The sequence below is a fragment of the Camelus ferus genome, chromosome 20 (genome assembly GCF_009834535.1).
Source record: "Camelus ferus isolate YT-003-E chromosome 20, BCGSAC_Cfer_1.0, whole genome shotgun sequence".
In the NCBI taxonomy this organism is placed as follows: domain Eukaryota; kingdom Metazoa; phylum Chordata; class Mammalia; order Artiodactyla; family Camelidae; genus Camelus; species Camelus ferus.
In genome coordinates, this window is record NC_045715.1 from 27,631,490 (window position 1) to 27,747,132 (window position 115,643).

The window sequence follows — 115,643 nt, forward strand, 5'->3', positions numbered from 1 at the left end:
TAATCAAAGTTCTTAGTTATAAGCAAGAGAAACCAATTCTGGCAAACATAAGCCAAAGGGACACTGGGCAACAGAACCCCAGCTCCGGTTCAGAAAAAGAGTCAGGTAGGCACACCTCCACGGCTCTGAAGAGCCACTGACCATCTGTCTTAGTCAGTTCAGGCTGCAATAACAGAATGCTACAGACCAAGTGCTTTAAACAACAGACATTTAATTCTCACAGTTCTGGAGGCTGAAAGTCTAAGATCAAGGTGCTGGGACCTGGAGTCTGGTGAGAGCTCTCTTCTGATTTCAGATGACTATATTGTTGTATCCTCACATGGCAGATAGGAGAGCAGACAGAGAGGAAGCAAGATCTCTCTGTTTCTTTTCATAAGGGCACTAATCCCACTCATAAGAGTTCTGCCATCAATGACCAACCACCCCAAAGGCCCCACCCACTAATACCATCACCTTGGGGGTTCAGATTTCAACATATGAGTCTTTGGGAAACTCAAACATTCAATCCATAGCACATCCTTCATCTAAGTTTTCAGCATTCAGAGTCTGGAGTGACAAAGAAATGGACTATGTCCCAGCCCCCTGGCTACACCAATGGCAGGAGAGAAAGGACCCATCCCTTTGGTATTGTCTTCCTCTGAGGTTGCTCCCAGTGGGGAAAGATGACTCCTGAAAGGACACTGGGGTTCTGTTGAGAAGGGGATGGGATACTCTGCAGCCAAAATTAATAAATGTCTAGCCCAGGGGTCACTACATGGTGCTACAAAGAGGAAGGCCTCAAATACTGACCCAGACCACAGGCAGGCAGAGGGCTGAGCGCTTTACGTTCGTAGTCCCATTAATCTCCCGTCTTCCAAGGAGGGTGGTGTTATGCCCACCATCAGACAAGGAGATGAAAGCTCAGACATGTTAAATAATTTGCTTGGGTCTTCATGGAAAGTGATAGAGATGGTTTTTAAGTTCAAGACCATAGAGTTCCTTGGTCCTGACTTGTCCCATCTTACCAGGCTTCCAAGACTGGGCCTCAGGGGAATGGGACCACATTCTGCTTTGATAAGATCTGCTTTGATAAATTTAAAAGTTCATTGAGGGAGAGAAACCAAGGCTGAAATAAGTGGGTCACCAGATCTGCTCCCAGGGAGGGAATGTACCTGAGTTATAGCTGTCTAGCTTGGCCCAGAAAGAAGAGGGTAGTCACAGGCAGAAAGAACAGCACAGATACACAGAGAAGGAGAGTTTCTAGAAACTGAAGCTTCCCAAGGGCTCAGACTGTGCACACTGAAAGGGGTCCACTTCAGCCAGAGCACAAGGAGCCCATCTTTGGGGAAGCCCTGAGGATGGGCACTAGCAAGATGTGAAGGCTTTCCTGGTACCTCTCCAAGACCACCAATGCCACCAGGTCCCCTTCTCTGTCACACACTCTCTGAGATTCCCAGGGACGGGATGGCCAGCTTCTCCCTGGATCAAGTGTTAGACACTTCCCTAGTCCCACTTCTACGCTCTCCCCAAGTAAGGAATTTTTTTACAATAGCATCTCCACCTACCTCAGTATTTCCTAAATATTATTCTTAATTTTCTGATTACAGCTTTTCTAGGTTATTTGGAAACAAATCTATTCCCACCTGAGGGTTGATAGCTCGTACAAAGCATATTCCTGTCCTCAGGCTAACGTCTTTATGACATTATGACACCAACCAGTTCATACCGATGGTAGCTTTTTGCTGGCCAGGAGCCATAACATCTCTACCAACAAGAAACTAGCATAGATTAAAACAAAGCCAGTCTGAGAGAGATTATCTAAAGAAAATAAATGAGGAATTCTAAGCACGTAATAAGAAGTCAAATATGTGCTGAGCAGATGAATAAACATACCTGTGTAAGGCTTCAAGAAGGATGAATAAGGATGACAGTTCTCATGAAAGAGTATTCCCAGGCTTTTGAATTTCAAAGACCAATAAATTTGTGTTGTGTTTTAAATTGGGAAGGGGAGAATCAACATAGGATTACTACCTTTATACTTTGCCAAGTAAGGACATTTTAATAAAACTATCATCTCCATTACTATCCTTTCATAAGATAATAGGCCCTTGACACCAGCAAGGAAAGAAAGGGTAGATCACAGAACGAAGGACAAAAGACAAAGTCTTTCCAGAGAAAGAATCATGGGCGCATTGCGTAGGGATCTTAGTTGCACATTGGAGAGTTTCCGTCCAGCTAGTTTAAGCACAAAGCAACGTATTAGAGAGTCTACGTAGTTCACAGAATCACTGGAAGGGCTGAAGGAAGAGACTTTAAGCAGGGCTTCCAGTATCGAGTCTCCAAACCACACCACAGAACCAGGTCACCAAGAAAGCTGCCAAGTCAGGCAGGTGCAGCCACAGCTGCTGGTTGCTCCTCAGAATAAGCACTAGCCTCATGCTGTTCAACTCCTCGCTTTACTCAAGGCCAAATCGAAGACCTCTGTGAGTTCAGCTGATTGGCAGAAACGAAACTTCTAAATCCCAGTCTGCCAGGGAGCCTGGGAAATGCAGGCTTCTTTTCAGCCTCTGCAGTATAGGAAAGCACGTGGGGCTGGAGAAGGCACTGAGTAAATCAGCTCACGACTGCTGGCAAGCTTTTGCTGCATGCTCATGAAACATGTCAAAGTCTGACCCTGGATTGTGCAGGGATCAGAGTATGTCTTGAGGGATGTGTGCAGTCATGCTTTATTGAGAAGATTCTGAAGGTCAGTGGAATGACACCGACACTTGCTGAAGGCATGACTCTTCTCGGGAAGAGGGTCTGCTCCCTGGGGCCACAGCATCAACCACACCCAGGCTGTAGTGGACATCTGTCATATTTGCAGCTGTCCATCCACTTCTGAGGAGCTTTTTCCATATTTGGGGATATTTGCACGTAATGAGTCCCACCTTCCCAATATTGAAGTCAGAATTCAAATTCCCAGACTCTTTTCTAACTAGATTCACCATGGGAACCGGGCTCTGACCATCTAATGCCCCAACTTGAGATTTGATGCAGAAATGGGTGGCATGAAGAAGCAGGCAGCACATGCAGCTTCCATTTTCTGCTGACATGGATGGCAGCAGAGGCCCCAGCTTTCAGAGGTGAGGTCTGGTTCCCAATTCACAGGTGGCAGTGGCGGTGGCAGGAGTGGCGGCAATAAAGTTGAGTTCCTGCCATCTAGTGCTCAATAGCAGCAGCCACAGTAGTACCAGTTTCCCTTCTTGGGCTGGTTCTACCCCCACAGCTGAGGGCATCATTCCTGGAAACTTTACCTCAATTCTATTTCTCAGCCCTCCAAATGACTGTTTATTCTTCAGGATAAAAGCCCCCTGACTTAATCTCCAGCAACAGTGGATTCTGTTGTGAGCAACTGAGAACCCACCTGATGTGCTGGGTGAGCCGGGAACATCTGACTCTGACTCCACGGCCTCAGGACCACGCTCAGTACCATCCCTGCAGCAGAGAGTGTCCGCCTGGACCTTATGCCCCTTTTCCTTCATCAAGTCAGGCGCCAAGAGGGAGGGAAGGAAAGTGCTGCTCTCTCTGACTCCCAACAAGAATGCTCTTCTTCACTGGTTTTTTTTTGTAACCAACACTGTGCAGGGCAGGTGTTCAGCAAATGTTTGACAAATGAATCAGTGAATGAATGAACGGGCAAGTACACTCCAAAGTCATGCTCAGCTGGACCCATCATCCAGACCATGCTGTCCATCACAGTGCCCACTAGCAGGACATGGCTACTCAGCCCTTGAAATGTGGCTAGTGCAACTGAGGGCCTGTAATTTTTATTTCATTTCAATTGATTTAAAAATTTTAATTCATACCTAATTTCATTTTTGGAAAACTTTCAGCTTGTTTAACTTGTGAGTGTCAATGTCCTTTTTCCATTTTACAAAAATTTTATGAACGCTAAATATGGATCGAATATTTGCAACAAAAATTTAACACATTTTTGATACTCTGAAATCAAGATATGCTGTAATTATAAAAAAAACACACCAGATTTCAAACACTTTATGGGAAATAAAGAATGTAAGACATGCTATTAATAATTTTTGTATTGATTATATGTGATATTAGGTTAAGCAAAAAATGTTATTACAATCTAACTTCACCTGTTGCTTTTTACATTTTTTGATGTGACCACTAGAAAATGTAGAATTCAGTATGTGGCTTCCATTGTGTTCCAATGGACAGATCTGACATTGGCATGGACGTTGCTCAGCAGGCAGATGGGGTGCCGAGGACACGTGTTACCTCTGGGCACTGGAACCACTAACCCTGCAGACCAGGGCTCAAACTTTCTCATTCATTCTCCTTCCGGCTCTAAACCCAACAGGTGGAAGTTTAGGTATGGGCTTCTACAACGTGCATAAGAACAGAAGTCACAAATTTGGTGTGTTTAGGGACCAGGGAGGGAACCTACCAGGAAAAGGGCTGGAGGTAAGTCCACAAGCAGTGACCAGTCACTTTAAATAAAGGCAACACACAAAGAAAAATTCCCCAAGTGGACATCCCCTGGGTGAACTGGTGCCAGGCCCATAGAAGAAAGCCCTCGGGGAGCCTCAAACAAGGTTGCTTCATTCCAAGGCGAAGAGACTGAAGCCAGAGAGGTAAAAGCCGTGCTAATTAGCACTAGAGCCAGGGCTGAGCACTTAATGTCCCAGCGCCCCTGGAGCACACCATCTCTTGGCTTTAGGAGCTGATAAACACAGCCAATTGGGTTTGATTTGAGGAAGGAAGGATCTACCCTACAGAGATCAGGCAGCTTGCCACCTATCTCAAGATTTCCAAGCCTCCTGCTCCCCACTGCAAGCCCATTCTGACAGATTAGGGCTGGGGCCAGAAAGCATTCCCTCTCATCATAGAAACCCCCCCACCTATGGCTTCTAGTCACAATTCCAGAAGGTTTGAAACTCTTAAAGTGATTTGTTCCAGGGTAGGAAGTAACACAAAATAAAGATGACTTTGGCTGGCATGGAGAGCAAGGAAGAGACAATAGGAGAAAAGGGGAAAACTGTGCTGGACTCCAGGGGACAAAGATGCTCTTAGCAGCCCAGTTCCAAGCCAAGAGCAGAAGGAGAAGGCTAAGGTACCAGCCTGGCATAGCTGGCAGCCCCCAGTGTGGGGGGGGGGAGTAACAGAGGGTGGACAGGGTTACAGGAAGAGGGAGGGGGTGCGAGGGTCCCATCCTGGAGGCTTGCTTCTAGTAGAAAGGAAAGAGAACCTCCCTGATTTACCATGCTGGACCCAGACAATGGCCACACTGGAAGTACAATCTGCAAAATGCTGCCCTCCAACCTGCCCCCATCTGTACGATTTTACCACATAAAACCATTCATACCCACATCCAAATTTATCAACCTGAGCAAAATATAGTTAGTAGCAAAGAAAAGCAATTTTCGTGTTTTATTATACAATATTGCTCACCACAGAAAAAGCTTTAGTATTTTTTTAATTAAATACAGAAGCAAACTGTTAGTGTTGCCAGGGAGATCATTTGTCTGCCCTTGAAAAAATTAACAACACCTGTTTGCAAACAAAAGCCTTGCTTGAGTTGAGTCAAACCCTTTGTTCTCTTTTCAGGATCCAGCCTATTGATCTATTTTCTATACAGTGCCTAACACATAGTAGGTGCTGAATAAATCACTGTTGACTGAAAGGGCTGTTCTTTAATCCCTAACCTTTTATTTTCTGACCCTAAATTTGATCTTGATTCATGGGGTAGAATCCCCACCCATCCATTCCTAGGGTAGACCGGTGCCTTTCAGTAGCTTTTGATACATAAGATTGGTTTAGAGACACTTGCCTTGGGGGGGAATGCCTGAGGGTTGCAGAGAGAGAGAAACACATAAGGGCAGGTTCAGTAACTAGGTAGAGATGAAAAGATGGTAACAGAGAGCCTGAGAGATTCAGGGATAGAGCTACTGCAGGAGACAGTGACAGCAAAATGAAGTCAGAGAGACTTAAAAATTCAGTTTTAATCTCAAGATAAAGAGATAAAAAGTTTGGGCAACAGTCATAATCTTGAAGTTTCTTTTCAGCTTTGATGTTTTTTGACAGAGATAATGGCAGAGAGAAAGGAAGACAAGGCAAGGATGGGAGGATAAAGAGATCAAGGAAGGCAAAGGAGACAGGTGGACAGCCAGGTATGACTGCCCATCTTCAGATCTGGCCTTGAACCTTTGTCCTCCCTCACCTCACACCCACAGCGCTGGGCTCCTTCAAGCCTCAGCACCCCATGAAGACTCAGCTCCTACCGTGATCCACTCAGCATCCCCTGCTCCCCCAACTTTAAGATCTCTGAACCACTCTTTGCATGTCCAGCATTCTCCACGAGGCTTTCTCACTGCTCCAGCCCATATCCACTCCTTCCCTTCTCAACGTTTAAAGCATGGGCAGTTCATACCACATCCAACTCTTCTGACCACAGGGCATGTGGTTTAGAGTTCCACCTCAGCTCCTGTGGGCTCATCCTGATTCCCACAAGAGAACTGTGGTCTTGCCAAGGCTCCAAACCCAAGCCCATATATTCCAGGATTCCCCATGATACTCAGTCCAATGCCAGGTATCACTAAGTGCTTAGTGAATACTTGTGGGCTCACCAGTCCCCAAGGAGTGCCAACAGGGCAGCAATAGTCCATCGGTCTATTAAATAGTTTCCCACAGGCTGGCCGCGCTGGGGCCATCTCCTGGGCTCCTGCGCCCCCTGCTGGCCAGGAAGGGATCTGCACACAGGACGAAGTGGTCCAAAACGGTGGTCCTGACCCGGGGAGGCTAACAATGGCATCAGGCCTCACGGTGGCCCCAGGCACCGTCTAAGGATCCCAGTGAGGTCGGTGGGCACAGACAGGAACAGATGCTGTGTTCTTCCTACGTGTCGGGGCACACCCACGGCCTCCCCGTGGACAGCGCCCCACCCTGCCTCGCAGCAGGGCGCTCAGAACTTCTCGTCCAGCTCCAGGCCCTGGTTCTCCTGGGCGCCCCCGCGGACCGGGACTGGGCTGCCGCTTTGCGTCCCGCTCAGGTAGCTCTGGATGACGGAGGCGCAGTCCAGCCGCTCCATGATGGTCATGAGGTAGTGCAGCTCCTGCAGGCTGCCGTTCTGCTCCTCGAACAGCTCCAGGATGGCTGCCGCGGGGCTGCGCTGGCAGGACAGGAACCTGGCCGGGAGGTGGGCGGTCCGGGGGAGGTGACAGGAGGAGGGGCACTGCCGCGAGATCCACCCCTCCCCCAGCTCCTCATCCTCCTCCTGTCTGCCTTCCGGGGCAGTCGGGATGGTGGCAAGGCCCAGGACTTTGAAATCTGAGATTGCCCCAGCTCAAATCTGATATTGCCCTGGCCCAAAGGGTAATCCTCTCCAGGCCTCAGTTTCCTCTTCTTACAGCAGGGCTTGGATGAGAAGACCTCTAAGTTGGCTTCCAGTTCTGATGTTCTGCAATTGCCTTCTCTATGTCCCCTACTCCAAACACACCCTCCCCTCCCTCTCTCCCAGGCCACCACATCCGGCCCACCACTAAGGAAGCAGCTGTTCCTAACCACGACTTTTACCATGACCCTCCTCTACTCAAAAACCTTTCAGAGTCCCTTTCGACTACTAACCAAGCTCACTCTCCTGATTTTCTGGCTCATCCACCACCTGGCCTTGCCCTGTTTTTTCTGACCTTTTCTCCCTGAGCCGTCCCTCCTCAGGCCTATCCCTTTCCCACCTTAAACCATCAGACCCACGATCACCTCTGCTACCCCCAAACAGAAAGGCTGATCGCCCTCTTCCTCACCACCTGTTCCTGAAGCCTTTCTAATTCCCACCTCCTAGGTGGAGACCATTCTGCACTCCTCAGTTTGGACTTCTGGGCATAGCTCCCGCAAGTCTTTATTATTCATTTTTTAAAATTGAGATACATAGTTGACCCTTGAACAACACCACTTTGAACTACATGGGTCCACTCACATGCAGATTTTTTTCAGGAGTAAATAGTACATTCCTACCCTGTCCCTGGTGGTTGAATCTGCAGATGGGGAATCGGGGATACGGAGGGCCGACTGTAAGTTATACTAGGATTTTTGACAGGATGGAGGGTCACACCTCTAATCCCCACGTTGTTCAAGGATCAACTGTAATTGACGTAAGTCTTCATTATTCTTGCTTCGGCCATCCCATGTCCCCGTTTTCAGCTTGCTATGCAATATTGGACATATACAATAACGTCAAGGGAGCATGTGCCTTGATTTTTTTTAAGCTCTCTGTATCCCTTACTAGAGTGTAAGCTGCTAGGTAGGCACTGGGACTATGTCTCGTTCATCTTGTATTCCAATGCTTAGCATAGTTTTTCCAGGACATTGTAGGTATTTGATAGATGTTTAATGAGCGGTTTTAAAATCTACCCTGTTTTCTAGTCTCATCTCCTGGGTGAAGTCCTCTGTGACCCCTGCTGTCACAATCTGAGTTCTGGGGCTTAGCTCAGAACTGGTCTACTGATCTCTCTTGACAGAGCCCACAGCTGCATTGCCTGCATCATTGCTGTTTATTGAATTAACACATGCAAGGCACACAGCTACATGGTCTACACACTTCATTCTATGGTCTGCCGTCCTGCCCCTCAGGGCACAGCATGTCAAGCACTCAGTATGTACCAGTGACTTACATGTGATCCAATATCTTTTTGAATATTTACTGAACACCAACCATGAGCCAGGCATCATTCTAGGTACCGAGAATACCGTGATAAGCAGAAAGATTTCTAAAGCCTTCCTGTGGAGTCCCTCTCACTTCTCCTGCTCTGCTCCCCTGGCCTTTTCCTCTCTCACCTGCCACGTCCTCTCCTCTTTGTAGCCATGAGAACGAGGACTGCTCGGCCCTAACCAATGGGATCATTGTCCTAAGGAGATCAGCCCTGTTCTGGGGAGTGGTGGGGGTGGGGGGGAGATTGGCCATTCCCTGACTTTTAAGTCCCTCCCTTATCTGTCGTCCAGTCTCCATGGGTCCCTCCAAGGGGTCCTGAGAACCCCACCCCAGTCCACCTTCCGCTCCCATGTTCAGACCTCACCCCTCTTACCGGATTTTCATACCGCAGAGCCCCAGGTGGGAGGCCAGTCGGCGCCAATCGTTGCCTGTGATGCTGTTGGGCTCCAGCAACATCTGCAGCCGCTCAAAGAGCTCTGGGGGCAGCCTGCGGGGGAGAAAGGGTGCTCTTGGAGGGGAGGATCAAGAGACCCAGTCTGGTTCCAGACACACCTCAATGCTGTGCTCGCCCTGCAGGCATCCCCCAGGCAGCAGCCCAAGCAACCCCCACCTCACCTATTGCATGGGGGTGGCTGGGTGACAGGGGGTGGCGCTGTCCAGGATTCCTCCTCTGATGCTTGAAATCTGAGGATTTCCATGTATTTGGTCTCCAAACCCTGAGCCAACAGAGGGGCAGGGAAACATTTAGGGATCGTATGACATCCCTCTGAAGGAGCTGGGGCACCCACCTCCAGTCCCCATGTCTCTCCTTCAGCCTGTCACCCAGAGCCACTTAACCAGGAGACACAGCCCCACCCCACCAGCACCCTCTACCCTCTGCTTCCCTGACTCCAGAACCTTCTCACTTAAGTTTGCTCACTGAGCTCTTGGGGACCTGGGACGTGAAGACCAAACAAAGTACATCCCAAGACACTAAGAGAAGTCCTGGGTGGGGTCATGGGCAGGGGGAGGTCATCCAATAACAGAGACTGAACTTGGGCATACATGCCCACTTCTTCCATTCTTCCTCTCCTTGGCTCCTCCTCCCTAAGTGATACCTCAAGGAGTATCTGCCTCCTCCCCAATAAGATGCCACCATGGCTCCCCAAAGATTCTCCAGTCCTGACTTCTTCATACCTTCCCTCAGGAGAGCTGAGTATCTAAATCCCATTCTACCCACTCAAGACCCCTTCCTGTTTACTCTCCACCTTAAGATATATAGCACCATCTCTCAGATGTAGACCGTCAGTCCAAAAAGAAACCACATCCAGGTGGGGAGAAAGGGTTACTCTAGGGTTTGGTTCTTTTACCCTCCTGCTAGATTCATCCATGGATAGACAGGAGTCAGGAATGCTGAGTAACTTGGAGGCCAGGAGGTCTCTGCCCTGGAAAAATGCCCTCTTCCCTTGCTTGATTATGTGCCTAGAGCCATACTTCCTGGGCACCAGACCCTTGCCCACTTTGCCCAGAACACCCCCAGGCTCTGCCCTTCCTCTGCCCCTCAGCTCCAACTCACATCCTGGAAGGTGTGCATGGTGACGATGATCTCATTGGTCAGTGCCGAGCAGTCTTCGTTCTCACTGGCTGCAAAGAGAAGATGTAGCAGGTGAGAGAGGAAAAGTCCCCGGGGAGGAGAGCAGGAGAGCAAAAGGGACCCCACAGTAAGACTGGAAATCTGAAGCAGCTGTGCAGGCCACCCCGGCTTCCTCACTGCGAAGATCTGCCGTGGCCCCTTGCCTTTAAGAGAGGGTCTGCGGGCACGGCTGAGTGAGGAGCTGCGGGGTTCCAGGGTGACCGGGAGCAGAGAGGAGAGGGCAGCAGGTGGATGCGAGGCTCCTGGACTACCTGCTTTTCTGCGGAAGCAGAAGGAGCGGAAGGGGCACTTTCCATGCCAGATGTGCAGATGGGGGACCAGCTGGCAACTGCTGTCGTCCACATTCTCCCAGCCTGGGGAGGGGCAGAGAGCAGAGGGCCTCAGAGAGCGGGGCCTTCCACGAGGGTTTAAGGAGGCCACTGTGTGGCAGGCGCTGTGCAGGGCGCTGTGGGGAGGGCCGGGGAGGGAGCAAAGGCCGGAGGGCGACTCAAGTGGATGGGAGCCCCCAGAGCCTGGGGGGGACCCCTGAGCGGTCTTCCTTCTACCAACACACACTGCCCCCAACACACAGCACACAGACCCCCACCCCTCCACCCTCCACTCCAACCCCCACCCTCCCATCTACTACCCCCAGAAGCAGCCACACATGTGTTCCCATGTCCTCAGCCACACAAACACCCCGACCCCATCGTCAATTCCTGTAGCCAACCCACAACACAAGGAGGGCAGAAAAGACTGGGCCTCCTCCTCTGACACCAGCTCCATCAGGATGGGACAACAGAAGCCTCCCCTCCCCTCCCTGACCCTGTGGGAGCCACACCTCTCCTCCCACCTCCCATCCACGTCACCTACCCTCTTACGGAGGGACTGGTGCTGAGTGGGCAACAGAGGGAGGAAGTGGGCAAAGCCTGGGGCTCTGGGAGGCACAGCAGGAGCCAGAGGCCCCCTTGAAGCTGCTGTCAACCCAGGATTCTCGAAAAGCAACTTGGAGTTCCCAGATTCCCACCTCAGGAGAGGTCCAGACCCCTTCCTCCAGTGGGATCCTGTTGCCCTGCCCCCCGGGCCTGCCTCCCTCACCCTCGGAGATGTATTTGAGTTTCAGGCACTGGTCCCCTTGGGCCCCGGTGAAATCGAAGAGCTGGCAGGGCCCACGCAGGCGCCCGCCGTGCGGCTGCTCGTTGGTCACAGCCCACTGCAGGGCACAGGGCGTGTTGTTGAGGAAGTAGACGCGCAGCTGCAGGTGGGACTGCCCCGGAGCCAGAGGCGAGCAGAACACGGCCAGCTGCAGCCACTTGCGGGCTTCCCGGCCCACCGGCGCCTCCAGCACGCAGGTGTAGAGGCTGCGGAGAGAGGTGGTGGCAGGGACCATGCACAGTGCCTGAGGGAGAGGCTGGGACACCAGCCCACCTGCCACCAAGCTCCCACTGCACCAGGGGCCTCTGTGGAGGCCTCCAAGGGGATGAAGAGAACATTCCAGGGTGTGTGTAGGGAAGGCCTGGGGCGGAGGGGTCAGCTAAGGGGACAGAAAGTGAGTCATGTCACAGTGACCGTCACTGAGTAGGGAAAAGAGCCAGTGTGGGAAAGAGGGAAGCTAGTCTCAGGGCTGCCATGCTTGGGAGGGGTCCCACACATGGCCCTGCTCTGGTCAGTGGGTGGCAAGGGGACTGGGAGGCAGAAGGGTCTAAGTTTCTAGAAAGACAGAACTAAGGACAGACGTGAGATGGGACGGAGTCAGAGAACTGGAGGGGGCAGACTGCCCTAGTCAGTTTGGGGATAGTCTTGGACTAGGGCACAGGGAAGAGACAATCTTAGGAACAGAGGTAGAGATGGGACAGGCCCCCTCTAGACAGAGGACTCTGGGTAGGCAGAGGGGACCACAGTAAGGTGCGCAGTCCTGGACAGGGTTGGACAAGGTAAGCTGTTGTAGACACTAGGACAGAGGGACTGGGGAAGGACACGGGGATAAGGTATTTACAGGCCATCATGGACAGATAAAGGGGCCACCCCTACAGAGAGGTGAGGGTGAGGCCAGCAGAGAAAGGAGGCAGGAAGCATAGGCCGATGGGCAGGTGCCTACCTGAAGTGGGAGAGGAGGATGCGACATTCATCCCGGGAGGTGTGGTCTCCTGGCCGCCCCAGGGGCTTCCAGGCCTTGGCGTCCAGCAGGGTCGTGTTGCTGCTGTAGGTGCGGGCGTGGCTGGGTTGCTGGGCACAGTGCTTGAACGTGAGGGTGCAGGGCTTCAGGAAGGAGGCCCCATGGGGGCCACACGCCACCACGGGGCTCACCAGCCCCTGGGCTCGGGACAATGACGGGGCGTCTGACAGATCCCACACCAGGATCAGTGACACGCGCTCCTGGCGTCCCACAGACACAGCACCTGGGGAGGGGGCGAGCTGAGATGGGCCTGGCAAGCAGATACACCCTACCCCAGAAGACGCCGGGCCAGAGTGGGAGAGGAGGTGGGGCAGGAGCCCAGGAGAGACGGTGCCCAGGGGAGAAGACACACGGGGAGGCAGCACGGAAGGAGAGGAAGGTGACTCTGACTGCCTTGTGATGTCACCCTGAGCAAGTTGTCTCCTTCCTCCCAGGGCTGCTGCCAGCTCACACAAGGCCTTGTGTGAATTTGCAAAAGGTGCTCTTCCTCCAGACACCTTACTTCCCTTTATGGGAGAATCGTCATAACACACCGCTCACTAGAACAAGGCCCTTTACTTCCACCTGCCAGGAAGCTGTCATAAACATTTGTAATATATCAACCTTTAGAGTCAAGAAAGTCAAACTAAACATATAAACAATTTTCAAAATTATGACAATGTCTCTGAATGGTGCTCCCTTGGAGTTGGTGCCCTTGTCCAATGTGCAACGTGAACAACTGTACCCTGAGAAGGGAGCTGGGTGCTGTTACCTGGTGGGATAAGCAGGGAAATGCCCGTATCCTGGAGCATCAGGCAGCCACCTCGGTGATCCACCTCTCGAGCCGAAAACACCAGCAGCTTGTGCATCAGCTGGCGGATGACGGTCTGGCCTTGGGTGGGTGTGTGCAGTTCCTGGTAGAAGGCGGCCACCTCCTGCAGCGTAGCTGGTGGGAACTGCCTGGAGGACTCATTTTCTGGCAGGGGAGTGGGATGGGACACTGGTTCCTCCTGGCTCTCCAGCTTCCAGCAGGCACCCAGCAGCCGGCGAGGACAGCGCCATCTAAGGCACTGGGCCAGAAGGACAGCACTGGCCACCGGAACCCCCACCAGCAGTAGGAACTGGGCGGGTTGGAGGGAACTCTCATGGGAGCACATCCGCCTGGTCACTCGATGCTGCCAGATCCCCTGCACCCCTGTGCCAGCAGAGGCCAAGGGCTCAGGGGAAAAAAGGAGTCAGTGCCAGATGAGCCTTTTCAAGGTCACGGAGGTGAGACTTGGCTTCCAAAGTGGCTGCAATGAGGGAGCAAATTGTCTTCATCTGCATGAACCCCACATGCCCCGGTCAGATCAATTCCTTTAACAGAACTTCACCTATCTCTCTCTTCCTCAAGAACCTGCCATGGCTCCCCATGACCTAGTACATCAAATTAATCTCCTATGAGACAGAAAGACCTTGGATTTGCAATTAGAGATTGTGAGTTTAAATACCACCCTGGTCATTGCTGAGTGAGCTTGTCATATTGCTTAATGTGCCTCCGTTTCCTCAAATGTCAAAATAGCTACTTTGATCTGTGTGGGCTGATTTAGGAAAATCTTAAAGTAGAAAAGCAAGCCACAAAGAGCTAGACATCTTCTGATCTCATTAATGTAAATAACAAAACTATATACAAGTATGGATACCTGTTTATGGATGTATATGTAAATGATAGAGAAATGTCTGGAGTAGTGCTGTGTAATAAACATATAACGTGAGCTACAGATGTGCTTGTAAACTTCCTAGGGCCACATTAAAAAAGCAAAAAGAAACAGGAGAAATTAATTGTAATAATATATTTTATATAACTCGCTATATTCAAAATGTTATCATTTCGACAGGTAATCAATATAAAATTGAGCTATTTTACGTTCTTTTTTCGTACTAAGTCTTTGAAATCCATGTGTATTTTACACACCCAGCACATCGCAGCTGGGACTCACTCCACTTCAAATGCTCAGTCGCTACATGTGCTGGTGATTCCTGTCTTGGACAGTGCTGGTCTGGGAGGGTACACCCCAAACTATTCCCACCGGTCATTACTGAAAAGGATGCGAAATCGGGGGCCTGGAGGTATGAATGAGGACTTTCTATTTTCTGAAACTCTTTTTTCTGTGTTCTTTGAATTTTTCACACCAAGCATGCATGTCTTTATACTAACTTTGTGATTCTTTTTAAAAGCTATGAAAAGTAGGGGGAAGAAATAACCTCTCCGAGTGATTGTGAGGATGGCATGAGACCATGTGAAAAGCATCTGTAGATGATAAACCGGGCCCACATATGTTTGCTCATGCCCCTCCTTCTTCCAGAAAGGTCAGAAGGTAGCTCCCAGGGATACATAAAACACAGGAGTCACAAAAGTTAAAGTGGAAGCCAAAAGAGAACGAAGACTAAAGGCGCGGTCCTCCAGTGAGGCTCACCTGGCCCCCAGCCTCAGCCTGGGGCCTGGGCCTTCAAGCAGCTCCCCGCACAGACACCAGCCCCTCCCCAGGCCCTCAGAACCCACAGCCTCCCCCTCCCACTCCCCCTCTTCCTCCCTTAATTTCCAACAGCCCCATTCTCTGTCAGCCCAGGTCCCCACAGCTTGTTGATTTCAGCCTCTGGCCTTTGTTCCTGCTGTTCTCTGCTTCACCCCTCACCAGCTCCCCGCACCTGGACCCCTCCTGCTCGGTAGTGCCCCCCGCCCCCACCCCCCAGCCCTGGGCCATCTCCCCATCCAAAAGCTCTCCCACCGCCATCCTGCCACACTGAGTAACTCTTGGCCCTGTGCTGTCACATGTGGCTTTCCCACTCAAATGAACCATTTGTGAGCGTCAGCTGGGTCCCAGGCTGTGTGGGAAGTTCGTTCCTGCCAATGAAGATGTCTTATTCAGCTCTCAAGGAGCTTCTGAGGGCCTGGGATTCATTCACCCCAAGGCTGAGTTCTGTGAAACACCACATCCTCCTTCAAAGTCTTCAGGGTCCCCATGGTTGATCCCCTAGGATCCACACCGGAAAGCCTCCCGGCACCCCTTCCTCCACTCCCTTTGCTCACACCACCCCCACCCCGGAGCTGAGGCCTTGCCCCAGGCCTCCTGTTCCTTCCCCGTCTGCCTTCTTCCTCCCTTCTACGGGCCCCAGGAAAGTGAAGCCCCGCTCCCAGGTCTTCCCAATCAGGGGCCGAAGCTCCTCTGTATCTTCAGGATTGGGCAATGCGGAGCAGGGTGGGGACCTGTTTGCCTCACGTCCTCATGGAAGACGGAGACAAAAAGGGAAGGTGTGGCATTGCTCCCTTGGCCTTAAACTCCAAGGCTGCAGACAGTGCCCCAGCAGGGCAGGCAGGTGACGTAAGTGAGCCGGCCTCAGCCTGCCCTCAGCCTGCCCTCAGCCTGCGGGGAATGGGCGTCAGAGCCGCAGTCTTCCCTTGACCTTCCATCCAATCCTTCCGGTTTTTTCACATTAAAGATAATCAGAATTATAACTGTAGTAATAATAGCTAACAGTCAGGGAGCTTCACTCCGTGCCAGTGCGTTAACGCGCTCTACATGGCCCAGCTCATTCCATCCTCGGAGCAGATTTATGAGCTGCCTGTTATTTTTATCTCCATTTCACAGGTAAGGAAGCCAGGTTTTCTCCCCCAGTGAGGACAGAGGGGAGATTATTAAACTTCAGAAGGGAAGGATGAGCAGAGATGACGAGGGCTTCCAGAAACACTCCCTCTCTCCCTCTGCCCCATCTTTTTCTCTGGGGTCTTTTCTTTCCACTTCTAGAGGAAATGAAGTTGGAAGAGAAAGAAACAAAAATAAACAAAAGGAAAAATAAACAGAAGGAACTAAAGGCACAACCTTAGTGCCACAGCCAGTGATGCCCTGCACCCCCTGCCCACAGAGGCACCAGTGACAGGGGATGGGTCAGATATTGGGAAAGAAAGGAGGGGCTCCCTCTGTTTCTATAGCAACAACCTTCCTGGGGCCTCCAAAGACCAGAGTCCAAATCCCCTCCACCCCATTGGGTGGCACAGTGAAGTCCCCTTGCCCAGCCTTCCAACCTGGAGGGCCTTTCAATGGCCCATTCATTACCTGGCCTGGAGAAGGTTCACTCCTCCCCCAGCTCAGCCTCCCTTCTCCAAGGCTGAGAGCTCTCCAGGCCACCTTGGACCCCACTCCATCCTCCCTTTTGCCCCAGGACAGGGCAGGGTCCTGAATCTACAGCATAGCAACCAGCTAACTGCAGGCTGGAGCCTCCTAACCACATGCCTGACTCTGTATTACCCATGCCTCCAGTTTGTCTTGTCTTGTCTTGTCCCAGACCCCATGTCATCCTGGGTAGCACCTCCTTAAGATGAAGGTCCTTTAGAATGCCATCACCTGTCCCTCCACACAAGGATCTGGGCTCCCACTACAAAGCTCTGCTTGTATACTTTGAGGAAACTCTCAACCCTTCTCCCGTGTCACTGGTTGTTTTTGTGTCTACTCAACCACCAGAAAACTTCCAGTTTCTGAAGGACAGAAAAAGTACCGGGATGGATAAGTCCAAACCTGTCATGGCTGCATTCATCAGCATAGTTTACATTTCCATAGTGCATTCCCCTGGTCCTCACACCCGCTGGGCAGTGGCCCTCTCCCAAGCCCTTTTCTCCTCTCCTCTCCTGCTCCAGCACAGGTTCTCCACTCTCTGCCTGGCCCTGCTGAGCTGGCCTGGCTCCTCCCCTGAGTCCCAGGTGGCCCCATGGTAATGCCCACCCCACCCCTAGCTGCCTCAGGGGGTGTTCACCTTACCGTGTAGGGGCTCCCAGAGGCTGCCAGCTTGTCCAGGAACAGTAGTTCCGTCGCTGAGAAACAGAAAGGTCAGCCAGACCCCGTCACCAGGCCAGCAGACAAGTGGAGGTGGGCGGGGAATCCAGGCAGGAGTGGTGCTTCCCGCTTCCTGGCAGAGTCCTCCTCCTAGCCGCCCTGAACAGGGGTGGGGGAGTCTGTCTCCGTCCTTTGGCAAAGTCCAGCCGAGGTGAGGGAGCAGCCGAGGATCCCAGAAATCGGTGGACTTACCAGTCTAGGTCTGGAAGGGAGGGGACAGAGGGAGACAACGTGTTACAGGTGAAACCCCTCTACAGTGCCCTCTACTGGTCAGTGATCATCCCCAGCCAGAGGCTGTTGAAATGGCACAAGATCAGAGGAGGAACCCTAACCAGAGCTTCTCAAACTATAATGTGCACACAAACATTGTAAGAATGTGTGTTCTGATCCCATAGATCTGGGGTGGGACCTGAAGTTCTGCATCTTTAAGAAGCCCCCAGGGGATACCATGGCGGTCTGCCCAGGGAGCAAAGACCATACCCAGTTCCACCACTTCCCACACAGATATGCTAGTGGAGGCACTGAGAGGGCTGTCAACCCACAAGTTGCTGACAGCATTGGGGTGTACCCATATCTGCTCCCTCCCAGCACACTTTCCACTGCCCACAGGGACACTGACACTTAGGGGAGAGCTGAAATTGTGGCCGTTTACCAGTCTAAGTCCTTCCTTAGAAACTGCCCAGGAAAGACAATGCCACTGGAATGAAGCTCCCTGTGCAGAGGGATGATTTTTCCAGCTGTTTACTGCTGAATCCTCAGCTCCTGGTACAGCCCATAGTAGCTGTTCACTAAAGACTTGAATGAATGAGTGAATCGGCAAGAGAAAAGAGGAGGCATTTTGGATCCAGACTGCCAGCACTGAACCCAGTGACCCACCCACTGGCTGTGTCAGTTGCTCAACCCTCTGAGTCTCACTTTCCTTGTCCGTCAAATGCACATGATTATATTTACCTTGCAAGGGACAATGATGGTCATTATCAAGCTAATAAATATCAAGTGCGTGCAAAATGGGTGCTCGCTAAGTGGTAACTTGTCACCACGTTCTGACCTCCTGCAGCAGAGGAGCCATGGTGAACTCCCCCAGCCGGGCAGTGATCATCTGTCCTAGAAAATAAGTAACTGCTCCTGCTTTCATCTTAGTTAATGATTCCCTGGCCTCCTGCCCTGGACTAAAACCCCCTCCCCTCTGCTACCTTTCCTGGGGGGATGGGATAAATGCCTCCTAGGGGTGCCCAGGTCCCCAAAGTGGAGAGATGGGGCAAAGGAATAGTGGAGAGCCGCCAACCTGGGGAGGGGACCTCCTGTCTAAAGGACAAGCGAGGAAGAGGCACTCAGAACTTTGATAGGGACGAAGAGGGGAGGTGTTAGTCTTTGCTGGACAGAGCTCTTTCTGAGTCATACAGAAGGCGTTCTCCTCTGAGTCATGAGCTCCCAGGGGTTTGTGAAACATCTGTCAAGCTCGATTCCAAGCCTGGAAGGGCCATGCCAACTACAGATTATAACCAGGGGCTGTGTCCATGTCTCATGAGCTCATTTCTGAAGCTGGTGCTTGCCTCACCTGGGGACAGCCCCTGCTACAGGAAGATTCTGGGGAAATCTGAGGGTCCTCACCACCCCCATGGACACAAAGCTGTTCATGGGATGCAGAGACCACAGACATCAGTAGCCTGGCAGCCTGGGGCTGAACTGTCTCAGGAGGTCCGGGTCTTGCAGTGCCAAAGCCTCAACTGTTCCATTAAGGGGGGGGCCTCCAGAGGCCAGGTCCAACAGATCAGGAGACCCCTGTTGAAAGGAACCCTTCAGGGCCATGCAATCTGAACTCCCCAGCCAATGTCACCACCCTTGTCACTGGAGAAAGGCAGCCCAGCTGGGCGCCCCACTCCACCCCTCCCCCCACCTCCCACCCTCTGCCTTCCACATCATATGTCAGCGGGCACTCAGTCTGGGAGATGTGCTGCCTGAGGTAAGGGGAACACAGGCCTGGGAATAAATAAGGGGACACCAGGAGTGAAGAAGAACAAGAAGAAAGGATTGGAGCAAGGAGGGGGGCCCTCCGACACTGGATAGAAAAAAAGAAAACAGACAGAGAGACAGGAAGGCAGAAAGTGAAGACATGGATGGTGAAGAGCAGAGAAAGATAAATAGAAAGGTGTCCAGGCCGGCAGGCTGGTCAGCCCTGTCCCTAGAACCTCCAGGACATGTTCCTGCATCCTTGACAAGAAAGGATGGAGTGGGCAGTCACTCCAGAACACTGAGAATAATCAATCACATCAATCATGGGCAGGAGGCTGAAATACCACAGGCAAAGGAGAAGCATGATATTGGGTGAGGGCCTTGGTTGGAGGAGGGTCTGTGCATCACCCCACATGCGAATGACTTAACAAACCAAAATGCAAATGAACATGGCAGCATTTTCATCAGAGACCAGGCAGTTATTTCCTTAAGAAGTCAGGCCACAAGAAATCTGGGTGCTCATGTAGGTGGCCCTGACCCTCTGTAAGTGGAAAGATGGAAGGGGAACCTCCCCCAGCCCTGGAGAGATAGATGAGAGCTTCAGAGAAAGGCACCTACAGTGTCACTCTGCTGAGTTTGAATTTGGGCAGGTGCTCAGGTGGGGTGGGCTCCTGTAGTCTGCCAGTCTGGTACAGCAACATAAGCCAGGGCAGATGGGCTGGCCCATTCTGGACCAAAAAAGACTCCCAGGGATCTCTGGCTCCTGCCTTCCAAACGTGGTTCTTCCAGGTTGGTTATGGCAACTTGGTTGAATTCAGTCTAAGACACTGTCCCATCGAGGGCCTGCTATGTACCTGGCCAAGTGCCACCTGCTGTGGGAGGCAGAAAAGACAGGCATAGCTGGACCTGAGATCCAGGAGTCAGACACACGCTGGGGAAGAGGAGTCTTCACTAAGAAGCAGGTATCAATACTGGACAGTATACTCGGTGCCAAATGAGTGGTGTGGAGAAAAGAAGTGCATGGAAAACAGAAAAGGCGGTGTGGGCTCAGAGGAGCAGGATGGGAGCTGGCCCAACACAGCCTCTAGGACTAGACCTCCTACAAAGGCTCAGGTAGAAGGAGACAGATGGGCAGACACAGGGAAAGGACCAGGGGAAGGCTACCATTAGTGTGTTCTCTGCCTCCCCAGATTGTGCCTCCTTGAGGAGAATGTGGCCTCAAGGGGTCATCTTCATGGCCCTGGCACTCCTAGGGCCCACCCTGGTCAGGCTGTTCACCCATCATTGGACGTCTGGTTGGTGTAACAGCCTGAAGTAGCTGCCCTGGTGCCCATCCCACAAGGTTTTGTTGCTTGTGTGGACAACCATCTACCCTGTCATAGGGTGAGGACCCATTTCTCATGCTATGGGGTGGGAACAAGTCTCGCATCCCTGAACTGCTGCTGCATTCTGACCTCCAAAGGGCTGGTACCTCATCTTGCCTCCTCTGATGTGTCCCCTCTGTACCTGCCTTGGATTCCAGCCCGTCTTCTTCCACCCTCTCCCAGTCTCTCCATCCCCTCCCCACATCACCAAGCCCACTTCTTCCCACCACTTTCCCCGCCCCAGCCCTCAAATGAAGCCTAGACCCACTTACCCCTTTTCAGCCCAGGAGGATTACCTCTTGGTAACCAAAATGCCTTACGCCAGAGGGCTTCCTCCATTTACCATGGAAACACTCTCTTCTGAGCGTTTCTGCCACCATCTCTCCACAGCTATGCCTCCTACCTGGTGTGGAAGGACCTGGGAGGGGGCTTCGGGCGGGCCCTGGCCTTGTCTCTAGGCCTCTCTGCTGCGCAGCTCGCCATCAGCTGGGTTGTCCTGATTCTCTTCCTAGCCCACTCCCTGGGTCTGGAAAGTCACAAGGGCTCAGCACCGGAATAGCGTGGGAAATGGGGGGCTGCCAGGACCCAGAAGCAGATGGAATGGCAGGTCAATCGGGTGCAGGCAGTAACGGCTGGGCAGACTTCTCTGAGCTCCTGTGGTGTGCACAGAGTGCCAGGAACTGGACTCGCTGGGTCCAGGATGCTGCAGAAAGGTCAAGGGCCACTTCCCAGGGCAGCCTGCCTGACTGCCCTGCCCTCTGCCCAGGCCCTGCCACACCTGCTGCTGCTCTTCGGGCTGGTGGTGAGCATGGCACTGATCTGGCACCCCACCAACAAACTGGCTGCCCTGCTCCCGCTGCCCTACCTGGCCTGGCTCACTGTGATCACATCCATCACCTATCACCTGTGAAGGGACAGCCTTTGTCCAGACCACCAGCCTCAGCCCATGGGGGAGAAGAGTAACTGAGGCACGGGGGCTGGGGAGCAGGGGAAGCGGCCAGGGATTGACAAGTCCCCGCAGGTGACTCGTCCCATTGTGGCCACTGTCCTGGGCCCTCCACTGCCACTATCCATTAGAATTCAGAGACATGGGGAAAAGGGAGGAGACTTATTTTATACTTAATATAAATTAATAAATTCTGTATTAATAAGCATTAATTTAATTGTATAAATGAATAAAATCCTGTTAATGAACTTTGAGGGTATGATGTCCAGGGTGGCAGGGCCGGAATGAGTGTGTCTGCATGTGTGTGAGTGTGCACACGTGAATGAAGGTGTGAATGCACGTATTCGGAGGGCGGGCGCACCATCTCCACTCACATGCCCTCCCAAACCTGACCCCGAAGTTTAGGACTTAGATTATTGATTACCTGAAAAACAAAATGTATTTGAAAAGTTACATAAAAGGAAAACAGAAAAGCAAAGTCAAAAAGGATACCAATTACAGGTGTCAAGTTATATATTTTATACTATGTATTATATGTAAATACAAATATATATTATGTATTATATATCAAAATATGTTATATTAATTCTGTTTAATTCATCTATTTTATTAATTCAGTACATTAATTATACTAATAACTATACAATAATACATGATATGGTTATATATGTTATACCAGTACCTTATGTCATTATCTGATACATATGAATGTATAAGTAAGATTATAGATCATTTTTTATTTTTGTTTTCATATACTCATACTATTGGGTTTTTGCTTCAATTCATTATTATTATTATACGAAAAAATGTTGAAAAAAAAAAGAGATGTAGTGATTTCAGTAGGAGTGTCTTGTCCACCCTTCTCTCTTTCTAAACCTTCTCATTGGCTTTTTTCTTTTCGTCTCTTCCTGCCTCTTGTTTCCTACTCCTCTTGTTTCAAAGCCCGGATGGTGGCAAGGAGTGACTGCCATAGGGCTCCCTCCCCAAATCCTAAAACAAGGCCAGCTGGAAGGCCAGGCGCCTTGCGGCAAGAGCTTTTAAAAATACCGACCAGACTCTCTAGGGATGGGCCTGGGCCTTGGTGTTTTTAAAACTCCCAGGACCTCCTCATGTGCAGCCCACCTGAGACCACTGCTGAGCGTGTCCCAGAGCCAGCCAGGAGCCTATTAAAAATGTGTATTCCTTGGACCCCACCCCAGATTCTGAATCAGAACTTTTGGGGTGGGCTCCATACATTTTTAGATTTAACAAGCTCCCAGCACTTCTGTCACTTGCGCTCACCAAAATTTGAGAGCTCCAGGCACGGATGGTCCCTCAGGGCCCATTTTGCTTTGACAGCCTTTGGTTCTGTGAGCTGAGTTCTGCGCCTAGAACCAACTGTGTCCTCTCAGGTGGGGGCCAAGGACCACACAGAGGGGAACAGCCAGAGGACACCATCATTTGAGAAGGAGACTGGACTCTTCCTGGAGCTCGCCAAGGGAGGACTAGCGAGAAGGAATCTGCATTGTTCCCGCCTCCACAAAGGGTGTGCTCTGCCCAGCAGGGCAGATCGGTCACCTGCCTTCCTGGAGGGCACACACAGTGCCCCACCCACCTTTGTGTCCCCAGCCCCAGTGCAGCACAGGGCACAGAGGTGTTCACACATCTTTGTTGATCAAATGATTGACTGAATAAATGAACACACTGTTCTATTAAAGGAAAGTGCTGACCAGCAGCCCACTAACACCTGCACCCCACTCTGGACCAACTGAAAAAGCCTCTTTTGGGGGCAGGGAAGGGCCCTAATAGTTTTTGAAACATCTCAGGTGGTTCTAATGTGCAGGCAGACTGAGAAGAGCTGCCGTGAGGCTTCTCCAAGTGTGGCCCAGTGACCACGTGGGGCACTTGCGCATGGCTGGGACTCCAGCCTCATTCTAGACCCACGGAATCAGATCAGCTTGGGGAATGAGTGGTTAGCAGTTCTGGCCTTGGAGACAGACCAGCTTGGGCTTGGATACTGACTCTGTCATTTATTAACTGGTAACTGGGTACGAGTAACTGACTTCACTGTCTGTGCTTCATGCTCCTCAGCTGTAAAATAGGGACCTCAGGGAACTGCTGGGAAGAGTAAATGTGCCCGGCTGCTCCATCGCTGCGTGACCTTAAACAAGTGAACACCCCAGAAGTATCTGTCATTGTCCTTATGTCACCATCTCATGTAGGCATTACAAATATGCTACCAGTTTCATTTATGTTACCAATTCTAGAAGTTAAACTGGCCCTCCAAGAAGATGCACCATGCCTATCATATGACTCAGACCTCCCCAGGCCAAGCTGATGCCACAAGCCCAGGGATCCAGATGCCTCTAGTTTTGGATATTGGCTCTAGAAGGAAGCTTGACTTGGGTCAACCCGGAACTCTCATCCTCTGACCCCAAAGTCGTTCTTAAAATCCCCCTCAGCACCAGCTCCTTGGTTCCTGAATGGGAACCTCTAATCCCCGAGCCTCCCCACCTTTCCTCTTACCTTTCCTCTACCCCTCTTCCCAGTTCTGAGCCCAGCCTGGAGTACACGCTGCCCTTGGCCCCTCCTCTCTTGTTACCTAGAGCTGTGCCTAAATAGAGTCGGAGCTGTCTCCTCTCTTTGCCAGATGCAGCCCAGGAGTCCACCATCCAAATCACATGTGTGTGCGTCTCTGTCCTTGGGCAGTGTTTTTCCACTTGCCTCTGAATGGGCACATCGTGTCTGAAAGTGATTCACTCGGAAGGTAGGGGAGAGACAAGCCCTTCACCAATGTCTGGAGAGGTGGGGAGCAGCACCATGCAAAATAGCAACCTCAGAAGACAGGGTTATGTCTCAGTCTACTGTCTCCTGGTGCCGTCTTTCTCCCCTGAACCCTTCAATTTCCTCCCTTTGCCAATGTCTGCAGAATGCGAATACACAGGGGTGAGGTGAGATGAGCAGACTGGTAGGTGTATATCTAGTGGACAAAGGTCAGCTGGGCTGGGAGAGGGGCAGAGTGCAAGCAGTGTTTTCTCTGCACATCTCCGGCCCCTCCTACCTATGGGCAGGTAGAGGTGATGCCCTATGGGAGGCGTAAGGCCCCTGAGTGCTGTCAGGCCCCGGCCAGGGCTCCAAAGTCATGGCCACCATCCACTCTATCTCCTGGGGTTCCCCTGCACACCAAGCCCAGTTTCAAAGTCTTCCCAGGGATTCCCTTTCCTTGTAGTTCCAGAAAACAAGCATAAGAACCTTTTGTTTTAAAGATTTATTGCTGATCCTCATTAGTGATGCACAGGTGACCCATCTAAACAAAGCCTGACTTTAGTCAGGGTCCCCTCGGATCTGGACCCCCCCTTTCATCCTCAAGCAGAGTCCACCAAGGCCCCTGGCTCTTGCCTAGCTTCAAGGACCCTTCATCACGGAGGCCCCCCTTCTAGCACGCAAGCCAGGAGAACCCCTCTGTGTCACGCCAGACACAACAGTAGCTATTTGGCCTCATTTGTCCTCTAGTGTCTATCTCCAAGTCCCCCAGCCCATTTAGAAATGATTTGCTCAGGAGATCACCTGAAAAGCCCTACCCCCTCCACCTGCACCTACTCCAACACATTTCTATGGGCTGAAAATCTCCTCTCAAAAGTTGATTATTAAATTCATCACTTTCTCCCAGTAGGTTCTTCGACCCGGCAAACATCCCTTCAAAGGGGAACACTATTAGTCAACTTAATGGCCATGATTCTTATCAGACCATTTTCCTCAAAGACTCCAACCATGGGAGCCAGGTGGTGCCAGGAGTGGCCTCTAGAATGGAAGACCATGGTGACCAGGACTAAAGTTCCAGGTGTCACCATTCTCCCACAGGGTAGTGTGTCCTGCATGGCAAGCCAAGCATGGTGACCCGCACAGGAGGCGATTGGAAACTCTGGCCTCCTCCCATCCCAGCCTCAGACTCTAGGAGACCCGTGGCCCTCTCCCCGCATCCCGCCAAGGCTCTGGACACCCCTGTGTTTATGTCAACAGAGCACTTGCCGACCGGGGCAGGCTCCTGCCTGCCAGCGGGGTGCCTGGTACTTCGTGGCCCGTTGTTTGTGTACCTCGTCTCAGTAGTGACCTGAGGGGCAGGCACTCCCAGGCTGGGTCTCTGGGGCAACGTGCTGTTGGGGTCCCAGCTGTCCCTGCACATAAAGCACCCACAACGGGCTCCCTAGGTGTCTTCTTTCATAGGGTGAGAATTTAAACCTTCCCCTGGTGAGGCTGCTATTTTCCACCAGCCTCCAGCTGGCCTCTCTACTCCCTTCCCAGTGAGGGCAGCTTGGCATCAGGCCGAGACCAAAGGAGTACCCGAACCTGACCCTGTCCCCTCCTCCCCAGCCACCTCCCAGAACCTCCGAATGCTTTCTGAAACAAGCGTGGGAAATGGGACAGGGAGAGGCAGGCCACAGCATACCCTGGGCTTAATCCTTCTCATTCCAGCCACCTCCACCGCACAGAAAGGGGCTAGGGCTAGGGCTACAGAGACAGGTTGGGAAAATTCCCTTTTCTGTTTCCATCCCCACTCACCAGCTGCCTGGTGTCTCCATACCTATACCCCCTACACACACACACACACACACACACACACACACACACACACACACACACACACACACACATCCCCTTCATATACCAACTGCTTCCAGAGCCCAATCTCCCTGCAAGAACTCCCTCTCCCCTAATCCCCTTCTTGCCCTCCTCCCTGAGAGCCTAGCCTCAGGGGTCCTGGGAGCAGTAGGGACTGAATGGTGCAGGAGTTAAGACTCTAAAGACACACAGTTCTACTCTCACTAGCTGGGTGACCTTGAGCAAGTCACTTAACCTCTCTGATCTCAATTTCCTCACCAATAAAATGAGTATAATAATAATACCTACCCCAATATTCTGATGAGGAGTGAATGAATTAATTTATGTGACCTGCTCAGAGCAGTGTCAGTCCCTGAGTAGGGGTTGAGCTGGTGTCAGTTCTCACTGTTACTGAATTCCAGGCAGCATAACACAATGGGAAAAGCATGTAACTTGGAGGCTGACAGACTTGCGTTCAAATCCCAGCACCCCCCTGACCCCACTGAAATAAGTAGATACCTTATTTCCCAGTTTCCTCCTCTGCAGAACGGGCGTACTGATATAAACCTACCCAGCAGTGTTAACGCAGGGGGTGGGGAGCGCCTGTACTAAAAAGAGTATGGTGGCAGCTGCAGGAGGAGGAGTCCAGCTCCTGGCACCTGATCCCCCAGATTAGCTGCTGCACTCTGGGGCCAGCGGGGAAAACTGGTCAGACTTGGAAAGGAGAGCCAGGGACCAGGCAGGAATTCGGGCCCCCAGGAGGTGCCATAAATAGCCAGAGCAAGTCAGAGGCCCTCCAGGGAAGCGGGGAGGAGGGGCTGGAAAGGAGTAGTGGAAAAGGAAGCTGTCAGTCGTCAGTCCAGGGAGGGTCAGGACGCTCTCCCAAGTGCCAAAGGTAAAGCTGTACGTGGATCTGGTAGGAGCGAGGGGTCACCTCTTCAGAGAGGACCAGCTTGGGGACCAGCTCTGCACCATCTCCCAACATCACCCAGAGTCGGATCATTTCTTCTACACTCTTCCACCCTGCAAGTCTTTGGGAGACAGTCCTGCTTCCTCAGTTTCATGTCTTTGACCATCCTGGAATAGACAGTAATAACTCAGCTTGCATCACAGGCAGGAACACTGAGGCCCAGAGATGCTAAGTGAGTTGGCCAAGATCACACAGTGAATCAAAGGCTGAGATGGGGATATGAACATGGGTTTTTTTTCCTCTCCCAATCCAGGGTTATACACAGCAGCCAAAATATAGGAATCTACTCTCAAGAAGGAAGTCTTTCCAACAGGGGAAAGGATCTCTCCTTCCTACTTTCCTCCTTGCAAGACATTTTACTCTCTTCCTTCATAGATCCAAGCACATCACAGCAGCTGCAACCACAAGTGGGACATAATGCATTAGAGATGCAGCCATCAGAGCTTGCTGGGTGCAGCCCTAGAAATAAAAATGTAGGCTCAGAAGACCTGGACTTAAATCCTTGTGTGACCTTATACAAATCACTTCACCTTTCTGAGCTGCAGGGTCCCTAACCTGTAAAATGAAGCCAATAATACACACACACACACACACACACACACACACACACACACACACAAACTGAGTGAGATTGGTGTGAGGACCACAGGCGATCATGCGTGCCTGAACACCCCCAGATGCTATAAAGACTGGGAGCTGTTCCTGGTGAGGCAGCACCTTATTTATCTCTGTCTCCTAGGTGTTTACCACAGTACTGCCTGGCACGTAGAAGCCCTCGATAAATGCTGATCAATTAAAAGAATGAAGTAAACTCTCTGCATTTAAATGTTGTGTGTCTGTGTGTTGGCTATTTATAAGCTATCATTGCCTTTACTTTGTGTACACAAGCACTACTACCGCTACCCTGTGCCTTACACCCCTGGAAAAATACCTGAAAAAAATTACCTCTGGATAGGATGCTTTTAGTAATAAGCCTAATAGGTAGGTTGACCGTATATGTAGTTGATTGTTCTACACTGGGTCACCTGGGGAGTGAAAGGAGGCGTTTGTAGCAATTATGCCTGGAAAACAGATATAAACTGGGATGGTCCTGGGCAAACCAGAACACCTGGACATCTCGCTCACAAGGGGCCATGCTGCTGAGAGCTCTCTGGAAGAGAGAGCCTCCAATCCTCCGAACTATCCTGACTCCTATTCTCTAGTCAGACCATGGAAAGGGTCCTCTGCCTTCTCATCCCCACCACCAAACCCGACTGGGAGCTATGTTCAGACCGGTTCCCCCTTTTTCTCAGGTTCCTCATTTTCAAATTCTAGGTGACCCAGACCCCATCCTTCTGTTGCCCTGAGAATGTCCTAGAGTGTCTGCATTGCCCCAAACATGAAAACCCTTGGCCTCAGCTAGGCACGCATCATGTGAAGTGCAAAAATCATCCAGCTCCCTCCCTGTGCTGTTGCAGCTCAGGGATTATTCTAAGGGCCCCAGTCATCTCTCATTAGTGTTGATAGGCTTATAGCTGGTCCCTTGACTTCTGCTCTTTCTCACTTTTCTCTATTCTCAACAAAGCAGCCTGGGTGATCCTATAAAAATATATCAGACCACACATCTCACCTGTTCAAAGACAATGACTTCCCATCTCACTTAGAGAAAAAGCCAAGGCCCTTACAACAGCCTAAGGCCCCAGCTATTTATTCCTCATTTATCTCTCTGGCCTCATCTCCTAGGACTCTCAAGCCACACCGATGTCCTTACTTGTTCCTCAAATACATCCACCTCAGGATCTTTGCACCTGCTCTTCTCCTCCTTGGAACATGTTCCCCTTAGATATCCATATGATTATTTCCCTTACCTTCTTCAGATCTTTTCTCAATTGCCTCCTTTTCAAAGTTCTTCCCTGGCCATCCTATAAAAACATGTCACTGTGTTACCCCTCCCCGACTTTTCTCTTTAGTACCACCAAATAGACCATAGATACTACTTGTCCAAACCCCTCAAGCCCTGTGAGGCAAGACTTTGTTTTGTTCTTTGCCATATCCCAGTACCTGAAACAACACCTGGCATAGAGTAGATGCTCAATAAGTATTCATTGAATGAATAAAGGACCAATTGGGAAGGAACATGCATGGCGGTTGAATGTTTGGCCTCTGGTGTCAAATGGCCTGGGTTTTAACCCTGCCTCTGCTGCGGGCTGATGACCATAAGCATGGCCCTTAACCTTTCCGTGAGTCTCAGTTTCCTCATGTGTAACACGGGGATAATCTGCATTGCCTGCCAGGGCTGTGGAGAGCATTAAGTCCAATTTCACATGTAAAACACTAACATCATTGCCTGGCCTATTTTCAAAACTCTCAATTTAATAAATCTCAGTATTGTTACTCCTGGAGGCTCCCAGTGGATTTGACACTGCCTTATGTGCCCATAACCGGAAGCAGCATCCACTCCCTTTAAGTAACAACTCACAGTTTCTTTCCCAATTGGCAGTACTTCTCTGCCCTGTCTCAGGACCCTCCTTTCCTAAACCCAAATCTCCTCAACCAAATGGGCCCGGGTCTCTTTGCAACCGCCCCATTCTGCACAAGCCTTTTCCTGCTTAAACCTCTGAGAGAGCTTTCCTCCAAAATCTCAGGATACCCACCATGGGGCCCTTCCATGATCTCACCAGGATGCTGGGAAAGTCCGGTGGGAAACAAAGGTGAGGGATAGAAAGTGAGGGCGGAGGATTAGGAAGAGATATGAAGACGTGTGAACTGGTGCGGGGTGTGGGGAGAGGGCCAAGCCATCCCCACCTGCCAGCTTCCTGTCTTGCTCCTGATAAATAGGGGATCCTGATGGCCAGATTTTCCATTCCCCCCATCCTGGCATCCGCCGTCACTCAATTAAAAAAAGATAGAGGGAGAGGGCCTGGGGGAGGGGCCTCTGCTTATAAAGCCTGCGGCCCAGGGGGTAAGCGCACTCCGCCTGCCTGCCCTGTCCTCTTCCTGTCACCCTCCAGGCAGACTTAGCTGCTGACAGCTGCTTGGGACTCTGCTGCCAGACCTTGGCCCAGACCGCCGCCTCCCTTCCTCTCAGCAACTCCTGAGCCACAGCCCCTCCATGGCCCAGAAAGAAGAGGCCGCTGCGGCCGCGGCGCCTGCCTCCCAGAATGGTGAGGATCTGGAGAACCTGGAGGACCCCGAGAAGCTGAAGGAGCTGATTGAGCTGCCGCCCTTTGAGATCGTCACAGGGTGAGAGCCCGGTGTGGGCTGGGCTTCTCCTCCCTAGAAGAGCACCGGCTGGGGACAGGTTGGGGGCACCGAGGACGATAATCGGAGGGGTCAGGGTCTCCATGTCCTGCAGTGTGAGAGTGCGCAGCGGGGGCTGCAGGGGACCCAGCAGCAAACTCTCTTGCTTCTAAGTGACACCTTGGACCCTCTAACAGGGGAAGTAGGAGGAGCTCCGCGGAGGTGAGGGCCCAGAGAAGGAAATCACCCCTGAGGTTTCATGGTTTGGGGGCGTCCATCAGCTGCCTCTCTGAGTAGATGTTGTATAGTTCCAGGGAATTTGGTCAGAACACCGGATGCCACTGGCACGTGTCAGTGTGGCCCCAAAGTACCTCTTCCCTCAGCTTCTCTCTCTGCTTCTGAGTGGGCCTCTCCTCTACCTGTATGTTTCTCTTTCTTTAGAGCTTCTCTCTGGAGTAGAAGATCCTAAGACAGGAAAGATAGATTCATCCTTTCCCAAGCCAGGGTGAGAAGAGGTTTTCTCCCTTGCTGAATCTTTTCTAAGTCTCCCCAGGGACTATGCACACCTGCCCCCAGGGAAGCAGAGACATTACAGGCCGGGTAGCACAGGCTAGGCCCCACAGCTCCCAGGCAGAGGAGTTCCAAAGCCCTCAGCCACAACCCGGAGGAATCAGGACCCAGAGCAAAGAGTCTCGAGGCTCCAAACGGGGGCTGCACAGAGGGTCCCCTTGTCTTGTCCAGATCAGGCCATTTCCAGGAAGGAAAAAAAGCTGTCTTTTTCCTTTTCCCTCTCTGTCCCTTTAGCAGAAGATTCGGGTAAGTTCCTAAACAAAGAACAAGAAGGGAATATGTGGGGCCTGAGGATTCCTTCCTGGGAGTCTCCAGCAATGCCCACAGGCAGAAGAGGGGCTACACTAAGAGAAATTTCAGGAAGAACAGGGGCATGATGCCTTCAAGGGGCAGAAGGAGGCCTGGGAGGCAATTTGGACTTGCTGTTTGAAGCTGGGAAAGTGAATTTCTAGCCCTGGCTGCAGTTTTTCATTCGTAACATGAGGAAGTTACACTAGTTGATCCCGAAGATCCCTTCCAGCTCAGATATGTTCCGGTTTCTAAGAGAACCTGAGGGAAAGGCATCTTAGTTCCTGAGTCAAGAGTTCAGGGAAGAGCCCTTGAACTTGCATTCGCCCATGCCCAACCAAGTAATGTCACCCTCATCCCAGGATTAAGGGACCAATGGGACACAGATTAATTTAGACGCAGGGAGGGCCTAGGGCCACCAGGCCAGGAGAGTCCTTGATTCCAATGTCCTCCTCTCTATAGAAGGAGATCCTTTTCCTAAGAGCTAAGCATGCTGGTCCCTGCTGCCCTTGGTCGCACACACACAGGCACATGCACACCCACTCTGCGCAGTGCTGTGATCTTCCCAGCACAGGGGTGGGGTAAGTCCAGAACAGAATTAAGAGTATGTCTGTTGAGTTGAACATGCTTTGTGGTCTCAGGGTGGTGGGTTTTGAAAGATTAAATCCCCTGATGTCACTTCCACTTGTCTGGGGCTTTATAGTCCCGGCACACTCACATGCCTGAGCTCCTTCAAGCCACTGCACAAGGCGAGGAGGGGTGCCCTATCATCCCCACTCCACAGATGGGGAACTGAGAGTCAGGGAAATGGAGTGACTGGTCCAAGAGCACAGAACCAGTAAGTGGCAGGTCTTCTGACTCTAGCCAAGCGTCCTTACCACTTGTCTCTTACTCATGCTGGGTCCCCGATTTCTGAGACAGAGCTCCGCCTGTCTCCATCTGCAAAGTTGTGAGGCTCAGTGGCTTCCCTGACCCAAGGCTCAGAAAAAGAGGCAGAAGTGGGGCCACTTGCCAGTGCTCTGAGAACAGTTCAAGAGGGAAGTGGGGCCCTGAGTGCTTCCCGGCCACAGGCAACAGCTGTGGAGACTGGTCTCCTGGGCCCCTCCGGGTAAACAGACTGCTTAAAATAGCGCAGAGGTGCGGCTGTGTCTGTGCCGGGGCAGGATGAGGGAACCCCATCCCTCTCCTTCACTCTCCAGGTGCCCTGGTGTCAAAAGAGCCAGCAGAGCCAGGACTCCCACAGGGGTGGGTCTAGCAACACTGCCCCTACGATTCTGGCCCCAAACTAGAACAGCAGGTGGCTTTTCAGGAAACAGTCTTAGGTGAGGAATAAGGAGAGAGATGTCTGCTTGTTGTGATTCTGGTTTGAACAGGGCAGTCGGGATAGAAAGCAGACCTCAGAACACTAAAAATAATGGGGTGGAAATTGCTCGAGAAAGGTCTATAACTGTGGTGTGCCCAGGCCCGCTCAAGTTGGCTGAGTTGTTTGGGTGCATTTCTTACCAACTGTGTTCAGTGACTTTATGCTGCTTTCTTGAAATCTCCACAATGGGGGTGTTTACAGAAATCAGCAAACGTTAGAAATCAGGGTTCTTTCTTTCCTTCCTTCCTTTCTTTCTTTCTTTTTCCTTCCTTCTTCCTTCCTTTCCTTTCTTCCTTCCTTTTTTTCTTTCTCTCTCTCTCTCTCTCTCTCTTCCTTCCTTCCTTCCTTTCAGCAAGCTGGGTGTTAAACCAGCACACCACTGAAAGAGAGAACCCTCTGAACATGAACGGGAGAGCAGAGGAGGGATCAGGTTTAGGAGTGCTTGAGGGGTAAGATTCGGGGTCCAGAGAAGGCATCACCCATCAGTTCTAGGTTTAATTTCTCAAGTGTCAACCATTGTTCAAAATCTGAGAGGTTGGATTACTCAACCTATCTTTCCGATGAGGAAACCAAGCCTCAGAGGGAGTAATAATTTGCCCAGAGCTAGCAGATGGAGTAGGGTGTGAACGCCAAGACTGTCCGATCCAAATCACTAGGCTGCATCGAAAAAAACCATAAAGAGAAGTCTTGTCATATGCAACAAATATTTTCTGAATAGGAGTCATTTATTTGCTGCCTGTTCCCCCCACAAGTATTTAACCTCCATGAGGACAGGGACTCTGCCTTTTAGCTGCTTTCTCCCTGGAGAACAGCACCAAGAATAGTACCCAGCTCTTAACTGATACTAAACAAATATTTGTTGAATAAATAAGTGAACAACTAATTGAGAACCTAGTGTGTGGTAGGCTCTCTGCCAGGCACTTGAAGAAGGAATTAATTGGGGGAGGGCTTCTCGAGGAGAGAAGTTCAGGATATATGAAGATCCGGCAGCGCTAGGCTTAGAGGAGAATTCCACTGGTTCGCACCTGCCTCTGAACTCAGCATGCTTTAGGGAAGCTCTGGAGCACCGGAAGAGGCTATCTCTCCATCTCTCCATCTCTCCATCCCAGTGATGAGTGACTGCAGCTCTGCCTGGCAGCACCCCTTGCTGTGTCTTTCTCTCTAGTTATGTTGTGTGTGATTTTACATAAAGCTGAACCTGCTATCAAAGGGGTTATTCTGGAACAGAGATGAATCGCACAGGCAGTGACTCTCCTTTCAACCACTTCTTTAGCCACCAGTAGTTTACTCCACCCACGTGAGGAACAGTGAGGGTTCAGAGAGGAAGGGCTGCGCAAGGAGTGAGGGGCCTCTGACACCATTCTTAATGCTCACTAGATTCAAGGGTGCTGAGAAGGTTTGTGCCACTGACTCTGGCCACCCTGGCCTCCACTGAGGGTTGGGGGAAGGTCAAATCTCACATGCACAGATGGTAATTCCCAGGGAAACAGGGTGGCCTCGGGGCTTGCCACAGGCAGAATCGCATCCAGAACCGCCAATCAGGAGCCAGTAGCCCATCAAAACCCTCCTTAGCTCTAGCAAGTCAGGCTGTTAGAACTCTCTGCTTCTCTCCACTCCTTCTATGCCCACTCCTCAGCATCCACTTTGAAAAGTAGTCTGACAAACGGAAAAGGAAACCGAAACTGGCAATTCTGCCCCTTTCGAGCAGGTCACAAAAGGTCTCAGTGAGCAAAGCGGAAACAAGTCAACACTCAATTACCTGTGAGTAGATTTTCCACTCTATGGATTATTTTGTAGCAAATGTTTAATCTCCAAGTAGTTTTCACTGCCCTCCACGTTGCTTCCTTTCACTGTCTAGATTTATGCTTAAGAAATGCAAATGCTTTTCAACGTGAAAGTGAGAAAAATATATAGATTACATCAACTCACATCCTTTCTCCATCAAGCTGGCCATCGTCCCCACCATGAGGACTCTCGGTTTCCTGCCTAGAGAACTGCAATGCCCAGAAACCTGGGTCTAAGCAGATGAAGTGTGAATGTTTGCAGAAAGTATGAGGAAGTGGTGCTTAAAGAGGTGCTTGGGAGCGGGTAGGAATCATGCTGGTGGTTTCTGTGCCTGAAGAGGTGACTGAGTCCAGATGAAGACTACCAACAGCATCTCTCTCCTACCCACCACTCCAACACACACCCACACACCACTTTAGCAGTAAAATATCTTCTGGGGTTGAGTGTAAAGGGCTGTAAGTAACCATAGTACTCAGGCATACCATGCCACCAGAAAAATAAAATATGTTTGTGATTATCTACAAGATCACTGTCACTATTTCCTTCCTTCCACTAGTGGGCATAATAGCGTTGACATATTTTGTGATTCTACAATATCACCTAAGATGGCCACGCTGTCTAGCTCTCCGGAGAAATTTCAGACCTCTACCACCCCTGTTCTCCTGGTGCCCCTCCAGGGCCTGGCTGTTTCAGTCTGTGGGAGCCCCAGAGGGCCTCATTCAACCTTTATGCTCCTAGAAGACCAAGGATCCCACCGCAAAGCCAAGCAAGCTCAGCCTCTGAGCACGCCCAAGGAGGGGCGTGGTCTGGCAAAAGGCCTTGAAGAGCAAAAAAGGCTTTCAGCAAGAAGGGTAAATAAGCTCTGTGTGTCTCCATAGTGGGGGAAAAAAAACAGTCCAGGAAGTAAAGATATCATTTAGCAACTGGCCAGAGCTCTCAAGTGGTCTGGTGAGGTGAGTTTAAGTGGAGAGAGCTCAGTGTGAATTCCCTGCAGGGATCAAAATAGGAGAGGGTACTCATCAGGCCAGCCATTCTCCCCAAATGTTAAGTAAACAATAAACACATCCAACCAGGGACAGAGGGACTTAGAGAGCTAAATATAGTCCCTGAAGGAATCCCAGGGCTGGGTCCCCAAACACATCCATCTCCACAGTGGAACCTTAATCTGACAGCAAGGGACACAGGAACCTGGGTAGAGGAAAATCTGGTGATGGGGGAGGGGAGGACTGCAGGGAAACAGCTCAAGTTTACTCAGCGCTTTGGCACCTGCTGCTTATCCCTAAGAAGCCAAGGCCCTGGGATACCAGGGATCCCCCTGCAGCCCAAAGAGTTGGGTGACCTCCCCGGGGGAAGGGAAGGGGTGTAAGGAAGCAAGAGCACAGTTACTGGTTACCATAGGGCACCTTCTGGGGCAACCACAGGGATGATTACATTTTTAAAAGAAAACATTCAGCCTCTCCTTCTGACCTTTTCAATCTCTCCCGTCATAGCCTCTTCATTCTCTTTGGCCTTGAAACTTGGCACAAATCTTCCTTATTTTAGAAAAACAAGCACATACTCATAAGGAGAAAAACAGTGTTCAGCTCTGATGCTCTCTCTAGCCTCTCTCCTTTTTTCTCACCTTCTTATTACTACTAAATTTTTCAAAACACCTGGCCTTTTTCTACTGCTTTCATTTCCTAATCGTCCATCTCCCCTTAAAGCCACTGGATATATTCATTACCAAGTCTGGTGTCCTAGGACACCAAGGGAAAAGCCTAAATTTCAGGCTTTCCCCAGCTTCACTCTGTCTGCCTAAAGCCATCACAGCACTCTGCCGTGGACCTTCATTATACCCTTCTTTACTCAGGAACCTGTAACAATTCTCTACTGCCTCCTGAATCAAGGCTAAACTTTCAAGAGCCTCCATCATGTGTCCTGCACTCTACATCTTTATTTTTAGTAGTCTACAACTGTTCTCAGCTGTCTTATTTACATCTTCTCTGTCCAGCCAGAATGTAGCTGCTAGGTAATAAGTGTCTGGAGAAGAGAGGCCAAGTCTTTTATGATTTTGAAACGACTCAGTACTATACACACGCTAACTCCTTTGAAGGTATCCTTAGGTAGTCTGGCCTCAAAGATAAACATTCTTGGTCACTTATGTGACAACCCTTTCACCTGAGGGAAAAGACAGACCTGAGAAAGTCATCAGGAGAGCCTGGGACTGCAAGGTTTAGGCCATCCCATGCCTAAGAAGCAGTATACATGAGTGACGAGCAGGAGAAATGAAAGCATGAAACCTTCTGCAACATCTTTGTCTTGCTCTGTCTTGAGCATTTTCACATTTGCCGCTTTGCACAATCACTATTTGAACACCGCTTCTCACACCTGGCCACATACTAGAATCATGTGGCGAGTTTTAAAATGCTGATGCCTGGCCCCCTTCAGATGTTCTGATTTCACTGGTTTGGTGTGGGGCCCTGGCACGGACATTTGTAGAGTCCTCAAGGGGATTCTAATGTACAGCCAGAGTAAAGAGTCACTGATTCAGAAATGTGGGAGTGTGCTGTGTGCTGGGAATGATGGCGGAGTGTTCGGGGACCCATCCTAATAGGGTGTCCAGGGTGCACACCTCACCCCAAATTCTCTCTTCTCCTTTAGACAAACACTTTTGGATTCTTTTGTGCCTTTCTGTCACTGCTGTTAGTGTAGGCAAGGCCTGTCTTAATAGTAAGAGTGAATGTGTCTCCAAGGTACTGATTTTGGAGAGCTACCTACACTAGGCTAGTCCTAGAGCAAGAATTCATCGTTCTCTCTCCTTCCCTGTGCCTTTGTCTCCCTGACCCACAGGGAGCGGCTGCCAGTCAATTTCTTTAAGTTTCAGTTCCGGAATGTGGAGTACAGCTCCGGGCGGAACAAGACCTTCCTCTGCTACGTGGTGGAAGCGCAGAGCAAGGGAGGCCAAGTGCAGGCAACACGGGGATACCTAGAGGACGAGCACGCCGCGGCCCACGCGGAGGAAGCCTTCTTCAACACCATCATGCCAACCTTCGACCCCGCACTGCGGTACATCGTCACCTGGTACGTGTCCTCCAGCCCCTGCGCGGCCTGCGCTGACCGCATCATCAAAACCCTCAACAAGACCAAGAACCTGCGCCTGCTCATCCTGGTGGGGCGGCTCTTCATGTGGGAGGAGCCCGAGATCCAGGCGGCTCTGAGGAAGCTGAAGGAGGCAGGCTGCAAGCTGCGCATCATGAAGCCCCAGGACTTCGAGTACGTCTGGCAGAATTTTGTGGAGCAAGAAGAGGGCGAATCCAAGGCCTTTGAGCCCTGGGAGGACATTCAGGAGAACTTCCTGTACTACGAGGAGAAACTGGCGGACATCCTGAAGTAGGCGACTGGGCTCAGCCTCACGTGAGTCATGACACCATCACTCTTTTCACTGTTAACCTGGGTTAAAGCTTGAGGTCAGGCAGTGTGAGTGGTTTGTTTGATTTTCCTTTGAAAGAATTTCATTTCTCTGCTTTTGGTTAGGTGCAAAAACATTTTTAGAATATCCTGCCTTCTTTTCTCTTTCCTCTAAATTCCTCTCCCTAAATCCTTTTCTCTCCTACCCTTTTCTATCAAACTGACTTTTGTATCGAACCATCACTTGGAATGCTCAAGGGTGACAACAACCCAGAAGCTTTGATGAGGTAGAATGACTTCTGTAATGAGATTTAGATGGTGCAAGGACCTGTTATTCAACAGCAGAGAAGATATTTCAACCCCCTAAGCATGTCCCCATGTCCATATACACCTTCTAGATGTCTTCCCTACCCCCATTTGCAACCTTACCATTCCATTTTTCTCTAATGCAATTTTTCATTCCTTCAGGGGTATTTTCTTTTTTTATTTTTCATACTTTCCAAAGTCCCCAAATGGATCTGTAATCAACTTTTGGGGGACCAAAGAAGCTTTCATGTTTTCAAGCAAATAGTTCCACTTTGAGGGAGACCAATAATTCCTGTGTGAATGTACAATGCAAGAACACTTCTCTTAAGTTAAGAAGACCTCAGCAGAACTCGGAGAAAAATGCTGAATGCAGGAATGGAGATAACACAGTAACTAGTTCTTCTACAAAGGAATGTTTAAAGGGATAAAAAGATGTCTGCAAATTAGGCAGCAGCTCAGAAGTAGCCTCTTAGAGACAGAAGATGGGATAGGAGAACTGGAAGTAAAGATGAACTGTTTAAGCAAATTAGGACACAATTAAGGCCAATTTGGCCTCTTGCTGAGGGTAAATCAGACTGTCAGAGAAACGGGCCGACTACTCTCAGGAAAGAGGGTGAAGGATCCTTTACTATCTCCTTTTGAAGTTGGTCTGATCTAGTTTGCTCCCACAGAACTGCTATGACTAAGTCCCTTTACAAGACCTGAGTTACTGATCAAAATTTTCCTGTACAGAGAAAGGGTCTTCACCTCTTATGCAACTTTCATTCTGGAACAACTCGCATATTAATAAAACATGAAAGCAGCATGCTTCCATGAAGATGCAAAAAAAATTTTTTTGGTGTCTTTCACTCTTAATACTCTAAAGAAATGATGTCACTTCATGGACATGTTCTGGAAATATCAATGTTCCAGAGCTTGATGTTGGCAGGTGTTTGCTGATAGATATGCACACAGGGTGCCTGGTAATTATCCAGCTGAGCACTCGCCAACCCATGAAGACACAATTTTCAGCCATTTCCTACAAAAAGCAGGACCCAGGAACTGAAATCAGTGAGACTATGGTTGGATAATGCCACTTAGTACTTTGCTCACATAAAATGAGACACCACTCTGAGTGGTGGTGAGTATTAATAAAAACAGATTTCTAGGGGTGACCTCTGAAAACACAAAATTAACTTTTAAATTCCTTAAAGATTTTATTAGTGTAGGGACTATCACTGTAATGAGACACCCTACATAGATTCTGCAGAATGATAGCTTAATTTTAACGGATATACTTCCTTCTTAAACATTCAGAACTCTGAAAGAAGACTTTCAGAGTCACGGGCCACTTCTTCCAGCTGCCAAACTGGCAAGACTTCAGAGATGTGTGTGTGTTTTCCATTAAGTCAAATAATTAAATAGCTAAATCGGCTATAAAAATTAAGCATTTAAAGGGGGATTAAAAGAGCTTTTAATTTTGGATAATTGAGATTGTATATTACGCTAATCTAAACAGAAGTAAAATAGATAAATCAGTCTGAGGGAAAAGTCCATTCCTAAGTCAAATTATTTTTAAATAAAACATTATTGTACATGTTCCACATTGTAAGCCTCCTTCCATTAGCATACATAACCGTATTATCTGGACCCATTAACATGCTTCCCTGTATTCTACTTGAGTACCTCGTGATCCTGAAGGGAAAGGTTAAAAACGTACAAAGCTTAAAAAAAAAAGGCATGAAATCAAGTTGTAATCTAAAAGCCCCAAAGAACTCTGCTTAATTAAAATACTCCTAAGAAACGGACATTTGTTAAAGATAATTTGTCTCATATTTATTCTATCTTTTTAAAAAACGACAGAAGAGGATTTAACCATATATTTAACTCAAGAGAACCGAGTGAAAGTAGATCTCTTCTGGAGCTTTCTTTGTGTGAAGCACACCAAAAGATGAATAAACCAAACTCAATCCTGAATAAACCAGAAATCACAGGAGACTGTGGAGGAGAAATTCAGGCACTTGTTGGGGAAGGCACACAGAAACCCTTGCTCAAAGAGAAAACTCCTCATTGTTTGGGGCCAGCAGGGCTCTCAGTAACATGCTTTTTGTTTTTTCACTAAGGCTGCCTGCTGCCACCAAGAGAGAGCAGTGACACGTATGGCCATCTGGGACATGCCTGACTTCCTAACACCACTTGGAGCTGGACAACATTCGACAATCAATCCTACTGCACAAGGCCCTCCAAGGACTCAAAATACACTTTTGCTGTTAATCATTTAAGCCGTGCCTCTCCCTCTAAGGCTGTTCTTGGGAAAGAGGAAAGTGAGCTGCAAGGAGAGAAGTGACAACCATATATGGGCACCAGGCATCTGTGGGTTGAAGGTCCTCATTAGTCCCTCAGTTGGGCTGCTTACAGCAAAGGGCCTGAGACCCCAGGTCTGCACAGATCTTTGAAATATGTCCAGAAATGCATTTTGTTGAGTTTTTTTTAAGAAAGAAAAACAGCAACATTAATAAAAGAGGTGGTGTGGTCTTTCTGTGACCAGGTTTTTTAAAGAACTTGGACGTTTAGAAGTTACTATGGACAGTGAGCAAGTCCCAGAAATAGGGATGTCCGAGGCTCTGAACCAAGCCATGACATTCTATAAACTGGGAGGGAGGCTTAAACAAGGACTTGGCTAGGCAACACAGGGAATACGAACTCTCCCACGCGGACTTCACACATTGGTCTTGACTCTCATAAAATATTTTCTTCTGTGATTACTTGTAAATGAGTGTCTTTTCCCTCCTCTGAAGACCAGGAATACAGCAGAGAATGAAACAAAAGGCACAGAAAATCTGTTTATAAGGTAGATAAACATCCTAAATGCCAATTCATAAGCAGTTAGCCTCTGGATTAAAGAAGACAGGGTGAGAAGTAGGAGGGTTTCAATGTTCGGATACAGTTAAGATTAGTCAGCATGTGGTTCTTGATGATGATGGCAGACTGATGCCAAAAGTCTCATTTCCTAAAAGGTTTGTTTGAGTCCTATGTTAAACAGAATTTCACATGAGAATTTCTGGGTGTTTGCCAAACTCTAACTAGTTTCCAGGAATAATGTGTTCATTCTTATTATCAGGCCATGTCTCCTTTCCCCAGGCTTCAAGTGCGATAAGTCATCGGAATTTGACCCCAAGACTAGCTGCAAGTGACAAAGCACTTTATCAGATCCCTGCTGAATTCCACTTACACCCACACCTCCACAAAACCACAAAAAAGAAACATGAGTGAGGCTCACACTCCATGAAAAAAATTAACCTGAAACCCGTTAAATGTGGAGGCAGCCTAGAAAGCCAATGTTTTGACCCAGTGTTAAGAGTTACTTGCATTGTTACGCAAGATACTTTAAATTTCTTATCACCCCACTCTCATTTCCAGTTCTGTGTAGATATTCTCTCTCTTTTTTTCCCCTTCAATTTTACTGTGTGTATGTGGACAGAAACAAAGATGGAAGAAAAGCCTGTCTTAAAAGTTTGACAGTGAACTTGCCCCTTGCACTGCCCCTACCCCAACCGTGTGGAGAACTCATCTGTTACACATAGAGATACAAAAGAAGTGAAATACTTTTTGAAACTGCTGCCTCGTATCAGGCTGAAATGTGATAAGAACACAAGTCTAAAGTACAAAGATTGTAATTAACCAGTGCTTTCCTAGTGTTTCAATAAGCCCCCCCCCCCTTTTTTTCAAATCCAGTTCTTTTACACTTGGGGAAGCAGCAAGTCCTATGACAGACCCAGAATCCACTCTAGGGAGAAAAATCAATAGGTCTGGCTGTTTGAACTCTTACCACCTCAGTAAGGGGAAAAAAAATACTCCACTCATTTCCCCCATACCTCTGATACTGAACCACTGGCTGAATCCATGAACTTTATTCTTCCACCATGAAATCAAGAGTGGACAAAGCACTGCTCTCCTAGCTCAGAAAAGGGGACTAATAGTTACTGTTTCTGATCCCAGCTGGCTACACATCAGAATCCTCTGGAGCTTAAAAACACAAAGAAACCTGGACACTCTCTCCCCCTCCACCCCCACTACCAGTTTAGAATTCTTTTTGGACGAAGTGGACCTTTATTTTTTTAAGAAGATTCAAATGGATTTTGTTGAGTACCACTGATTTACTGAGTCATTACTCTACACTAGGAACTTTGCCAGGTATTTAACATGTATTATATATTTCATTGGTTTCATGACTGAATTCAGAGAGGTTCAATCACAGAAACTACTGTAGTGGACAGAAGAGAGCAAGAGTTCACCACGAGGAGATTCTAAAAACCTACCTTTCCAGTATGCTGACCCACAGTTCTTGCCCATTCTGATTTCTTATTTCTCATCTTGCTTTTCTTCCTACTGGACCCTCTATCTGATTCCTCCAAATTAAGTTACAAGTGAATCCTCCATTACCCAAATTCAGAACAACACAGACATGTGCACAGAACCTCACTGGACACCCCCTTAAAAGGTATTTATTTTTCCATTCTTAACACCACAAATTCCTCACTAACAACATAAAACTTTCTGTAATTTAAACAAAACCAAACCAACAATTCTCTCCTAGGATGAATATGATGACATAAGGATAATACCAAGTAAGTGCACAAATGACATAAGATGCAAAATTAACTGGAATGTTCATCCTTCCTTAAAGTTCTCTTAACAGTAGAGAAGTAGAAGCAATGCTGCCACCTAGTGGCAAGCCAAACAAATCAAGTAGCATCCAGAGCAAGACAGGGGTCATAGGCCCAACATTTGGTTTCCCCACCTAATATCAGGCCATCTTCTACTTACCTTACTGAAAAAAAAAATTACCAGCAACATTTCCCAAGAAACCCCTCCTCCAGAGTCCCAGTCCAATCATGGGAATCAACCCAAGTCTGGCCTGTGACATAGACTACTTCCCATGAAACTTTCCTCTAACCATTTTAAGGACAGTTGGCTCAGTCGTATGGCCCCACACAGATGACACAGAATGTGGACACATCCAACATGCTTATCTGTTCAGAGTGTGTACACAGTAATCTTGATGTCTGTTGCCTCAAACACCTCCTCAATCATCGCAGATACATGTTCCCATTGCAGACGATCAAGTCCACATCCAATCCTGAAAAAGACAAAACATCCCCACTGGTTGTGATGAAGGTATCTAGGTATCTAGGATCCTTCTAGATATCACTTCTTCCCTCTTCCTTTAGGCTGCATCCACCCAAAGCTTAAGGACAAATTATCTCATCTCATACCTACAGACAGCCATGGTGGGAGTTTGGAAGTTAATTCCTATTGTGAGACACCTAAGGCTGCTTCCTAGACAGCTCTGACACCCAATAGCTGTCACTTCTTTTTTGCCTAATTAAGTGCCACTTCCCAATTATTTCAGGCTACATTCAGAAATGCTATAACTCTGCCATGAAGTGACATGGAACAACTCACCATCCTTCTATTTCTACTGATGAAAACTAGCTGTGGGTGGATGATGGGAAAAAAATTTTTTTTAATAAATTTTTTTTTAATGGAGTACTGGAGATTGAACCCAGGATCTCATGCATTCTAAGCATGCACTCTACCACTGAGCTATATCCCTCCCCTCAAAAGTTGGTATTTAAAAAATACACTTATGATAATGAAACGTTAAGGAAGATAAAAAGGAGAATGACAAAGGACAGGGTCTTTGCAAACAGGAAGTCAAGATGGAATGTTGGGAAATGCCAAGCTGATTGTAATTTAGATCTCTGCAACACCCTGGTGAGAAACCTCAGTCAGCCCACAAAACTCCTACTACCTGGCACCTTTCTTCCAAGATGTTACTTTATTGATCCTTAATATTCCTAGGGAAAATAGAGAGGCTTAAAATTGCTAATTTTGTATAATGTGGGAAGCCCCTGAAAAAACTGTGATTAAAAAACCCACAAAAAAACAGTTTCTGGTACACAAGCCATGAATGTATTAAAGACCCAGGTAAGATGAGGAACCCTATAGCCACATTCATAAGTAACTTGGGGCTTGGAATAAACCTGCATACATGGTCAGCACTGACTCAAAACTAGTCTGACAGGAAGAGAAGGGACCTCAAAGCCTACTTCCTGAAAAAGGAAACAAAAGGGAGACTGAACCCCCAACATCAGTCCCTTAAATTCCTAATATCTAGGAAGGATCTAAGATGTTATATCAGGGTGATATTCTCTGGCTACTATCCACGCTGAACACAAACAAGCATGCAGTATAAAACACAGTGGTAACAATTTCCTTCACACAGAATTAACAGGTTTGGAACACCTGAAATGGCCCAGAGGGAAATCACAATTGTTCAGTCTTAGTTCTTTAACTTTCATTGCTTCAAGAATAGACGCTAAGCTTCAGGCAGAGGATGCCCAGAATTCAACAAATGGGACTGAATTATGGTTCCCCACTACTAAGTAAGCTGAGGCAGGACTGTTTTAGTCATCCTGATTGATTCAACCCAAGCTAAAAAATACGAATGCCCTGGCCTAAGATCTGACAACTGGTTTACTTAGAATTTCTTAATGTTTTGAAATCTGTCTACCCTTAAGTCAGTATTTTGGGTTAAGTTAAGCTTTTAAGTCATTTGCTTTTGGGTAAGAAAGTAAATCTCATCAATAAGTCTTCATTTAGGGCCCTGGATTTCCTTGCCTGGGCATAGAGAGGTCGGTGACTCCATTCTTCAGACAGTGGGACTTCATGGCTTCTAAACTCTTCTGTAAGTTTTCATAAGTTGGCTTGTGTGAAGCCCTTTTCTTCGTAATCTGAGTACAGGGAATTAATTCAAACTTCTATTAGTTCAAAATGACAGCCAAAGAAAAGTCATCACATTCTCCCAACATCCTGATAATTAAAATAAGCATATTTTTATAGAATAGTCTAGAGCAGGGAAGGCAAATGTCATACTGTCCCTTCCAGTGATGGGAGGGGAAATCCATTGAATAGGGCCTGAGAAACCCAGACACTGCCATATAATATTTCCTTTTCCCAAGAAACCCAGGAGATTAGCAGGTGCACCCATCATTTGTTTTTAAGCAAGGTAGGTAAAAGTCACTTCCAATGGATAAGCTGCATATCTGTAACAAGGAAGAACCCATAGCTCCTAAAAATTTTCTGTTAAGTCTATTTATTTAGAAACTGCTTGCTTTTGGTTTCTCTACAAAAGAACAGGGAGAAACTGGTAGCATTTCAAACAAGATCAGAATTCACAGCAGCCTTAAAGACAGCATTCAAAGAGGCTAGGACACATCCCCACTCAGTGGGCTTATAGTGAGTTGGGCTATACGTCACCCAGCACCATCACCAAGAAGCCACACTCTTTCTGGGGCTGCAGACCATTTGGACAGTGGAAGGATCCCACATTGAGGCAGCAGGCAGGAAAGGACTGAGTATTACTTGGCAATGCATTTGATAGGGAAGAATGAGAGGGAAAACTCTCATTCTTGAGACTTTATTGTCTCTATCTCACTAAGATTAGGAAGTAATTAAAGTATGGAAGGCGTCCCTAACTTTTGCAAGTCTTACAACCCAAGTCTTTGGTGAATATCACAGTACTCTTTCCTATGGAGCCGGGGTGCAGCCTGTTGCTCCTTTCCAACCCAGTGCACCAAATAGCCACCACCATTGATCTGAGTTGGCACGAGGTCAGCTTTTTAACATCTTTGGTTGTCTGGAGTGGATCGACACAAATGTAATGCAGCCTATCTGTTTACCAACCCTTAGAACATATTAAGCATTGGCCCCATCTTACCAAGTAATATATATATCGCCCATCTCTCTTCAGAACAGCCACTTCTCCAGATTTCTTTTCTAAGAAAAACAGTTATTTAATAGTGAAAAGGAAAAAAAAGAAAATCAAAACACTGAGCTCCATTCTTAGATTTTTAAAAAATCTCTATAGATCTGAGTTTACTTTAGAACCAGAATTTTCATTTTGGAACACTTTTATCTGATCAGTCTTCCCAAAATACTATATTTAACTTCCTGCTTTCTTAATGTCTTCTCAATGTTTTCCCCACACCCGATTTTTTGTCTGCTGCATTTTCAAATATACCCTCTTGTTCACTTAAAAATTTTTAATGTTTATTGCCTTGAAATGTTTTAGAAAGTACAGCATTTTTTACTTGCCAAACGTGTGTTCATTCAATAATAATCTTTTAAATACAAAGACCTAATGTGTTAAGCATTAGGGGGAATATAGACATATAAAAAAGTTCTTAACTGTTAAAGAGTTTTCAATCAAAACGGAGTGTCATTTTCACAAATAAATACAATACAAAGCAGTAAGAAATTGCTTTTTTAAAGACTGAGATCAGAATCACCAGTGGAGACTGATTCAGTAAGCCTGAACTGTAGTCTGAGCAACTGTTTCAGAAGCTCCTCATGTGCTTCTACTACACATCTATAATTTAAAATCATTAGTAAAAGTCATGGGAGGGGTCTGTAAGGAAGAAGAGGTTCTAAACTACTTTGAAGAGTAAGTACAATACGGGTAAAAAGAGGATCTTGAATGCCAAGCTCATACCTATGGACTTTGCTAAGCACTTCAGAGTTATTAAAGGTTTCAGAGAAGTGGAGTCTTATTATCAAGAAAGATTTCTGATAGAGGAAAAAGAAATTAAAAACTTTTACAAGAATTCAAGTTTGGTGTGATAAGATGCAAACTAGAGGCCATTTTTGTAAAGGAAAAACTCAACCTGCATAGTTAAAAGGACTCGGTGGGAGGAATCTTCTCTATACATGCATATCTTATTTAACAATTAAATATAACAGGAGGTCAAAAGATGCTCTAGCCAGAGCAGATGAATTAAAATGCTTTCAAAACTCACGCTGATTTAACAGTTCCTGCACCCCTCCAAATTTCTTCTTGAAGAGGACAGCTATCCCAGCGCCCATTCGACAGTCCTCACTGATACAGTGGGCTAAAGAGTCTGTTTTGGGGCATGCAAAAAGGTCTCCTTTCACGTAAGTAATCTAAAATGTGCAAAGGTAAAGAAAATGTTTTATTAGATACAGAAAAACACTAAGCTATTTCTTTTCCTTTACTGTGCCCCCCACCACTACCCCTCCCCAGCCCCTCCTTGATTTAAAGACATATCCTTGGAATTTAATTTAAGAAGTTATCTAAAGCAAATTAAAGCATATGTAAAGAAAGTGATGGATGGTCTCTGGCTAGGATTGTATTAGCCTTTCTGAAGTAAATCAGCAGGGAGAGGGGAGACAATTCAATTATTGGTTTAATTAAAAAGTGTTTATGCTTTTGACCTCAATTATTCTGAATTTCAGTTCACCAATAAGTTAATAGTTGTTACGCACTCTGCTTCCTTCTGAATCTTCATTAGGACTGCTGGCCATACTGAGTCGCTATTCCCAGAATTTAACTGTTTCTTCAGCTGTGAGAAGGGGAAAGAAGGAAAAATGCACGCAACCTGAATATATTACATTCGGACTGCCCTGACCACCCATTTACTAATTTTTCCCCCACCGTTCATTGCGGAATGTGAGTTCATTCAAACTCTGGGAAGTAATGCAAAACTCTTCTGAGGCAAGAAAAAGAAAGAGAAAAAACCTCTATGTTCCGAGGTGGCAGCGTCCTGCTCGCATTTCGCGCTTTCCTAGAGCGGAAGAAAGGCGGTCCTCAGACACGCCTCCTCCTCTTACCCGCGCCGAGAAAGGCGGATTCAGGACTGTCTCCTTTTCTCTATAAGCGTTTCCCCATTGGGTTTGGCCCACAAGCAAAAAGGTGGGACTTAGCCACAGTCCCCTTAAGTCGCAACCAGGGAGTGTACGGGCCAGGGGGAGTATAATGCCAGGGGAGAGGGAAGGCGGCCTTTCAAGGAAGGCTCACCTCCATCTTTTGAGGGCGAGGAAGGGAAGAAGTCTAGCGAGGCCTCCCATTCTGTCTCCTACCCTAGGGCGGATCAGCCAGGGCGTAGGGCCTGTCCCGGGGTCCCATGGGAGGGAGCAGGGAGGCTCGTTCAAAGTCCCAACATACCGGGGTTACCCTTCACCTGGAAAAGAGTCGGCCGTTAGGAGGTCCCTCCCCGCAAGGAAGGGCTCTGGTAGGTGGGAAGCAGCGGACGAGCCCAGATGCAGAGCCAATCCCGCCACAGGTCTTAATTGCACACACCTAAGATGGCCGCCCACCACCCGGGAGCGGGGCGGAAACGAGCCCCTCTAGCTACCTAGCCAAGCCTGCACTCTTTGGTGATGGCCGCCGAACTTCCGGCGGTAAATTCCGTAGAGTATCCCGCCGCCGCCCGGGCATGCGTAACGAGACAGCCGACAGCGAGTCGGCTAGAACGGCGCTTGCGCGTTAGCCTTAGGGGTGTGTCTCCAGGGGCCGCATAGAGGCGGGGGTGGCAGTTGGCAAAAGAGTTAGTTGGCGCCTGCGTAGTACTATGTTCAGGGCGGTATTTGAGCTAAAGGGCCTGGCGCGTCTAGAAGGCGCCTGCGTATTCCTTCACCAGGGGTGGAATCTAATCAGGAAAGTGGGCGTGGCTTCGGGGGACGCCTGCGCGGTGCTCCTTCAACTGGGGGTGGGGCGAGCCCAGAGCTCGGGCTAGGGGGCGTGGTCTTGGAAGCGCCTGCGCAGAGGCAGTTGGAGGGAGGCCTGATTCCCCTTTGTTCGGGTTCGCCATTTTGCGAGGCAGCGGCTGTGGCGGCGGCAGCGGCGGCTGGAGCCTCTGATTGGGTTTCGGGGTCCGGTACTGGAGCCAATCAGCGCGGGCAGCGAACCGGGGGAGCGAGGCACGGTGAGTGTGAGGAGCCAATATCCAGCGGCCCAGAGCCGGCCCCAGGGCCCCGATTGGCGGGTCTCGCTGACCACTCAGGAGAGGCCCAGGCTCCCGTCGAGCCCGGGGAGTCGAGCTGAGCCTAGCCGAGTGGGGTGGCCAGCGTCCTCGGCCCGGAGCCTGCGAGCGCCCGGGGGCACTCCCGACCGAGGCCTGCAGGGGGCCGCCCCGCGCGGTGATGGCGTTCTCGGGAGCAGGCATTTCGGGGTCCAGACCCTTGCAGAGTGCTGGAGCCAGTTGGGGATGTGTCCCCGTCCCCCTGACCCTTAGGCTCAGGTTCTCAGGCCCCAGGCCTGGGGGTGGTGGGCTTGCCTCGCTTGAAGGCCCCTATGCTCAGGTATACACACAAGCGGTCCCAGGGCCTCGGCGGTTTCCTCCTGGTCGTTCCGGCCTGACGTTTAAGCCCGCCCTTGAACTCAACACGCTCTGGCCCTCGGGACAGGAAGTCTCCCCCTGCAGGGCCCGCGTACCCCACCCCTCCATGAGCGGGTCTGCAAGCCCCTGCGTTGAGAGGGAGGCCTGGGGAAGATGCGCGCCGCGGCCGTAGGGCCCCGCTTCGGCGCGGAGAGGAGCCCGGGCTGCCCCCGCCTCAGTGCTCTGCGGGCCCGCCCTTGCAGGCCCCCGGATCGGGGGAGGGGGTCCGTTAGTGCGCCTACTCGGGCCGCGCTGCGCCCCTCCTCCCAGCACGTTTGGCCCAGGTCTCCGGCCCGGCGCCGTTACCACCCCCTTTTGGCTCGTCATTTCCTCTCCTCCCCACCCCGATCTCGGGGCAGAGGCGCACACCTCCGTCTTGGAGCCCAACCAAGCGGTCTCCCTTTCTTCCCCAAGCTGTAAGGCCTGTCCATTCGGTGTCTGGAACTTTCACTGTTAGAAGATTGAGAGCCCTGTGCGTTCCTTTTCCCCGAGGCTGCACAACTTGTTTCTGTATCATTAGTCTTATCTGTTGCTCATCTTGTGAACTCTTCCTCCCCTGGGAATGTACAGTGCTTTTTCTTTCACCTTTGTGTGTCACTTTGAATGTGTCAGACACCACTAATTAGCTCAGTCCACAACATTTTTTTCGTTTGTTTTTTAGTATGTTGACGTTTTCTCAGTAGATACTTACAAATACTTAACAGTCTTACTAGGTTTTTGTTAGAGTGAGAGGAAATCTTCATTGACAACCAAGTATCGAACAGTTGGTATGCACCAGGCATCCATCTAAGTGCTGGGAAGAGAGTGGATAGAGAGGTCGATAAGAACCTACCTAGCCTGGTGGAAATTGACAGGTGAACAAGTAATTGGTACCTCCCGATTAGGTTAACTAGCTGATGTATAAGCTACCAACAGCCTTGGTGGAAAGCTCAACATTGCCACACTTTTGATTGGCTTTGAAGGATGATGGGATTTCTTGGGACAAGAAAAGAGCGTTGCTCTCATGTGCAGAAGCACCAAACTGCCTTGCGTTTGAAGAGTAAGAGAGCGTAGGGCAGTGGGCAGTGGTGAGAGTTTAGGCTGGAAAGCCCAGTTGGTAGAAACACTTGTCTATCTTGCTAAGGAATTTTTTTGGAAGCAGTAATTTTGTGGAGATTCAGATAGGAGAAATCTAGAAGTACTTTTTTTCCTCCTAAAATTGGAAAAATAAGTTTCTGACTTACGAGGTTCTGCTCCACAATAACAGCTGACTCTGGCAGAAGAAAGGGAGATTTTTCTCCTGGGACTTTAAAAGCTATTTTTACTCATGTGAAACGCCTAGTGCAGCAGTCCCTGCTATGTAGAGTAGGTCTTTAGTATGTGGTGCCTGTTTTTATAATCGCATTTATTAAGGTTATACAACTGTTAGGCTTCAGAAAACTAGTCCAGAGCTCTTTGCATTAGTAAAACTTTGGGGACAGTTTTTGTTTTCACTTTGAGGGGTGAACTTTTTCATTGTTTAAATCATTTTTTAAATTCTTATAATTCTTAAAATACCTACATCAATAGATGGGGCACCGTGGCTTCGATTTTTTAAAAAACATTTACATTTGCCTTTAGGCTAGATAAATACCTTGGTACTTAAAAATGGGTATATCTAGTAACTTTAAAACCAGTAAACATTTTTGCTAGACTTCTTTCTAAAAGACAGTAATAGCCTGGTCACTTTTTTTGCCAAACCCCTCTAGAGCTTCCACCTGTCTGCAGAACCTCTTTGCCTGGAATTTTGAGAGACAATAGTCTGGGCCTTTAGCTTTCTCTTGACATGTGGCCTTTTAGTCAGCTTTCATAAGAGGAAATTTTCATGTCCTTGTTTTTGTGATCTTCCTTCGTTTGGAGTATTCCATTCCTTCCCACATCATCACATATATAAATCCTTCTCAAGCTTAAGACCAAGTCAGATGCCACATTTTTCTAAAGCCTTGTCTATCCCCAGTTGGAAGAAATCTCTATTCTCCAAACTCCCATATTTGTTTCTCTCGTAGGGTTTCAGTGTAGATTTTTACTCCTTTGCTAAACTTAAAGACTGTTTGAAGTTGCGATCTTCATCAGAGTTTTTTTCCTTTTGTTTCTGAAACCTTCAGAACAACGCGTGACAAGTGGTACATCATTAGTGGAGATTAAGGAGCAAATTAGGAACCCTAATCCTTTTGGACCATGGGGCAGCTGGACAGCCCTTTGTTCTCTAGTTTTTTTCCAAACACAGATCAGGACCTGTTTGTTGTGAAATCAGTTTAGTGGGTCAGTGCTGATAATTTTTTACAAATAGAATAGAAAATATCACAGTGCATCTTAAACTTACAAAGATAAGTTATACTTACAAAGATAAGTATTTATGAAACTTCTGTTTGTTACTTTTTTAGTGTGTTGCATGAGCATTTGTGATACGAAATGTGTTTCTCACTGTGAATTGTCAAAAAAGTTTGAAAGCTACTGTTAATGCTACAGTCTTCACCTGGTAGTGATTGTCAAATACAGTACTCCTGAAGGGCTTTTCACGTGCTTATGGTTGAGTTTCTAGAAATTTTAGCTTTAAAAGTTTGGGTCCATGTAGAATGGGTTCCTGAGTAGTTAGCTGCATTTTAGGTTTAGCACCTTGAAGTGGGGAGGAAGAAAAGTTCGTGCTAACCAGAGTAAACACATTTTCTCTCCTTGAGGAAAAAAACATTCAAAACTTTGGATTAGGAGCAAGAGCCAGAGACAGACTAAATCTGGCTGACTTAATTTTGTTAGAATCTTGGGCAGAGAAACACTTGAGGAAAGACGGTGTCAAATTATATTGCCATTCCGCTGAGAACACTCAATTGCAGCCTTCCCCGTTAGCAGTCTCAGTATCATGCTCCAAGCAGGGTCATTCCCTCATTAATATGGCAGAGAATTGCTGTTAGACTTGAAGCTGCTTCTGTTTTTACCCTTCAAAGTATAGTGGATTTAACTGTTTTTAAATTGTAGCATTTGTATTACCAGGGTAAGCTGGTTAAAATCTGCATGACATTTTATTAGTTGTTTCCCTGCACTTCCAGTAAGATTAAATTTCTGGAAATTAGCTGTAAATGAAAAGATTTCATACAGGAAGGGGATTTGGGGGGGGTGGAGTGTCAAAATACAGAGGATATTCCTTCCTGATTCTTATTTTTTAAAATCAACTCTGTTGAGATATAGTTTAGACACAAAGGATAATCATTTGAAGTGTACGTGTTGAATTTTGACAAATTTATACACCCATGCAACCACCACCACAATGAAAATATAAAACATTTTATCACCCTAGAAAGTTCCTGATGGTCTGACCCTGTCAACTTCTCATTTTGCCCTCTCCCCCCCTTTTCCATTTCCAAGGAACCACTGATCTGCTTTCTGTCTCTAGATTACTATTGCCTTCTCAGGGTTTCATATAAATGAAATCATACCACTCTTTTTTGTACTATGACCTTAATTTTTAATTTTTTTAGTTTAGAAACATAAATGTGTGTGTTGCAGCTAGAGAAAAGATAGAGTTTAGGGAAGACCATTCACTTCCCTGGCAGAGCCACTTAGTCTGGCTGAAAATCTGTTTTTCTGAACTGTTCCCACAATCTCTCAGGAGCGAACTCAGTCAGCCAGTTCAGAAGAGACTGGTATAAAAACCAGAAAGCCAGTTTGTCAGTATGCAGTGAGAAATAACTATCAGGTTTACTTGTGTTGATGATCGTATCTGCTCCCTGTTGGCTAATCTTTTTTTTTTTTTAACATTTTTTATTGATTTATAATCATTTTACAATGTTGTGTCAAATTCCAGTGTTCAGCACAATTTTTCAGTTATTCATGGACATATACACACTCATTGTCACATTTTTTTTCTCTGTGAGTTATCATAACATTTTGTGTATATTTCCCCTGTTGGCTCATCTTTGTGTAAATCCAAGTTATAGCAAAATGTTTGCTTGGTGAGCATTTTGTTAGAGCAAGGGTAGTGAGTTGGAGAGCCATATGGCCACAGGCCATCATGCTGTGATGGCATAGTCATCCTGTCACTTGTTTATGGCTCTTATACTTTTACATCGCATACCAATTTGGCTATGAGTAATAGGCTCAATTTTTATTAGATTTTCCTCTCAACATTTTAGTATAAAAATTTGCAAACATACAGTAAAGTTGAAAGGGTTTTACAATAAACACCCATATACCCTTCATCTAGAGTCTCCCATTAATGTTGTACTGTACTTGCCTTTTCAGATATCTCTCCATCCATTCATCTGTCGATAACACTTCTTCCTAAATATTTGGACATGCACTTGAATATATTTTGACTTCTTCACACCACATTGAGACACTTTACAAGTTACTCATCTCATTTGTGGATTTGTGTAGAGCGGTGCACTGCTTTGCTGCTGTGATGTGTGGTTCATGTAGCTCATATAATTTTATTGTTTAATTTTTAGAATTTATGAAGACCTAGAGAAAAATTGGAGGAAAGATTTATCTACATTTTGTTTATACCTGTACTTCCCCCATGTTTCCAAGGAGAATTACATACGATTTTAAGTTTTTGAATTCAAGTCTTTATTCAAAGTTCTCAAATATCACTTCAATTTTATCTGATTGTGCCCAAAAAGGAGTTTTCAGCTGTTAAAGTGTATGAGAAGAGTAAATTTGGGTGTTGACTGTATATTTAATGATATTAAGGACTTGTTAATTTTTTAAGTTTGAAAGAATTATAGAGACACAATATCAGTGTGATAAAGTGATAAAGGCAAAAGAATCTTTTCTCTTTAGAGGTAGATGCTGTAGTATTTGTGGGGCTTGGGGATAATAAATTGCCTGGCATTTGCTTCAGAGAAATCCTGGGGTGGGTAAAAGTGGATGAGATTATGTGAAGTGAGACCATCTGTTGAAAATTGTTGAAGCTGGGTGTTGGCTGTGGGTGTTCATTATATTGTCCTCACTGTTTTGGTATATATTTGAAATTTTCCATAATAAAAGTTAAAATTATACAAGAAAGGGTAGGGTATTATTAGGTATTCAGATTCAAGGCTGGGAAAAACTTAAAAATTCTTTCTAGAGAAAATCATAGCTGTAATATGGCATGTAAACTTTTTTTCCATGTCTAGTCTATAAATAGCATTTTTGCCATTAGTATAATTCCTTTTTATTTTTTGCTCTGGATTAAAACACAAACTCCTAAACCTTCACTGGGGCTTTCTTAATACTACTTAATGGAGATTTTAATAAGCAAAATGTTTGACTTCGGATCTGGGTAATTATTTACTAAGTAATAAACCCTGAAGTTTTATGTATGACAAATGTGTGGTACAAATTACAGAAACTTTATTTTCAAAAGTACATGTGCAGACCTGAAAATCAGTGTTAAATAGGCTCTGTAACAGTGATATTGTAGCTTAATGAGAATTTCTAAGGTGCAGGTGTTTCTCTAGTAGTGTTGAAGCTTAAGGTTGCTCTTAAGAAATGACTAAGAACATTTTTTTAAATGTGTTAAATAGCATTATGGTATTGTTACTGGGATTGTGCCATGTAATCCTAGTTAAAAATGATATTGAATATAAACATTTCCCACTTCTCTTTTCTTGCAAATAAAGCACAGCAGTAAGTTATCAAGGTTAAGCATTGGTAAGGACTTTATTAACAATCTCATTTTACTTTTATTTTCCTACCTTTCAATAGGAGTGCATCTTGAAGTCTTCGAGGATCTCCAGAGTGAAACTCCCTGTGGACAGGACTCTGACTTAAAGGGACCATGGAACAATACACAGCGAACAGCAATAGTTCAACAGAGCAGATTGTTGTGCAGGCTGGACAGATTCAGCAGCAGGTATGGAAGTAAAACAGCTTTAAGCATCACAGCAACAGAGCTAATAGCACTGCTTAGTTGTGGAATTATTTGAGAGGTTCCAGACCTTCTAAGTAATGGGTCTGGTGATTTGTGTTGAAGTGCTTTTTGAAGATTGAATTTGTTGTGATTTCTGTCCTGTTTGGAACTCTGTATCCACTCTATGACCACTTACAGTTTGGAGCCTGGTTTAATAGCAGATTGCCCCCTTTACTAAAATTCAAAACACCTAGTCTGTTTTCACATGGAACTTTGGAATTTTTAGTTTTTCTAGAATCAATTTGGTTGCTTCTCTTACTGATTAAGCTAGCTTATGGTCTTTGGCCACAGTAGACAAACCATGGTAGCTTCTAAGAAATACACTGTTCTTTGATTTGATCTGTCACAGTGCTTGTTCTGAAAAGCTCTAGTTTAACATGAAGATAATATTTAGATAGCTGCACTTACAGATAAGCACATATTAGAAAGGAATTCCCCGCTGCTGTTTTATTCCTAATTAAGATAGGTTGCTTTCTTGAATTTATACACAGATTACATTTTCTGATGCTTTGTACCTGGCTTTATTTTAGTAAAATTTCACTTGTTTTTCTTCCCTCGAAGAAGTTTATTATGCATTGATTTGACTTTAGGCCAAGATTGAGAATGTTTTATTTCCAAAATGGAACTTAGATAATACAGTAAAACAGTTTTTCTATTAACTATTAACTAATAGTTAGTAGGGAGGGCAAAGGACGGTAGAAAAGGGGGTCCACAAAGGACGCTCCATTCACATCAGTGCCCTGGTGGGTGAATTCTTGTCCTCTCAGAGCTTGCTATTAGGCGATATAGAAATAAGGTTCAATCTGTGAAAACATTTCTTCTAAGGTAGTTAGTCCAATTGAGTAGGAGTAATCCTAGTTTGGGGCCATAAGAACAGTAACCTCATGAAGGTGATTTTGGCTCATAGTGATTGCTTCCTTCCTTTTTGGTGATTGCATTTAAGTTCCAGAAATTCTTCATTGTAGCTTCTCAGCTGCAAAAACCTGATTAACTTTTTTGTTCTTGTGAACTCATTTGAGGAAATGAAAAGAGCATTAAAATAACTACAAGCAGAAGGATCAAATACCTATTTTTGGAGGGAAGGACTGTGTTAAAATTTTTTGTTTTAATGATCATGGCAGCTATTTTGATGTTTCTGAGTCATAGAAGTGTTTTGAATTCCATTCTGTGGGTCAGAGGGCTAATATCTTTAATCCTGCCACTTTCAACAAAACAGCTTCTGTATAGGGAGTTTGTATAGTTTGAAAGTCCTGTGTAGGGTGGGGCTATTGAAAGAAGATCCTCCCTCTCCCACAAGAGGTAAGGTGATCTCATGTCTTGAACTATACATTTCCTTCCTGACACATTTCAAGCTCTTCCTGTTCCTGTTCTCAGCAGCAGGGTGGTGTCACTGCTGTCCAGTTGCAGACTGAGGCCCAGGTGGCATCCGCCTCAGGCCAGCAAGTCCAGACCCTCCAGGTAGTGGTGCCCTCTCTGATTCTCTGTAAGCACTGCATGAACTTCTCCTCCCCTCATGTCTGGTGCTGTCTGTGGTAGGATCTTAAAGGAGGGATGGCAAAGTCAGTTGCATGTCTTTGATGCTGCTAACTTGTCTTTGAGGCTTATAAGATGCCAGTTTCCTAAGTCATGTAGTGACTCCAGTATCAATCTTCTCAAAACTGCCATTTGGCTAGTGTGTTTCTTTTGGGATGCCTGGGAAAGAATCAGTATAAGTGACAGGAAGAAATTCTTACAAGTGGCATTGGAACCTGTTTAGAGCTCAGACTCTAGTCAGATAGTGTGGTAAATTTTCTTGAATTTGTGTTTATAATAGTGAAGAAGAGATGAGAATACATACGTATCTACTAGGCTAGATTGTGCTGTATTTTTATTCAAAGGACAACTCAGCTGTAAATAATGTTTATACTTGACAAGATTTAGCTAATCACTGAATCTTGTTAATCTCTTAACTGCTATCTTTTCACTACCTTTCCTGGGGAAATCATGACCTGTCTTATTAGATCTGCAAAGATTGCCCCATAGCTCTTGGTTGGACGGAGATGGCATATGCTTTCTACAGGTCTTAGGTGTTACAACCACTATAAGAATTCCTGTTTAAACAGTGCAGTTCCCTAACATGTATGGCCAAGTTAAATAAATTAGGGTTATATTTTAGCTAGTTCCAGAGTAGAAGCATAAGTCTTCTCTGTGTTTATAGATTACTTTAACTAAATGAACATATTTTTGAGAAATTAGCAAGATTGGAGTGCCCTGCCTTTTTTCCTCCATTGGATGGAAGTGATTCAAAGTAGGACCTAGAATGTAGAACTGGCATCTCATTTTATTATTAATACTGCTTGGCAAGCATCCTGCAGTTAACTACCCCTTATTATACTCATTTCACTTCACCCTTCCAGCCCCACCCCCAATCCTGCTGCCCATGGTGTTTGATGATGATACACAGCCAATTCTGAACATAAATTAAGCTAAAAGAAGCTGAGCTTGTAGGTACTCCCAGACTGTATTCAAATCTCAGAGTTCAACAGCTTGTTACTCGTGTTTTTCATGCTTGCTTCATCTTATTGACATAAAGCAGTCTTGTCATTAACCACTTGTGGAATGGGAATGTAACATGCTCTTAACTGGATGGCTTCTTGTCTGATGCATGTGTCCTTGTAATCCTTTATATATTCTAAAAACAATGGGCTCCTTGGAGTCTCAAATGGTTTATCATGTGCATACATAGCGTATCAGTGAGGGGAGAAGTTAAGATGATGGATAGCCAGAAAATTATTAATAGTTGTACTATAAAACTTGTGTTTCTTACTTACACAGATTTTATTCAAAGAAATAGAAGCACTTTATGGAAATAATGGAAACTTTTTCTTTAGGGCCCTGATTATTTTGGAGAATTTTAAATAACTTCTTTCAGTTAGCCACACAATAAATTTTCTAGAAAATCTTTCCTGATAGAGCATATGCAAGCATTAGTGTAGCAAAGGGAATTTGATTTGGGATGAGGAAGTGAGAGAAGGAGAAAGCATGAGAGTATCAGATTATAAAGTCCTTGAATAGTAAAGTGGAACTTCTCACTGAACAGTTTAACAAAACATAGAATTTAAGTGTTCCTGAAGATTCTGATGTGCTGGTGCTGGTAAAAGAGGGATCCTTAATATTTAATCGACTCATCTAGGACAGATTGATCTTTTAGGTAATTACTGTTATTTGAATGTACTTTCACTGACATTAAGAATGAATATTTCAGATACACAAATTTTTTTTGCCCTGTTCCAGATAATTCTTCAAAACAAAGATAGAATCTGAAAATGAAAGTTTTGGGCTTTTTTTAGCTATTCTATTGAACAGTCCAGTTCACTTCTAAAGTAGCTTGTTTTTTTGTTTGTTTGGTGGGTGGTTGGTTGGTGTTTTTGTTTTGTTTTTTTGTTGGTTTTTTTTTGGCTTTTCAGAATGCATTCAGTTAGCTAGATATTTTTATACTGGGACTCAAGATGTTACAGAGCACTTAAAATGCCCTGGCTTCTGGAGTAGTCCATTTGCTTTTTGGATCTTGGAAGTTGGGAGGTTTTTGGTACATTGAAAATGCTCTGTGTAATTTTCACATTTGTTAAAGGTAAAATAATTTTGCAGATATTGCAGGGTCCAGTGTGAGAAATTCCACCACAGAGACTGCAAACTGACCAGCAATATTTCTAGGCATTTTTACTAGTGGGCTCCTTATACAAAGGACTAGAATTCTCAGTGAGGTAAAAAAAGGGTAAAAGGTGTATGTTTCAAATATGATTGAGAGACTGTAGAGAAGAAGGTTATTCCACATAAACTTCTAGAGCTGCTTGCTACCTAACCTGCAGTCATTGCTAGGTACAATTTGATTTATTCCTTCCAAGTTACTTAGAATTTGCACCCAACCACCATTAGCCCTCCCCCTCATTGCCTCCTCTCCAGCCTTCACTAGAGACCATTCCTGGCTGTTGGTCTAAAAAGGCAAACATCCTTGATGTTTATTAAATATTTCTCATAGGTTTAGCCCGTATTTGATGATAAATGCCTTATATCTATTGAGGCTTCCCAAAGACCCTGGGCATACTCCTTTATATCTGATCTTACAGTACTCAACTTGGCATTTAGTCACAGATACTGTATTTTTGAAGAAGATAACTTGAGGATGAGGACTTGAGACTATATTCTTAGTGTCTTTCCTACCTTTTCCCCCTCTAGCAGGAAGCAGACTACAGACTAGTTCCAGTGATTGTCTTTTGGTAAAAACCATTTTGTTTCTTGTGTTATTTCATTGTTCTCATTGTATTTCAGGTCCAGGGGCAGCCATTGATGGTACAAGTCAGTGGAGGCCAATTAATCACATCAACTGGCCAACCCATCATGGTCCAGGCTGTTCCCGGTGGACAAGGTCAAACCATCATGCAAGTACCTGTATCTGGGACACAGGGTTTGCAGCAGGTGAGCGATAGTTTTAAAAAAAAAAAGTTGAGACAAAATATCAGGATGGAAGCTTTAAAAAACAGGTTGTTACAAACTGAAAATTGATATGGCATTTAATTGCTTCCTACCCTTTGTTCACATTTAGTCAATTTCCCTCCTTTGTAGTGTCAGTGGTATAAAGCAGAGCTATACAGAAATGGACATTTCTGCTAAGAACTAAGATATTAGACATAATCTTGAATAAAGAATATAAAAAGAGACTCTAGTTTGTAAAAGTAATTCACTGATGTGACCTTTGTTGGCACTTCTGGGCACTGGGGGAGAAAATTTACATTCTGCTTTGGAGATTTTTGTTTTGGATCAGAAATGTTACCCTTTTTATTTCCTTCCATGTAATATATAACTTGTTATCTAGCAAGTGAAGAAGAAGGAAATACTTCAGTCCAAACCCATCGCACACACCTCAAGCTGTACTTAGAGCAAAATTTATAACCTTAAATATTTTAAAAGAACTGAAAATAAATGAATGGTATTTCTCTTAAGAAGTTAGGAAAAGAACAAAATGAGCAAAAGGTAAATTAAAATTAATGAAGTAGGAAACTAACAAGAGTGTAGAAAGGTAAATAAAAGCTGATTCTTTAAACAGACTGATAAAGTAGTTAGATAAATCCACTGAAAAGACTTGATTCAGAAACGGCAAACAAAAGTAGACAGGGCACACAACTCTGGCATCAAATTTTAAAATTAGAGGGATTTTTATCTTGGCAAGAATTTAAAACAGTGATTTTATCCAGTGCTAGAGTGGGTGTGAAGAAAATGAAACACTCATTATTGTTAGTAATCTTTCTAAATCACTTTGGAAAGATATCTTACTCTTAAATCCAGAAACTTTTTGATCTACCTGTCACACTTCTGAGAAACTTCTATGAGAAGAAAAGCATCAATATGTAGGGGAAAATGTGCAAAGGCACTTACTGCAGCATTGTACTTAAAAACATACACACACACACACACACACACAAAACATACAAAGAAAACCTGTAGCCTGAATGTTAATAAGGATTTTAAAAATGGTCGAATACAGCATACTGTATTCATATATGGAGTATTATGTCCTTTTTGTTGAAAAGAATGAATTGTTGACTTGGAGGAGGGGTTAATATTGAAGTATTCTTAGTGAAAAATGATTTGCAAAGAAATATATACTTGTCATCTTACCTTTGTAATTAATAGCCATATCCCATTGAGTGTATATATTTATGAACTTTTTACCAAAGTTTTCTAGAACTATTTATATCTTGTTTTAACGGTTACAATGATCACATTAATGTCTTAGTTTTGCTGGAGGAATGTGTAATATCAGTCAAAAAATTGAGCCATGATTACACTGCTCGATAAATCAAACTTAATTTTTGCATATTCCCTTTGTAGGTCTATGCACACCTTTCAGGCATAATTGTACCATGCATATAGTTTTCATTGTTGTGTGTTTGGTGTTTTTGTTTGTTTTGTTTTGCTTTTTTAAAAATTTCTCTTATTTCCGGATGATTTTCTTACCATGTTTAATTCCCTCATAATAGTCAACTTGGTGAATCAGAATTTCTCACTTATAAAGTGTATTTAGGGATTTTTTTTACTTTACTTTTGTGAGTTTGTTTTTTCTTTTATAGGTAAGATACTAAAATGTATTTGAATTTTATAGCTTTATTTTTTCAGTTGAATTAAATCTTACTGTAATTTCTTTGTAGTAGGGGAATTGGTTGAGCAAAAGGTAAGATCATTTTTATAGCTATTGGCATATTTTTGTCAGGATAGAGTTGCAGTTAGGATTAAAAATAGTTTCCACGTTTCTCCATGCATAAATGTATGAGCCTTTAAGTATATTTTTAGTGTATGTACTTTCCTCAGTTTCACAGTGCAATTTCATTTCTGTCCTTCCTCTCATTGCCTGCTTTCCAACCCCCTGTTGCCACGCCTTCTTCTCTCCTGTTGAGTAGAAACTGTAATAGAGTTCTAGGAACAGTGGACTAAGTGCAGTGACCTGGCTTTGATTCTCAGGTCTACCAGTAAACAAACTTTCTGATCTTGGCCAAGTCATTTGATTGTCAGTTTTCTCATTCGGAAATGCAGTTTATATCAGGTGATTTCTAGGGTTCATTCCAGCTCTACATTCTGTGATTTTTATGGTAGTTTTTCGGGAGGGCCTTTAAAAGACATTGGAAGGGTTATTTTATTCCCCTCCCTCCAAGCAGGACTGTAAGCAATCAAACCATATTGGAAAAATTATTTTCTGTTAATGTTATATAATATGGCTCTAAGTGAGATTCCATAGCCACCCTTAGAATGCTTAAAATTTAAATCCATTTTTATTAGAGGCGGCTTTGGTGTTTTTTGAATGACCATATCTTTTAGGAGAGTACTTAACTCTTTTGGGACTGCATCTTCTATTTTAGAATTCCAGTGAAACCTGTGCTCTCTTTTTAGATTAAGATCCCTGGCTTGATACAGACAAAATAGTGAGTCAAGAAAAGATGTAAGAATATTGGAAATTGGTATATAACCCCAAAAGTATAAAGTATTAGTGAAGAAATTGTTTAAGAATGATATTGAAAAAGAAAATCGATCCCTTTTGACACATACTGTGTCAAAAAATACTAGCTAGATAGGTTACAGATCTAAATGTAGAAAAGCAAACTTGCAAACTTTTATATTCTCTTTACAGGAACATTTTCTTTATGATGTAGGATAGAGAAGGATTTCTTAAAGACAAAAAAATTAATTTGAGTACTTTAAAAAAGTTTATATACATCAAAATATAAAATAAAGGTAAAAGATGAGGTGCAGATTTGGAGAAGATATTTTTTAACATATAACTGGGTTTTTATCCAGAGTACATTAACATTTTTATATAGATATGAAAACGATTCAATAGAAAAATGGGCAAAGAATATGAATAGATGGAAGAGGAGACCCTGTTGACAGATGTTCCTTGCTATTCCAAAATTCAGAGAGAAATAGATTGAGATAACTGGATAGATTTCTTTACTTGTTTGTTTATTTACCAACACTTTCTAAGTCCTAACTATGTACTAAGTACAGTTGGCCCCCCATAACCACAGGTTTCACATCTGCAGGTATGGAGGTCCACCTGTAAGGGACTTGAGCATGCAGGGATTTTGGTATCTGCCAGTTGGGGGCGGGGTCCTGGAACCAGTCTCCATGGATACCAAGTGATGACTATTTGGGGAAAGTAGTTAAGACCTAGGCAGAGGATTCTAGGAAGGTGGCAGAGTGGGATATACCAGGAATCTGCCCCCCCCCCCCCACACACACACACACAACGATTGCACTGGCAGAATCTGTCTGATTTAGCTATTTGGGAACTCTGGAGTCTACTGAAGGCTTGCAGCTTCCAGGGGACAGCTTAGATGGTAAACTGAGGTTAAGTTCAGTAATTTTCAGCTTTTAGCTTAGCACAGTAATAGGTACCCAGTTCCCTGGTAGACAGCTGTGCAAGGTTTCAGAAGCAGCTTACACACAGCTTGTAGGAACCAGGGTATAAACAAAATAAGACCCTTTTCTCTAAATATCAGGGATTGCTGGTTGCTGCTTCTGATTACAGAGGTACAGAGAGGAAGACATCATTTTTGTTACACCTACCCTCATTTGCTATGAGCCCTCCCACTCCAGCTAAAGTGACCTTTAGGGGATTTAAAAGGTAGTGCCCTTCCCTGCCCTTCATTTTCTTTTTTCTCCTTTTGAGAGCTAGACATTAGACTCTAGGGCATTCAAAAGCAATTGCATATTTTCAAAAAAGTGATTGCACATGCCCAAGAAAGGCACAAGCTCTGAAAAGACCTTAAGTTTATGCCTCAGGCTGGTTTTTGGCATAGAGACAGCCTACAACAATAACCAAAAAATCCCAGCAAACCCTGGGGAAAGGGGAGAATCTGATTTCCACAGTTAACTACATTATTTGACTCAAATTCTAGTTTTCAACAAAAAATTGCAAGGCACACAAACAGGAAAGTATGGCTCATTCAAAGGAATAAAATAATCAGTGACTGTCCTAAAGATGCTCAAAGAACTAAAAGAAGATGTGGGAAAAGTCAAAGAAGCAATCAATGTATGAACAAAATGGAAGTATCAGTAAAGAGATAGAAGACCTTAAAAGAAACAAACTAAAGGGAAATTTTAGAGCTGAAAAGTATAGTAACTGAAATGAAAATTTTACTACAAGGATTTAAAGGCAGATTTGAGCAGACAGAAGAAAGAATTGGCGAACTTGAAGATAGGACAATGGAAATGATTGAATCCGAGGAACAGAAAGAAAAAAAGATTGAAGAAAGTGGACAGAGCCTAAGGATCCTGTGGGATACTATCAAGTGGATCAACATATGCATTATGGGAGTTCCAGCCAGAGAAGAGAAAGAGAGGGGCAGAGAATATTTGAAGAAATAATGGTTGAAAATGTCCCAAATGTGATTAAAGACATGAATTGAAAAAAGGTACAATATGGTACCAATAATATGAGATTTATAAACATGTAAAATAGTACCATATATTTTATGGATATACATGTGTAAAATATGCTCTATAAGGATGATCACCAGTTTCAGGATAGAGATTACCTTTTAGACGGGAATGTTAAAAGAAATGAAGCAAATGTAGCAGAATGTTAATTTGTTAAATCTGAATGTTGACTGCAGGGGTGTCTGATGTGATAGTCTCAACTTTTCTGTATGTTTAAAGATTTTTCTATATACATATTTGTAGAATCACAGTTGGAAAAATTGGAAATGATTTTTTTTTTCAACATTTTATTACAGAAAACTTCAAACATCAGACAAAAACAAAGAGGATGGTATGGCAAATCCTCATCACTCAGTTTAATACATAATCAGTCTTCTAGTTTGATCTGTATTCCCCTGCTCTCTCAGAAATTGTTTTGAATATATATACTACCATCCATCAATGAAAAAAACACTTCAGGATGCATTTTTAAATGAACATGCTTTCAGAGGTATATAACCATGCCAGCACTATCATCCTTTTAAAAACTGATATTGATTACTTAATATCCAGTATCCAGACAATGGTCAGAATTCCCCCATTGTTTCATAAATGGAAAACAGGTTATCTCTAATTCATAATAGAGAGCAGAACAGGACTTCTTTTGCCTCTTCAGAGCATTTCCTGTCTTCCAGAGGAATTTGGGTAACTACCACTCTGGGACCAAAGGAAAGCAAGTGTCAGCAGGGTGCTAACCTTTGTGTTCTCTTCTGCAGATACAGTTGGTCCCACCTGGACAGATCCAGATCCAGGGTGGGCAGGCTGTGCAGGTACAGGGCCAGCAGGGCCAGACCCAGCAGATCATCATCCAGCAGCCCCAGACAGCTGTCACTGCTGGCCAGACTCAGGTAATTCCACCACCTCTCCACTGTGTCAACACAGGAGCATGGCTGATTTGGAAGGGTCAGACAGGCAAGTCGAATATTTCACATGTAATAGAAATGGGGAAGGAAACCATCCCCCCCCCAAATTTTTTTTTCTTAAAAAGTGAATAGATGGTCCTTTTCTTTGTTGTGTTTTTGGAATCTATTAAATTGTGTCATGATTAATTTCCTACAGACACAGCAGCAGATTGCTGTCCAGGGCCAGCAAGTGGCCCAGACTGCTGAAGGGCAGACCATCGTCTATCAGCCAGTTAATGCAGATGGCACCATTCTCCAGCAAGGTAAGTGTGCCCGTCACTTCTGTGGGACTTCTAGGGGCATCCTTTTCATCTTGAGCAAATGACTGGTTTAGAAATTTTGTGGTGACCTGTACAGCATATTTTTAAACAACAACAACAAAGCTTTCCTCTAAGTCTCCATTGATTGTTAGTTCCTTGTCACCAATATGTGACCAGTGTTGATTCTATTTGTGAGAGACCTACAGTGGTTGTTAAAAGATAACCACTAGGACCCTAGGGATTATGTAAGCTTTAATCCTATTGGGGATGAAATGTTTCTAAATGGAAATATGGAGTTTCTTTAGTGGTAGAAAAATACATCGTAAGTCAGGTTGGCATTTAATTGCTGTTTCTGCTTATGTTTTTTCTTTTTTGCTGGGTCACTTTATTACTAATTTATTCCAAGAAGACTTATATGCCCACTGCGTGTGCGGCACTTTACTAAGAAGAGTTTTCTCAAAGAGCCTCTAGTCTAGTAGGTGAGACATGCTTGTGAACAAATAAACACAGTGCAGAGCCCTTATTAGAGGTGTGTTCTGGGAATAGATGGTGTGTAAATTAAGAGGTGAAATCTGTTTGACTTGGGAAGAGAATGGACTTCAGAGAGGAGGAGGTGACTCAAACTGAGCTAAAGAGCTTTTGGAAGCATTTTTCAAATATTTAAATCTAGAGATGACATCTCAGATTCTACAACTAAAGGTTTGACTTGTGATTAAAATTTGGGAGTGTACAAGATCCAGCGAGTGCTCTCCTAGAACTCAGGAGAGGACTGAACTGGCATGAGCCCTGGCAGGAGCTCAGAGGACGGTGAACAAATCCTCAAGTGCTGTTCTTGATAGTTTGGGGACTTGGAATTTAAGTTTTAGTCCTGCACCTGGCTGACTCACTGTCAATGTAGGGTAAACAAATTTAAGTTTATAAAACCCTCATCCTGAAGCAGATAATTTATGTACATAAGAACAGTGGATATAGCTGAAGTCAGACTGACCCATACAAAGAGCAGCCTCCAAACTTTTTGGTCCCCTGTCAAAACCTATTATTGGAATATCCGAGGAAGTATCCATTTCAAAGATTATTCAGAACTGGAACCTGGATAGTTAATAGAGTATCTAAGATTGTGATTACTTGTATTATATACAGCAAAGCAGACAGAGAATGGAAGGGTGCTTTTCCTCCCTTTGCTGTTGGATGTTTTTCTAGGGTGAATAAGTGTGTGCCAGATAGAAGAGGGGCTAACTGTGTTCCCTTCTCTCTGTGTACCTGTTTTTTGTTTGTTTTATGTTTTATTTTCTTAAAGTTACAGTCCCTGTTTCAGGCATGATCACCATCCCCGCAGCAAGTTTGGCAGGAGCACAGATTGTTCAGACAGGAGCCAACACCAACACAACCAGCAGTGGGCAAGGGACTGTCACTGTGACACTACCAGTGGCAGGCAATGTGGTCAATTCAGGAGGGATGGTCATGGTAAGAAGACTGATTCTTCGTCTCACTCTTCACGTCTATGATGTGTTTTTCCATGTATCTCTTTGAAAATTTCTTGAAGTTGCAGTTTGATGTCTCTCATAACGCTGACCTCTTGGGTTGAGATTAACCCCGAGACACTTACAGAGATCTACTTCTACAGTGAATACTGCAGTGAGCCGTGGTTCACTCTGAGCGCCTCCCATGTGCTGGAGAATGTTCTAGTAGCTAGAGATATAGCAGAAGATAAAGAGATGTAAATGTATGCTTTTATGTAATCTTACTCAGAATTCAGATAAGGGAGGGAGAGACTACCACTCATCTTTGGGAAATGGAAAGTATATTACACACAAGTGGCTGAAACAAGAAGTGAGTTCAAAATTAGAAAGCTTGTAATCAATATAGAGAAACCAAAAAATGTGTGAGGTAAATATATTGGCAAGACAGGGAAGGAGAGTTGGGTGATGCGAGTGAAAGCTAAATTCTCACATGTCAACATAGGCTGTCATTATACAGTGCCTAAGATGGATAAATTAAGAATGAGTCGGAGAAACCTGCTCCGAGGTGCAGGAAGCTACCAGAAGAAACAATACAGCCATTGAGTTGTTATAGTTGGGAAGGGAATGGGGCTCAGGAGCCTGTTACTTGTTTCCTCATACATTTAGTACAGTGTTTTATTTTTGTTTCTGAAATGGAAAATATGGATTGGATTATATCGTAAGTTAACTATTTGATTAAATTACTCATATAACTTAAAAGCATTTAATAGTGCTTGGTCAATCTGAACCTACATACGTGCTGTTTTCATTGTGCTCTTTTATTGCTTTATTACTGTCCATGACCACTAGATGGCAACAGACCTTCCCAGAACATGGAGCCATAGGTGGACAAAAATTTGGACATGATTGTGTCATTTCTCGGTGTGGCTCCTGGCCCCCTATGACAGAATCATCTGGAGTGTTTGTTTAAAATGCAGGCCTTGGTGTAAATGTTCTCCAGGAATCTGCATTTCACTTAGTGCACTAAAAAGCTATTCTCTGTAGCACTTAGAAGAAAATTAATAGGGACCAAGAAACTTTTCTGTGTTCGTATTCATGCCACTATTTAATAAGCTCTGATTTTCTCTTCACTCAGATGGTACCTGGTGCTGGCTCTGTGCCTGCTATCCAAAGAATCCCTCTCCCTGGAGCAGAGATGCTCGAAGAAGAGCCTCTCTATGTGAATGCCAAACAGTACCACCGTATACTTAAGAGGAGGCAAGCCCGGGCTAAATTAGAGGCAGAAGGGAAAATTCCAAAGGAAAGAAGGGTATGTATAACATTGGGAAGGCTATAGGAAGAGAATAGCAGGGTTCTACTTTTGAAGTTACCCTTTATGTGGTTGGTTGGTTGGTTTCCTTGCGTACCTTCCAAACACTGAAGTTAGGTAGCTGTTACATTTTGTGAAAGTTAGCATTTGTTATTGCTATATGCAGCTGCAACTACAGAAACAACAACAAAACCTGTGGCCTAAATAGGGTTTTTTTTTTCTTACATAAAAGAGGTCCAGAGATTTGGGCTGGTAGCACATTTCTAGTCTTCAAGACCCATTGTCTTCCTGTCTTAGCGTCCTAATATTCTTAGTATACTACCCATTGTCCAAGATGACTGTTTGGGCTTCAGCCTAGGAGCAAAGGGAACAGGAAAGGCACTCTTTCAAGGAAACATTCAAGAAGTTCCACACTTCTCATTAGCCAGAATTTATATACATGGCCACACTGAAGCCTGCAAATAAGGTTAGGAAATGTAGTTAGTTTTACTGAGGAGACACTAAAATTTGGTTTGTTACTAAAGCAAAGGAGAGGGTACATATTGGGAGGTAGATAGTGATTTCTGCTACATCTTTGGCAAATCTTTTTAGTTATTACTCATTTGGCAGTTCCATTCTTATGATAGTTATGTATGGTTAGCTGCTATTTGTGTTTTCTCCAAAGCTTTCTTCATAACACAAGGTCATAATTGCCCCTGGTGGCTTTGATCACACTTTTGAGGATGAGATTTGTGCAATGGATAACTATGCTGATTTCAGCTAGTGTCTCTTGTTTTAGAAATACCTACATGAGTCTCGGCACCGTCATGCCATGGCACGGAAGCGTGGTGAAGGTGGACGATTTTTCTCTCCAAAGGAAAAAGATAGTCCCCATATGCAGGTAAGAAAATTAATACTTCTATTCTTCTCTTTATTGTTTTGTATTTTCTTGGATGGAAGCCTTCACAGTGTCCTCTTGATATTTTCACACTAGGGACTAACCAGTCTCTAAAGTGGATACAACATTGTGTCTTAGATTCCTTTTCATCTTTTCAGAATTAACGTCCAGTGGCCTTTTTTCTAGTTATCACTATCAATTTCTTGAAATTCTCACTTTTCTTAATTTTCAAAGAACAAGTTTGTTTCTTAGTGTCCTAGTACCAGCAGAAGCTAACCCTTAACTGCTGTGTGCCAGCCGTTAGGTTTAAGCATTTTCATAAGCATTTTTTTTTTCAGTGAATCTTTATAACAACCTCAAGCCGCATGAGGTAAGAATTGTAGTTTCCATTTTACCTTTGAATCTAAGATTTAGAGAGGTTAAGTAGTTCAGTTAAACTGTTTAATAAATTGATGCAGCTGAAATTCAGACCCAAGCAGTGTAAATTCCAGTACTTAACTCTGTAACCACACCGGTTCTTGCATCTGATTCTACTTATCGTATCTCACTGGTATTTCTGAGTCAATATATCCAAAACAGAACTCTTGGTTTTTATTTTTTCTTGCCTAAACCAGACACAAGTGACATGTCCATTCACCCAGTTATTAAAGCTAGAATTGTCCAATTCTTGAAGTCCTTGGTCTTAACTCTAAAATATAATCTGAATCAGTTTACTTTTTTCCCTCCCAACTGCAGTCCATCTGGTCTAATCATCTCTTCTTTTGCTTCAATTAATACATCTGCCTCATCTCCCCTCCTCCCCTCTTGTGCCGCTCTACTTCATTCTCCACATCTTAGTGTGATCTTTCTAAATGTCATATCACATCACCATCCTGCTTTAACCCCTTTCACTCTCACCCTTTTCCATTTGATTTGCACTCAGACTAAAATCCAAAGTGCTTATTACCATGGCCAGCAAGGCCCTGCAGGGTCTTAGCTCCTGCCCACCTCTGGCTTTATTTCCTCCTGCTCCTTGGTCTCTGTGCTCTTACTGTACTGTTCATTGATCTGTTTCCTGCCATGGGACCTTGGTCTTTAAAATAGCCAATCTGTAGAGCTTTTCATGCCATCTTTTTGCATGGCTATCTCTTACTTATCTTTCAGGTCTTGGTTTAAATCTGAGAGGCCATATCCAGACTGGGTCTCTTCTACCCCATTATTTTCTCACATCTTCCTTTTCTTTTGAGTGTAATGACCTCATTGTTTTATTTGTGTGATCATGTGGTAGTTGCCTCCTTCCCTAGACTATAAGCTGTACAGAGAGTAGAGGATTGTTGTTTCCCATTGTATTTATTGGATTTAGTATAATGCCCATTCAAGAGCAAGCACTCGGTAAATGTTGAATTGATGGGTCCCTCCCATTTACTGATACTTTATTCTGTATGCCCATCACATCCCACATGCACTACTGTCAAATCAGTCTTTGTAAGAAAGTGCTTTCTTAACAATGTCAGTCCCCTGCTCAAGGATGCATGCTAGTTTTTAATTTCTTTCTGCAGCAGATCTCAAACTATTTCTATAACTTACTTAACGTCTTTTAGCCTCACTTTGTCCACCTGTAAGTGAGATGCTGTTGATACTTGACAGGAATGTTGTGGGGATTTCATACAGTAAGCCATGTTAGGCACCTGTGTAGCACAGTGCCTCGTGCACAGTGAGAGCTCAGTAAATGCTGGTTATTGTTCTTGCATGTTGATCAAGACCCAGCCTCCCGTCCTCCTACCTGCAGAAATGTTTCAGCTTTTTCTTGGATCATGCCAACTGAGGCTTCAGAACTTTAGTGTGGAGGAACTGAAGGTGGTTATTGCGGAATGTTGCAAAAAATCCCAAGGACAGCCTTGTCTTAACCTTATAGGTTTTAAGTAAGAGGCAGGCAGTAGACAGAGTTTAGTGGAAAGAAGATTAAATGAGAGCCAAAGATTTCTTGTTGGGCTTCTGACTAACTTGATTCTAGTCCAGGTAGATCACTTTACCCATCCAGGCTTCAGGTTTATCTACAAAATGAGTGCCTAAAATAATGTAAATAAATTAGTGTCCTTTCCAGCCCTGCCGAGTGCTCAATATTTAAATATGACAAGAAAATAATGATATAAAAGTACAGCCTGACATAGTTTCTCTGGGTCTTTTTCTTAGCCGCCTAAGGACTCTTAATCCTTAAAGGTAGGGAACAACATAGGTACTTAGGAAAAGAGATATATTCTTGACCCTTGAGTGTTCAGTAATGAAGTGCCAGGCCAGACTTGGAGTCGTTTTAAGAACAAGGTTTATTGTCTCCTTTCCTAATGGAGCTGCATTTTAATCCATATATGCAGACTTAGATGCATTATAAACCTTTGGGTTTCTGAGCAAAGTTTGTTTATTCCCTTTGTGATAAGTAGTGAGAACCATGAGTTCCCAGTTGGCTTTTGCAAAAGACTTTAATCATTATTATGCTTTCTTTGTAGGATCCAAATCAAGCAGATGAAGAGGCAATGACACAGATCATCCGAGTGTCCTAACCCCAGGCCATGTGATGGAGCTTATCAAGGTCACGTTCCTCACACTGCTTCCCACTGTTCCAAGGAAATGGATCAGCTCTTCCGATGGGACACTGATGATCACATTCTGCCCTTTTCTACAGGACAGAAACCACTTAGTTTTTAATAAGTGGCTCAGTATTATAATTGCAGCGATGTCTGGCAAATTGAAGTTGCAAGCCTTTGTCTCACCCTTTTCAGTCAGGACCTATTTCAGACTGTTGATGATATTGACATTTCATGAGTTGGGATGACGCAAGGGACCCATGCCAGCCCGGCAGTATCACACAAAGCACTTAGTTGACTGGTGATGACAGCCAGCCATCTCAGCAGAGAACAACCTTCTCGACCTAAACTGCAATCAGGGAAGCCACAGCCAACTCCTTCCCATGGATTCTAAACAGCACCCATCCCTCTGACGGGGATCTCAGGCTGACTAATGGACACTTAGTATTCAGAGATGGCTTCCAGGAAGGGAAGCTCCATCTCATGATATGGAAACAATAAATTCTCTGAGTTACATGCATCTAATCTGTGGTAATAATAAGAATCTCTACCCAGATGATAGGTTGGTAGTTTTGGACTCCAGCCAAGAAAAAGCTAACTGGGGGAATGATGAAAGAGCACTAAAGCACTAAAAATACAAATTGCTGGATCTCTTAGCTTTGACAAGTTGTGGTCTGCTTGTCTATGTTGACACGTCACCTGGAACATAGTTCTTGCTGTGGCTACTTTGAAGACAATTCAGAGGGTATTGGACCTTGAAACTGCCTTTCCTACGTAGAGATCAAAATTATACAACAGCTTCTTTGCTGAAGTGCTGAGGACATTTGTAGTAACTCCTAAACAGAGCCAAACCAGAGCTTTTCAGTCATAGGCTTTGTGACAGCATGTGAGGAATGGAAGGGTTGGTATGTGTTTCAGTCTAGAGGAACAAAGAGAGTAGTATATACACCCACGTGTTGTCATATAACATGATTCGCCAGTGGATGGATGCCTGGATGGATCATTAAGATGAAGAGAATAATGTACATTACATTCATACTGTAACTTTTTAACAAGCATGGAAAGGGAGAAGTCTGAGGTTTGGTCCTTGACAATTTATGGAAAGCACTGTTCAGTCAAGCTGTCCTGGAGATATTCTGGGTCATCTACTAGAGCTTGATGTTGGCTTCACTCCTGCTGTGCTTTGTGCTGGCCCCAGAGAGCGAACATTCTCATTCTTCCCATGGCAGCTGATTCTTTGGTGCCAGTTTCCGTTTGTGTGCCCTTTTCTCTGTAGGCCTTGTGCAGAGAGGTTTTCACATGCTGGGGATAAACTGCAGACTGGAAAGAGATTCCTGCAGGGTCAGGAACTGGGCCACAGCTTCCAGAATGGGTTGTGCCTCAGAAATCTATTTCTGTTCTAGATGTGGTACCCTGGGAGAACTAAGATAATTCAGAAGAGTTGCTGCCTTCCCTGGAAACAAACAAGGAAAACCTAATTCTTTTGAAGAACATGTGGGTTTGATTTAAATACCAAGAGAAGAGATTGGCTCTTTCTTTGATTTCACTCTAGCTGTATTAAGAGGGAAAAGAAATTAAACCCTGTAAAGAAGACATCACAAAGGGAAATCATTGTAATGGTAGAAATAGAGGTACAGAGCTATGCAAAGAAAGCAGGAAGTGAAGTGTCTCCCTAGTCCCTTGACTCTAGTCATCTGTCCTGACTTCTAGATGTCAGGAGGGGCTGACCCTTTGGTAGGCTCACTAGAAACTCCTGGCTGGTTATGTGAGTTTCGGGTGTTAACCTTATTTGGTTTTTCAGAGGATAGATTACTAAAAACAATGAGTTTACATCCCTTGGTTTGTTTAGGAATCTTTAAGATGCTGAGTTCAGAAAGAAATTCCTCAGACCTAATTTCTAGTACTTAAGCTAACAACAGTTCTAAAATATTTATTTGTCTGTATGTTTGTACATAGTACCAACCTCATATCGTTGCAGATTTCTTTTTTCCATGAGTTTGAGTTTGGTTTTATTTGAAACGAAGTTTTCAGTTGTCATTTTGTCATTGCATTTCAGGTAGCTCATGGCCCTTTTATTGTGGTCATTTTAGCACATAATAACCCACAAAGGGGTTGAGGTTTGGATTTTTTTGTTACCAGTTCTTTTATTCATTTGTCCTTGTGACTAGTGACGACTTCATATATGCAAAAAGAGTGTATGGGTGTGTGAATAATTGGTTTAATACATAGTTATTTCACTTCTTGAGTGGTTTTTTGTTTTTGTTTTTGGTTTTTTTTGCAGGATAATTGTATATATTTTAATTGCACTGATACATTGAACATGTCAGTGTCTATACCACTGGACCAACAGCATTTTTCTGGCTAGTAGGTGCCTGATAATAATGTCTTGATTTTCCTTTGGGACTCAACTCTGTAGAAGGTTCTTTTCCCCCCAGCAGTAGTGGGGAGCACAGGCAATTGATCATTGATGTCATTTCAATTGTTATTTTTTTAAATAAATAAATTTATAAAAATGCTAAAAAGTGTCTTGAATATTGAGGAGTCTGCATTCCCTGGGTTCTATGTTGTGTTTATAGTGTTGATATTTTGAGCTCTATAGACAGACATGAGCTCTGTGGAGTGTGTCAAGACTAGGAGTGTCCAGCCTCTTGGTTGTGTGTATCCCCTTGATCTCTTTTCCTTCACTTTTGGCCCTCTCTCCCTCCTGAGGAGGTATTTCCTGTCGCCTGTGGTTTTACCGTTTAAGTATTAATCAAAACGCGATGAAGTAATTCCATGAGTAAAATTAGCCCTTTAGTTACCACCATTGATTTATAAGATACTGTAGAAGTAAAGATAGTGAAGATGTAATTTTTAGATTTTTGTTTTTATTTATGCAGGAAAACAGATGCATTTCTGTTAATCCACAACATACTCGTCCTCTTACTGTCTTGTGTTCACAGATCTGAGCAACAGATGGGCAACCACAAACGTGACCTTATTACACAAAAGTCAGGGACCCGGGAACTTGACAAAACAGCCCCGGGTAATACTCCCATGATACCCAGTGACCTGTCCTGGCAGACAACAGAAATGGAAGAGGCTAACAATTAAAGAAAAAGACTGACACTTAAACAGTCTTAATCTAAAGGCAGGTAAATTAAAAAGCCATCCTGAGTTTGCTTCAGGCAGATATCAATGGAACTTTTCCTTACAAACTGAGATGACCCAAGTTTCTGCTCCGGAAAAAGACCACTCTACTGATAACTTATCCCTGATGATCGGCTTCATCGTAGAAGTATCTTCACCACGTTTCACGGAGATTTTAAAACCGTCAGCTTACATTCCTTGAAACGCGCTGTCCTGCCAACCTTCTGCTCGTCCCCTCCCCGGAAGCCAGCTCGAGGGGCCAATGGCGCTGGGAAACAGGTGGGGCAGAGCCCGCGGCGGCTTTCGATTGACGCTGCTCCAAGCAAGCCCGCACTGATTGGCTGGTGGGAGGGACACATCAGGGCTGTCGTTGAGGATTGGCTGCTACGCGGAGGAACGCTGTTTCCGGTAGCTCGGCGCGCAGCCCCGTCGCCGCCATGGCGACCGGCGACCGGGTGGGGGCCCCGCCTCTGTGGCCCGTAGAGGCCCGGTTGGCGGCGCTGCTTCCTGACCTGCTGGTCTTCAGGAAGCCCCGGGGATCGGAACCCGAGCTCGCCACGGCCCAGGGCGTCCTTCTTGGCGTCCACGTGACGGGTGAGGGAGAGAGGAGGCCCGCTGCTCTCCTGACCTGCGGGAGGGGCAGCCGTTGGGCCTCAGCTCGTAGGGGCCGCTGCGGTTATGGGCCTGGCTCCGGAGCGAGCAAAGCAAGCGCGGTTTCACCGCATTTCCCGCCGCCTCCGCCGGAAACCGAGGGTCATTTTCAGAGCAAGAAGATAACCTGATGTAGCCCTGGAGTTCACTTCAGAGATGATGAAATTGAGGCTCAGAAAAGGGAATGGACTTTTTCGGGGCCATACGGCACGCTTTGAACCCAAGTGTTTTCCAATAAGCATTCTGCCTCGTCTAGTGATTTTATTTACTCAATTAATTCATTCTTTGAGTCCATAAGTATGTACCTGCCATTGTGCTAGGTGTTAAGAGACCTAGTAGCTACTAGGAGGGTCGTTCATTTAACAAATACTTAGGGAGTTTATGTCATGGATATGAAAATGAGTGATTCAGGTGCCTGTCCTCGAGGAGCTTACCGTATGAGTTCTCCAGTGAAGCTTTAATCCAATCTCCTTGTTACTGGTTTTTCTGCGCTTCATATCGGGGGAAATCCTTTCCCTTGGTCAGAGAGCCTTAAGAGGGTGTGACGGGAAAGCAGTAGCTGCATTCTGATGGAAAAGGCTCTTGTGGGTGAATCTTCATCTGCAGCTCCTGGAAATAAGGGAAGGCTGGCCCTCTGGACTCCTAGAGGCAGCAGCAACCAGCCTGGCCCTGAGTACTTGCTAAGTAACACCATATTAAAGAATAGAGAAATTACTCAAAAAAAGAAAAAGAAGAATTGTGAAATTACTCATATTAAAGAGATCTGCTTTCTTTACACTATTCTAATGCATGGAGAGATTAAGGCCTAAAAGTTTGGGATTTGCAGCTAACAGTAATTTTTGCTTTGTTGGTCAGGGTTTACAGCATTAATGGACAGATTCAGCCTGAGCTGCAAGTCGGAACATGACATGGACAAACTGGCCCACATCTTCAGTTATTACATTAGTGACATCGTGGAGCGTGAGTGACCCTTGTAGGGGAACAAGGAAGTGTGGTGCTGGGCTTCTGAGGGTTTGTAACAGAAACAGGCCTGAGGTGCTTAAAACGGATACTGAAGGTCATTCCTTTAGTGTCAGTCATGTTTTATTTCTTCAGGTTGCCACTGACAAGCTAGATCTTTCCATATACCTGCCATTCTACCCAATCTCACATCCTATTGACTCAGTGTTCAGAAAGAGGGGGGGAAATGCTAATTTTAATTTTAACTCTGCATGTTTGTATTTTATTTTGAAATGAAGTATTCCTAAGGCCGTCTCTTTTAACAAAAATACAATGTGCTTCATGTGTGTATATCAGGTATAATTTACAACACACCTCATTTTTTTAAAATTTTATTTTATTGAGTTATAAGTCAGTTTACATTGTTGTGTCAAATCATACCTTCCCATTTGGTTACTGCATTTTGATCCTGTGGAAGTAGGAGTGAGTGTTTTATTTTCTGCCATGTATTAAGCTTGTGTATATTTGTCTAATCTAGGAGAAAAACTTATTCGTGCAGTAAACTTGTTTTGAGTACCTACTATGACATACACCGTAATAAGTGCAGAAGGTACAGAAACCTACTTTTGAGGCGTTTTCAGTCTAGTTAGGTCTACCTAACAAATGATACTGGCTCTACACCCTTTAGTACTAATGTATGTACATTCCCTTCCTTTACTGACAGTGTCCCATAGTTATTCCATCATTCTGAGATTCACCAGAATAATTACCTTGTGGCCTCTCCTTAAGCCACATAAAGTGGCTATTTGACTAATCCCTTACCACTGAGGATTCTGCCTGAGGTCTTTCAATGGATGTCATCAAGTTTAGGTGAAAGGGGGAGATAGAAATTATGTATCATGTATGTATTATAACGGAGTTGCTGAGTACTAGAAATACATGGGAAAACAAGACACAGTACCTGCCCTCTTGTAGGTTCCAAGGAAGGAAGATAGTAAACAAGATAATTTCAGAGTATGTAGTCTACAAAGGAAATAAATAGGGTGTTGTGGGAAAAAAGAAAAGAATTGTAGGGTGAAAGAGCTTCTGTATTAGGGTGGTCATAGGAGACATCTCTGAGAAGGTGCTGTGTAAGCTAAGACATAACGGATGTGAGGAACGCTGTGTGTGGAGCTAAGGGTAGAGCGTTTCAGGCAGAAGAATGCCAAATAAAAAGGTTCTGAGGTGGAGAAGGCTTGGCGTGTTCTAGGAACTGAAAAGGCCAGTGTGGTTAGAGCATAGTTAGCAGGGAGAAGAGTGGCTTGAGGTGAGACTGGAGAGCATCAAGCTCCATAGACCATAGAAGTTTGGATTATTTATTTTTGTACGAAGGGAAACTGTTGAAAGACTCTAGCAGGGGAGTGATGTGATCTGATTTACATTTTTAAAGCTCATTTTAGCTGTCTCCTGGAGATAGAAACTATGTATCATGCATGTATTTATAATACCAGGAACTGCTGAGTACTAGAAGTACACAGGAAAATAAGACACGGTACCTGCCCTCATGGAGATTGTTTTATAGGGAACTGATGGAAGGTAGGTGGTAAAACGGGAAGCTGGAAGAGGCAATTGGAATAATTGTGGAGAGAAGTTAGAGATTTAGATGAGGTTAGTGGTTCTCTACCTTGGCAGCACGTTAGATAACCACTTAGGAGGCTGTTAAAACTCCTGATGTCTAGACTTCACCCCATATCAGTTAAATCAGAGTATCTTGGGGTAAGCCCAGGACTAAGGATTTTTCTTACAGACAATTTCAGTGTGCAGTAAAGGCTGAAACTATTAGTCTCAAGGTGTGGTAATGAAGGGAACTGTATGGAGATGAACTGACTTGAAATATATTTTGCAATTCAACAGACAGGATTTTCTAATGTATTGGATTTCCGTGGGAAATGGTGAGGAAAACAACTGTCAAGTTTTTTGGCTTTTGTAACCGAATTGATGGTGATGTCACATACCAAGATGGGAAAGACTAGGCTTTGAGGAAGAAAGTCAAGGGTTCTATTTTTAATATATTGAGTTTGAGTTGTTAGTAAGTCAGTCAAGTGAGGCAACGAAGTTAGTAGCTGTGATTGAGCTTAGAGAATAGATCTTTAGAGATGAAAAGTGAATTGATGGCATGAAGATTTTATTTAAAGTTAAGAACTGATTGAGTCCACATAGGGAGACTGTAAAGAACTCCAAGGGGAGATTATGATTATGATTAGGGAGAAAGAACCTACAACAGCAACTGTGAAGCAGTCAGTCAGGTAGGCTATTTGGTGTTCCTGAAGCCAAAAGGGCAATAGTGTCTCTAGAAGAAGAGTGCTGCCCTAGCTGGATTGAAAATAAAAGGTGTCAAATACAGTGATATCAGAAAAATACTAAATATAGCAAGATGAATGCTTTGGGTGGTTTTGATAATTTTAGTGAAGTGGTAGAGATGGAAGTCAGATTGGAATAAACTGAGAATTTTTTTTTTTTTTTTTTTGGCTGGGAATATAGCAGAAAAATTGAGCTCATAGCTAGAGAAGGCAGAGTCAAGAATAGGTGGATTAATTTTGTTTTGTTTTGGTTTTTTTTTTTACAAAGATATTAATGGGAATGATGGCACAGGAAGAACACAAGGAAGGGAGTGAAGTTCTTGAGAGGGTGAGAGGGACAAGGATCCAGAGCACAAATAGGGGGATGGCTTTGAAGATACCAAGAGGGCTTTCCTTCTGTTTTTAGAGAAGTTGGGTATAAGAACAGACATATCTGAGGAGAAGCTAGGGGAAAGGAAGAGGGAGTCTGAACCTTGGAATGAACAAATTGACCAGAAAAGATACAAAGGGAAACTCAGAAGGCCATTCTTTTCATCATATGTGATTCTGCCATGATCCAGCATATCCGATTTTGATTCATTTTCCCCTCTCTTGATTTCAGATGTGCTCTGTTTTGGAGGGGATATCCTAAATATTACAGGTATTTCTCAGTTTTTCTGAATATTTAAAGCACCATGAAGTGAGGAAGACTGTATTTTAGGTGGAATTTGGCATGTTTGTTTATTCAGCATTGTTTGATTATTTTTCTAAGTCCTGGGCCCTGAGGAAACACAGATGAGGAAGACAGTCTCTGCCTCAAAGGGTCTCCCAGTCTAATGGAAAAGCCTTGTCCATGTTAAGCTCCCATGTATTTTACAGTTTGTTCAGATTGACAGAAAAATAAGTGCCTCTAAAGCATTCGTGAGAAAACTTATGAGAAGCTTGGTCATTAATAACAGAAGCTACATAGAGGAGAGGGAGAGGAGTCAAGAGTCTCCTATCTGGAGAACTCTTGCGATCATTTACAGCTGTGTGCCACAGAGCTGACCTGTCTTTTCATTTAAACTTAATGAAACCACTTAAAATCTTAAAATTCAACTTGAATGTAAACCTATATTTTGTGGGCCTCTTAGCTAGTACCCCGCCCCTTCTGTTAGGATACTGGTGGGGAAAGAATTACCAAAAATAGCTTTAAACCTTAGGAACATTTCAGCTTCTACTTAGTCATGTTTTTATATGCTCAATGGTTTTTGAGGATTAAGGCAGCATTTTAACCTAACATAATGTATAGGGCGAGAAACCTTGCGTGACACCTTGCATGATATCTTTTGCATTATTGAGGGTTCTGCCATGGCAAGTGAATTCAGATACTTGATCTCTGTCAGCCTGTCTTGTGTGTCTACAGGGAATGTGCTCCTTGCACTCTGGACAGTGGAACAGAATCAACTGAGTGACATCATTACCCTGGTGGCAAAATGCAGTCTGGAGATACAGGAGAAATTTGGGATCTACCACACCAGAGAAGGCCAGGACCTGCAGTTAAAGATAGGTAGTAGCTATTAAGAGTGATAAGTTGGGGGGTGGGGGTGGGCAGGAAAGATTAAAAATTTTAAAGATAAATGACAACCTGGAAAAAAAATATTTGCGACTCATATGTAGACAAAGGGTAAATTTTTCTATAGAAAGAACACCTAGAAATTAAGAAAAGACTAACATTCTAGGAGAAAACTGAGCAAAAGAATGAATAAATAGCGCATAAACAAAGAAGTCATCTCTTGTAATGTGTGAAAAACCGGTCAACTTAGTAATAAGAAAAATGCCAATTGAAAGTACATTGAGATCATTCCCTACCTACAAATATGGAAAAATTCAGATGCTGGACACACTGTTGGTGAGGCTGCGAGGAATAAGCCTTCTTACACAGTGTTGATGGGAGTCAGCAGTTGTATAACTTCTGTAGAGGGTGATCCAGTCATCTCTACCAAGATTACAAATGCATTCATTCTTCAGCCCAGCAATCCCACTTCTGAACATTTATCCTATGGGTATACCTGACTGTGCATTAAATATCATGTATATAAGATTATTTATTACAATACAGATTGTGATAAAAGGTTGAAAACAATATCTATAGTAGACTTGTTAAATAAACAATAATATGTTTATTCACTGAGATTCTCTGCAGCTTTAAAAAAAAAAAAATGTTCTGATATAACAGTATCTCCAAAACATAGATGAGAAAAAACAAGATGCAAAGCACTGTGTTTAGTATGCTACCTTTTATGCAAGTAGGAAAAATAATAATTTTTCTTCTTTATATTTGTATAAAGAAACACTGGAGAGATATATAAGAAACTAATAAAAGTCACCTATTAGGGGAAAATAGTGTAGATAGGTATATAGATGGAATCAAGACTTTTTAATGTATATTGTTTATGTAGTTTGGTTGTTGAGCTATGTCATTGTATTACATAATCAAAAATATAATACAATACTATAGGAAAAAAGCTGTACACTGAGGTGAATGTTTCACCAGTGGCAGAGTCAGGATTGGAGGGTTAGCTCTAGACACAAAACTCCAGCTATTCATTTGTATTTTGAGGACTAGTCAGTAGTGAAGAATCATATTCTGAGTTATATGGCATCTATCCTGTCCTACCGTCCTTTTTTAGTTCTTCTGATTTTTGTTTTATTGATAGATAATTCATATCTGTTACTGTACATAGACATATTTATACAATTTTGAAACCATCACCACAATCAAGATAATGAACATTCAGCACTCACTAAAGTTTCCTGTGCCCCTTTATAAACTCTCCCTCTCAGCCTTCCCCTCCCCATCCCCAAGCAACCACAGCTCTCCTTTCTGTCATTAGAGATTATTTTGCATTTTTAAAGAATGTTATATAAGTGGTATCATATAGTAGGTACTTTTTGGCTACTTTAATTCGGCATAATTTGAGATTCATCCATGTTGTAGTGTGTATCAGTAGTCCATTCCTTTTTATTGCTGAGTAGTGTTCTATTGCATATATATATATATATAGTATAATTTATTTATTCACTTTTTGATCAGCAATTGGGTTCTCAGGTTTTGACTTGCAAATAAAGCTGTTATGAATATCCACGTACAAGTCTTTGTATGGACATATCCATATGTTTCTCTTGGGCAGATACCTAGACATGAAAGGCCTGGGTCATATAGTAGATGCATATTTAACTTTTAGAGAAATTGCTAATATTTCTTCCAAAGTGTTTGTACTATTTTACATTTCTACCAGCAGTGTATGAAGGTTCCAGTCTCACCATGACCTTGCCAACATTTATCATTGTCTGTCTGAAGAAATTTCTTTAAAATTTCTAATAATGTGGGTTTGCTGGAGATGTGTTAGTTCAGCTTTTCTGTGTCTGGAAAAAATTCACCTGTTTTTGAAAGATATCTCTACTAGGTATGGAATTCTAGATTGACAGGGGCTTCCCCCACCCCTTCTTATATTAAAGCTGTCGTTCTACTGACATCTAGCTTGTAATGTTTCCAACAAGAAATCCTTATTCTTGTTTCTTTGTATATAACGTCTCTCCCTTTTCCACCCTAGCTGTTTTCAAAATTTTTTTCTCTGTCACTAATTTTAGGCAATCTGATTATCATGTGTCTTGGTACAGTTTTCTTCATCTTTCTTATGCTTGGGACCTGTTGAGATTATTGGATCTATAGGTTTCTTGTTTTTGTAAAATTTAGAAAATGTTCTGCCATTATTTCTTCAAATAATTTTTTCTCTCTTCCTCCTCCTCTGTCTAGCTACACACATATTAGGCTGCTTGAAATTGTCCAACTCACTGATGCTGTGTTTATTGTTTTTTTGTCTTTTTTCTCCCTGTGTTTCATTTTTGGATGGTTTCTATCACTGTGTTTTCAAATTTACAGATGTTTTCTTTTGCAATGTCTAATTTGCCTTTGATCCAATCTAATATATTTTTCATCTCAAGCCTGATAGTCTTCATCCATATGAAGATACCATATCTTCCATGTCCCTACTTGTTCAGTCTTTTCTCTAGGTTCTTGAATATATAGAATATAGTTGTAGCTTTTTTAATGTCCTGATCTCCAAATTCTGTCATTTGTATTATTCTGCACTGGGCTTGACTGATTGATTTTTCTTCTAATTGTGAATCATATTTTCCCTTTTCTTTGCACACCTTGTAATTTTTGGTAGGTGCCAGACATTGTGAATTTAACCTTGTTGAGTGTTGAATTTTTAAATATTTCTATAAATATTCTTGAACTTAGTTCTGGGATGTAGTTGACTTGATACTTTCAGGTTTTACTTTCAAACTTTGTTGGAGGGGCCAGAGCAGTGTTTAGTCCAGAGCTAGTTTTGCCCTATTCCTGAGTCAAACCCCTTCCGGGTACTGTACCTAATGTCCTGTGAATTATTAAGTTTGATACTCTGGCTAGTGGGAATAGGAACTATACCCGGCCCTGTCTGATATTAAAGATTGTTCCCTCTAATCTTTTCAGGTGGTTCTTTCTGTAGCCTCAGGTTGTTTCCTCAGATTGATGCACTTACCTGTACTCAGCTAAAGACTGAGGGAGACCCAGTTCTCTGGAGTTCTCTCTCTCTACTCTCCAGTAGTCACAGTGCCCTACAAACTCTAACCACCTTAGCCCCTCAGATTCCTAGTTCTGTCTCCTCAACTCGGGAACCCCTCCGGGCTGCACCTGGGTTTCTTCTCTCCAAGCTGTGTACTGGAAACTCTCTAGGCAGTGAGCTGGGGTATCAGAGGGTTCACCTTGTTTGTTTCTCATCTCTCAAGCATACTGTCCTTAATTACTTGATGGCCAGTATCTTGAGAACTATTGTTTCTGTTGTTTCGTGTCTTTTTTTCCAGTTCCATGATTGTTCCAGGTGTTGTGGTAAATTTACTACCTGTTATTCCATCTTGGCTAAAAGTATATGTCTCTGCCATTCTTTTAAAACTACTTTTCGCTTGTTTTTAGTGTAGATTGGGTGAATGACTTACCTAAGGGCAGACTTCTCTTGGTTATAGGCATTTCTTTTCTGGCAAGCAAACCAGTTTTTCAGCCCTATTAGCAGTAAGAAATCCAGGGCAAGAAAAACAGGAGGCAGAATAAAAGCGTATGGCAGAGCCCATGTCTGGTAAAATAGCGATTGTCTACTGTCTCAGTGCTGCTTACACATGAGGAGGACTGGTGTGGTTAGCAGTTTCTGAGCATAACCATTTGGTCTCTGCCATCAGGACCTAGCTGTCCTTTAGAAGAACAATTTAGAAACAAAACTCTCAGACACCTAAGATCTCTTTTTTCTTCCCTCATACAACTCAGGCTTATTTGAATGTCTGTCTCTAGGTGTGTTTAAGACAGAGAAATCTGGAGCAAGGTATTACTTTTGAGATTGCGCTCACCTAATACTTCATGGCAATAACGAGATTGGCATGATGCATAAAACCATGTGAGGATTCCAGACCCCGCCCTTTGCAAAGTTTTCCAACTGAGTTTGGCTGTTCATCACGTGTCTCCTTTTTCCTGGATAGGTCTGTCTGCAGGACGGATTTCCCAGGTTATTGTTGGAGACGAGCAGCGACAGTACCTCTTGGTGATTGGGCGGGATGTGGACGGTGTCCAGTTAGCTCAGCGTTTGGCTCAGGCAAATGAGATTGTCTTGTCCTGGAACTGCTGGAAGCTCTGTGAGCAGTACATGTTTGAAGTGGAAATCATGAGGGAGGACGAAGCTGTGAAGGTAGGAGCCTGCTCACATCCACTGAACGTCCTGCAGAGGCCTTCCTACTACCCAGGGCAGTGCTCTGGTGGTGCTCACATATGGCCTGACCAAACCAACAAATGTTGGAACTCTATTTTAGAGGGAGGCAGGGAATATTCTCCCAGGAAGATAGATAAGGCAGAACAGTAAGGCTGGAAAGATAAGAGATAAACAAGGGAGATGGCATCCTCAGCCCCTCTGTTAAGGAACCAAAGGTAATCCAGTTGGTGGGTGGGCACAGAATTAAGCAGTTCCTTTCTGTAGTTAAGAGATATGCGGATCAGTGACCCATTTGATTTCGATGAGCATTTTGACAAGTGCCTGGATTACCTGCCACATTACCGGACAAGTGCTGGTAAGTTACTTGGCCCTTTGTATCCAATACCAAAATTTCAAAGGTTAATTTTTCACATGCATGGAGACATTTTGTTTGTTTTCCTTTTCTCAGACATTCTAAGAACAGCCCTGGAGTTGGATCCAGACTCTGCACTTGAGCAAACCCTGAGGAAGCACATAATGAAAAGCCTTCTGAAGAAGGTTATTTCGTAGTTCTTGAGTCATCGTGTAGACTGTGTGTTTGTGTAAAGAATGTACATTTATATGTGATGATCATTTGTACTGATCCAGTTCACCTCCTGCTGCCCATTTTAATACCAGCAGATTTTCTCATCTGCATCAGTTACTACAGTGACATGTCTTACAAGTTTAGATTTCTCAGTCCTAGAAAGCAGAAGCCATATTTGTTTATGTTTGTCCCTCTAGAAGCTGGTACACTGTAAACAGGTATAGAGTATATGCTTGGTAAATATGTGTTGATTACATGTATCTGAATCTATGTGAATCCCTTAGTGAGTGATTTAATGGCTAGGAGAATTGGACATACCAAACTAAGTCTTAGAAAGGAAATATAAAAGCATAGCAAATTTCATCAGTGAATTAGTTTTAAAGTCAAACAGTTTTAACTCCAAGTGTACTGGTTGGTCTATCTTCCATACCGCTTGAACCTGAATTTTAAGTTTTTTGTCTAACATCCATAAATTATTTTCTCATGTTCACCATGGAATATTGAATTTAAATGCCTAAGCATGATAGTGAAAGTTGAACATACAGACAAGGTAACTCACTGTGTCTTTGTAGATTGATGAAGGCCAGCCTATGGAGTATATATCTGAATTCCGTACCGTGACTACGGTTTTGGTCAGCCTAGAGCTCCACAAGACAGAATGGATGTTGCATTTGTGTCATCTTATCCAGGAGGCTGCCTTATACATCTCCACAGTGATAGAGAAAGGGGGTGGCCAGCTGAGCCGGATCTTTATGTTTGATAAAGTAAGTACAAAGGAATTTGACACATCAGCATTAAAGGTGAGTGAGGAATAATAGTCTTGTATCACCAGTTTATTTCTCACATAACACAGGCATAAGTCAGATCCCCAGCTGCTTATTTTGTAGCAAGCTATATTACATTAAAACTTCAACTAGGAATAGTTAAGGAAAGGGATGTTCTAGTTAATTTAATTTTCAAGGTAACTGAGGGTTACTCTCCATATCCTTTTTAAATCTATCGTTGTTGAAAAAAAATCCTTCTGAAGGCATAAAGAATGTTTTTATGGCTCTATTAGTAAAGTAAATGTAATCAAATCTTTCTCATATAATTTAGGAGCTTGAAAAAGAGCAGTATTGTAATATTTGACATTCTAGGTGAAGAAAATAGAAGCAGATAGAGTTAGCTTAAGTTGGACACTAAAAACTGAATTTTTGAAAAGTTCTTGACATCAGTTTTTCTCATGTTTTGAATTTTAGTTCTTTAAATAGTTAAATTAAGATTTTATTTCTTCTTCTTTTTAAAAAAATGTCTGTGTTGCTGTGGCCTAGCGTGCCCATTTCATGAATCTTATAGAATCCTACATTTCTAACAGAAAACCAGCTAGGAAGGAATCTGGAAGGAGTCTGGCTTCACTAAGGGAAATTGGTGCAGTGGACGCAAGCCATATTTCTTCCCCAGATCAAGTTCTGTTTTCTTTCTCTGTCATCTATCTCAGGGCTGCATGTTCCTCTGTGTTTTCGGCCTTCCTGGGGATAAGAAGCCAGATGAGTGTGCACATGCCCTGGAGAGCTCCTTCAGCATCTTCAGCTTCTGCTGGGAGAATCTTGCTGAGACCAAGTGAGGAGGAAGGTGGGGCAGAGAGGAGCTTCTCAGGCCCAGGGGGCTCTTCAGCCAAGGAAGGAGGCAGTAGCAAGTAGCAGGGGTTGAGGGCATCTGGAATCTGCCCAAAGGGGAGAGAGGGAACATGCTGAGGGTAGTCAGAAAACAAAGTCTGTTAAGAATCACTGGATACAGAACTGTGTACCAGATACCCAGGGGAAATGAATGTAAGTTTCCATCCAGTGGGGTAGGAGAAGGGGAGGGACACAATATGCATAGCAAGATTCAAGAACATTGCAAAGGAACAAGCAGATGTGGAAATGAATATACAAATAATGTATCTGTGTGTGGAAGGAAGGCTTGCCCGTCTGTGGGGAGGGGCGGCATGGGAACACAAATTGTGGGGCAGTAACCTAGATAGGAGGGACCACAGCTGGTTAATGCTCTCCTTCTTGGCTTTTGCTCTTGGTCTTTCCCAGTCCTACTGATTTTTCTGGAATTCACACTGAACTGACCTCCTGCTCCTTATCCACCCCACCCTCCCACCTACAAAAGCCTAGTCCTAATGAAGTATAGAAGATTTCCATTTTCCTTAGCGCAACTATGATAAGATTGGTTGGAATTTTTCAAGTGGCCTTTTTTTTTTTTTTTTCACTAGAAAGCTATGGGGAAAGTGAATAGATTTGAAAAAGTTATTTCTAATGTCAACACTAAGTCAGAGATTTGTTTGCTTGCCATACTTATTCAAGATGAATAAAAGCTGTGTCATACATTTACACAATGCTTTAACATTTATGGAATACTTTAGTATATGCTACTAGTGTGAATATTTGTATCCTTCTTTTACACGTGAGGAAACTAAGGCCACAGAAGAGAAGTTACTTGCGTATAGCAGAGCTGGTAACGAAACCCAGATCGTCTGTCCTCAAATCCTGTGTGGATATTCCCCCAAAGGGACAGCATATATTACTAAAGTGATACCATTATAAAAAAGATAAATAAATAAAATTAAGTGATACCATTATAGAGGCAGTGATACTGAAAAGGAACTTAGAGGTTTTCTGATCCATCTCCTTATTTTATAGGTAAAAAAGATGCTACAGTTGCTTCATAAATACTGAAACTCTTAGTCCAAAGCAGATATGTGATGGCACTTCTTTCAGGCTTGGTGAGATCTACAGATACTCTTACAACCTGCTTTCCAGTCTTATCTCCAGTATGAGTGTGCTGAGCCATTCCTTCCAGTGCTGCTCTAGTCTGCTTTCAAATTTTGCATTGACCTGTGGTCTTGGAGAGTCCTGCCCTTAGCCCTTACTCCTAAATGAGATAGCATTCAGGAGTAGAGGCTACCTTGCAGTGTCCTTAAGGATGCCTTTTATGGCTCTTAGGCTATAACGTGGTCCTTGCTGTCTTACTTAGTTTAGAACTATTGTAGATATTAAAAGGGAGATAGGATCTTAGAGTTTATCTCATTTGGCCTCCCCAACTAAAGGAAACTAAGATTCAAAGGTTGTTATGTTGGTAAGCCAAATAGTTTGACAGTGTCAGAGCCTAAAAGCTAGTTTCCAGGTCAGTATTTTTTTTCCTTGAAGGTAATTACGAATTTAGTAATTTCTCTAAGTATGTTTGGTAGAACATTACTCCCTTAATAAATCCAATAAATTCATAGCCAAATATGTTTGAGAAGTGATGTGACTATATTTCCTTCTTGAAGGTTAACAGTATACATTAACATCAGCCTTACAGTAAAGAAATTTGTTGTATTTCATTTTATTCAACATTTCCCAAATTGACTTGATCACCAAACACCAAGACCTAGAGACACCCAGAAGAATGAATGTTCTCAAGAACATATTTTAGGAAATGCTGCACTAGCCAGATGCTGAAGCTTGCTTTCTTCAATGTAATTCAAGTGTAGAGATACACTCTCAGAGGTGCCTGTGTGGTGTCATAAGCAGTTACTATTGCTCATGCCTCTCTGCATCACATCAGCCTCACCTAGACCCCAAACCACACCCATGTCTCCTTTTTCAAGGACCCTGTTCACCTTGGGTCATCGTCTGAGTTCCTCTTTCTAGTCTAAGAAATACCTTCAGCTTTCAGCTCACTTACAAAAGAAAGATGATTCCCTATGTCTAATAATTGATCAAGCTTTTCTGGTTTGTGACTGTTTCTCCAGGATACTTTTGAAACCTGGGGAGTGCAGTCTCCAGATCTCATCATTACAGTTTTGCAGTACCAGAAATACTTTATGTATATGAATAAAGACTATATTCTTCATCAGTGAAGAACATTTTGTTTTATAAAGGAAGGAACATGGACTGACTGCCAGGAAGAGCAAGGGGGAATTATAAAGTAAAATAGAAAGAGATAAGAAATAACCAAGTGAAAAAAGAATTAATCTGTTTCATTATCGTAGTCTCACTAAAAGTTGAGTTTCTCACATGCATAAATTCATTCATAGAACATAACCACGAGACAGGCACTGTGCTAGCTGTGCTGGACGTTAAGAGAAATAAGACACTACCTCCTCAGCTAACTAACTTTAATACAATGAAATTTAAGTGTAGGGATAAAATGCTGTAGGAGCTACAACAAAGTGCTATGGGAAGAAATAGTTCTCCCCAGAGGTACCAGAGAAGTCTTGACTATAGAGATGATTTTTGAGCCAGATTGAGAAGGAAAGGAGTTCAGCAGGTGGAGAAAGTGGGAAAGGGCGTTTTAGACAAAGGAAGCATCATGAAACATAAGCAAATTTTTAGTCTTATTCTTGGTATGGCAGCAGAACCAGCTGCCTGCTTCTTGTCTTGAGTGTCTCCGATTCTCCCTGGGCAGTGAGCCCGGTAAGTGGATAGTGAGAGTCCTCGATTCTGTCCTTAGAGGACAACAGGAGAATTTTGATGGCCTGGGAGACAGCAATATCAGGATTGTTCCCCCCCTTCACACTCTCTGTGAACAAATGAAAAATTGTTTACTTGTAGATTTAAGTTGAAACTATTTCTGCCACATTAGTCTGGATTCTCATTCTGTCACTAATATTACCTTCTGCTGTATAACTCTGGGACAAAGTTAATTAACTCCTTCAGCTTTTTTTTTCTTTTGTCAAATGGGTTTAAAATGTTGCCCTTTATACTTCACATGTTTGTTGTTAATTAGTCCTCAGATGATCAGATGAGGTAATCAATTTGAGAGTACTTCAAAAAGCACATATAAAGTATCTAATTATAGATATAAGGTATTTTTCATCTTTTTACTAATAATAGCTCCTTAACTAAAATTCTTAGAGTAGAGGGACCATTTTGCTCCTTTTGACTATCTCCCTAATATTCAGTACTGTGTACCCATCATGTGATGCAGACTGACAGCAGCTTCTGGCCTTTTCCATTTTGAGCTCTAAACTAGACTTCTGGATCCAGAGAGTGGCACGTCTAGTGTCTGACTTAGAGGCTTCTGAGTGCATATTTACCCACTGTTGTTTTTCTGATCCCCAGGCTTGTTTCCATCAGTATCACAAATGGACCAGTATTCTGTGGCATGGTTGGGGCAATAGCAAGACACGAATATACAGGTAGAATAGGACATTGGACTGTTAGCTCTGTGACTTGTTAGAGGGGTGAAGGTGGAGGAGTTGGTTCAAAAATTCTGCATCCTTTTCTTTACTTCTCCCTGATACAGTTATTGGCCCGAAAGTGAGCCTTTTGGCAAGAATGATAACTGCTTATCCAGGTTTGGTGTCCTGTGATGAGGTAACATATCTAAGATCTATGCTACCTGCTTATAACTTCAAGAAGCTCCCAGAGAAAATGATGAAAAACATCTCCAACCCAGAGAAGATGTATGAATATCTTGGCCATAGAAGATGTATGTGAGTGTCATTATGTGATACTTCACTCCCATCTCTTTATAGTATCAGGGCATAGGAATAATCAGTGCTTGATTATATGAAAGTAGAAAGAAAGATGCTTCTAGTGCTGGCCTGCTAGAATAGGAAACATAAGAGGAGGGTTTCGTGTCTGAGAGCTTCAGGTTTTATGTGTCAGTGAGCTTCTTGCTGTCCAACAGGAAGAGGATCGCAGTAGCTCACTAATCTAGATGTTCTTTTTCCTTTGTGTACTTCACAACCTATTTACTTTCCTGAGCCTGGAGCAGTCAATGCTTTTTCTCCCCTCCCCCCACCAAAAACATTTTTTTTTTCACTTTTTTAAAAACTCTTTTGTACAGAACTCCGGACCTCTTTAGTTGTCTGAAATACTTGTTTATGAGGACAACTTGCCCTCTGTCTATTTAGAGATGTATTATCTATCCATCCCAATCTATTTTTAATTGTAATGTTTCCCTTTGTCCTTTTTTCCAGAATGTTTGGGAAGAGACATTTGGCCAGAGAGAGAAATCAAAATCACCCGTTGTTAGGTAAGTTTTCTTTTTTACCTTTAATCATATTTTTTTTCAGCTGTAGATGGTTACATATGATTTAAAAAACAAAATACGAGACTAAATGCTTCTAAACTTTTATTAAAAAATAGAGAGAAGCTTTATTAGTGAATTTGTTAATTTTGAAGTGGATTTTCCATTTCTTTTCCATGTTGAATGTTTAAATTTCAAGTTGGGTCCTATCACTTTGCCTGAGAAGTGCCAACATTTAGTAAGAATCTTTGTAAGTCAGAGTTAAGCTGTTGAGGTCTGATCTGATTGTTGTTGATCATCTTTAGGGGGAAATTTCTCATTCTGAAATAGTAAAGATAGCACCGACACTGTTCCACCCATACTATATATCCCAATCTTTGTTTTATCTACTTCTATTCGTCCATTATTTTCATGTGGTGGTGACAGACTTTTAACACTAAATTGTTACAATGGAAATTTTTGCAATAAGCTAAGAAGATATGATAGTCTCCATGCCCATGTGCTGCCTAACTGTTCCAAATGTTATTACTTGGGCTTTGGAGCAAGCCCCCCAAGCCCAACACACATTTCTGTATCATGAAGGGTTGATTTTCTAGAAAGAGATGTGAAGGTTCATCAAAGAATGGGATTCTGTCAAAGATATTGGGGGAAAAGCCTGTTCTGAGAGTCACCTTTATAAATTAATTCAAATAAATAAGTGTCTGCTAAAAACCACAGGTGTTAGGTGCTCCCTGTCTCTCTACAGACCGGGAGAAAGAACTAGAAGCCTTCCAAATGGCACAGCAGAGATGTTTGCACCTGAAGAAGGGACAAGCAGTTCTGTATGAAGGTGGAAAAGGCTATGGAAAAAGTCAGCTGTTGGCTGAAATAAACTTCCTGGCCCAGAAAGAAGGACACAGGTAAAGACTTGTGCTATGCACCTATTTGTTTTGGGGCTCCTTTGCCTCGTTGGTGAGACTCTTGTGTTGTTAGATTCAGAATCATTGGGCTGGTGGAGTGAGTAACCTCTCTGTGGATCAGGGGACTCCCAGTGACCACAGTAACATTCATCAGGGTGTTGCCACTGAAGCTGAAGGAAGCAGATTCCAAGCAGCGCTTCTATGCCATCCAGACCCTCATGGCTATCTTCTTTGAGATTGATACATGCCCAGCCTGTTACCGGCAAGAGTGCCTCTTCAAACAGCTCCATGGGATGGTGGAAGAACCGCTTCACTGTCTTTTTAATGACCTCTTCTTTGTGAAGGTAATGAAGGCAGTAGCTCTCTGAACTGGATTATTTGTATTTTTGGTGGATAGTTGGACCCAGGATTGTCTTCTAATCTAACACCTGTTGGCCATATGTATACGCATAGTCTAAGAACACATAGTTAGCAGTGGCAGGATCAAGATTTGAAAAGCCTTTGACACCAAAACCCAGGTTTTTTCCTTTTTTGAGAAGAGTGGATTCTAGGACTGACTCTCAGTCTTGCTAGCTGTATGTCTTGGCACAAATCACTTAGCCTCTCTGAGCCTCAGTTTTTTTTCACCTGTGAAATGATGATGATAGTACTTTATATGGGTTTTGCATGAATTTTGTAAAGGATGTAATATATAAGAGATTGCATTGTAAATGTGAAAGTGCTAAAATTTGTCCAGGTGATACTGACCAGTCGAGCATCTCCAGCAATTACATCCACGTGTTCTTGAGTCAGTTGCAGTGTTCTGTTTTTTAACCTTACCTTCCCTATCCCAGGCCATGGAGTATGTCACTTGAACTAGCATCTGAATCTCAAAAGCTTCCAGTGGTCTAGGATTTATGTGGTCTCCAGCAGCGAGTAGGCTAAGAATTCCTTGGTCCACAATTCCATTTATTCATCTTCCATCACTTCTCCTAATCTGCCCCAGCATGCAGGATGTTGTATTGAGTGAAAAATAGAAAAAATGAAAATTTGTCCAATCCTTCAGCATAGCACTTGCTTAAGCCAGGCCTTACCTGGGACTCTGGCCAAAGCAGTCAAGTAATAGGCTCACTTTGGCTCTCAGGTCCATGATAGCTCATGTGCCAGCCTGACACGGTGCTGGAGACATCCACTGCGATTCTTTCTCACAGGTGTCATGCATACGTTCATTATAGTATACTTGGAAGCATGGGGGTACTGGAGTTGTCCAAATTGACATTACTAAGTCTGACCTGTCACTTTACTCCTTAGTCATGATCCTTTAAAGATTTGCCAGAGTCTGGTATGGAAAGGAGCGCACTCTCTCTAACCACCAGTGGACTTTCAGTCTGCCCTCTGAACTGCATATGAATGTTGGATTAGTATTTGTAACCCTATGCCTAGTCCTGTGGAAAGCTATTCTCACTCAAAATAGAATCATTTTCTGTTCCCTTTTGAGAACCTGTATATTTTTATTAGATTGTCATTTTGAAAGATAATATCTGAATAATTTTCCCGGTCAGTTTCCCTTATCCTTCAGAGTTTCACACATGGATGACCTGGCCAGACAAAAGAAGGTTAAAGCATGTTTTTTTCAAGTGCTTCAGAAGGTGGGTACTTTTGCTACATGCCGTCAACTCTTAACATGTGCAGATAGTTTATGCTCATTTTAATCTATCTCCATCATACCTTGACTTAGGCATTTCTTCATTGTTTGTATCTATCTTTTTAAAGAATTTTGTATATATATATTTAGATTTTTTTAAATTTTATTAATTTTTTTGATGGGGAGGAGGTATTTTTTTAAAGTGTATATGAGTGGGGCATGGTAACTGGTAGTTTTAGCAAGCACTCCTAGGTGATTCTCATATGCAGCCTGGTCTGGAAGCTGGTTTAAAATACTATGAATTCCCACAGTTTGAAGCTTTTGCCAAAATGAAATATTTGAAAGCTTCATATTTGATTTGGAGAATATTTTGATGCTCATTTCATGTTTCAGTTAGAGTATATTCTTGTTCAAAGAAACTCAGTAGATTTCTTTAGGAATTAGATATACAGGCTATATTTTATATTTATGAAGTAAAATATTACCTGGACTTAGGATACATTTTACTCTGAAAATCCCAGCCTATGTTGACATTTTACTTAAAATTATTGATGGGAAATTTATGGTAGATTTGAAAATAAAGTGACTTCATTTCTAATCAGAGGTTGTCATTGTTTCCTTGCTGTTATTTCCAGGCAGTGAGGGAAACACCACTGATTTTCCTCATTGACGAGGCCCAGTATATGGATGCAGCTTCCTGGGAGTTTTTGGGAACATTGCTCTCCAGTGTGCCCATCATCATGGTGATGACATTGACCCCCACCTTCACCCTGTGTGGCTGGGCCCAGCACTTCCTGCAGAGCCCTCAGGCCATCCTTGTACCCATTTCGAAGTTGGCAGAGACCTCACTGCTGAGAATGGCATGTTGGGAACTGGGGGTGGTGAGCATCCCCCAAGAGCTACAGATGTGAGTGGCTAGGACCAGCTGGGCACTTCATTAAGGGAGGAGCCGGTGCCATAATATAAGTGAGAAGGCTCAGGTCTCACCAAAGTTGAGGGATAGAATGACGTTAGCAACCATGGTGAGGCCCAAAACTAGATTTAAAGGTAGACAGTCTCCTAGTACCCAGTAAAGGACTATCTCCCCAGGCCGTTCATCCAGGTTTTCACAGGTCTGTTGGGACCTGGATGACTTGCTTTACATGTCCATTATGTGTGGTCAGGCCAGTTTTTGTCAGGCCCTTTAGCAAGGGGATGTTAGTTCCTTTTAACATCAATAGAAGGAAGATAGGTGAGAGAAAAGTTACTGCCAAAATACATTTCAAAACCAATCAGAAACTTTTTTTAACATTTTTATGGCGAGGCTTCCTTCTGTTAGTGTATATCATCAAGAACTGACTTTAACAACAGAAGAAATATTCCTCAGTATGAAATACCCTTATGCTTGGCTTTCTTCAAGTGGACATCTTTAGTCAGTGGACATCTTTAATCCCCTACTTACCTCTCTACAGCTACCTTCTCCGCAGGTGCTTTGGAAACCCCTTTTACTGTGAGGTCTTATGCCAGGACCTTCTCTCTAAGAACATATTGCTCTTTCATGACCTCCAAAAGGAGGAGGAGGAGACTAGCAAGTGGGAGACCCTCTCAGGTAAGCTGAGTACCCCAGGGTTCTGCCCTGGTCCTGCTGCTGGAGTTCATTCTTGACCATGGCATCACCTGGCCCTTATGAAGCATGTGTCTATTCCCTACCGGCATCATAAGCAAGGTTAGGCCTTCCTGGCTAAGTGTACTATACAGATAATATGTAGTTATGTTGAAAACACTAAATCCCTGCCTCAGGTAAAGTAATTGAGTCAATCTACTTTAGTTCCTTTTTGAGCAGCCCAGGAGGTGAAGATAGGAAAATAGGATTTATAAACATCAGAGTCCACTAGAAAGGATTGATAAACTTGAGAGTCCAATAGAGAATTGCACGTTACTGATGAGAAGGGTGACGTGATAATCTGAATGAGGAATGGAAGAAGGGAGGAGGAAAGAGAGAGAAGTATGTGTAAAATCCAGAAAGGCATCCTGGAGCTGTGAGGTAGCAGAATCAAGGGCTATTGGAAGGTAAACAGGAAGGGTGAGAATGTTGGATACCATGTGGTACAGAAAATGTTCATTTCTAAGAGAAAATTAGAGAACCGGGAGGATGGGTGGGTAAACTACTTTAAATCTTATAGCTCCTTTCATCTTAATCCTTTTAGTTTCTTGACTAAATTCTTGTATTTTTGTATCTTTAAAACCACAGTCACTAAGCATGGCATTTTCCTCAGTCGTAGTCTTCTTTTCCTACAGCCAATGCCATGAAATCCACAATGTATAGTATTTCTCCTGCCAGCTCTGAAGACCAGGACCTTTATGTATGTACAGTCAAGGATGATGTAAACTTGGATACAGTGCTTCTCCCACCATTATTAAAAGGCAGGTCCCCTAAAAACCTCAAGTAAACCAATTACAGATATCATTGCACTTAGTAATTTGGTGGTTGATTGAGTATAGGTCTCTCATTATCATGCTAGCTTTATTTCTTTAAAAAAGAAACCTGCCTTCCAGAAATAAATTTTGGCACTACCAGAAGAGCTCTTAAACACTTGTAATGCTATCTGAGTAATGTTTTACTTAAGTAAGCCCACTGTTCTCTTTGAGGCTGACTGATTATCTGGAAAAGTTTTCTAGTTATTTAATAAAAATTATGTCCTGAGTTTCCCTTTGTGCATATTCCTGTGCTGGAGGAGACAGTGAACAAGGGAGACAATGTTACTGAAGTTTAAGAAAATCCATGGTGGTAGTGAGGAGACAGTGTTACGCACATAGCAGGAATTTCATAAAAAGAGTACAAAGAAAGTTTATAATGAATGATGAGATAAAGAGTAAAGAAGCCATCAGAATTGGGTATATATAATTAGAGAGGATCTTCTTCTTAGAGACAAGGAGGTTTTGGGTTTTTTTTTTCCTTAATATTCTATTCAGGTATTTGGTGGGCAGGGTACTTTGCTAACCTTCTTGAGGAAAATTATGATGAATAAGTAGGCCTTCAAGTCAAATATGTTCTTGCTGAGAATATAGGATATGCATATGAAACAGCAGTACAGAACACCTTGGTAATTAAGAGCCAGGACTCTGGGGTCAGAAAAACCTGGGTACCTTTGGCTCCTCCACTTACTGGCTGTGAAACCTTAGATAAGCTTAGATCTAAGTCTTAGTCTTCTCATCATTCAGATGGGGTTAATGATAGTTCCTACCTCATGGGGTTGGTTGAGGATGAAATCAAATAAATCATGGTGCATAATATACATTCAATGAATGTTAGCTATTATAAGCTATTCACTCTGGTGGTTTTAGGTCCATCTGGACAGTTATATACCTACAGCCGTGATAGGCCACACTTAGCATTGGCTTTACTAACTTAGAAGCATGCAGGTCAGGAAACAGCACTCTAGCAGAACAGCAGCAAGTGGTTTTCTTCAGTGGGAATCCCCACAGCAGTTTCCACTGCTATCTCTGGAGCCTCAAGGAATAGCTTAGATGTGATGGAATGAGGTCACTCATCCCTCCTGGATGAGTGCTTGGATGCCCCATTTCCCAGCTAGGAACTGGCATCTCTTATAATAGCCATCTAGGCATAACCTCCAGGCCCTGCCAGGAGTGTGACCTGTCACAAGAATTACTATACCCAGGGAAGCCCAAAACTGTGGCTTACCACCAGGTATTTGTACCTTTTTCACAGTTCTCCTAGTCCAAATTCAATTTCCTATGAGGGATCACTCTTAGCATAAGCAATGTTACCTGGTAACTCAGCTGGCATTCTAATTTTATCAGGGTCCTGGGAAAATAGCTAGAAAGTTAATCCACATGGAAAGAAAAAGCTAAAATGAATGGTTCAGTCAGCAAAGCCTTGGTCTAAATGAAAGGCCAAAGCTAAATTGTGAAAGGCCATATAAGTTATAAGAGTATTTAAGAAGGGTGCTGGCATGATTATATTTGTACATGAGGCGTATAATCCAACCACTAGTTAGTGTGTCTTAGGGCTAAGAATGAGAGGAACTTGGAGATGTTCAAAACAGAGTAGTATGGTGATCCAGGTGAAAATGACTGCTTATAGTAAAATTGTTCGGGAAGAATCATATTCAAGAATATTTAGAAAGATAATGAGCAGGTGACTGGTGGTTGTGAGGGAGAGGAAAAAGTTTAGAATTAATCCAAGATTTTGGGCTTGGTGGCTTACTGGTCAGAATATGGAGAGATTTAGTAAAATACTTTAGTTAATTCAGATCTTTACAGTTACTTGAATTCTGGGACCTGGAAGCCAACCTCAGTGTTTAGTTGAAAGTAGGAGGAAAATGGGAAGAATTGTTAGTACAGGATTCAGAGCACAACTTCAGGTCTACCAACAAAAGGTTTTGGTGACCATGAGGAGTACAGTTTCAGTGTTTTGGTGAAAACCTGATTGTTGGTTGAATAATAAATGGGGAATGGGGACAAAAGAGGACATGGAGATAAGGCTCTTTCAAGAGATTTGGCTGAGTGAAAAAGGAGTGGGCAAAAAGCAAGCCTTTTTTTTAAATGAACACAATGTATTATTAGCACAGTATATTCTGTTTGTAGAAAGCTTATTCACTACTTTTTTTTTTTCCTTCAGAAATAGCAGTGAACCAACTGGATCAATTGAACCCAGAGGAGCAGTTGCTGGTTAAGTGTGCAGCAGTCATCGGTCACTCCTTCCACATAGATCTACTGCAGCACCTCCTGCCTGGCTGGAGTGAAAGTAAGCTACTTCAGGTGCTAAGGGCTCTTGTGGACATACATGTGCTCTGCTGGTGCAGCAAGAGCCAAGAGCTTCCTGCTGAGCCAATATTAGTGCCTTCCTCTATCGAGATTATTGAACAAACCAAAGAGAAGAGAAAGCCAGGTGAGGAAGAGCTATTTATTCCCTTGTTCTCAGGCCCAAATAGAGAGCTTTGGGTGAGGGTATCTGTGTTCAGAAAGAGCATCCGTATCATAGATCACAGGCCCACTCTCTTAAAGCTTATGTCTAAGAAATTGGGAAAAGTGCTTATTTTAATCATGGAGGAGCCATGGTTATAGTAAATGAATGGCCTGTGTTTTTTTAGAGTTGTCTTAATTTCAAGAATTCTAGTTCCTTGTTAATCCCATGTGTTAAGTATTCGTGTTTTGATTTTTGGTTCACAAAATATTGCCATAGTCTTTTATTGGCTTTTTGGGATAAATAAAAAGAAATAAAGATGAACTATTTCTAATTTTAGAAGGTTATAAGGAAGTTAAACACATGTGACACTGAAACAGACATCAATAACGCAAAATATATGTTAAATAGCTGCAATCTCAAATTCTCCACCTGAAAGAATAAAATTGTGGCATAAGCTACTCAGAACACATATAACCCACAGATAATTTCCCTTTGACTTTGAAATATGTTTGGGCCTTATATTTGGGCAGAGCCTTTCTGATTATTTGATATTTACGATACTTTTTAGTAAAAAAAAGCTCAACTTAGAAGAAACAACTAAGAAATCTATTCAGTGTAGTTCTGTACCACTGATCATTTCTTCCCTCTTGTACTTTATATTAAATATGATCAGTGTCACTCTCAGATTGGTATAAAATTTTTTATGCAAAGAAAGCAGTAATACGAAGTAAGAATTAGAAATAAAATTTTCTTATAAACTAGCAGCATGTGCTTGGGAATTTGCTACCTGGTAGCATAAAAGGACTTTAAGTGAGACTCTCACTTAGATTTTCCTGTATTTCAGATACTGCCTCTCCTCTCAGGCTACGGGAGGGACTATCCCTGCTTCAAACCGAGGACCTAGAATTTGGAGTGCCTCTTCTGCGGGAAGCAGCTTGGGAGCTGTGGCCCAAGGCACAACAGGTAGCCCTGCACCTTGAATGTGCCTGCTTTCTTCAAGATTTGGCCTGCCGCTGTGGGAGCTGTCAGGGGGGTGACTTTGTCCCCTTCCACCGTTTTGCCATCTGTTCTGCTAAGAGTTCCAGTGGGACCTCCCGATTCTGTAGCTACAGAGATACTGGCTCAATACTAACACGAGTGATCACAGACAAATTGCAGCTGCCTTCTCCCCAAGGTAAATCCAGGGGGCAGACAGGGGACGTGTGGGCAGCACTTCTTATTCATGTACTTGGAGCTCTTCATCCAAAAGGTGAAATCAGATTAAGGGAGAAAAATAAGTGAAAGAGCCATTTATCCCTGAAATACCAGAAATAAGAAAAATGTAATCTCAAAGGTAAAAGGAACTGTAGAGATCATACTTGTTTCGGCTGGCAATCTTGGGCAAGTTATTTAACCTCAATTAATTGAGGAAAATAATAATACCAATTTCACAGGATTGTCGTGAGGATTAAATGAGTTAAAATATATAAAGTGCTTTGAATAGTGCCAAGCACATGGTTAGTGCTCAGTACATTTTTGTTACTGTTTTTATAATTATTCAGCTCAGTACACGTACATGGAGTCCTTGTGTGTATCAGATGCTGTGTTAAGAATACAAAATAAAATTATCAGTTTTTTGGGGGTGATGCAGACATATAAATAAAGAATTCCAATATGGTATGGTAAGGGTGATGAAAATAGACTATGCAGGGATTGGGTACATCGAGAAAGGGCCATTAGCCCAGCCTGAGAAAGGAGTAAGATAGGACTCTCCCCTGAAGGAGATGATGCCAGAAGTGAGATTTGAAAGATAAGTAAGAGCTAGCTACTTAAAGAAGATTCGTTAGTGGATAGATATTCTCCCAAATCTGTAATCCTTCTACCACGTCCCAGGTAAGAGTTCCTTCCTCTTTGTTTTAACATTTGCAGTTAGCTTACGTTGTAGGACAGTCCATTTCATTGTCAGTAGCTGTCAGAAAGCTGCTTTCATCCAGGTGAAATCTACCATCTTGCAACTTTTTCATGCATTTTTTCAGAGTTGTACCTTCTTTCATATTTGAAGACAGCTATCAAGACCCAGCGAAATTGTCTCTTTTTCTACTTTGTTAGAAGAAGAGTTGGTGTTGGTGTTGGCAGGGGAGAGGGATATGGGAGAGATGATAAATTGGTGGTGGTAAAAGACCAAAATGAAGGTGTTGACCTATGATCCTAATACCTCATCTGGCTGTAACATTCTTAATGACTCTATGAAGGTGGACCAGTGACTTGGAGAAATTGGTCACTGGCTGATGAGCTCTGTGGGCATTTGCACTTTTGTACTTTCTGAGGGAAAAGAGGAAAGCAACAGTGAATGTCCTGGTTGGTGTTATGAAGAAATCGCATTATCATTCATATTTCCTATATGACCTTTTGTTTTTGAGAGGTCACTATCAGCTTTAGATTAGACAGCCTAGTCAATCTGGGTGTGAGAGGCTTAAGACATTTCCAGCACAGCCTGAACCCTGAGGAGGCTTCCCAGACCCAGGGCCTCTGTGCATGGCCATGCAAAACAGGTACTGCCTACACCTGGAGGGTTCTGTTCACAGGCTGCGATAGGATGGTGCCCTGGGAATTGTGCATTGCAGTGGTGCTGCCAAGTTCCAGTTTCCTTAGTTACCTTAGCCTTACTTTACCTTATAAGACATCATTAAATAATCAGAGAACCAGTTCTTTTATTTAACACAAGTCCTCCCTATAACAGTTCTCTTGGACTTCTTTTCAATCCCACCTCCTATGTTGCTGAGTCGTAATAGGTAACATCTCCACATCATTCCCAGTCTTTGCTTTTTGATCAGAAGACAGCTGCAGAGGAAGAGTCAAATCTGGAGGATAAAGTGTATTTAAGGCCAGCTAGGTAAAGCTGAAAACCCCCACTGGCCCACTGAAAACCCCCACTGACTGGTGAACTGTGGCATCTTGTGCCTTCATGATTTTCTTCACTAGGTCTTAGGCTCTGTGGTTCACTCCCATCTATTCATAAACCTGATCCATATATATTCATGGATTTTTACTATTAGAATTAGCCAGCCAGCCAGATGGACACATTCTTTATTCTTTTCTTTTGCAGACAGAATTAGGAATTGGTTTGGGAGGTTTGCAAATGAAAGGAGTTACCATTTGAATCACAGATAGTTGCCTTTAAGAAAAAAATTTAGCACCCTAATTTTGTGTGTAAGGCTAATAGTAAACCCAAATTTACCATTTTTATAATGAGGGAGGCAATTAGCTCATGAACTAAGCTGCAAAGGAAATAGAGTCAGGAATTTTAAATGTTCTCAGTTAATACCCGGCATGGGTAATTAAAGATAATCATCTTTTTTTCCCTACAGATAGTTTTCAGTTCCAGACAAAATCACCCAGAAGTCAGGAGGCCTTCACAAATGAACACTACAGGTAGATGGAGATGCTGAGAGTGGGCATGAAGGGGGCCAGAAAGTGAGACACAGATGATCAGTTAAACTAGGGTATTCACCTTACCTGCAGACAAGGAAGGCAGCTGACCGTCCAGGAGTGGTGACTCTTGTGCTTGGCCCCAAATTCAAGCTAACAGAGAATCAGAAAGGCAATTTTTGATTCTTTGTAGGGAAATTATTTCTTAGTGGTAGAGAAAAACTTTAATTACTCTCAAATGCTTTGTACATACAGATTTTTTTTTTCTGCTGTAAATTTGCCTTCTCAATTACTTTTGAACCCAGATGATATTAAAATGACTTTATTTCCATAACCATGAACCTCCTGACTTTCTAATGTCTTATCAGTTTTAAATGTCGCTACCTTGAACCCACCAGCCACTCTAGAGTTTCCTATCCCATTTATCCAACCTGATTTCTTACAGTTTTCAAACAAAAATCTATATTCCACACAAATCACCCCTACACTTACCTTTTGTCTTTACTCACACAGTTCTCCCTTTTAAAAATACTCAGTGGCATCCACATTCTTCCACTTATCAGAGTGTTCACCATCCTTCAGAGCCCTCCTCAGTTCCCACATTTTTTCAATCATTCTGTCTCAGAGAGATCAGCCCTCTTTTGAACTCATGGTGCCTGTGGAAAGTACACTGGATTAATAGCTAGAGAGGTGAACTCCAGTTTTGGTTCTACATGGTAGCTGTGAGGTCGTATATAAGTCACTTACACTCTCTGAGCCTCAATTTCTTCATCTGTAAAAGGTAAATTTGGCTGTCTGAATGGCAAGGTTATTGTAGGATAAGATGGTAACATTGTGTAAAATAATATTCAAAGTGCCATGACAGAATTCAAATGTACTAATAGAGAAATGTATTATTTACTGCTTTGTATCATTTTTTATGTCCTCGTGGAATACTGTTTAATTTACTCTTCAGATATGGTCATTTCCCCATTTAGTTTGTGAGATACTTAGATTGGCTTTGGGTTTTTAAAACTCCCTAATAGGGCTTTGCCGTTATAGATCAGGTCCCTGACTTTCAAAAACTTATGGAGTGATTGAGGAGAAGGATAGACATAGAATTAATGAATTATAAAGGAAAGCTTCCTGGACAGAGTGGCTTTGAGACCTGGTAATGGCCTGGCAAGAGTGTCTGCTTTGTGGCCTCTCTCAGTTTTCATCTTCTCTCACAAAGAACAGAGGAAGAGTTCCTGGATCAAGTGAACTGGAGACTGGCTCAGACCAACCTGGAGAAAGATATGTTGACCACAAAGCCCTGCCACTGTGATGAGATCCTGAAGTTAGTGCTCTCACCCCTCACCCAGCACTGCCTGGTCATTGGAGAAACCACGTGTGCATTTTATTACCTGCTGGAGGCTGCTGCTGCCTCCTTGGACCTGTCAGATAATTATATGGTGAGCAAGCTCTGCTCTCTGCCCCTGAGCTGAGCCAAGTGACTGAGGGAATTTGATTAGGATTTCTTACTGTCAAGTAGCCTGGAATGAAAAGTGGAGGAAAATGGGAGAAAGGAGCTGTAATGGGCCTAGGAGAAAACATGAAGTGGGAATGCGGTAGCGAAGGAGCAGCACGTGCTGTCGGCGCTGCCCCTGACTCCTGCATGCGTAGTCCATTTAGTCCCCATTTCTAACTAAATCCAGCCCCAGTTCAAACTTGCCGAAACCTTGATCCAACCTTCACCCTAAGCACGTGCCTAGCAGCATCCGAATCCTAATCCAGTTACTCCATCTCTTGTCTTGTTTGGAGGCCTTCTTTTATTTGAGGAAGGCAAGCAGTCTTCTGGGCCAACCCTCAGCATTCTCATATTTGAAAAAGCACAAGGTGAAGATCTGTCAGTTTGAGGAGGCCACTTTCTGCCGTCTTCGATCAGAGGTGAGGGTGAGGGATGACGTTGAAGTTTGGGTTATTTCCCCTTGAGGGATACTTTGTTATTTCTTTTAAAATCTCTTTGTTTTTTGTGTGTGATGATAAGTGTGATAAAAGGTTATACAAATTCAAAACAGAACTATATGTAGAGTGAAAGAGCTCTTACTAATCCCATGTCACCCCTAGTGTAGTTAATAATGTAGTGCAAATTCCACCAGCTGTACACATACAGTCGTATCATTATTGTTTTCCATTTTTTACAAATAGAATCATATTCTGTATTCTTTCTTCTGCAGCTGACTTTTATTCCTAATAATGCAGATTGAACATATTCACATATTGGCATGTATCCAATCATAGTTGTAGCTGCCAATACTACATTGTATCCATATGTCAAATTTATTTAATCATTCCCTTCTACATGCACATTTAAGTTATCTCTAATTTTTGCGTTATTATAAACATTGGTACAGTGAATATTCTCATAAATATCTCTTTACTCCCTTGTGAGAGTGTTTCTATAAGAGAAATTTCCAGAGGTGGAAATGCTAAAGCAGAAGATATGAATATATTTAATAAATATGTTGCCAAATTGTCTGGCAGAATATTGTGTCAATTTGAGTTCTTCCCATTTCTTCACATCCCTACCAACATCAAATATTATAAGTCTTCTTTGTACTTGCTAATCCGTAAATGATAATTATATTTTAATGTATATTTCTTAATTAATAAGGTACATTATTTTATATGTTTATTGGTCATTTATTTCTGTGAATTACCTTTTCATGTACTTTTCTCATCGGAGTGTATATAAACTAATTTCCGAGTATGGGGGAGTGGACAAAATGGGTGAAGATGGTCAGAAGGTATAAACTTCCAGTTATAAGTTCTAGGGATGTGATGTACAGCATGTGACTGTAGTTAACAATTCAGTATTGTATATTTGAAAGTTGTTAGGAGTGTAGATCTTAAAAGTTCTCATCACAAGAAAAAAAATGTAACTGTGTGGTGCCAGAATTTAATTAATCTCATTATGGTGATAATTTTCCAGCATATACATAATGTTGAATCATTATGTTGTATTACTAAAACTAACAGAAGGTTCTATGTCAGTTACATAAAAAGAATTTTCACATTGTACACCTTAAACAATGTTATATGTCAGCTATATCTCAGTAAAGCTAGAAAGAAAAAAGGAACATACATTTCAAAGTCTCCTCCCTACCCCATCTCTCAGCTGCTGTGTCCCCTCCTCAAGGTTATATATCTTTGTTTTCTACCAGAGGGGCTTGGCATACATAAATGCATATAATCTCCCCTCTTCCTTTGTTATATACAAATAGGAGCTTTCTGTACTCCATTCTACTACTTGCTTTAAAGATAAATAAATAATATGCTTTGTAGATCATTCTGTATCATTTATAACAAATTTCCTCAGAGAATGAGATTTGTATAATGAATAGAAATTCTGGGGAAAGCATGCCATGAGACATTCCATTTTCAAAGAACACACAGGAGTAAATGTATTTATTCTGTGTGAATAACTCAGGACAACTCAGCAACTTCTCCCAGCCTCATTCCTGCTAAATCCAGCAGAACAAAATGTGTTGGAATAATTATTTATCAATTTATAAATAAAGACTCCATAAAACCATGAGGGTGTTTTGTTACAGAGCTGAGCTTTAAAATTAAAAAAAAAAGTAAATAAAAACTAATTTCAATGTCAACCTCAAGATACCCTGATTAGGAGAATAAACCTGATGTGTACAATGTCTTTAAACACCAAAGGGATTACTAGAGTTGTCCACAGTATTGCATTATTTATATTTCAGACAAAAGGTCTTTGAAGCAAAGTGAAATAATTATTTCTTTCTCTTTATAAAAAAAGAATTATTGTGCAGTCTTCCCAAGATTGTACTGAAATCACCTTGGACTTTATCACTTTTTTGGTCGATTTAGCCTTAGAACATGAAGGTACATGATAACTTCAGGGTGGTTTCTCAGCTCCTACCCCTACATGCACTATGGCAGTACAACCTGTTTATGAAGTGAGATACAGGATTAGGTGATATCTCAGATGCTTTCATGGCATCTGAAACATCTTAGTCTCTGCACAAATGACAATCCCATCTGAGTCTGGCAGCATCACTTTATCACAGACTTCCTCACCTGCTCACTGACAAATGTGTGGGAGATGAGAAAGGAGAGTGGCTTCTCTATAATTCTGTTTTCTCACTTTTTTACTTGCTCATGGCCCTACTGGTGCTTGTCCTCTGTTCTAACTCAGCTCACTCGAGCACCACAGTGGCCTCAAGTACACTTCCCAAAATAAAAGCCAGTGTGTCATATCCAGACTCTTGCACTCCTCCCACATTTGCATCGCTGTTTGTCTTTTTCCCATCTCCAGGTCTGTTTCAACATGGGCCAGATCACCTTGGCCAAAAAATTGGCTAGGCAAGCCCTTCGACTGCTAAAAAGGAGCTTCCCTTGGACCTGGTTTGGTGTCATTTTCCAAACATTCCTAGAAAAATACTGGCGTTCCTGTTCCCAGAGCCAACCTTTGAACAACACTAGTGAGAAGTGAGAAGCCTGGTCAACTTGCCCTGGTTCCATTTAGGGCCACAGAGAACTAATCTAGGGCCCAGCCTGGCGTTTGCCTATTTGAAATAAAGAGACTCCTCCTTTCAGGCATATAACAGGTCCAGTTCATTTACCTTACTCTCCCAGCCAATTCAGTGTAGCAAAATGAGGACTTTGTTCTTGGAGTGTGGTATTATCCTGTCTCTTTCAAATAAAGATACATATATGTGTATTGTGTGTACATATACACGTAAAATAGCAATTTAATATTATTTCTCTGACATATACATAATATTAAATTGCTCCCTAGTTATTGAGGTATAATAATTCATAGGAAATATATTCAACCAAAGTAACAATTCAGAGAGTGAACCTTTTTAAAAACATCTCTTAACTTTTTTCCTGGTCAAGAGGGATGAATTTAAAAGGCATACGGGGTTAGAAGTAGTGGGATTCCAGGAACCTTTCTAGTCTGAAAGTCTGTGGATAGATAGATTCAGATTTCTTGTGGGGAGGGACAGAGGACACTGGTGAAGAATAAGGGCAGGCTAACCACCTGTGCTTCACACCAGTAAGAAGAAGCTGGCAGTCCTGCAGCAGCGGGTGCACTGCCTCTCCTTGCTCTGGCAGCTCTACAACCTGGAGGCCACAGCCAGCAGCCGCAGGTTTGCCTGCCTGGCCACTCTTATGCAGAAGAATTCAGCCAAGGAGTTTGCCAGTGAAGCCCAGGTAAGCAAGTCCTTGTTTTACCTATGGACATCAGTCAGAAACCTAAAATGTTAGGGAGAGGACCCTGCTAAGTCCCTGGTTAAGCATGGTTCCACAGTAACCCAGACTTAACAGGACACTGCTGATCATGTGTTTGAGCAGGGTTCCCAATCTGCAGTTTATAGATGGGCTTCCAGGTGCGAGGCTATCTGTGAACTCTGAACTGAATGTCGACTTTTGTGTGTATGTTCAAAAGAGCATCCAGGGAGTGATGGGAGGTAGGGAGGGGGTCAGAGCTTTCATCAGATTCTCAAAGAAGTCCATGATCTAAAAAAAGGGTTAGAGTCACTGACTTAGGTGATAAGAAGAAAGGGAAATATGTCTTCCTAGTTTTAGTGTCCATCTGTCTGTTATCTCTCTTTATCCATCTGATCAACAAATATTTGATGAACGCCTGTTCTGTGCTAGGGACTGACCTTGGTTCCAGGGAAACAGACAATAGATAAGTGAAATATATAGTATGTTAGGTGATAATAAATGCAATGAGGGAAAACTAAGTGGAGGCAGGAGGACATGGAGTTCTGGGAGCTGGGGGGTACAAGTTTAAATAAGGTGGTAGGGAAAGCCTTCCCGGAGCAGGTGACATCTGGGCAAATATCTAAAGGAGATGAGAAAGTAAGTCATATGGCTATCTGGGGAAGAGTGGACAGGAAGAGGGCAGAGAGAGTGCACAAGGCATGCCCTCTGTGTCTGAGGAACAGGCAGGAGGCCCGTGTGACTAGAGAGGAGGGAGGAGAGAAAAAGAGCCAGGAGATGAGTCAGAGAGTCTGGGGTTGGGGGTCAGGGTGGCAGACGGTGCAGGCCTTGTAGACCACTGAAGGGGTTTTGGTTTTTACTCTGAAGAAGATGAGAAGCCATCAGTGGGCTCTGAGGAGTGACAGAGTCTACTTACATTTTAATACTATCATCCTGTTGGAAACCTAATGAAGTCAGTGTTTCAAGAAGAATGTCATCAGCGATGTCAAATGTGTGTGTAACTGGTAACAGAGATCTAGGCGGCAGTGCTGAAGACCTCTGAGGAGCAAGAATCAGAGGCCTTAATTAGAGAGAACATAAAAGAGGTACAGTTTGGCCAGCATTTTGAAGGGGAAAGCCTTGGATTGGAGAAAAAGAAGAGGGGTAGATAGAGAAAGTGGTTTGCTTAAAGAACAGGCAGTGAGAATGATCAAATTAGATGTGGAGGGGTGAGAAGGAGCCTGTTTTCATAACCGGCGTTGAGGTGAGTGGTGGAGACCCTAGGAGTGCTCACTGAGGGAGCAGCAAGGTGTGCAGTGGGCTCTCGTGCAGGAAAGGGATGAGGTGGAAATGTGGCGTGACTGGACAGTCAGAATATTCTGCCCCGTGTTTGTTGCCCCACAGGTTGTCTCTACCTATGTGGCCCTCTCCCAGCTCTCCCAGAACATGGGTGACAGGGAGAAGTGGCTGCACTGTGAGCAGATGGCCATTCAGAAAAGCACCCTGTGTTGGTTCTCCAGGGAGGGATTGTTGGCCACAGCCCAGCTCATGCAGGCCTTGGCCTACACCAAGCTCTGCCTCGGCCATCTTGACTTCTCCATCAAGCTGGGTAATGGGGCCTGGGGCTGGTGGTCCTGGGGCTTTTAAAGAGGCCAGGTTCACCACTAGAGCTCAAACAATGCTCTTTAACCTCCTTAGGTTTTCAAGCTCATGAGATATGCAGACACCTCAAGAAACCAGCTCTGGAGAATCTAATTCTCTCAGTTCTCTTCAGATCTGCATTTCTGAAGAAGAAGTATTAAGATCATTTTCTGTCCTTTATATTTGTTGCCTAAGAGGGGAGGGGAGGGTACGATCTTCCAGAGAAGTTTGGAGTGGAGACGGAGATGCTGTTCCATTTCCACAGTTCTGTTCACTCCAGGAAGCATTATCTTAAGTGTGGGGGGTCAGGAGTGGAAATGCAGAGTCTAAGTTACTACATAAACCTTTTTTTTCCACTTTTGTCTGGGGAGGTAGGTAATTGCCATAGCTCAAGGCCCTGGGCATTGTCTCAGATGCATTTTCCCATTTCCTTTGCTTGGAGACAGGTCTGATCCCACACACATGCTCTCTGTATAAGTAGAGTTAAGGAGAGGAGATCTAGAGGATATTAAGCTGCTTTGAAGGTGTAAGGTCCCCTCCTCTCCTGTACCATCATCCCCATTCTCTAGCTGGTCCCAGTGGCTCTGTCTCTCGGCAGATTTGATCTGTGTGTCCATGTGCTGGAGAGTCAGTGGGCGCTCATTTCCCAGGGTCATGATGTCCTTGGCCTGGCCTGCTTCTATTCTGCTTGCTTAGATCTGCTGCTCTACGGAGAAGGTAAATCTTGTGCAGGGCTCTGCTGTGCTCCTAAGGGATTCAGGCCTCAGGGAGGGCCCTAGGTTTAGCAGAAAGGCAGTCATGAGCCTGTCCCTTGGGCGTGGCTGGTTCCTTGAAGTCTAGGAACCACGTTGTGATTCAGGGGTGTCTGCCTTTCGGGTGTTTCTCCTCCCCTGTACCACACACCTTCTGTACCACTTCCTACATGACAACTTATACTGGCCTGTTTTTTCCCTCTGTCCACAGGATGGCTGTGTCGGCCCTTTGGGGAATGTCTGCATTTCATTCAGCACTATGAGCACAGCTGCATTCTAACTTCTGACTTCAATGTCATGTTGGGGGTCCATGCCTCTCTGGCCATGTGGTAATGTGGGGTACCAGAGTCTTACTTAGGGCTATTGGAAAGGGTAGCAATTTGAGGACACCATGGTGTCGTTTAAGCTATGGCCTTTTGCCCTCCCAGGCAGGACTATTTCACATCTCTAACCCACTTCTAAAGACCATTCACCTCCCATTATTCCCCTCATCTTATGGAAAGGGTTCTTTTTGTCCCTTAACATGTTTGGATTATAGTTTAAGGGCCAAGTTTAGGGTTACATTTAAGTGCTAGATAAGACATGGTAAGTCTGAATATCATTGGTCTCCTTTTAAGTCTCCTTACATGTGAGTTAGCAGCCTTGGTCACTTACCAGAATCACAATTCTGACTGTCCAGGAGGTCATAAGGCCTTAAAGAAGTGACGGTTCTATTGAAAAGCCATGGTTGATAAGCAGGGGAGAGAGCTGAGAGCTGTGATTCTTTCCCTCCAGGTTTGCCCAGGACTCGCAGTGGAATCTGTTTGAGCACCACTTTTCCAGGGCTCGCCAGCTGGTGAAAAGAACCAATGCTTCACTATTTGGTTCACATGGCTTTGTCCGATTCCTCGAGTGCCATGTGCTAATGTTACAGAAAATACCAGAGGGTGTCTTCAAGCATACTCCCTCAGAGACTCACCGCCAGGCCCTCAAGGTACCTGTCTCTCTTGTTCATCACCTGACACCTAAGTTATACTTTGACCCTGTGGTACTATTTCTGCCACCTGCCGCCCTCCCTTACCCTTCTCCTTGCTGCCTCTGTCTCTTTTTCCTCCTTGAACCCTTTTTTTCCCTCTACCTAGAAAGTCTTTTCAACTACCTCATGTTTCCTCCCAGATATTCTTGCATGTAGGTCAGGACTGGATTCCTTAACTTTCTGACTTTGCATAGCAACTACCAATACCATTAAAACATTAACACTTAGCCCTTCTCAAAGGACTACTTCTGTCTCAGTCTGGCATTGACATCTCCCCACAGCCAGTGCTTTCTGAGTCTAAGACATTCCAGTTTCTCTGTATCTCAAAACCGATCTGGGGGGCCTGCTTTGCCGTCAATAACTCCTTTCTATTCCTCCATCCCTGAGTGAGTATACTGAGTGTGGACTGTTGTAATGGAGTGGGGTGAAGTGGAGGAAAGAAAGTACTAATCCCTGAGATAATGGACCTTCCTTTCCTTTCAGTACATTAAAGAGTTCTTCTCTCGATGTGTGACCTGCCCTGTCTATCACCAGTGGGTCTCTGAGCTTAAAGCCTCTGTAATGAGATATGGAAGGAGAGAGTCCACCAGACCTTTTGACACCTGCTTTACCAGGATTTGGATAGAGGGCAAATTCCTGGAAGAAAACAACTCCTTTGAAGGAAATTTAGGAATACAAAGTAAGCATCCCTTCCTGGAACCCTTGTCTGAGAGACAAAGAACAGTCTCAGATTCTTACTCACAGCAGTCAAAGGCTACAACTCCAAATAAGAAAGGATGTGCAGATATGAGGATTAGTCCTTGCTCCAGAGGTAACTGTCATTCTTTCACAGAGCTGGACCCAGGCTAGACAGACAGAGACCCCTTATATTGTTCAACCTCTCTCAGCCCTTTGTTTCAGCATCTATAACCCTTGCCATAGAAAGTTCCTCCTTGGTCCCAGCTTAAATAGATTGTTCCCTTGGAGTAGCTAGATGGTCACTAAGGGAGAAAGAAGGCCTTAGAAATCACAATGTAATATCTAAGAAGGTAAATGATAAGATGTGGGCAAGAAAAAGAGAGGAAAGAATATAGTTTCTTGCTTTAGAGCCCAGAAAATCTTCTTTTCCAGGCCATGGGTTAAATTTGTAATTGCTGAGGAAATTCTTTGTTTTTGTATTATTCTTTATGTTCCTGCTTTCAGGATTTGTCAGAGTGGCTGATGTCAAGGAGAATAAGGATGAAGAAGAAATTCAAGAATACATATGTTAATACAAACAAAAATCATCTGAAGGGACCATGATTCTTTTATTATATATAACACAAAGAAAAGTCCCAAATTCTCCTTTTTAAGATATTGTGTAGTGTACATATTAAATATGCTAGCTGCTTACAGTCACCGCTGTCTATAGCTTTGCCAAAATAAAAGCCTATGTTTATGAAGTGTGAAACTTAGATCTTTCTTAATTCTTAATAGTCATTATCACAGCTGTGGCAGAAAATAGAACCAGAGCCGGACCAGAGGCCAGGGAGGCTTGGAGATAAACTGATTCCATCTTATGTAAGGTGAGATCCACTAAGAGATGGAAGCATAGGGCCTAATGAAGAAGTGGTCATTACTGAAGGAAGGCTGGCAGTGCAAGTACTTTGGTATTGCCCTCTTTTGGCACAGATGTGAAAATGGCTCCCAAGAAGTCAAGGAGTCTTTTGAGAGGTACAAAAGGCAGTGGGATTCCATTTCTCCTTTGCACTGTGGTTTGGGTATTCCCACGTGAAACTGAAATGGCTAGAGTGTATATGACCCTAGCTCTCGTCTCTTTTTATTTTCCCTTTTTGGAGCTGGTGTCTTTGGCCTTTATCTGTTTGATGGCCTTTCTTCCACAGAACATGATCTTCCCGCCAATTTTTATAGTTTATAACTCAATCATCTAATCTTCATAGAATCAATTAGCTAATGTTACACTAGCTACCATTCATTATTCACTTATTCTGTGCCAGGCACTATACTAAATGCTTGAAATACAGTCTTTAAATCCTTGTATCAGCTCTGGGAAGCAAGTACTTTTATCATCCCCATAGTATAGTTGAAGAAACTGAAGCTTAGAAAGGTTTTACTTTAAGAAATAGCCACCAGATGGTGGATCTGGGACTCTAACTCAATTTTGATTCCAGAGTTTAAGCTTCACCACTAGGCTCTACAGACTTTCATGGGACCTTGCCTGTAGTAGGTGACCCTGTACCCAATCTTCAGTGTTCTGTTCAAATGACCAAGATCAGAACTCTAAGGACAGGGAGGGAGATGCTTGGGAAAGGGAAGCCGATACTTGCCCTTTAAATCATGCTGTCTGGTCTGCACATCCCCTCCTTCTCCCTCCCCTCCCCCTTTCTCCCTCTTCAGTGTTTGGTAGAATTCACCAGTGACGCTATCTGGACCTGAGCGTCTCTTTATGGGAAGTTTTTTGATTACTAATTAAACCTCTTTGCTTGGTATATGTCTCTTCAGATTTTCTATTTCTTCTTGAGTCAGTTTCAGTAGTTTGTATCTTTCTAGGAATTTCGTCTGCATTACCTAATTTATTCATATATAATTGTTTATAATATTTCTTACAATTCTTTTTTTATGTCATAAGGTTAGTAGTTCTCCCTACACTTTCATTTTTGATTTAATAATGTAAGTCTTCTCTTTGTTTCTTTCCAGTCTGGCTCAGTTTTGTCAATTTTGTTAATCTTGTCAGAACCAACTCAGTTTTGTTGATTTTTTTATATTGTTTTTCTGTTCTCTATTTCATTTATTTCTGCTCTGATTTTTATTATTTCCTTCTTCTGCTTGTTTTGAGTTTAGTTTATTCTATTGCTTCTAGTTTCCTCAGGTGGAAAGTTAAGTTGTTGATTTGGGATCTTTTTTTTTAATACAGATGTTTACAGCTATAAATTTCCCTCTACGCACTGACTTTCCTGAATCATCTAAGTTTCAGTATGTTATGTTTTTATATTCATTCATCTCAAAGTATTTCTAATTTTTCTTATGATTTCTTCTTTGACCTATTTGTTATTTAAGCATGTATTGTTTAATTGCCACATGGTTGTTAGTTTCCAAAATTTGCTTCTGTTATTGACTTCTAATTTCATTCCATTATGGTCAGAAAACATACTTTGTACGATTTCCATTCTTTTAGATTTATTAAGACTTGGTTATGGTCAAACATATGGTCTGTCCTGGAGAATGTGGCATGTATACTTGAAAAGAGTGTACCGTCTGAGGTTGTTGGGTGGAGATCTGGTTGGGTTATAGTGTTGTTCATGTCTGTTCTTTCCTTGTTGATCTTCTACCTACTTGTTCTATCATTTGGATATTGAAAGTGGATATTGAAATCTACAACTATTACTATTTGTTTATCTCCCTTCAATTCTGTCATTTTTTGCTTCATATATTTTGAAACTCTGTTGTTAGGTATCACACATTTTTATAATTGTATCTCCTTTATTGGTTGACTCCTATTATTATAAAATGTCCTTTCTTTGTCACTAGTAACGATTTTTCTCTTAAGGTCCTTTTGGACTGATATTAGTATAGCCATTCCAGCACTCTGTAGCTAGTTTGCATGATACATGTTTTCTGTTCTTTCACTTTCAACTGACTTGTGTTTTCCAATCTAAAGTTTGTATCCTGAGGCAAGCATATAGTTGGGTCATGTGTTTTTTTAATCCATTTTGCCAGTCTCTGTCTTTTCATCAGAATGTTTATTACATTCAGTATAATTACTGATAAGATATGATTTATGTCTGCCCTTTTATGTTTTCTGCTTGTCTTATGTCTTTTCCTCCTCTATTCCTCCATTGTCTTTTGTTATATTAAATAATTTTAATTTAAATTTAATTCCCTTGTTATTTCTTTTACTGTATAATTTTTATTTTCTTGCTATAGGGATTACAGTTAACATTTTAATTTAAAACAATCTAGTTCAGATTGATACCAAGTTAATTTCAGTAATATATAAAAACTTTGATTCTGTATAGCCCCATTTCTTGCCCCCTTCTTCATATTGTTATTGTCATAAAAGTTGCATTTTAATAAATGGTATGTCCACCAACACAGATGTATAATTATTGCTTTAGGAAGTTGTCTTTTAAATCAGATAGGGGTAAGGGAAAGTCATTTTTCTTGAGTAAACACTCCTTGGATTGATGCAAGCCATTGGTTAATTTCCAGAGTTCTAAAAAAAATTGATTCTATTTTTACCAGTTTTCTTGTTTCTTTTATGGAAGAGAGAATTTTCAGAGTTCTTTAACCATTTTCTTTTAAAATCACTCTCACTCTCAGTGTACTTTTAATTTGTATTTCCCTTAGCTGAAGGTAAAGATATTTATTATATTTATATTTCTTTTTTTGTGTAAGCCACGTGTATATGTCCTATGACCATATTCGATTAAGTGTTTTTTAGTGATCTGTAGAGGTTAGGGAAATGAGTCATCTGCCTTTGTATGAGTTGCAGAATTTTTCCTCATTTTGTGTTGTTTCTTTTGTTTATGGTGTTTTTGTCATGGAGGGAAAGGTATCAGTCTTAATTTATCTTAATGTGTCAGTTTTAATGTATCTATGAATTCTTTTATGACTTCTGAGTTTTGTGTAATACTTTTTAACTATTCCCAGTGGCCTTTCAAGGTTGTTTTTTCTTTTTCAATCAACTTTATCAAAATATAACTTAAAATACAATAAAGTACACCTTTTTCACAAATGTATACACCCATGTAACTACTACCACAATCATGATAGAGAACATTTTAATCACCCCCAGAAATTCTTTCAGGCCTCTTTACCATCATTTCCACTTCACCACCAACAGCAGCACAAAATACTCTTATTATTTTTTTCATTGTCTTTATATCTGTGACTATTTCCCCCTTGTCATTTCTTATTTCATCTTTCTTCTTGAGTAAGTTATCTAACACTTTATCTCTTTTATTTCATTTTATTTCAAAGAATATGCTCTTTTATTTATGTATTAGTTATGTCATTTTTCTCATTTAAAATTAACTAGCTGTTTGAGGAAGATGCTTAATTCTTGTTGAGGGTGCGAATTTTCCTCTGAGAACTTCTTTAACTGAATCCCAAAAGTTTTGATATGAAGCACCCATCTCACCATGTCACCTGCATTTTCTTTGCTTTGTTTTTGTGTTTCTTATAATAAAATTTAGGTTAGCAGTTTCATCTTAGAAGTTACTTTTATAACTGTGATTCTGTGTTATTCATCGACTTCTTACCATGAACAATGATGGAATTAATATATTTCCC

The 115,643-nt window shown here is 43.6% G+C and overlaps 6 protein-coding genes and 1 non-coding gene across 39 annotated transcripts; 4 read left to right on the forward strand and 3 right to left on the reverse strand.

The window, feature by feature from the left end:
- Positions 1-5,382: 5,382 nt before the first annotated feature.
- UNC5CL (unc-5 family C-terminal like) lies at positions 5,383-30,010 on the reverse strand. 7 transcript variants are annotated; one of them, XM_032463018.1, is made up of 10 exons: positions 19,893-30,010; positions 17,247-19,103; positions 13,226-13,745; positions 12,397-12,697; positions 11,397-11,659; positions 10,463-10,672; positions 10,242-10,309; positions 9,302-9,402; positions 9,060-9,173; positions 5,383-7,166 (listed from the first exon to the last, which is right to left on the reverse strand). In XM_032463018.1, the coding sequence occupies exons 3-10, from the start codon at positions 13,608-13,610 to the stop codon at positions 6,944-6,946; spliced, it is 1,665 nt and encodes a 554-aa protein (XP_032318909.1). In that variant the 5' UTR covers positions 13,611-13,745; positions 17,247-19,103; positions 19,893-30,010; the 3' UTR covers positions 5,383-6,943. The 7 variants fall into 7 exon arrangements, with proteins under 7 accessions (XP_032318909.1, XP_032318911.1, XP_032318910.1 ...); XM_032463020.1 differs by having other exon boundaries at positions 17,247-17,523; positions 18,933-30,010; XM_032463019.1 differs by having other exon boundaries at positions 17,247-17,523; positions 17,974-30,010.
- On the forward strand, positions 20,485-21,605 carry TSPO2 (translocator protein 2). Its single transcript, XM_006190626.3, is given in 3 exon segments — positions 20,485-20,657; positions 21,029-21,166; positions 21,404-21,605. Coding segments are annotated over 3 exon segments (513 nt in total).
- Positions 30,011-30,081: 71 nt separating the features above from the next.
- APOBEC2 (apolipoprotein B mRNA editing enzyme catalytic subunit 2) lies at positions 30,082-40,791 on the forward strand. Its single transcript, XM_006190627.3, has 3 exons — positions 30,082-30,354; positions 37,187-37,750; positions 40,153-40,791. Exons 1-2 carry the CDS (start codon positions 30,224-30,226, stop codon positions 37,728-37,730), a joined length of 675 nt encoding a protein of 224 aa, XP_006190689.1. The 5' UTR covers positions 30,082-30,223; the 3' UTR covers positions 37,731-37,750; positions 40,153-40,791.
- A 1,717-nt stretch (positions 40,792-42,508) lies between these two features.
- Positions 42,509-48,365, reverse strand: OARD1 (O-acyl-ADP-ribose deacylase 1). 6 transcript variants are annotated; one of them, XM_032463027.1, is made up of 6 exons: positions 48,247-48,365; positions 47,378-47,454; positions 46,891-47,035; positions 45,813-45,871; positions 44,714-44,826; positions 42,509-43,169 (listed from the first exon to the last, which is right to left on the reverse strand). In XM_032463027.1, the coding sequence occupies exons 2-6, from the start codon at positions 47,414-47,416 to the stop codon at positions 43,067-43,069; spliced, it is 459 nt and encodes a 152-aa protein (XP_032318918.1). In that variant the 5' UTR covers positions 47,417-47,454; positions 48,247-48,365; the 3' UTR covers positions 42,509-43,066. The 6 variants fall into 6 exon arrangements, with proteins under 6 accessions (XP_032318918.1, XP_006190690.1, XP_006190691.1 ...); XM_006190628.3 differs by lacking the exon at positions 48,247-48,365 and adding an exon at positions 47,972-48,229; XM_006190629.3 differs by lacking the exon at positions 48,247-48,365 and adding an exon at positions 48,057-48,228.
- TRNAS-AGA lies at positions 43,576-43,644 on the reverse strand. Its single transcript has one exon. It is a non-coding gene; the product is annotated as a tRNA-Ser (tRNA).
- A 288-nt stretch (positions 48,366-48,653) lies between the features above and the next one.
- NFYA (nuclear transcription factor Y subunit alpha) lies at positions 48,654-74,074 on the forward strand. 7 transcript variants are annotated; one of them, XM_006190632.2, is made up of 10 exons: positions 48,654-48,816; positions 54,970-55,117; positions 56,549-56,635; positions 59,483-59,629; positions 64,900-65,031; positions 65,243-65,348; positions 66,661-66,809; positions 67,941-68,114; positions 68,893-68,994; positions 71,475-74,074. In XM_006190632.2, the coding sequence occupies exons 2-10, from the start codon at positions 55,043-55,045 to the stop codon at positions 71,526-71,528; spliced, it is 1,026 nt and encodes a 341-aa protein (XP_006190694.1). In that variant the 5' UTR covers positions 48,654-48,816; positions 54,970-55,042; the 3' UTR covers positions 71,529-74,074. The 7 variants fall into 7 exon arrangements, with proteins under 7 accessions (XP_006190694.1, XP_032318915.1, XP_032318916.1 ...); XM_032463024.1 differs by having other exon boundaries at positions 48,655-48,816; positions 56,549-56,632; positions 66,643-66,809; XM_032463025.1 differs by having other exon boundaries at positions 48,655-48,816; positions 56,552-56,632; positions 66,643-66,809.
- Positions 74,075-74,455: 381 nt separating this feature from the next.
- Positions 74,456-111,801, forward strand: LOC102504883 (adenylate cyclase type 10). 16 transcript variants are annotated; one of them, XM_014564346.2, is made up of 32 exons: positions 74,456-75,275; positions 76,188-76,292; positions 79,212-79,250; positions 79,995-80,138; positions 84,143-84,348; positions 84,634-84,724; positions 84,818-84,906; positions 85,507-85,698; positions 86,412-86,533; positions 90,007-90,083; positions 90,191-90,380; positions 90,870-90,925; positions 91,665-91,818; positions 91,940-92,162; positions 93,360-93,446; positions 94,078-94,349; positions 94,894-95,030; positions 95,720-95,845; positions 98,064-98,333; positions 99,196-99,314; positions 101,699-101,762; positions 102,978-103,192; positions 103,542-103,667; positions 106,069-106,241; positions 106,814-106,970; positions 108,369-108,573; positions 108,663-108,759; positions 109,204-109,322; positions 109,569-109,686; positions 110,132-110,330; positions 110,856-111,051; positions 111,555-111,801. In XM_014564346.2, exons 1-32 carry the CDS (start codon positions 75,119-75,121, stop codon positions 111,620-111,622), a joined length of 4,593 nt encoding a protein of 1,530 aa, XP_014419832.2. In that variant the 5' UTR covers positions 74,456-75,118; the 3' UTR covers positions 111,623-111,801. The 16 variants fall into 16 exon arrangements, 15 of the variants coding, with proteins under 15 accessions (XP_014419832.2, XP_032318925.1, XP_032318922.1 ...); XM_032463034.1 differs by having other exon boundaries at positions 98,064-98,189; XM_032463029.1 differs by having other exon boundaries at positions 74,457-75,275; positions 99,196-99,525; positions 102,973-103,192.
- Positions 111,802-115,643: the final 3,842 nt, after the last annotated feature.

Excerpts from the sequence above, each read along its gene's own strand:
- UNC5CL (XM_032463018.1), bottom strand. The coding sequence starts at position 13,610 with ATGTGCTCCCATGAGAGTTCCCTCCAACCCGCCCAGTTCCTACTGCTG. Across the intron at positions 11,660-12,396 it reads ATCCTCCTCTCCCACTTCAG|CCTCTACACCTGCGTGCTGG; the intron begins GTAGGCACCTGC and ends CTCTCTCCGCAG. Across the intron at positions 9,403-10,241 it reads CCATGCACACCTTCCAGGAT|GGTTTGGAGACCAAATACAT; the intron begins GTGAGTTGGAGC and ends CTGTTGGCTCAG.
- APOBEC2 (XM_006190627.3), top strand. The coding sequence starts at position 30,224 with ATGGCCCAGAAAGAAGAGGCCGCTGCGGCCGCGGCGCCTGCCTCCCAG. Across the intron at positions 30,355-37,186 it reads CCCTTTGAGATCGTCACAGG|GGAGCGGCTGCCAGTCAATT; the intron begins GTGAGAGCCCGG and ends CCTGACCCACAG.
- OARD1 (XM_032463027.1), bottom strand. The coding sequence starts at position 47,416 with ATGGCCAGCAGTCCTAATGAAGATTCAGAAGGAAGCAGA. Across the intron at positions 47,036-47,377 it reads AAGATTCAGAAGGAAGCAGA|ATTACTTACGTGAAAGGAGA; the intron begins GTGCGTAACAAC and ends TGCACATTTTAG. Across the intron at positions 43,170-44,713 it reads ACCGACCTCTCTATGCCCAG|GATTGGATGTGGACTTGATC; the intron begins GCAAGGAAATCC and ends TGTCTTTTTCAG.
- NFYA (XM_006190630.3), top strand. The coding sequence starts at position 55,043 with ATGGAACAATACACAGCGAACAGCAATAGTTCAACAGAGCAGATTGTT. Across the intron at positions 55,118-56,548 it reads CTGGACAGATTCAGCAGCAG|CAGCAGGGTGGTGTCACTGC; the intron begins GTATGGAAGTAA and ends TCCTGTTCTCAG. Across the intron at positions 59,630-64,899 it reads GGACACAGGGTTTGCAGCAG|ATACAGTTGGTCCCACCTGG; the intron begins GTGAGCGATAGT and ends TCTCTTCTGCAG.
- LOC102504883 (XM_032463029.1), top strand. The coding sequence starts at position 75,119 with ATGGCGACCGGCGACCGGGTGGGGGCCCCGCCTCTGTGGCCCGTAGAG. Across the intron at positions 90,084-90,190 it reads AGCAAGACACGAATATACAG|TTATTGGCCCGAAAGTGAGC; the intron begins GTAGAATAGGAC and ends TCCCTGATACAG. Across the intron at positions 99,526-101,698 it reads GCAGCTGCCTTCTCCCCAAG|ATAGTTTTCAGTTCCAGACA; the intron begins GTAAATCCAGGG and ends TTTTCCCTACAG.